The sequence below is a fragment of the Vidua macroura genome, chromosome 4 (assembly GCF_024509145.1).
Source record: "Vidua macroura isolate BioBank_ID:100142 chromosome 4, ASM2450914v1, whole genome shotgun sequence".
NCBI lineage: Eukaryota > Metazoa > Chordata > Aves > Passeriformes > Viduidae > Vidua > Vidua macroura.
Window position 1 is genome coordinate 27,514,866 of NC_071574.1, and position 144,179 is coordinate 27,659,044.

At 42.9% G+C, this 144,179-nt stretch overlaps 2 protein-coding genes across 2 annotated transcripts; one reads left to right on the plus strand and one right to left on the minus strand.

Moving 5' to 3' along the window:
- Positions 1-24,514: 24,514 nt before the first annotated feature.
- On the minus strand, positions 24,515-99,147 carry ELOVL6 (ELOVL fatty acid elongase 6). Its single transcript, XM_053976065.1, has 4 exons — positions 98,891-99,147; positions 50,049-50,180; positions 28,814-28,965; positions 24,515-26,921 (listed from the first exon to the last, which is right to left on the minus strand). The coding sequence occupies exons 1-4, from the start codon at positions 98,977-98,979 to the stop codon at positions 26,497-26,499; spliced, it is 798 nt and encodes a 265-aa protein (XP_053832040.1). The 5' UTR covers positions 98,980-99,147; the 3' UTR covers positions 24,515-26,496.
- Positions 99,148-105,809: 6,662 nt separating this feature from the next.
- LOC128806950 (uncharacterized) lies at positions 105,810-113,177 on the plus strand. The gene is made up of 2 exons (XM_053976850.1): positions 105,810-105,897; positions 111,858-113,177. The coding sequence occupies exon 2, from the start codon at positions 111,875-111,877 to the stop codon at positions 113,147-113,149; it is 1,275 nt and encodes a 424-aa protein (XP_053832825.1). The 5' UTR covers positions 105,810-105,897; positions 111,858-111,874; the 3' UTR covers positions 113,150-113,177.
- Positions 113,178-144,179: the final 31,002 nt, after the last annotated feature.

A 144,179-nucleotide genomic window follows, 5' to 3' on the forward strand; every position in this document is an offset into this window, starting at 1 on the left:
CTGGCTGCTTCTGCTGACTTCCTGGTGCACTTTTACATTGCTTTCAGTATTTTCCAGTTGTGCAGGAGCTTCCACAAATTGACACAGTGGAAAAAAATAACGCATGATACCAGGATTTGTGTCTAAATCAATCAATACCTGGGATCAATTCCCAGGTCCCAGGTCACCTGCTTGCCTTGGCCAAACGTGTCACCATCACTCAATGACACCTGCACCTATTGCTACTGCTGGCACCTCGTTTCCAAGTGATGGAAACCTCAATGCACAGGAGAGAAAGGAGCTGTGACAGCCTCCACCAGGTCACTGCATGAATCACCAGGACAACACGATCCTGGACCGTGCCAGGGGATGTGTGCCAGAGAGCATGAGCAAAGTCGGAGTTCAGCAGCAGCTCCCTGAATCTGAGTGGAGCCCACCTGGTCTCCAACTCTTTTCAACTTCTCAAAGCGTACAAAGGAGCTGACTGGGGCAGGATCGCAGCCTATGGAACTGTTGGGCAAGGGAATGGTACAGGCTCTCTGCCAGCAGGTGGTTTTCCATGTGGGGAATCAGAAAGAAAATAATTTGTAAACCACTGTTATTGAGATGATGTCTATTTGTTTTCTAGCTCCTGGTAGACAGCTTGAGCATGAGAAACTTTGTGCCAAGGCAGCAGATGGATGGATCATCATAAAAGCTGGGGCATCTCAGGTGAGCTCCCCACTGGCTTTACACTACACACTGTTTTGTCCCTTATTTTCACTTTCACTTTTCCTAATTCCTGGTGTTGGCAACAATCATGTCAAAATGCACAAGTGCAAGTTGCCAACCCAGGGAGCTTATATTTCCTTTGGAACTGTAAAATAAGACATTATTAAAAGCCCAACCTCTACTGCTGCCTGATAGTGCCACTAAACAAAGATGTGAACTGATTTTTATGTACTTAAAAACCTGTTCGGTGTTTCTCCTAAAGGTCATATCAAACCTTTCTGGGGACATGTTGGGAAAATTTGACAATAATGACTATATATTAGAGAAAATGCATAGCAACAGCATTGAATATGTTAGGGGATTTGAGCATTTTTTTTTTTTTCCTTTTTGGGAAAGGAAGTATCTGCAGTACATTGCTTTGCTTTATATTCCCCTCAAACTATCAATTGGGAAGAAGTTTCCCAAAATATGCATTTAAGGAATGGAAACGAGAACTATTATTTTAATATGGCAGGCATGAAGGTAAAGAGATAAAGAACTGATTTAATTTCTGTACAGAAATGTGTAACTGGAGGAAAAAAAAGGGAATTTGGAGAGTTTGATTCAGAAAGAGGTTCTTTTTCCTGCAGGAAAAGTTGAAGATTCGTGCTGGGCTCTGTGTGGCAGCCAAAGAACTTTTTCAGGAAAGCAGGAGCCCACTGAGCTGCAACCTGGATAATCTGTCCATGAACAACCAGAAGCTAACTGTAACTCTGATAAAACAAGCTTTAAATTGCCAAGGGGTTCAGTGTCTCTGGGTTTCAGAGTATCTTGCAGGAAGATCAGGAACGAGGCTCTAAACTCCACTGGAGGCTTGTCATATAGCTTTTATTTGTAAGATAATTGTGTGCTGGAGTCTGGTTATAGGCGTTTGTACTCAGTGTTAACATCGCCTTTCATTTTATTGTCCAACCCTTTTAGATGAGAGGTTTTACATGGATTAAATTAGGATATAACAGCTGTTTAGTCTTCTGTTCAAAGTAAGTGCATTTAAAGAAAATAAGCTGTAGCATTTAAATGAAGGGCAGCAAGGAGAGCATACCCAGAGGGGCTGCCACTTCAGATAAGTGTGAAGGCAAGTTCTGTAGCAAGCTAACACAGAGAGCTGGTTTCTTCATGTGTTATGCTCACCACTCAGTATAATCACCACTCAGTATAATCAGGAATCCAGGAACTGTTCAACCTGACCCAGAAGCTTTTATTCTTCTGAAGCTTTTCAGGATTTTTTATACATCCCGTAATATAAAGGGAAAAGATTACTCCAATTTGCATTCAGCACATAGCAGTAAGCACTAATGTTGTTATTTGCCATCTTCCAAAAACATATACATTCAGTAATGACATATAGGCCTGGATGACTGGGTTAATCTTTACACCTGGATTTATGAACCTGTTAATAAGCTTTCCTACTCTCTCTGTAGGAAAACATAACACTGTAATTTAATCATAAAGCTTTTGACCTTAGCACTATCTATGGGATTCCTTCCTCGCTGAGGTTGTATAGGAGTATGCTTGAAAGTCAGTATTGCAAAAATATGTTTGCTATGAATTAACATTTGAGTGAATTTTGGCAGCTACTTTATGTCTGGTTTTGTCTGTTCTCTGGTACAAAACTTTATCTGGAATATCTGAGAGGAGCTACATTCAAACTCTAATTGCAAAAGCATTCCATGAAACAGAAATACATATAAGCTACACAGTTATTTTTGCTCTCTCAGCCAAGGGCTGGAAGCAGTCCCAAACATGGCCAATAACAGCTGAGCAAACCTCTGTCTGGAACATTAAGTATTTCTTTGCACTCTGACTTGGTAGATAATTGTAAATTTACTTTTTGAAGTAATTGGTTAATTAAACAGTTGCATAGATGTTTGCAGAATGCTGTTTGCAACTAGAGTTTTACAGAACAAAATAATTCTTTTGGTAGATGCAGAAAACAAAATACATTTGAGAAAATTACAATTGGTCTCAGATATTCTGCAGATGAAAAGAGACTCTTACATCATGGGATGTGTTATTTGTTGAGAATCAGTTTTTCCCAGTTGTGGATGAAAGAGAAAATTTAAACTGATCAAATTTTACACAGAGCTATAACTGTGAGGTTTAAACTTCAAGTAGGTGGAAGCTCAGGAATCAAAAAACCATTTCCACTTGGCTGAATTGAGGTAATGACTAGGGAGGAGATCCCTTTGACACAACCTTGGTCCAAGCAAGGAATTGCTTGAAGGAGTTGAAAGAGCCAAATTTGTGGAGTGCATAGGGAGAAGGAGAAGACAAAAGGGTAAAGTTAACTGCACTGTTTCAGACCTTAGCAAAACCTCTGGATGTCAAGGAGATGTGTTGTGAAAGCTTTGGTCATACCCTCTTCTGCCAGATATTTCTATTGTCTCCTGTTTCAAGAGATTTAAAGAGGAAACTTTGGAAATACTGTGTTAGCTAGCACTGCTGACCAAGAGTTGGGGGACTTTTTTTTTCTGTCAAAAATTTGGTGAACTTTAAAAGTAAACTTTGAAGTGGGTTTTACTGACCTGTTTGATTTCCAGATGAGTTCAAAGACTGGCCACCAGGGACAGACTGTGACTACACCACCAAAGCAGCAAACACTGCCTCTTTTTTTGTCTCAGAGGGGTAAGATATTCATGTTTGGAGCAGAAGGCTAAGACTGCTCTGTGTTCATCTCTTTCAGGACACCACTGTACCTGAGCCCTTGCAATATCAGAGTATTTATCTTTGAGAAGGTCTGATAGAGCAGGATAGTACTACCATTCTCATTTTACAGGTGGTGGAATCAGGAAGAGAATGTACTATGACAGAAGCGTGTTTGAGGCAGGAAGGTGAGTGTCATAATCTCACCGTTTGCCCACATGGAACACATGTTCCAGACAATAAGTCATTTGGTGGCTCAGATTAATATACTGATTTAAAATGTATTTTCCAAAAGAAATGAACATTATTTATTTTCATTGCTTTCCAGGTGTGCTGATTCACAGTGAGTAGTTTGGACAGCTTTATGGACTGCTCCTTCTCCTGCCCTGTGATACTCTTCCATGAAACTATGCCACCTCACCCACACTTATGTCACTCTCTTCTACCACCTCTTAATGTCTCTCTGCCATTTTTACCTGCACTGAAAATGTTGGTTACATTTATTGCTCCTATTAATTACTCCACTTGCAAAAATTTAATTGTGAGCCTTTCCTTGAGTATCTTGCCTCATATGCTTTTCACTTGAGTCCTCACAAAATTACAGGGCTTCTTTCTCCTCAGTCACGTGCTTCAGCTGCTTTTTACTCTCACCTCTCAGTGGTTTATGGACTTTTCCCCTCCAGTTCTTCCTTCTGCTCACTGGGATGCTTTCTCTTTGTCTTTGTGAGATGCTGTCACACCGCCCCAGCAAGCCATGTGTGAGAGAGATTCATTGCAAATTGGTGATAGTTCCCCTGTTTATTTGAGTTGCTGTCATGTTTAGTCTCCATCAAGGCAGAGTGAGTGGCTGCATCACTGCCTCTCACTTACAAGCTTGTGTTAAATGTCATTTTCAGCACGTGTTATAAAACACCACATGGTGAAGATAATCCATTTTGTTAGTTCTGAAACTTGAAACCCCTGTCACCAGACACCAGAAGGAACCCCACATAGGTTGTATAAATGACTTTGTTATAGCCAGGCTAGATGTTGAACCCACAGATTTGTGCCGTTGTTAACTGCTTAAGCAGAAGTGCCTGGCAGGAAAATTCATGCTGACAGTACAGCATAACTTGGTTTATTATGAGGTCAGGAGGTAACAGCGTCCAGTTTTGCCCAGCAAGCACCCACAGCTCTTTGCCCTTCTGCATGTTAAAAGGCACTCCTGCTGCAGACAGCAGCTCATTGACAAAAGCCATATTGACTGATGTCCTAATGCATTATTGACCCTGGATAGGGTCATCCCTGTGTGCAGCTCAGATATAGGGTGTGGCAATAGTAAGGAGAAGGGGTTGGGAAGCTTTTGTTGGAGTCAAGATCAAGCTGAAAGTGGACAGCTCGTAATGATGGTGCTTGTCCAAAGAATCAGATAGTCATGAGAATATATCAAAGGTAGCTGTGGAGTTCCTTTGACTTCAGTGGCTCATGAGTGAAGGGGACATAGACAACAGTCAGATAAATTAGAGCAGGGAAGCTGGAGTGTGACACATTCATTTCTTCGTCGCTCTCTCGGTACAGAGTAAATAACTCTTTAACACCATGTTCAGGAAAATAAAAATCTTTACTTTTGCTCCAGGACTTCTCTGATGCTGAGTGATTTCAAGGTGTCAGAGTAGCCTGCCCAACTCAGTGGGACACTTTGGTTTCACTCTTCAACCTTCTGACATCTCTCCCTGTTTAGACGTTCCTCAGTATTAAGAGGACTCTCTCCATAAAGGTGAAAGGATTGGCAGCACAAAATATCTCTTGGGGAATGGCATTGCCCTCTACCAGGTAAGAACTACCTTGACAGGATATCAGGAAACAGCCTGCAGCTTAGGAGTCCTCCATGCTTGGGACAAAAGGCCTTCTGTGCACCTCACATGTGGGACAGGTATGGTGTGTGTTCATCCAAGCACGCTGCATTTTAGAAAACCAGTCCTGTGACTCGCATGGCATCAGTCAGGGAAAGGGTTCCCCACAGAAGGGACAGCTGATGGAGAATTGCTTTGCTGACTTGTCCATTTTTGGGGAGAAAGTAGAATGATCTGCTGGTTTAATGTTGCATTGTTTCCATGTCCGGCTGGTCCAGCAGAGGGGGCTTTTTACACAGAGGAGAGGCAGCCTGGCGTGTGCAGTTCCCAACACGCAGGTGCGAGTGCTCCTGCAGCAGGAAACAGCAGTCTGACCGGAATCCACTCACAGATCTCGTATGTAAACACAGGCCTGGGCTTGGCGCATTAAATTTGCCACGCAGAAGGCATTTCCCATTTTTATTTGTGCCTGGACCAGTCACTTGGTGCAGTATTGTTATGTCTGTTACCAAAATATTCCCCTGTCATCACTCTGCCTTCCCAGTCATAGGATGTTTAAAAAATTGCTATAAAGTATGCTCACACTAATGAAAAGTAGGAGCAGTGATATGATCTTGGAAAAAGTAATTATATAAAACCTCAAAATGTTTTAAAATTACATTTATGCAGCACCTAGAATTGGCCCATTATAACAAAGCAAAAGCTCTATTTGTGGCTCTGACATGTCTTGTTTGATTGTTAAGTTAGATTCCTACACATGGAAATTGAAACCCCATGAAATAAAAATTGGTCATTTGTGCAAGCAGGGCCTCAGTGAATAAACAAAGCTTATGGCCTCATTTTTGACCTCTAAGCCCCAGTCCTTGCTATTGAAAATCCATGTAAATTCTGCCACCATCACTGGCCAAGGGTGACCACTGGAAAAAAGCAGTTGATTTTTAGAGAGTTACAGTTTTTCTATAATTTGCTGTATATGACAGAAAGATTGATTATGCTTTTAATACCATTTTGCCTAGTAGCTGCTTGAGGACTTCTTTTGGCCTTTTTCTGCAAGTTAAATACACTTTCTTGGTCATATATAATCCTCTGGAATAAAACCCATCTGTTCCTGTTTAGAAAGTGAACTCTTACAGCTTTACTACTGACCATACAACTTGGTAATTGTGAGTTTTATGTTTCTTAGCAAATACTTCGTACAGCTCTAGCTTGGGAAAAATAATTGAGGAAAACCCATTGAGGGTTGCAATAAAAATCATAGCAGAACAGGGTTGAAAAGAAATCTAGCAGCTTGCCTAATTCTTTCTGCTCGAGAAAGAATCTTTATAGAACTTCTATAGAAATATTGTATTCTATTCTCATATTGTATCTTCTTAATACACTCTTCAATACTTCCAGTGATGGAAGCACCACACCACAGTACACACTGCAGTACTTGTCTCTTCTTCCCACTACCCTATGTCTCACCTTGAGACAGTGTGAGCTGTAAATCCTTCACTCAGTCTGTGGATGCTTTGAAATATTCTAGATGAGCCCCAAAAGTCAAGCCACACATCTGTTTTAGAACAAAATTTTCTGACTGATCTTCCTCAAAATGTTGGCTGGGCAAACCAGCATCACTGAAACTATGGGACTTTCTGATTTATGAAGAATCAGGAGTCTGATCAAGAAACATTATTTCATTTTAGCTTATGAGGGTGAGTGGAGAAAAATGTCTCCCCCCAAAAGCCTTTGTACATGCCATGAAATTAATAGCAAAATGGCAACTTGTGTATATGTTCATGTTTGTGTCTGAAAAGAGGTTTAGTTTCCTCCAGAGAAGAAGAGGCTCTGTGGTTTGCATGCTTCAGAAAAAGCTCTGTGAGTGATATTTCACAAAGTTTTGAAATTACTTTACAGCACAGAACAAGATGTTCTGCTGTGCCCAATCATTTTGAGTGAAAGACACTGGAATATTAAAAGTTATTGCTACCCCTGAAAATTCCTGCCTATCCCCAGAACGAGTATGTAAAGAATTAAAGGAAGTGGTTCACTATTAAAAAAAAAAAAACAAAAATCAAATCTCAGCTGATACATAAATAGTTAATCATACAGAGTTAATCTGTAACCTAGGGAGAGCAGCAAACCACTGATCCTTGTTTGGTCTTTATCACATTGAGTAGTGACTGCCTTTGGACAAATAACTATGCCAAGATTTCCTATAAGCTGTTTTTGTGGTTTGATACTCTTAAGTGAAAAATTATACAGTGAATTAAGAGAAGAGCTCAGGCTGTGTTATGTCTTGGTGTGCTGACAAGGGGTAAAAAAAAAAAGTGTTGAAAGGATTCAACTGTGAGAATGGCCTACCCTCAAAGTTTTATGTAAAACCAGACAGCCTACATTTGGGCAACTAAAGACCTCACCACCTTGTAGCAAAGCCCAACCAGCCCTACATCTTAGATGAAGCTTGCAAATGCTACTTCAATGCAGTCACAAGGCATCTTCAGCAACTCAAGGTGGTGCAGAAGATGGGCAGAGTGTGCCTAGGGCCAGAAAGTCCCTGCTAACTAAACCCCCCCAGCCTGGCACTGAGAGCAAAGACACTGGCAGAGGAAGAACTGAGGAATACATGCCCAGAGCCTGGCTGAGCTGGTGCAGCCCTGTAGTATGGTGTTGCTGTGTGCTGCCTGGCTGGATTAAAATTGAAGCCCCATTACCACTGCCCCAGATTACCCACCAAACTCCCACACCAGTGTGCTGCAATACCCATCTGCTAGGAGTAATAGCAGGGGAGTGGACAGGCCTAGGAATCAGATCTCCTCCTCTTTCTCACTCTTCCTTTCTGGATTAAAAATAAAAGGATAACAAACCATCTAACTTGCTGTGATTTACACATAGATACTCTAGTTTATGCTGTGAATTTAATTCTAGCGATGCTCTTTGATCTTTCTCTGTTGGCAAGATTTTTACAGTCTAAACTGCCATTGAGTGAATTGGCATAGAATAAGGATTCTTTTGACACTTTTTAGCATTGCCATTTAAAGCAATTTTTTTTGGATCAATAATATAGTGCTTTGGTGTTTTTTGTTTTTTTTTTTTTTTAGTGTAGCTGCTGAAAATCCCTGTGATAGTCAGGCTGTTAGGAAAGATATATTTGCTTCAATATACTTTATGTCAGATTCCTGGAAAATAAGTAACTGCATCATAAGAAAGAAAAAAGTGGCTTCTATTCCCAAACAAGAGTCTGTCTTGTTGAAAGCTCTGAGCATCCACTTTGGTTTGATTGTGTATGTTCATTCTTCTTTGATCACCTCATTAAAGATGAAGAAATGATTGATTTGCTCTACTTTGTTCTGGCCTTAACAACACTGCAAGATGTGTGAGACAAACAAAGACTCCTCAGAAAGGAGAAGAAGGAAAATGAGAAGGAAAGAAAACTCTGAAAGGTCTCCTGGCTTTGTGAGTTGAAGCAAAAAAAATTGATACTGACAGTTCTTCTTGTGGCAAAGCATAGACCTTCAGAAATTAAGTGTTTAACTTCTCAGGAGGTTGGTCTCCTGGCTGATGTATTGCCTAACAGCAATGCAAGCCATTCATATTAGTCCACGTGCTCACCATGCTTGTACAGATCCTTTCTGCAGAGGGAAAGATCAAAGATCACTCTCTCAATTCAAAAAAAAATTACTTAATCCTGCTAACATTCCTTACGTCATTGCATAACTGCTTGCCTCTGCTATGGAAAGCAATGGAAACACGGGACAGCAATTTGTGCTAGTTGGTTCCCTGCTGTGAGATGAACTCATGCTCACTTGGAGGCCAAGTTCTAGTCAGAGCTGATGTTTGCTCCTCACACTGCCCATCCCCACATTTATTCCCATCTCAGTGTATCTGTCTTCCCACTGGGTGTGCAGGATAACAGTCCTAGAGGATTAGACCACTTCTGTCTTCACCATTTCCTAAGGGCTGGTCTGTCCTTTTGGGCTGCTGACTTTCTGTGTGGCTCCTTCAAGGACAAAGTTTCACAAGGTCTTATTAACAGCTGTATGTAACATTGATTGATGAAATATCAAGAAGTCTTTAAAATTTTCTTAAGAGAGGAAGTGACACTGGAGCACTTAGTCCTAGAGAATGGAAACAAGATTGGCTTTTTGCCTCAATTTAATTTTCTGAGTCTTCTCAAGGGGATGCTGCCATCTTTGCCAATTTGCATTGGTAATTATTTCCCCACTGACTTTCTGGCTGGCTTGTATTATTTATGTGAACACCTCCTACTCTGTCAAATATTCCCCCAAATCACATAAGCACTGCATTTAATGTAGAGAAAACCCTGGGGCTAATTCATGGTTTGCAGGTTTGGAAGATTAACTCAAAAGCATGAGTGATGTCTGAAATGTTGTTTCATACATCTGATGAAAGAAGAGAACTGCTGGGTTGACCCATCTACCATCCACATGCGATTGCTTCATCCCCTGCCCTGCTTGCCTGGACCAATGGCTAGGAGGAGTGAGAAGGGAGTTAGGAGGAAAGGAATAATAGGTGGGAGTAAGAATGTGCATCTGAAATGCACAGATTTAGTAGGAGTCATGGAGGGACCTGACTGACACACCTGAGAATGTTTCACCATCCCCTTATGGGCAATCAGGTCACACTTTTTCCATGTCCCACTGCCCTTCTCCTTAATGGGCCAAGGATGCTGGTCGGGGCAGCACCAGGCATGTTTCCCACTGCCAGAGCTCTGCCAGGTGATCCAGCTCCTCAGGGGCACCAGCAGAGAGGAATTGTTGGTACTTCCACCTGTCTGATCCATCTGTCAAAGAAAGGCAACACTGGGCTGTTGGTGTGAATGAGCAGGGTGAGAGCGTGACTGTTGGGCGGAGCTTTCCCAAAGTTGTGGGAAGTGCTGCTTCCACACCCTGCTCTGCTTGATTTATATCAGGATTGATAAGGGAAGGCATCTCTTATCATCTGTTCATCAATCAGACAAGGTCTACTACTTGAAGAGACAGTGAACAGAACAGGTTTTCTTCACAGCTCCTGCATTCCCTTTTATATACAAAATATTTTTATGTGAGCAGGAATGTGAACTATGGCCATTTACACAGGAAAACCAGATCTACCAGGCTACTGAGTGAGGTTCTTCATTGCAAATTCTCTCTGGTTTTCCTAGAAGCAAATTAAACTATCCAGCAGGAAGCAGTTAGTTAATGTGTGTAAAAGAATGGAAATCCAAAGTGCTTAGGGAAACTGTGGGACAAGTAGCACTGAACCAGCCCTTACCTGGTTCTGTTCTCTGAATTTGCCATGTTCAGCGCTTGTCACCTTGTACTGTTACATGAGGATTTAGAGAGGGAAATCAGTTTAGTTAGCCATTTTTTTCCAGCAGAAATCTGAAAACTCCATTAAAAGAAGTGTGCAAAAAGGAGGAGTAACAGGACTTTTTTAAAAATTTGAAGGCTGTAAATTTTTATTCAAGGGACTGATGTTTTACTAGGTAGTGAAGCAGCCTGATTAGCAATCTCAGGAATCTTGCACTTGTGGAAAATAAAAACAGTGCAGCTGTCATTTTTCAGACCCACGTTACTTTTAGCAGGATCTCTACACTCAGGCTGGTGTCCCACGGAGTATCCAAATTGCTTTTGTGCTTTCTTTTGCATTTCAGACAGGTCAGACATGGCATGACTGATAGTGCTGCTATAACAGAGCAGGACTGTGGCTGCACTGCAGCTCAGATAGATGCTTCCTACCTTTCCTGGGGAGAGCCTTCAGGTGGCTACCAGGCTGTGTAAGGCAGGAGTCCACAACTGCAGCATACATCATCTACTGGTTTTCATTTTTAATTTCCATGGCAGAGTAAAATAAAGATTCTTTCACCTGAAATGTCCCCTGTGCTCCTCTTGAGGGCTACCTATGTGGATGATTAAAGAAAGTCCCAGAGACATTCACTTTCTTCCCATGATATATGTCTTGGCAGAGATATTTGTTATTCACTCATTTGCAGTCACTTTCTAGTTCCTGCCTGATCTCAGCTCTCTTGTTTAGAAAGCAGGAGTTTTTGGGAATGGAAGGTTTTTCCCCTTATTAGAGCAACTGAGAGAGTTGTCAAACAGGTATTTTTCCCCTGGAAGCTATGCAGCATTAAGCAGTCAGGTACACTGCCAGTCATGTTCTCTCCCAGTTTTTGCACATGCCTTACAGTGAGCTTTACTCATGGGTCACAGAGAGCCATGGCTGCATGGTGGACACGTGCTCAGAATTACATCTCACCCACACCCTCACAGGACAGCTTCATCAAAACACAGTCCTGGTGGAAACTTGTTGCTTTTCCTTTCCTTCAGATTCTCTCCAGAAAACCTCAGATAGGCTTACATGTGAAGGAAGAAAAGGAACATATGAGAGAAAACACTCCTTCTTCCCTGCTGTGCTCCCAGGGAGCATCCATATTTTCTTCCATCAGGACTGACTTTTCACATGAATATTCCTTTGCCTACTTGGAAACTTGTACAAATGCAAACATAGAATCCCTTTCCAGATCCCAAGGAAATCTTCTTTCCTCCACCCTGTAACTGAGTATGATGAGACAAGAGTAAGAAATTACATCAGGGCAGGCAAACGAAAGCCCATTTGATACCTACTTCAGAGGCTTCTGCACAGGCTTGCTTATCTCCCCTTGCAAGGCTGGCCTGCCCAAGCTACTCAATTTCCCTCTCTATCTACAAACCCTGGCCTCCTGACTCCTCCACAGTAACTACCTCCAGAGCTTGGCTGGAGCACTCACTTCCTCGTCTCCTGAGCTGCAATAGCAAAAGCCCAGGCACAATTTGATTTTAGGATTGGTGCTCTCTGCTTTTAGCCTGGAGTTTAGTAGCAAAATGTATTTATAGGGAGAAAAAGTACTGGCTGGTAAAACCAAGGGCTGCTGTTCCAGCCCACGGTGATCTTCACAGCTGTGAGGTGCCCAGCTGCTGCTGCTGCTGCCCTCCCTGCCCAGGGACTTGGTGACACAGGCTCTGCTTGCAGGCAGTGCACCAAGAAGCAAAGCTTTCCAAGCACCAAGGCACATACTCATGTTGACCTGCTCATCCAGGTCAACACAATCCATGTGCTGCCAGCTGATGATGGAAGGCTGGCCCAGAGGTTGCACCTTCATGCTGTGTGCCAAAAAGGAAGCTGAAGTTGGGAAGAGCATGGCATTTCTCAGCTGGAAAGCAACTCAGGGAAAAAAAAAAATCTTGGAGGCCAACTTCTTCCACATATTTTATGTTTGAAGTGAGTCCTTTGTCTACAGATCTGTCACCCCTCTGGTTAGGTGATCACCCAGTCATGCTCTTTTGGCAAGGAAATCCCAGGAGCTACTTGATGGCTTCCTTCATAGGAATAAAGTTTGTTCCAAGCAGGAGTAGAGACAGTTTTTCCTTGAATTTTAAACAAAGGTAATTTTTTTCTAAGTTTCCTTTAAATCCGGGTGCCAGAGGAAGGGGAAGAAGAGTTACCACAAGGACAAAACTAAGCTTCTCGTAAAATTCAAGCTGAGAAAGTTGAAAACCTACTAGCTTAGGATCCAAGCTTGTGATGAAACCTGGGAAGTATTTTTACTGAAATGGCAGATTCCAAGAAATTTTAAGGTGAAAAAAAAATTCCTTTATATTTTCCAGGTCCAGCTGGTAGAAGGAAAGCAAATAATCTCTCATCCCTCAAAACACCATCTCTGGAGAGAAGGAACTTGTGAAGAGCAACAGTCACTGGTCAGCCAGGTGCAATCCAAATGTAGGATCACAGGCCATCACTGCACCCACTGCCCTCTTGTCTAAACATGTGAACAGGCAGATTGTAACAGGCACAGTGCCTTTGATCCTCAAATCCTATCTTTGGGAGGAGTGGAAGAAACAGAGAAAGGCAGAGCAGTAGAGGGTCTGCAGATGGACAGTGCACCTGTGGTAATTTTGTACTGCAGAGCAGAGACTGGTAACACCAGCACGGCTCTCATAAATCAGGAGAGGTTCTTTGAGGCATTTTTTGTGCACATCTTCTAACTCCTCTCCAAATGGAGAGCTGTCAGGCTAAGTGAGGGCATCTGTATCTATGTGAAACATGAGTAAAGTAGTGAATGCCAAGAACTTTGTTAAAAAATGGTTCATGCCTAGAGAGTAGGTCACACAAATCTCCTGCCCTCTAATTATGACAACAAGATTTTCATTTTGTATCTTTGAAAATGTTTTCAAGGCTCAAGGGTCCTGATGCAATAATTACCCAAAAGCATAGAATTTATAACAGTCCTGTTGGTGAAATATCTATTTTTAAGAAAAACACTGGCTCCCATTCTACCATTGACATGACCAATGAAGAGATTAGCTTTGGCTAAAATACAAAAAATATATTTGTCTGGATCTTTATATTTGTTTTGGAAGCTTTCCTGTTTAATTATAGCAGTATTTAGCTCAAGCTGTAAATGTGGACATAAAGAAAGACTGATGAGTCACTCTTTACTGCATGCTACTTTCTAAAGTTAAAGATCTATAGTTTAACTTGATTTTTTTATTCTAACTATTCCACCTTCTACAGAGCTGTAATCCCTGTAAAGTTTACATTGGTCAACAGCATAAATAGTCTTTGTGAATTCAAGAAGAACTATTTGTATTCCTCTTGCACAATTTATGACTATTGCTACGGAACAGCTCAACCAAATAGCAAGCAGGCCTGGAAGTTTCACGTTTGCAGCCCTTGTAAAGAATTTTGAAAGGCGGTGGATAATATTATCTTACTTTCTGGAACCAGAGAAGGACATCTAATTGGAGCATACCAACAAAAAGAGTAAGAAATGATGAAACAAAGAAATGTCTTGTAGATACCTGACCAGAATTTTGAGGAAGTTAAATAAGTAGCTTAAACTCTGGAGACACGTAGAATGACTACTACTGCCTTACCCAGATAGTGTCTATCTTATCTAGGCAATCTTAGTAAAAAATAGAAGTTTTACCTGTCTAATTAACACTGATTGGGAGGGTAAAGATTGGGTTCAGTACACAAACAGGACCATCAATGTTGAGAGCTCATCAGTAGCTGCACTTAAGCCCAGTGTTATCAGGGGCAGAAATAGAAAGAAGAGAACTTATCAACAAACCTATTGTGGCTAACAGCAGGTTCACAACTGACCAGCCACAAGCACTTATAGGCATCTCACCAAGCAGTCAGTCTTTAAGTAATGGATATAAATAATCCCAAAGGGAGAGTTTGGTAAAGGAACTGGTTCAGTACATCTCAATACCACAGTCACATCTCTGTAGGCCACTGCATGTGCAAAGTCTTTCCTTGTTGTTGTTCTTAGTGCTTCCATTTCTGTGGTTTGTTTGAGACTCACATTTTCTAACTCTTGCAGCTGAGAGGACACAAGTGCCCAGCCATCCTGAGCTTTTGGCAGTCCTGGCTTGGTAGCAACAAAGTGGCTGTGTCTCCTCAGACGTGTGGTGAGTTAAAGGGCATCTATCACCAAGCAGCATTCTGGAAAAATAATTCATGTCCTTTCCCTCTTTTCTCCTCTTTTAGGCTTGCCAGTGTATTCGAGAGGAACTACCCAAGGAGAAGGATTTGCCCAGAGTAGTGGACACAAAGCCAGAGGTACCCTGTGTGATTCACTCCAATCTAGAAGGGGATGACTCAGGAACAGGTGGCTGTGTGTAGAATTACAGCAGGTAAGAATTAACAAAAAAAAGGTTCACAAAAACACATTACAGATCTTAAACCCAGAGTGTCTGCCACACTGAAGGATTAAGCTTATCAATACAAATAAAGAACAGTTTGCTTCAAGCATCATTGCTTAATTTCAAAATTAAAAAGTGTCAGCTGCAGAATTACCAACTTGTTGGTGTCTGATATACACACTTCACTCTGCAGGCAGCTGACCAGCACTGTGGGGTTTTGACCGCTGAGAACTTTCCCACTGAGGAATGAATTCATGAAGGACTGGCAAGTGCATGCTGCATACAGAGTTATCCAAGTCCTTTTTGAAGGCAGAATCAGGAACAAAACTGTATTCTCTAAACTTGCTTTATAGTTGGTTGCCATTTCACAGCACTGCTTGTAACACTGCAAGTTCAAAGTTTGCATGGGATACTTTCAAGCAATGAGCTGTTATTCAGAATGAAAGTTATATGTTCTTTTAAAAATCTCCCGATTTTAAGAAAAAACTATGTTGCTGCCTTTTAAGAAAATGACTCCAGGAAGTTCTATACATCAAATATTCACCTGTGAGACCTTTGCAGTTAAAATATAGGTATTTTATATATATAAATGCACACATACTTTTGATGAGTTTTCTAGATTTCCACAGAATTTGAGCAGCAAAGTTAACTCCTGGTTCCTCTTACTGCCACTATTATACACAAAGGGGTTTGAGAAAGAAAAAAAAAAAAAAGAAAAAAAAGAAAATTAAAAAGACTCCACACAGTTGAGAGCAATTGAATTTTCAAGTGTCTCTACACTTGTATAGTTTGGACTTCAGCCCAGCTCAGGGGCTGCTCAGCCTCTCTGGGACTCGGGGGTGAGCAGGTAGCTCTGGCTGTGCTGATTACCAGAGACATCACAGCATGTCCTGGATTGCCAAGCTGTGGCAGAGGCTTTTGGTCAGATGTGCAGTATCTGCAGTTATAAAAAAGACAGGCTTGGGGAAGTCTGGCTGGGTAATGATGGCAACCAGTTTGTCCTCTTTCAAATACCAGCAACTTTATCTTTCTGTTTTACATCTAAAGTTAATTTTTTAGAAGTTAAGTGCTTTTATTTTCCAGCCTCAGGTTCATTAGCATTACCCTACTGAGGGAGGTGGAAGGGAAAGGAGCCCTTTTGTTGTCCAGTTTTTGCTGGCTCCTTCACTCAATCCTCCCTGTGGTGTTGTATGATTTTAGAAGACAGATATGTCTTTGTTCCTGAGGCTCCCATGCAGTGTTGCCTTGCCAAGCTTGCTCTCTCTGAGCCATGCCATTTTGTGTGGTGGCCTGGAGCTCATACCAGTCCCATGGGCACCACGCAGGACCTGCCAGTAGCATTTCTGCTGCCCTCCAGGACAGTACACAGCCTTAAAACAGCAGCTACCTCCTTCCCTCTACAAATGAATCATTTCCTTTGCTCAGGGAAGAGCCCTTTGCCTCATGGTGTGACTGAGGCCACACCATGGGGTGGCAGAGCAGGGAGTAAGAAGTATTTTGTCAAGGCAGTGCAAGAAGTGAGCAGCCCCTGAGTGCCAGGGAGCTGCTGCATGTTGCCCACCACCTCCTACAGCATCAGGGAGGGGCAATTAGGTGAAGGGAGGTCAAAAGTGCTTACAGCTGCATGGAAGAGAGCAACCCAGTGCCAAGGCTGTGTAAGTCCATGGCAGTTGTCTATTTGGGATTTCTGCATGGTTTCCCCACACTGAGCAAGCCAGGTGTTCCCAGCCTCTGGATGCAGATCCATACAAGCCACCAACATTATACATGCATGCAATGGTCCTGGCCAGCTGCCACATCTCATTTCTTGTGTTCTTCTTTTGCTTGAAGGAACAGGTGTCCTGATTTAATTCAAACAAGTCTGGGATAAAGCAGGGAAAATAGCAGCTCAAAAGTGTTCTCTCGAAGAGATATGTATTGCATAGGAGCAGATATTCTGAAATTTTGTTCCCTGGGTGTAGTTCATGCTTAAAACTCTTTAAGTAATGCTAATTTTTCTCCTGGCCCACATGATGTATTGCACTGGATGGTTTTGTACTGACAGGGCTGTCCGCAAAACCAGGGTGGAAGTTCACAGAGGACTTCAGGTAAGACCAAAACTTTAAGCTAGAGTCTTTGAGATTTTTCCCAGTTTTCTCTTGAATGTTCCATCAGCTAAAAGCAGCAGATGTTTTCTTGTAATTTCCTTTACAGGAAGCCAAGTTTCCTGTATGTTTTGTCCTTTTCTGTTTTAAATTAGTCCTGTGAAGTTATTAGCACTATCCTTGTATGACTTTCATTAACAACCACATCCCCTCAACCTGCATCTACTAGCTCCAGGCACTCTGCATGGCTGGGCCAAGGTCCTCTCCTGCCAACCTAAAACAGCAGCTGCCTGGGGCAAGCCAAGGGGCAGAAACCCCATGAAGAGTAGCTGACAGACACCTCTTGTGGTCAGCCTGTGGTCCAAGGCTGACTAGACCTTCTCCAAGCTCCCTGGGAGCACTGGCACCCCCTCTGTGGGAGACACTGCCCACAGACAGGGCCAGGGACTCCCCAAGATGGGTGTTTCTCACAGGCCCAGCACACCTGCAGATGCTCTCTCCAGCTTCTGTTTGTGGGTTCAAACCCAATGCCTGCATCATGCTGATTGCTATGTGGGACCAAGGAGTTCATATCTGCTTGGGGCTTGCAAAAACTCCTCCTGAAGCAACAGTTTCACGAGATATGCTTGTAGTGATTTAACATCCTTGAAGTGATTTCAGATCTTTCCAGCCTAAAACTCTATGGACATCAATAGCTGTGAATTAAATACTGAAATGGTACAGAGTTGCCATCATGAAATGCATAAGTGATGAGTGTTACCCCTCTTAAGTGACAACAGGCCTGAACAGCTTTTATCTCCCTAGACAAAGACTCCATTACAGAACAGAAAAAACATTCCCAAGCAGACAGTACTCCCCCAAACAGCCATGATCTTACCTGTCCTACAATAGATACCCTTAATGCTCCTCAGCCTCTGTGGGCTCAGCTTATCTTATACAGATAAAGCCACGTTGAAAGAAAAGCTGTAGTGAGAAAGCAGAAGAGGTGAACAGCAAAGTCTTTGTTAACTGTATTTTGCTGTCTGTCTAACAAATACTTAGGAAAAAGGATTTAAATGCTCTTAGCAGTTCCAGTGGCACCATTTGTATCCAAGTGCCAGCATTGCATTGGACAAACCTCAGATGCTTGGCATTTCTAGTAAAATTTTAAAGGAAAAAACACTGACCCAAAAAAAAAAAAAATCCTTTATATGTGACCTTTAAGGTCCTTTCAGCAAAAGCAAAATATTCTAATGTTCAAAAACCAGTATTTTCTATTACTATTTCCTTTATTGTAACTTTACCTCCTGCCATTTCTGTGGTTAGATTTTCTTCATCACCCGCCCTGTGAGGTGCCAGCCGTGCTGGGGGGCAGCAGCTGAGATGTGATGCATGAAGAATTACAGTGACCACAGCAGCAGAAAGGATTCGAGCACTGAATTGCAAACTGCAGCAGGCAACAGTGGGATAGTGGGATGGGGACTGGAGCAGGTGGACAGAAAAGTTCTCCTCTGTTACACAAAGCAATTTCATCCTGGGCTGAACAGACTGTCAAAATCCTTGAAGGAGTGGGGCCTGGGGCTGTGTAAAGCAGAGAGGAAATGTGAAGAGCAGTGTAGATGAGAGGCAAGACAGAGCACTCTGCCCCAGCAGAATTAATCTGGCTTCATCTGTCTCCCCCAGATCAGTAATTTAGGCTACAGACCCAGCTCAATTGCTGTGAAAGTCATTATAAATAACCCCCTTTTAAGCCTTCTCTGGTGAGCTTCTGACAGAGCAGCAGCAAGGGTTTGTGGCTGACAAGTTCTCAGGCCTCCAAAAGGCTGGAAGGTGGCAGAGCAGGCACAGCTGAAGGCGTTTATGTGGGGGTTTCTGGCAGGGATTTTGTGGGCACATCACTCTGAGGGAGCACAGAGGTCACCAAGCTACTTGGAGGAGAATGAATGAAGAAGGTTTATTCAGTATTTTGACAATAAGCAATGTGGCAAAGACTCAAGAAACTTCTTGGCCAAGTCCAGCATTGCTGTAGAATCTGTGTTTGTTTGCATGAACTCAGTGTGAACTTTGTGAAGTGCTTCAGCTTTGTGTTCGAGGCAGTAGCTGTGCATGAGGGACAGAGCAAGGCTGAAGGTGGGGCTGTACCCTATTCCCTGCACCAGCTGGCAGGAGAGCATCAGCTACAGCTCCACTGCTCCCCTCCACTGTGGCTGGGTTCCTGCATGTGCTCAGCTTAGGAAAATGTTTCTTCTTGCTGGGATGGCAATAAACAGAGCTAGAGCTAGAGCTAGAGCTAGAGCTAGAGCTAGAGCTAGAGCTAGAGCTAGAGCCACGTGGTGATGGATGCCTGCGTGTCCACTCAGTGCTGAAGGACAAGCACGACACAATTTCTTTCATCCCGATATCATCTTTCTGGGTAAGCAGCAGCCCATGTTTAGTGGGATGCCAGGATGACTAATTCTGCTGGGGACTTCCAAGCACAAGCTCACTGCAAGCCACAGCAGCTTGACAGAAGAAACTAGAAAGAAGAGCTGACTTTTGTGCTTGGGGGCATAGACAGTGTCACAGGTACCTGTCAGAACCATAGAGAGCTGGAGGAAAGAAAATGTAGTTTCTGCCATAAGCCTGAAACAATCCTATACTGCCTACATCCTGGGGTTTTTGTGCTTGGTTATTGAACCAGTTATTGAGCTGCACCTACCTTGGAAACACCTGTCTGCTTTGCTACATTATTCACTCTTTCACTCTCCCTGTGATAATACTGAAGATGGTAGGCAGCACTTCCCAGCCCATATGTGCAATTCCCTCTTGCTGTTTCATTTTCAGATTGCTCCTTGGGCTGATTCCCAAGGCAATCCTCAGGAAGGTCACCAGAGTCTCTCACATCCCCATGTGTCCCCGCTGTGGGCTTCCCACTCCACCCTCCTCCCTCTGCCTCCAGCTTCTGCTGTCTTTGCTCAGAAAGCTGTTGTGGGGCTGGAAGCCAGCAGGGAGTAGCGAGGGTTCAGCAGGGTGATGATGCAGCCCAAACATTTTTCCCTTTGGATCTTGCCTCAGATTTTGGTTAGTCCTGCAATAGATGCCAAGTCACTTCACTGATTTGTGTATCTAGGGCAACAAAGCTTTTCCTTTATAGCCTGCTTTAGGTTAACTCCAGAAGAGTAAGAGCAAAACCAGCCATGAACTGCTCTTGCTGTGCAGAGCGGGGCCGGCTGTGTCCATCACTCAGCAGGGCTGCTTGTCTGCACAAGCCGTGCTGCCGGCAGAGGGACGGGTAAGTGGGATGTTCAGGGAACAATAGGCGAAGGATTATGCAGAAAATGGCTGGGGAGAGGCGCTGCAGAGCAGTCAGGGCCATCGGTATGGCAGCGACAGCACAGTGCTGGCAGGGCTCACTGGCAAGTGCTGCTCTGTTCTCATGGTCTCCCTGCGCAGATGGTACCACGGTGGACAGAGATTCTGTTTCTTACCACAGATGCAAAGATTAGGATTTCCAAAATGTAAGCATGTACAGTCAGGACATTTAAGCACCTGTATGATATGCACTCTCATCACACGGATGCATGTGATGTACACAAAAAGAAAAAAAAAAAGTGATACTTCTGTGTGGTGCACAAAAATATGAACTTGGTAGAGATCTGCTGGGAAGTGACAGAGTAATCATGCTGCAGTCTCATATCTGGAGAACCACTTCTCTTTTTCAATAGATGGCTTTGGTGCCAGTAGAGAAAAAATGGATGTTACCAATTAATAAGACACAGAAACAGATTTTATTTTGAACCAAAAGTTAAAATTTATTTGGAATATCAATATACCCCCAAAAAATAAAAATAAAAACTTCCTTTTATGTAATGAAATAGCCATTTGAAAATGGTAAAATAAAGATATTTATCATACTACTCTTTCTAGTTATTGTACACATATTAAGGTTGTTTTTCTTTTTCTGAATATAAATCTAGCTTGAGCTTTAAGGCTCCAAAAAGCCTAAAGCATGTAGTGGCCCTTTTGAGAAAGCAGATAAGTCAATCAGAGCTGCATTTTTTCAGCAGACAGGCCTGTTTGAAGCTGTCCAGGACTGGACAGAAGGGAGATTTCTCAGGAAGGTCACTGTTTCAGGGAAGTATTATTTTATACCCATTGGGAAATACACTCTAACCCTTCTTCATGCAGCATTTTATATTATGATGTCCTGGGGAGGGCCCTGGTTCCCCTTAGCTGTCAAGTTAACACGCAGATCCAATCTTATTTGTGTTGGTACAGTTGATTCAATTTAAGAAATCAAATCCTACCCTGTGGTGTTTGCTCTGCTAGAAATTAAGTCAGTAACAAGACCCTGGTCCTGCCTTTATCCCTGTAAGCAAAAGCCTGTGTATGGTGCACTGGCTGCAATGGAGCGTTCATGATAGCAGGATCAGGGACTTGTCCTTTAGTTTGCTTTTAATAAAATAAATGGAATGGAAAATGTATTGAAATAAAACCAACAGTTCTGAGTTACAATTCTTCCCTTGTAGAAGGCTCACTGATGCTAGGCTGGAAAATATGACTGAAGACACACGTCAGAGCTGAGTAATGCCCCAGATGGTTCATGTCATCACTAAGCAAAAAGGGAATTTATGTCTTACATCATCCTCTGCAACTGGACTCCAGTGGGCTGAAGCAAAGCTACCTGAAGTCATTGGACATCTCACCAACAATCTCACTTTAAGCAGGCGATGGAACAAGTCCTGAACTTATGCAGTATGGTCTGAAATTTGCTTTGATTTCTTCCTTGATCAAAGCCATATTCATTACTTTATGCCTGTGTTTATGGTTTCTACACAAATATGTTATACTTCTGCTTCTGAAGTACACGACAGGCTACGACTACTAGAGATATTACAGCACTACTGCCTTATACGTGGCACTGCTTACAAAGGCTGCTGTTTCATGGTCACAATAATTGGTCTCTTATGCTCTTTGTTGCCTGAAACCACCTGAATGTTGCCTGAACCCTGAGGTACCATTGTTTTCAACTAAAATATCCCAAGTTTTTACTTTCAGGAGAAAAACATAAAGTACACCCAGGACTTGAACAAGCTACCAGACCATTGATGTTCCTCCAAACAAATCCACAGACCCACCCTTGCACTCAGGGAGTGACTGCCAAATTCACTTCTGCAGCAGGGACCCCTACATGGAAGCTTTATTCCACCAGCCACTCCATCCTGAGCACCTGGCACTGTGCAGCGCCCCCTCCTTCCACAGTGCTTTTCCTTATCTTGGAAAGGAGTGAGTGTTTACCCCGGAAATATTTTGTCCTGGGATATAGAATAGATCTCCCTCTGTGTCTCTCCTGCAACTTGTGCCCAATATTTTATTCTTGCTACCTTGCCTGACTCTTTTGAGCGATTCCTCTTGCACACTTCAGGCCTTATCTTGCAAGTACAGCTTGTATCATTTTACTGTGAGAAGCAGGTGAGAGGTCTCTTTTGGAGCCTGCTGCTCCTAGTTGGGTGTTATTGGCGAGCTCAGACATAAGTAATTTGTGACTCTGAGTTACAGAGGGTCTGTAAAAATGAGGGGTTTCCTTCTCATCACAGGCACAATTTAAGGAGGCTGCAGAATTACCCAAGCTTTTGTTCTTTCACTAACTAGTTTAAAATATTTTCCTTTAAGTGTTCACTACACAGAAGTAGTTTTGAGGAAGAGCCAAATTCTGCTGGCAGCTGCCTAAGCATAAACCCGTATCGACCTTTCTGGTTTTATTTCAATACATTGGATTAATGCATCAAAACATAGAACACAGACTTTGAGAGTGGCCTCATCACCAGTGGAACTTTCCTGACTTTTAACAGTGGATCCCATAACAGCATTTCTAGCATCTCTCATGGCTGTCACAGGTCATATAATCCTTGGTAAATTTATATAAAGTTTGAGTTCCCCGTGGCATGTGTGAATGCAATAGAATTACAGGTTTCTTTAAAATAACTAGGGAAAAGAGTTCTGGTACTGGACAGAAAAATCTGAAAATATGACTCCAAGACTCAAGCCAGGTAATAAATAAGTAGGACCCAATTAGCTCTGTTTGTATCTTCTGGCTCAAAGGTTGGAACAGCAGGAGTACTGTTGATGTGTCATTACATTAGGGTTGACAAGCTCAGTGTTTAAGTATATGCAAGTGGATTAAACATGATATCTAAAAATGATGCATGTATGTTTCAGGGGAAGAAAAGTAAGAAAAACAGTGTCAACTGTTTTTTGTCTTTTTGTCAAATTCTTTAATGCCAGTAAGCCCATTTGGCTCCAGTGGAAAACCTCACAGGAAAAGCCCAACGGTACAGTAGGGCCATAGGACCTGTGTAAATGCTTGTGTGATGTTATAATTCCCTGAAGCAAATGGCAGTGTCACAGCCAGTTCCCAGTGTGACAACAAACGTTCCCTAGTTTGTCGCTGTACCTTACATGTCTGATCTTGCTGCCACATCCCTACAAGCGCACTTGTCTGCAGCCCAGTCACCTGCCAGGATGCCTCCTGCATTTGGTGCTCAGCTTCCCCTGCACACCAGGGGTGCTTCTTGCACTGCCTGCTGAGGAGGTCACTTGGGCTGGTGACTGCACTGAAGCTGCTTCCCAGGCAGCAGGAAAGCTGCCTCTCCCACAGCCAGCCTTGTCTGGGAGGGCAGTGGGCATGGTGAGGAGCAGGTGCTGGTAACCGTGCAGAGGTACCCATGAGGGCTTTGGGAGATGGGGAAAGAGAAGGTGAATTTCTTGCTCTGCTGAAATCAGTGTTGGCATTGCCAGCATTGCCATCCAGGACCCAGAAATGTGGGGGTTTAATCCTCTGCAATTAAGGAAAACAGCATATGAAACAGGGTAGATTGTTGTTTGCAACCCTGTTTCATCCCTGTGTTAAAGTTGGGCTGCGAGTCCTTGCCATGATGTGATGTCACTTGCCATCAAAAAAGGTTTTGAGTCATGAGCCATAAGCCTCAAATTCGCAGGAGATATGCAGAGCTCCTTCCCCTCTGCTTAGATAAAGGCAGTCAGGCACACTGGCTATGTTCAAAGCATAGCTAAGCCTCCACTGACTTCAGAGAGTCCAAGAGGTCTGCTCCAGCTTCAGCTCCAGACACTGGACCACTTCCAGCCCCTCTTGCTCTGTCTGAGAGACTTAAGACACATGGGACTGAGGCTCTAAATGGCACAATGGTGGGCTTCTACTAACGCTTTATCAGCTAATTGCAGTTAACTATAATTTTGCCTTTTCCACTCTTTACCGGTCTTCTTAACCTGCTTTTTAGCCAGGGCAAAATTAAACATGAGGAAAAAGGCTTATTCAGTATTATAATTATCTACTCCCAAGCTGTATAACAAAATGGTTTACACATTTAATTGTTTTTGTCTAATATTTCCACGTATACAGTAGTCCTATTAATGAATATCATAGCTTCATTACTGCGTATCACATTTTGCGATGTTTTGTACCATAAAATAATGTCAGCACATCAATAACTTAAATAACACAAATGTAAACTTATTTCTGCTTGTTATAATTACGATTTGAGCCTGAAAAGGCCTTTGATTTGTAAGACCATTCACATAATATGGAATGTAACTTTATTTGTTTTTCTTTTGTATATAATGAGACACCGAAAGCCCTTGTCATCTCTTAACAGGATACTAAAGCAGCTCTGTTTCATGAATGACAGCACAATTAAAGCCAAAAATCATAATTGAAAAAACCCCTTTGTACTGTACAATCTCAAATTAAAGCAAGAAAGATAATGACAATCTTTTGCATTAGCCAGGAAATGTGATTCTCTGCCACTGGGCTGTTTTTTCTTGTTGACAATTCACAGAATGTGTATATGGGTGTAGTTATAGGTGTGTGTATATTCTATGCAGAACAGCAGTCCCTATTTTGTTGATCTAGTTCTTCTAATTGTTTAGTTAAACTACCTAGCTGTTACAATTTAGAATACTACATTAACACATTTAACATCAAGTTTACATACTTGCGTCTTTGAAATACTAGGAACTTTTACACATTTTATTTGGCTTTGTAAGGACTGGAATATCACAGATAATGCAATCTACTTGTCTTTGAAAGAATATGGCTGTTCTCAACTAACTCTCTAAAGTTCAGAGTGAAATACATTTCTCCTTATATCTGTAGCTGACTTCAGAGAAGAAAGAGTGTCTTCTTAAGCGGTCAGTCTGATGTTACAGTACAGATTCTGCAGAGATATTTTTATTTAGTGAAAGATAACTTTCTCTGGACTTTAAAGTCAAGCTGTTGCAGCAAAATTACTTCATTTAGACTAATTTTTTCTACATAAATCTCAAGAAAAACCTATTCCAGTTATGTTTTGTAGTAGTATCTCCACATGACCAGAGGAGGGCACTTTGAACATCTTTGCACTGCCCAGGAGGCAGATGCAGAAGCACAGTGATACCCAATGTCGCATAGTCCTGCCGCCTCTCCCAACTCAGGCAGGCATCCTTGTGTCTGCAAGAACACAGAATCCAGATTGTACCACAGGGCTCTGTTCTGAAAACAGTGGGCAGATAAATCACTCTCTTCTCGCTAACTGCGGTTTCTCCCGATTTTCCCCATTTAATTCGGTGTTGCTGCGGGCTAAATTAAGAGTAATGGATAATTCCTAAAAATCTTGTGAGGGGAGCTGTCTCCCTCTCCTTCCTGAACATCCCTCCACTATTAGCCCCTGGTAATTTAGCAAATATTGATTGATTTAACCCTCTATGACTTATCCTGCTGCAGAAATTCCTTGCCTTTAACTGAAAAATGCACTTGGAAAATGCACTCTCTGAGATATGTATTGCAACAGTGCATCTTTTCACATTAAACTCTTGTAAAAATACTGCTCCTTTCCGCCTTCTGAGGGAGGTCACTCTGTGTCCCAGATCTGCTCTCCTGGCAGAGTACATAAGCAGAGAAATCAATCTCTTCTTTTTTCCATACATAACCACAGTATGGAGTTCAGCCAGTTTCCATGCAGGAAACATCTTTTTGGGCTTCATTTTGGCTAAAGGTATTAACCTTCTATGGAAAAGATTTTAATTCTGCAATCTTGTTGTTATTATAGACAGATTGGTTTTTTTTCACCTCTGCCTTTTTATTTGTTTAATGCAGAGAAATTATTAGAAACTATTTAGGAACCTTTTTTCTTTTTTTTGAATAAAAGTCTCTCCTTCACCTTGGGGAAACACACTGCTTATTTAATGTACTTTTTTCTCCCCCCTTATCATTATTCCATTTCTCTTTTCTTCTCTCTTTTTTTCTTTCTTTTCCTTGATTTTTCTCTTCTTTTCTCCTTCTTTTCTAGAGCAGAGAGGTACAAGAAGGAAGTTGTCTTTCATCAGCAGTCCTTTGAGATAGAGTAGAATTCAGTGAGTCCTCACCATGATAGGATCATAAACTTACTGGGTTAAACCATGCTAACTTTCCCTAAGCTGCCAAGTTTTAGCTGCACCATACATATATGTGTTTCCTTGTGCCTTTTTTGTCTTATAATTTTGTTTTTCTTGATGACCCTGAGCTATGGCTTCTCGCTTCTACCACTAGTCAACCTTCCTTTCTTTTCTGGTTTTGCCGATATAGGCCTCAAAGAAAAAATGGCAGAAGAGCACAAAGTAGCTGAGGTACATGAGAGAGGACCAGATGATGTTCTGCACGTGGGAATGGCACTGGCCCTGCTGCATCCAGGAGAAGACCAGGTAATTGATCACGCAGCCGATCAACATCTGAGTGATCTGCGACAGGGTGATGAACATGGCAAACTTGCGCGAGACCCTGAAGCCAGCAGCCCGCAAGGCATAGTACGAGTACATGACGGCGTGTACTCCGTAGTTCATGGTCATGAACCAGCCACCGCCAGCCACCATGTCCTTGTAGGAGTACCAAGAGTAAAGTAACACAGTAATGTGATGGTACCAGTGTAAGAAGATGAGCTTCTGTTTCCTAAGAATAATGAATATTGTATCACCTGTAATGAGAACAAAAGACACAAAAAAAAAAAAAAAAAAAAGGGGGGGAGGAAATGAGAAACATATCAAACAATTCCATAATTAATGCAGTGCTCTCTTCCCTTTGCTGTTGCTGGAGTATACACTACTTTAGAGCATGAAATCCACCTCAGCTCCAGATCTGAGAGCCTGTCTGAGAGCCAGTTTGGCCCTTCATCTCTATGCAATCTTTAGCAAACCAATGCATCTACATTTTCCTGTATGGATAACCCCATCTGAAAACTCCATAGGTTTATTTGGTAGCCCTTTGCTGTAAACATCCACAAAAGTCTGGGGTGAGGTAGGTGGCTGTATGTGTGTTGTCTCTTACTGTGAGACTGCCCATTATATTATTCTATACTGTGACTGGAAGAGAAATGCAGCTTGACAGAAAGCAGAAAACCTAGAGGAAGCAGGACAGTGTCCTCTGATTCAAATGTCTACGTGCAAACTGAACAGAGTTAAAATTTGTAAAGCCTTTGGAGGTAATACACAAAAAAGCTCTTGCATATGAAACCTACCGTACTAAAAGAGATGCTTCCAGAAAGAAATTTGGGTTATGTTGAAACACACATCCCTTTTCTGCAAATCAATCTTACTATTGTAGAAAAGTTAAGTATTATTCCTCTTTCTTGCTTTTTTTTTTCTGTCTGCTTCTCATGATTGCAATGAGCATCTCAATTAGATATATGGTATATATGTATGCTACTTGTTTTCCATATACACACAGTGTTTCCAAAAGGATCCTGAGATTTGACCCTGGGGACTTAGTTTGATGTGTAAGTATCCCAGGAAATCTAAGTCCTGAATATTAGTCATGGATGGAAGCAAAACTGCACTGTCTTCACAGGGTCAATAATAAACCGTAACACTGCTGTTCACTTCATTAACTGCAAGATGTTGACTCTTATTTTAGTAAGTAATCATATGTTCAATGTATAGTTGCTGTGCAGTTCTAGCTGATGTTCCTCATTTTCAACAACTAAATTTCTGTGGGTTTGTAGCAATTTGAACAGCAGCAAACCCAGGGATTCTGACACAGCAAGGCAACTGGTGTCTGTCTCATTCTAGTTTTAATGCTGATGAATTGCTGTCCTCTAATTTACTGAATTAAATTACCTGCTGAAAAGTAAAGTCTCATTTTTGCTGTACACCTGAACACAGTAAGAGTTGCAGTCCTTTGGGGTTTAATAAGGGCATCCTCTGAAATGAAAGCTGGAGGGCTGCTCCTTTCTATTAAAGCAACCCATTCTTACACTAATCAGCCATGGATGAGAACACATGAATCCTGACTTTTCCACTTGGCTTTCACATGGATATCGTAAGTATCCTTATCAAGAAACTGCTGGAGAGATAAGTTTACGAAAATCAAGACTGGAGAAGCTAGGGATATTATGGGAAATTGGTTTCTACTTGGAGGAAGCAGGTAGCCACAGCTTTCATAGTCTAGGGAGGAAGCACCTTACTGCTCATAATTGTACACTTACATGTGTATTAAAGAACAAAAGCTGCAGAATGGAGGCAGAGGCTGACTCAAAGCTTCTTGCTGATACAGCTGCTATAGCCCACCCTCCACTTCTGTAGCCACGGGCTGTGTGACTGCCGATTATGCTACTCCTATTTGCCTGCAAGTAGTTCAGGAAAAGCTATGGACCTGATTGCTTTTACTTCTTGACTTCCCTGCTGTGTAAAATCACTGCAGTTTATTCCTGGGCTAAAACATATAGTTTGGGGTTGGTTATGCTTCCTCAGTTTTTCTGAGACTTAAATGGGATTTTGACAGTGATGAGACCCTTCCTGTACTTCCTGCATGGACATTTCTTCTCTAAAAATACACAAATGCATATGAGAGAAAGAGAGAGAGGGTACTCACCTAGTTCGGGTGCTTTGCTTAGCACAAATGCATATGCCCAGAATTTGCTGACAGGTCCAATATAAAAACTCTGGTCACACACTGACTGTTTCAGGCCTTTGGTCATCAAAATGTACAGCATATAAGCACCAGTTCGAACAGCACCGAATATACTTCAAAACAAAAAGAGAAAATTAGGAAAGGTCAGTGGACACTTGAAATCTACATGCCATCACTTCAAATCATTATGAGGAAAAGGCCATAATTGTGCTGAAATAGTAAGTTTGAGACAGCCTGAAAGTTGAAGAAACTCTGCTGGCTTCTAGGAAGTTACTCTGAACTCAGACCTGTAAACTGGACTGCAGCTACATCCCCTGGTGAAAGTCTGGAATGGTAACATCAGTGTTTTTTATTTCATTACCACAGGAATGATCCTTCAGTTTTCAGGAGCAGGGAAACATTCTATTTCAGCTCAAAACAACATGCAGTGTTTTGATGCTGATGGCTGGGAAACAAGAAATTAGTTGATAAAATGCTGTATTAGCAATATAATCGGGACCAATTCACTCTTCTGGTTTCCTCAGAGTTTTCTCTCATCTCTCCCTGTACTTGTTACATCCACAGGAGCTCTGAGCACAGCCATACCCAGGTAGGGCATATAGATTTTGATGAGGAATCTCAGTCAGAGACAGTGTTTTGGTGCACATGCTTGACTTCATCCCTTAACAGGTCACTGATCACAGAGGAAACAGCTAGTTAAATCAAGCTGTAAACAGTAGATTCACCTTCACCTCATCAAAGTGAGATGCAAGGTAACAGTGTTCTGTAAATGAGAAACTTCAACAGATTTGTAACAGTATTAATTACTGCAATTACAGAGGGGATAGGTTGACATCCAGCTCATATCAAGAACAAAGGCTTCTGTCTCACCAGCAAGGAGCTCTGCAGGAGTTTTGTCTCATTGTTTTATGGCAAGAACATGCCTGCCCATTGTCTACTACTGTAGCTTGGTGTTGTGATGAATACTAGGTGAAGGAAGTAGCTTTCAAAAACAAATAGAGCAAAGACAGACACAATCTATTTTGAGGTTGAGTATATCTTACTTTATGCCTACATCGTATGTCCTCATCCCTCTACCCAGCTCCATCTTACCTCCCCTCTAACTTCTTTGTGACCAAGACCTAACTCCACCTCACTGTGTTTCGTGACTATTACATGGCAGAGGCAAAACAAGCCACCTAAAACTGGTGTATAAACACGTGTGCAATGCAAGCTACCATTTATGCAAAGTGTGTTAAAGAAGGAACAGTTCCTCTGAAGCTGTAGATTCTCTGTTACTTGCCCTTGTCTTGTGAAGTCAGTATTGTGTAAAAAACATGTTTTACAATCATCAAGGCAGCCTCAAAAGCTGAGCTTGATGGCAGTTTTTTTGGTTCTTGGTCAGACTAGATGCTTCTAGTAAACCCACTGCACATCAAAACTACTTACCTAACATACATAATATGCAGAGTATTCAGATTTCCAAATCTGCAGCATTGCAGATCCCAGTCAAATCTGCCTGCTGCTAAGGAACAATGCAGCTTGCTCTCCCCTGCCCATTGCATGGAATCTGCAGCCCAGTGGAGTGCCACAGTACCTGCTGCTCTTTGGGCTGTCAGTGGCATCACAGATGGGGCTCTACAGCCAGGTCATACCCATGGAGGAGTGCTGCATCCTGGCTCCTGCACCATTACCTTCTGAAGCCTGAGGTTTCACCGCGCCATCAGGAAATTCAGACTACTGTGAGCACTTACAAAGCTACTATTATTATCTGCCATTTGCACAGTGGTATTTGCTCATTGGCTCCACTGGCAGAGGAGTCCTCTTGTGCTATGTGCAAGTAAAAAACCACCCTGCTGTGGTTTTCAGGTGTGCTGAAAAAGTTCAGCTGAGTCTGTGTTTGCCATTAGCAATGCCCAAAGCAACGCACATATTCCCAGGCTTAGGCAAGAGAGCCACTGCAGTCTCTCACATTCACCCACCCCTGCATGCAAAGGAGACAGTGCAGTGCTTCAGCATCTACACAGCTCAGAGTGCATCCTCTCCACGTAGGGTTGTTTCCTCCCAGAAATGCTCTCTTAGCACACTTTTCTCACATCTTTCAGGCATTGGTCATTTCAACTCAGCAGAGTGCCAAAACCTGCAGGAGGAGTTTTGAAATGAGGTGCAACTCATTCTGTGTCTTCTCTTTGGTGTTTAAAACATGCCCCCCCCCCCTTTTTTTTTTTTTTTTTTTTCTCAGGAGCTTCATTTCTCATTCCCAAGAAGACAGGAGATCCTGACAGAGATGTGATCTGATCACTTCCTGAGGCAGTGAACTCCTCAGGCTAGCCAGGGCATGCTGCTGCCTGCTCCTATGTTTTGGGTGGTTGCAAAACTGGGTGGAGGAAGATCAGGCAGAATACCTAATGATACACTAGTTTCTCCCATTAGCAAGTATCTCAGCTGACATTAAAATGGGGAGAGAAAAGGAAATTTTAAATAATGAAATCAAATAGCTGCAAGCAATATGTCTTCATATTAAGCAATACAGCTTCTTTACAGAGAAACAACTAAAAAATTGTTTGCTACTGAAGTTTTAAAACCAAAGAGAATTCTGTGCCATGAAGACAACTGCAAATGAGAAGAGCACTTGTTCGAGCAACAGGCAAACAATGATCCAACTGTGATGGGGTATGGACACCCAGAGATCTAACCTAGACTGATAACAGAGCCACAGAGTCTGTGCCTGGGGGGGATTACAGTGTCCCTTTGCTGTCTTTGAGATGATATTGATGTAATTCTGCCTGTCTTTCCATTTAGCAGCTACTGCAGAGCTCTCCTTGGAACACTCACACACTTTTCAACAATTCCACAGGATGGTGGCTTCCTCTAGTTCTATGACTCTAGAAGTGACCCCAATTACAGCTCTACACGGTGTGAGTCAGACTAATCTGTATTTTTTTCCTCAATAGAAACCAAGTTACATTTTCACATAATTCACCAAGGAAAGCTTTATGCAAAAGAAGGATAGCAAACTCCAAGTAACTGATTCAATTACCTAAATAGACACCATGAGCAGGTAGAAGCTTATGAGAAGTGTTGCATGCTAAAGCACTGCCTTGCCAACAAGTATGCGCCACCTGAGACTGAAAAAGATCTAATGCATGCCTGTAAATCTGTCTTGGAGCCAGAGGACTAAGACTGCTTTCTGTGCCTCTGCCACTTAATCTTGTTTGTTCTGTAAGGAAAAATCAACCAACAAATTTCTATCTTGCAAAGACATGATGTGCAGCAGAGTGATGACACTGCTTACTCAGTAAATCACTTCTGCTTCATTCTGTCCTCGCCCTGCTCTCTGCTGTAGCTTTTGTGAGGTATTGAAATGAACTGCTTACCAAAGCAGTCTGTCTGGTGGGAATCATCTGCAGGGATTTTCAAAATAAGGTAGAGGTGAATTACTGTACAATTACAGTCTTTTACAACTAGAGAGACTGATCAGAAACTGCATCATCTAATGCAGCTTTCTTATCTATTCAGGCTCAAAATGTCCTACATTCTACACTACCCTTCAGGCAGTGACTTCTCTGGTAAGCTAAAAAATGCCCAATTGATATTTTACTGTCCATAGTGTTATCAAAATATATCCATGTGTAAGATACAAATGAGTATTTTTCCCTCTCAAACTCGTTCTCAAACAGGGGTTGGTGGGTTGACCCTGGCTCCATGCCAGGTGCCCACTAAAGCTGCTCTGTCAGTCCCCTCCACAACTGGACAGGGGAGAGAAAATATATCAAAAGGCTCCTGGGCTGGGATAAAGACACAGAGAGATCATTTACCAGTTACCATCAAGGGCAAAACAGAGTCAACTTGGGGAAATGAGTTTATCACCAATCAAATTAGGGTAGCATAATGAGAAATAAAAGCTAAACTTTTAGCTTTTGTTAAAAAAGGGTCTTAAAAACACCCCCCATCTTCTCTTCTTCCCGGGTTTAGCTTTACTCCTGAATTCTCTACCTCCTCTTCCCCAGTGGTGAGGTGAGGAGGGGGATGAGGAATGGTCCTCCTGACCAAAACCTGGCCACAGAAATCCAGTCCTTAGAGGGCCTCAAAACACATCTCATGCATGAGTTAGGTGCGGAATTAAGAAGGGCTGGAGAGCTGGCTGATGGGAAGACAACGCAGGTGTTATTGTCTGAAGGCTATTGCTACTTTCTGCTGTCTCCATCCTACCTGCCAGTAGGGAGTGAAGTATATGTTTGTCAAAAGCCCACGTGAGTAGCAGGTACTTCAAGCCTTCAGTCCAACCTCAGCTGGCATTGCAGCAGGCTCAACTCCTCCTCACAGTGGAGGTCACTGCACATTTTTGCTAGGGCTGCTTTCTATGGAGACCCATCCCACACTTGGCTACCAGTCCAGCACCAACCCTGCAGAACTGAGCAGGGAACGTGACTTCCAAACAAGAACAAATTTAGAAGTGCAGCACGGAATATAGCAACATATCCTAAAGGATAATCACAGAGTGGAAAGTCTCTGCTCTGGTTTTAAAAAAACTTAACCAAACAAACCATGCAATCTGTATATGCAGTGCCCAGCTGGTTCAACCAGTCTCTGAGCTGTTGGACTACAGTGTGCTGTGTGTGTGCTGGGCTAGTCCATCCGGCCACCCAGATTGAGCTCCCACAGGTCCAGCTCCAGTTCCCAGCCTGAGGACCAGCTGGAAAAGAGAAAAGATATTAATTCTGCCCTGACCTGCTTACAAGGTGACTCACAGGAGTTCTGGTAGGTAAATCTGTGCCCTGGAAGCACAAGGCTAAGGCAAAATGCACAACGTCCTCCTTTGTGAAAGCCACATTGAGCAGACAGTGGTCCGAGGAAAGCAGCTGAGATGACCACACTGACTGCAGTCTGTTTGTACCATAACAGCAAGAAAAGTGGGAATCAGGTCCTTTAGTTGATTGTGTTGACTCTCGTTGGGTTTTTTTTTTTGTTTTTTTTTTTTTTTTTTTTTTAAATTTTTTTTTATTTTTATTTTAGCATGTGAAATATTTACAGAGCGAGCACTCTGAAATGTCTAAAGGACAGCAGGTGAAGAATGTGGGGCTTCCTACACCTTCCTTCATGACAAATCAAACCACGTTCACCTTCCTGTTCTGGTCAGCAGCAGTACTTTGGTGGTCATTCCAAGCTTCCCTTCTGCTGCTGAAGAGTTATCTCATAACATAACAAAATGGCCTTTCTGTGCCCTTCTGATTTAAATCCCACAGTCCTCAGGAAAGAGGAAGGAGTTGCACTGCTTCAGCACAGGAGCGTGGGAAGTACAGCGACCCCTCAGTCTGTCAGTTCCAAGCAGCAGGACAGTCCTGAGAGCACACCTAGAGAAAGCAGTATCTGTAAAAAGGGGCAGCAGAGCACTTCTGTGCTTAGCCAAGCAACAGAACACACACAAATTATGAACTGATACTGGGAAAATGCAGGGAGGAAGCATGTATCAGAAACAACTCAGAACTAATTTTCTTGAAAAGAAATGCAGCTTCATCAAACACTGCTGAACTCCCCAACAGACCAGTAGTCAAAAGAGTAAAGAAACCCAGGAACTCCTGGTATTACCAAGCACCATGTACCAAGGTGGGTGCACCTCCATGTCAAAGAACATTTCACATCATTCAGTCATTCCCTTTCCGTGCTTTTTAACTCATTCCTAAAAATAAGTTTGTAACAAAGCAATTTTTCAACATGAGTGGTAGGTTTGTTTTGCAGTTCTCTGGAAGTGTTTATAGCTTTTCTTCTCCACCTGGTGAGGGCGAGCTTCTTTCCAATCACTCTCTTCTTCTGCAGTCCCAGAGTACCAGCCCATCAAAGATGTGCACCACAAAGATAACACAGCAGAGACAGGGCTAGATGACAGATTTCTTAAGAAACTGACAGATTTTGTTGCTGGAAATTAAGGTGTTTGTAGGAGATTTCTATTGGTCTCCCATAGACCCTGCTGTAGCCACACGAGAAAAAACAGTAGTTTTGGCTGACGCAATAGACACTGGGGCACCTCCAGAGGATGCTGGCATTGAAGGGAGCACTTGCCAACCAGCAGAAGAAAAGTTTGTATTACTTTTTCCTAGGTGACTACAGATAAAGCTGGCAGACTAGTGTTGGAAAATGGCCTATTCCAGGGAGGAAGGAGATGATGACAGGTTCTACCTAGCAAACAGGGCAGGAGTTCTGGGAATATGCATTTGTATGGCGACCACATACAAAATATATATTTACAGCTGTATTGCAGAAAGATAAACCTAAACTATTACCTGTGTAGACAGGTGAGGTAGTCAGATCACAGTGTGCTTGCTGTATTGCTATTGCTGTGGTGATTATACTATCAGCCCAGTGGGAAAGATGGAAGATTTAATGAACCACTGGTCTGCTCCTAATTTAAAATCTGTCTTTATATCTTGTGGACAGGTCCCCTAGGAGCAGAGTACTCTGCGAAACTGCTAACCTTAATGGCAAAAAGAGAAGGCAGTCAAAATTTTAGCAGTTAAATCAGAATGCTTATGGGACTCTGCCCTCATCATCTGTTAAAAAAAAAAAAAAAAAAAAAAAGGGAACTGCATTTTTTTCAATTCTCCCATGATGTGGCTATAGAGAGGGTAGAGAGGGTAGTTTCTTTTTAAAGCTGAGCAATACCAAAAGGGAATGCCTAGGGTAAAGCATTTATCTGGGTAATGACAAATGAGAAAAGGATACACTACGGTCTGGTTTGTGCTGATCAGAATTATGGACCAACAGCTTACTGACTTTTACTGCTGCCTGGGTGCTTATTCAAAGACTACTGTTCCAAAAACTTTTGTGGGCAGATGTGCCAGACTGTTTCAGGGCTGGGAAATGAATTAAGACCACAAGAGTAGCTTCCTTAAGAGTCTGTCCGACAGAGACAGCATTCCTTGATCCATTGATAAGGGATGGTGAAAATCCTGGTCACACACCAACCTTCCAGTGTACTGAAGCAAACGACAAGTGAAAAATAAGTTTCCTGCCTAATAAAGTTCCCTTAAACTTTTGTTTACAGGGTATCACTGAGAGAGAATGTGGGTCCTGTGCACCCCACTTTCTAGGGGGTTGACATGTGCAGGAACATGGCAAAGGGGCAACACAACCCACCAGAATTTGTAATTGTTTCGATTTTTGATATCCAAGGTGCTCTTGGGTGTTTGTGTATTGGTTAGATTTCATTGTAGCTGTTCCTCCACTTCTTTTTTTTTTTTTAATTAATCACCTCTTACATCTCCATGTGACTTTTTTCCACTGATGGACATATTTGTCCACTTCCGACCAGCTCTGCAGGGGGAAGGGAGGAGCAGCACCAATTGCATTGGACAATGTACAATATGTGATGGTGCAGTACTAAAAAAAAAAAAAAAAAAAAAAAAAAAAATTGGATTTTCCAGATGAAACAAATCTTCTAAAAGAGAGAATGATTCAATTATTGAAATATGATTAAATTACAAAAATCTTAATATATAGTGTCACAAAAAGGCTGTCAGACCACCTAAATGTTATCTCAGATGTGACTCCTGTCTTAGTTTGTCTTGACAGTATTCACTAAAATTTAGGTTATATAAATCCCATGAATTACCGTAAGTCCCGGATCTTCCTGTATTTAAACTGGTGTAGAAACTATATGGTTTCTTTAGACTTACCTTTGATTGCAAAATTGTGATATTTGTACTGTACGGTGAAAAGCTGATCATTAAGCACAAATTAAATGTGACCAATGACTGAAAGCTATCATTTGACTGTTGTTCTATGTAATGACCTACATGGCACTAATGGCTCTTATTTTGATTTCATAGAGTTCATGAGATCTGTTGTTAAGTCACTGCAAAATAATGAGTCCTCAAAACTCCCAAAAAGCAGCCTGGAAAAGGATCTGACACCCAATACCCTAAATGGTCAATGTGACACAAGGGCAGCCTATATGTAATAGTCATTTGTATTAATAACTGACTAGAAGAACCAGCTTTGTAAGTCTGTGCCTAGTTATTAAATATATTTTGCTAGGTTTGTGGGAAAGTGTTTAACTTCCCAAATTAAATTAATCAGTCTCTTGATCCGTGAAGGTACACAGTGATATGGTATTCACAAAAAAGTTTGAAAAAGAATGGTACTGAGTATGGATTTGGTCACTCTTAACTCTGAATATTTTTGAGGTGTTTTATAAGCTTTTAAAAGACAAGACTTAACAGTGAGTTACACTGAAATCCTAGAGACACACTTGTTCAAATCACAGCTAATGAACTCAGCCCAACTGTTATTTTGTAAGAAATGGCAAAGAAAATTAATGTAAGTAGGCTACTGTTTCATTGTCTTTCAACATTTTCAAAGTGCTTTCAAGCAATGCCAAGGTTAGTGATGAAGAGGGAGACCTGTTCCTGCAAAAAGACTGTTGTTTTAAGACATTTGTAAATTTCTCTGTTTTACCACCTAGATCTGATCCAGGTACCTCCCCAGAAGGCTCTGCCTCCTTACTGAATCCACTTCAGATGAAAAGAACATCTCCATTCTGTCCACAGAGCAGACCTTTCTCTGCCAAAATCTTGGTCTTCTTTCCAACAGCTAAGACCTACCACCTCCAGCCTGGGCTGTCCCAGAGTTACCAACCTAAATAATATTCAGGCCAGCAGCTGTTTTAGGTCAGACGTTCCTGTGTGAAGAGCTGCTAGGAACAAAGCTGTTCATGAGCTGGGGTCTATTCAGGTAACTTCCTGCAGACTTCTGTCTGTGTTGGCATCTTCAAGGCCCTTAACATTCTATGCAGGAATTCCTCACAGAACTTTATGTCCTTTACTTAATGTAAAGGCTATCGCCTTGTAAGGTGGTTAAGCATAAAACCATTTCAAAGAGAGGTAAGGCAAACTGAAATTGAATTGTCCTGTCAAAAATCTGTATCTGAGTTGGGATAAGAAATGATGTGCAATTTCATGAGTCCAAGGTTGTGGGTTCAATCCCCATATGGGCCATTTACTTAAGAGTTAGACTTGATGGTCCTTGTCGGTCCCTCCCAACGCAGGTTATTCTGTGAAGCTGTGAGTGTGGTTCAGTGCCTACTCATGAGGTCTGTTTCATGTAAGCAGAAGGAGGTCTGACCTCACTCTGTATCACTGAAAACAGTATAGTTGAAATAACAGTAAACACGTTCCAGTAGGAGGAGTTTTCTTCAGAGTCCTTTGACCTACTGCAGATTTTCTTTTCACTTTTTGAAGTTGCTCTCTAAACCTTCAAGTCCAAAGTCCTTCATCTTAATTATCCAAGGTACACCTATACCTTTCAAGATAAATAGTTTATAGACATAAAAGCTATTGGCACACCTCTTAACAACACTTAATTGCTTGTACATTTGATATTTTGGCAGCACACTTTCGAGATCTAAAAATACAGAATGATGTAAAGAGACATACAGTGCAAATTTACAAAGCTGTGCTGTCCTAGAAACACCAACAGCTGAAAACATTCTGACCTAGCCTGAACACCAGATGTGCCTTCCACAGACGCAGTCAGACCCTTGCCTTCCCTGTTTTCCCTTAGGAAAATACATTACCCAAACACCAGGGTAGATTTGGCCTGACACAGGTGGACAGAAGTGACAGAGTATGGAACCTACAAAGTGAGTTTCAAGAGCATCCATGCTTCTACCTCCTCCCCACTGTCACACCTCCTGAGTTTGCACAGGACCAGACTGCAGCAACTGGCCTGAACTGTAGCAGAAAATACTTGGATTTTCTCCCTCATGGAAGTTTTGCAGTTGTTTTAACTACTGTCGTTGTTTTGCACTAGTTGGCTCCAGAATAAAATCAGGTATGGATCCCGATTTTAAGGTAAGCAATCCATGATGGGGTGCTTAACTGCTTGTGACACGAGCAGATACAAAAGTGAGGTGGAAAATTCAATGCCAATATTCTTAAAAACTCCTGTTCTCCTTTACTTATGCCTTCAATTGATAAAACTACAAAATGGAGTTTTAATCCCATTCAGCAGCAATGGAGTATGTGAGAAATCTATTTTTATAAGGTTTCCATCCAGCCAAGTCTATGAAGTAAAAGCCTGAAGACACAAGCAGTGAGTCAACTATGGACAAAAACAAAACCCTAAACAAAACCCTTTCACTAGTAAAATGAAAAAATCTGATTATTTCAAAGTCAATCCTTAGGAGGACTGCAAGGTTTCTTTTTGTATGTTTGGGATTTAGGACTATCATAACATTACCGAGCACCTAAGCTGAACTCCCTTCTGCTCTACATTGTTTGCATTTCACTGGGGGGAAAAAAAGTCACACTGGCTATAATTTTCTCACGTTTTCCTTTAAGAAAAGTAATTTTGGGCACAGATGTGAAAAAATGTTACCAGGTTTTCTCTGGTGCTGATGAACTATGGTAACATGCTCATTCTATATCTAGCAGTTTTAGTGTAAAACTGTAAAAACAAAGAAGGAAGTTTTTGTCACCATATTTTACCCCTTGTTAACTGTGTTTAGACAACACCTTAGTAACTGTGTTTAGACAACCATGTGCTCAGTTACTACAATTCAGTTGCAGCTGATAATTGAAAGCACAGGAACAATTCCCTCATGCCTGTGTCCTCCAAGGCCTAGCCTATATACAAAATAATCTGGGACCATTATTTATTCTCTTACAACAGGCAGGAAAAAGAAAAAATAATGGAATAAGCACCTTGGTTCCATGAGACACTTTTTTCTTATGGTAACTGAACACCTTTAAAAGCACTTTTTCAAAAATTAACATAACAGTCATTTAAGAGCACTTATGTTAATCTCATTCTTTAAAAAGAAGACAGTACTCATCCTTTTCATTCCATGTGTCTCAAAGGCTACAAGGTATCTATAAAATTACTATGCCACTGTAAAGAGCACTATTTTCACAAATGTTTCTGACTAGAAAATGTCTTTAACTTCCTAAACTCTCTGAAAGCTTGTAATGACTAATGCCTTTGTTCCCACTTGCAATTTTAGCTCTCCAGCTGGGAGAGGAGAGGGAATGCACTATTTGAAAATGTTCGCTTTCTCTGGGGAGGTGAATGTGACTAGTAGCAATGGGCATTCTCTGTGGCTCTGCTCTAAGCTCCTGTATCCACGCACCCCACAGTGAGCTCCAGCCCTCTGCTGCTGGAGCTCTCCGACCCCTCCACCCATCCCGCAAGCAGGTGCTGCCTCCAGTGCCTTGCTGCCCACCCCGCTGTGCTGCTCTGGCTGGCTCCATGGCCATGCCATTTACCTGGACTGGTGAATGATGCAGCTAAAATAGTCTCTCCTCCACTTCTTGATTACATGATTTCACTGCTTTCATTCATAGTGGGGAAAACAAAGACTGGGAAAGGCAGGAGCCTTTCCAGCCAACCTTGGCACTAGAGAATTCAAAACGTAGTGCCGTGCTCTGAGCAGCTCTCTGCTCTAGGAAACCACTGAAAAGGAATTCAAGACACTGGTTGGCATCTCTGCTGGATCTTGTTTTAAATATGCTCCTTTACAGGGTGACAGAAAATCCCAGGAGTGACTCAAAAGCTCAGAAATACACAGGCTACAGTTGAGAATGCAGCACGAACTGTACCAATGCTGTATTAGGTACCACTATGTTTATAACAAACTCTTATCTCTATAATCCACTGCTCTGAATAACAGAAATGGGTCCCTCCAAAACATACACAAATGCAAAGGCATGAGAACACCAAGAATTTAACAAGCCCCAACAGTGAAACCCTTCCTTCTGATGTTTTGCTGCCAAGCTGCTCCTCAGCCTCTCCCCCTAACCATTTCCTAACTGGAAAGGAGAACAAATCAATCTTGCAGTTCACCCACACAGTCCTCCTTTACTGAACTTGAAGGTGAAGGACACTCATTCAGGGTGAAGTCCAAGCCACAGTAATGTCAAAAAAAAAAAAAAAAAAAAAAAAAAGGTAGGAATAGGGGAAGATGAGGAATAACATTTTTTTTTCAATATGGTGCTTGCTTATCCTAAAACCTGCTGGTCAGCAGTACTGGAAGTATTTTATAATGAGGTTCTCTGGCTCTCAGGACCATGTGTGTGAGCACAACTTGTGCTGATCTTTGCTGTTATCATTAGTCTTTTTGGCAGAAAACTTCTTGTTGCATAAAATCATGCATACTTTGAGGTTTGGGCTCAGTCCTATCAAAATCCCAAAGCAAATTTGAGAGAATTCTTCTTCCATTTCTAAAAAAGACCCCTACCACTGAACCAAGCACACAAGCCTTGCTTTTTAGACCTGTCTACTGCACTGATCCAAATGCCTTTCTAGAAAGTCCTTCAATGCAAATAATTTGAGTTTTCAGTTGGGACCAAAACTTGAAGTCAGGCCAGCTCAGACTGATTTAGAAATTGTGCAAATATTTTACATGGCTTCAAGAAATAATATATCATTTGTGCAGCTTTATAGACCCATAAGCATATGCATACATGCCTGGGTGGTGTTGGGATCCCATGTGATAAATTTTGGGGAAGGTAATGAGGTCTATTAAAGTGATGGCTCGCCCTGTGGTTTCCAAGTGAGGGCAGATACTGTGCATCTTGCATCAGCCTTTTTTTTTTTCTTCTGGGCAATAAATCCCTCAGTGTGGGGGCCACTCCTTTCAGCACTTCCCTTCTGTCGGCAGATTTCTTAGTCACAACTCACCTGGCTCCCCAAACCATTTCTTTGTCCTTTTTATTGACAAAACTGGAAGGAAAGCCAGACCTAACTTATTTCTTTCCCTCCCCAGGGACCTCATTAAGCATACCCAAACAGTGACATCTCTGCAGGGTTCCCGATCAATGGACAGTGTCATCTGGAGATTTTAATCACATTAACACCACAGCAGAGGAAAATCCATCTGACTCTCCCTTACTAAAGTGGCAAACTCAACAATTCTGCCAATTGCTGCAACTACCACTTGTAAGGCTTATTTTTATGTGTGGATAAAAATCAATCCACCACAGGTACTGCCTTCCAGTCTCTCCTCATGGAGCCTGAATAAATGTAGCTTGATTCTCCAGATCTGCCTTCCTTATGATTGGGAATAGCTATATTCAGGCAATCGCGAGAACAGAGCAGAAAAAAAAAATCAATAAGTGAAGCTTTGTGAGCTGGTGGAAGAACCTGAGCTGCTTAAATAGCACAGTAGAAAGAAAAAAAAAAAAAAGCTGGGTCTGTCTAGATCCCTACCAGTAGTCTGTGCAGCAGAGGGCAAGATAACTGGTAAAAGTGAAAAGAATTATGCTTGCACAGAGAGCCTTACCCAGAGCACTCGGCAGCTACGCGAGGCCCGCTGGGTTTTGGTAGAGATAAGCAGGGAGCAGTCATCAGGCTGAAGGGCAGCTGCACTCAATCACTGCCTGAGGAACACCAGAGGGACACTCTTGTACCCATACACTGCTGAAAATCACCTGTTTTCTTACAGAGAATGAAAAATTATTTTCCAGCTCTACCCACACATCCTTGCACATACTCTGATTTCCAAAGAGTCCATAAGCTAATCAAGAGTAATTACCTATCACCTGGTTTTATCCTATTCAGTGTGCTGCTTCCTGACATTGCTTCCTGGTGATCTAGCACATGGAGGGTGGGAACTTGCAGGAACAATATTTCTTGATGAAAGCTGTTACTTCTCGAGCAATACCATCACTAAATAATAACTGGACTTTATTGTAGCTGAAATTCCTTGGCACCCTGTGAAGGCTGCCTACTCAATGAGCTATTTTTCTTTCAAGAAGTATTTCCTAGTTCTTGGATATTTATTTCGACAAGTTTGGACTGTGGCTCAACTACTAAAAAGGAAAAAAAAAATCAATTTTCATCTTAAGCCTTGTATTTCGTGCAAAATCTCATAGGAATTAAGGAATCCATCTGAGGCTTTCTAAAGTAGCCCATGAGGATTCATAAGGCCAGTGTACCTCTTAAGCAGTCCTTAATGAATGCACCAGGGGCATTTGCACTTGTTCCTATGCTGTTACTGAAATTATTCTCAGCATCCAACATCATCTCAAGGCAATCTTAGAGTAAGTATAGAATTGCAGTGATTTAAATGATAATCCAAAAAAGTGGCATTATGTAGTTCTGCAGGATGAATTAAAGATACTTACAGGATCAAAAGTATCAAGTTGGCAGAGTAACTGTCATGTACAGCACTGAAATGTATGTATTCAGGAGTTTGAAATTATCTTATGCAAATAAAGACAAACAGTAATTAAGTAAAAGATTTAGCTAAGAATCAAGCCAACCAATGAAGCCAGCCATCAGTAAAGCTGTAAAACTGGCAGATAACCAAGTAAGAGAAATCTAAGTTACAGGGAAACACTAGCATTTGACAGAAAAAAGGAGGCTTAAAGAAGCTAGAAGTTATTATACAACTGTAATGAGCTGCTCAGATCCATAGATTTAATACCAATTGCTGGCCTGAAGCCACTGATCTTCTTTTTCATTCTGTCCTCAGTGGAGTGATACACATCTCAGAGATTCGCCTACAGTTGGCAATTAATTTATTTTTCTTTTTTAATTCAATAACCTAGGGGGAGGATGCTGAATGGTACAGGCACAAGGAGACACATTTGTTTAGAAGCTGAACTTGTGACAGAACCGTGCCTCTGCTAACCCACGGCCGACAGCCGTGCGCAGCCAAGCCCTGCGTGCGAGCACTGCTGGGGCTGGCAGTGTTTATGAACAGCCCCTCTGCAGACGAAGCGCTGGATTTGATAGGTCATGCAAGTTAACACCTCTCAGGGCGTATTCCCACTGCCTCCAACAAGCACAAGCTGTCGGGGACTTGCTCAGAAGGAAATACATGGAGACACCAGTTCCCCAGGGATTTCATGCCCTTTTACCACACTCACAAACCAAGTGTTGAGGCTGAGTAAAATACAGAAGTGCCGCCACAGGGGCAGAGAATTTGATTGATTGATTTGATTGATTTCTTTTAAATTAATTATATACTTTCTCTCTAGTACAGTTCCCTGCTTAAGCCACCAGACAGATGTTCTTTATTTCTCAAATGTGCACTTCAGTCTGATCCCTGTATAAAATTGAGAGGCAAAGTTTCACTCTCAGGGGCTTTGCTTTGGGTATTATTCATGCTGGGTGGTGGGTGACCTGTGAGGGCTCCTGTGGGCTGGGACAGGTGAGCTCATGAGAAAAGTGTAATTCGAGGTGATACACTGAGTGACAGCACACTCACTGATTGTGAGAGAGGGGAAGGAAAAGGGGCAAAATGAGCACAACAACAGTTTTTCAAATGATGTACTGAATTCACTTCGCTAAGATATTCATTTTCCACCAATAAAGGTAAGCAAGCTAAGTCAGAGAAAAAGAAAAGGTTTTAAAGAAAGGAGGCCCAGCTTAGCACTGAGAAAAGAGATTTTTCATAATGATTTTTAGACAGTCCTATCCATATCTCCTGTAAAGTAGAATCAGCCAGGTCTCACAGTGACTCCTTGATTTACTTTTAAATAGGCTTAAGTAGGTAAAAACAGTAAAATCAGCTTACATTCAAAATTACTTTGATGGACACAGGAGTCCACAGGAGTAACAGCAGAGTGAAAAAAGGGATGAGATTTTAGACGATGGGCACAGCATTTTGTCACATGGCATCAGTTACAAATCTGGGAATAAGGATAGTTAGAATAAGTAAGGTAGATATTGGAGATACATCTTCTTGACAGTTCTTTGTTTTGTCTTTATTGTTCTTAGTCTGTATATTTTTATCACCTCTACACAATTTTTTTAATGCCAGCTAGCATTTGTTTTGCACTGTATGAATTCACTCTACACAACATTGTTTGTATATTCCTACTGGAATTAAAATAACTTATGGAAAAGAAACTTTTCTTAAACTGTTAAATCTCATCCAATGGATTTTTGTTTTCTCTCCAATAATTCTGAATTTCTAATGTTCACCCAACATTCAACTGCATCTCCAAAATGGTAATTAAAAAGATGTTTCTTTATCTGTCATGTAAGAAAATCACTTAAGTATGTAAAGATGAACATGGTCCTATAGAAATAAATGGTTAAGTAGGTGCATATTAAGCCTTTTACTGATTTGGGTTCTGAGAAATGTCCTGAGGATATGCATTACAAATGCTTTACGAATATAGGGAATGTTTCATTCTGAATTAATTTCCTTTTAAATTTATATGTGAGAAGACTATTAATTCACCTTAAATGTGCTTATTAATTTAAATGTTATTTGGCAAACATTCCTCTTTTTGGTAATTAATTTTCTCTTTGAATGTACTGTTAGGACCTTATAAAATTTCAGAGTATTTTAAGATTTTGATGGGTTGCTCAGCAACATGAGAAATTAAGTTGTGTTTAAATCTCCATGGCAAGTATCTGTGAACAGCAGTTACGATGGGACATAAATCTCAATCATCTTTCATGGATTTTCCTACTTACACGCATGATAACTAGAATGTATTTCAGAGTCACAAATCCAAGCAACTGAAATATTTTCTTTAAATACATGTTTTGTCTTTTCTGTTTAATTCAGCTCAGAACTGAGCTCTTCACATAAAGGCATGTCTCAGATTCCCTTGTCAGGAGCCCTCTGTGGGTGCCAACCCCTCTACATGTGCTGCTGTGCTTTCAGTAACAAATCAGTCAACACCAGTTCTGTAAAGGCAAAGTGAGTCACCTTCCTTTAGTGAGTCTTTTTGGGTTTGTCTTTCAAGTATAACACCTGTTGTGGGAATTACTTTGCTTTTGAGGCTCTGGTTAGCTTTGTGGCAAGCAGCTAGCAAAATTTATCTACATTTGATACTATTTCTACTGCTTAGAGAAAGTGGAAGAAAGACATTTGGAAATCCTGTGCTGACATCTACTAATTTCCACCACAGCTACAAAGCATAGCTGGGTTTGGATTAGAATCTAAGTGGTCTCAGGAGATGATAAGAGCATTATAGTGGTGTGGCTTGGCTAGATGAAGAGATATTCTTCCTCTCACTGCACCCACCCGCCATAGTCAAGCTTAGCCTCTGCCTACAAATGATGGCATCACGTTAGATGTTTTAGCTTCTTTGCTTCCTGCATTGATATGACAATACTCCCTAGGGAAGACAACCTTCTACTATTATTAGTCAGAGCCTTGACCCTGAAACTTCTGTTGTCAGCCCCTTAAGGATGCACAGGAAAATGGTGCCATGCTGCTGTCCTCTGTGAAGATGAGGCAATCAAACATGTTCAAGCTCCTTGAAAGAAAAGCTACCCATACAGAGACTCTGTGGCCTATAAAAGGAATTACAAAAATCCATCTGAGATGTAATGAAATCATGAATTAATGACTTCATATCCTCCTTTGAGTCCTGGCCTCAGCTTTTATAGACTCCAAGTAAAACATTCAGTGAATGCCCTGACCTTATGTTCCAAGTATCATAAATATAAAACTGGCAATTCAGGCTTGATGTATTTTGCCCCCAAGAAATATTCAGAAATACAGGACTGACTGTCACTTTAATTGTGTAGGTGAAACAGCAATGGTTTCCTTGGGGTTTTATGGGACTGAAGAAAGACATTTTGTGTAGCTTCCTAAGAGCAGGTTCCTGTTACCACAGAGCAACATGGTTCTGCTCCCCCACGACCTCAGTACATAACCAGGCTGGGTAAACACACTTAATTAAAGTGTAGAAAACAAAACAAAACAAAACAAAACAGGACAAATCTTCAATGACTGAAACAAGTCAACAAACCTGCTAGGGACCAAAAAACCAAACCGGCCCAGCAACCCCAGTATCTCAAACTGATTTATCAGCAAAAAGATTTCAGGAGATGATGTTTTCACAGTGGTTTCCAAGTGAAAAGCAAGATTTACTGTCATTGCTCCTACTTGAAATTTTTGGTGACAAAATATTCAAAACTAGTCAATGCTTTCGAAGGGAAATAAAGCTGCTTTTTCTCTCAGAAATCCTGCTGGCTGCCAGTGTTGACACAAAACTTGCTCATGACCAGGCTCCTGAATGCTCAGCAAGCTCAGCAGGGTGGTGTAATTGTTTTGTTTATTTATAAGCGTGGCAAGTTTCCTACTGTAGCAGCTACCACATTTAAATGATCTTGGCAGGCGAAAGGGCATACAGGATACGTTCTGAAGAAGGGCCACGTGATTGCCTGGCAGGCAATTTCCTTTTCTTTTAAAGCCCGAAACACATCTTTTCAGCCTCTTCTAAGTGTTACTATTTCTGAGGATATTTGAAGCAGGTAAAATGGTAGGAGTGCTACACGGAAAATAAACAAGGAGTCCAGAAAAAAGCCTCACACTGACCTTGAGGCAGAATACTGAGGGCTCTCCAGGCAGGTTTTTCTTCCTCAGTACAATCACTCATGGCAGACAAATACATTACTTAGAATTTCTGCAAGGTGTTGTAAAAGTCAGAGCATTTTAGCATCCCATAAAGCCAAGGAAGAAGTCTTTTGAAATTTAAGGAGTGTTTTTCTAGATCCGTAGTAAGTCTACAGTCCTCTAAATGTACCTGAATAGACCTTTGGAGGAAGCCGGAATGCCTTTCAGGCCAAGCATATATAAATGCAACACCTAGTCACGACAGGAGCCTGAAAAAACCAAATCCAAGTTACTTGGCAAGTTTACAGCATTTCAAGTGCTGCTTGCTGAGAAAGTCAGTAAAGTTGTGACAGATGGCCCCAGACAGGATACTGGTGCTGAGGCAACAGGTAATGGATGTTCCAGTGAACACTTCTGTAAGTGTTAAGCATAAGTTATTATAGTTCTATAACAACTTCAAAACTTCTTTGTCTCACATTTTAATGAATTCTTTGTCACTTCTCCTGTTTTCCAGGCAAGAAGTCAAGGGGTTTTGTATGGGATTGCATGTTGCTGTGGAAGCTACAAAGGTTTCATGCTGTCTTACTGCAAACATTTGGGGTTGGTTTTCCCCCTTCCCTATTTCACTCTTCTGCACACTACTCAGCACTTCAGAAGAGCAAAACATAGTCATATAATCTGCATAATCAACTGATGCCCATGGCAAATCCAGCACCTTAAATGCTTCAGTGATGCACGGTGCTTCTGTGCAGGCCAAACATCTCATACACCCCCTCCACTCTGCTGTCTCTTTTCCTAACATACAGAGGAAAGAGAGAGTTCTGCAGTGCTTTGGGAACCCTGTCCCTGCGTGGTGCTACTTGAGTTGATGGAGGAAGCAGACTCTGGAGTTGCGAAGCCCTCTCCTAACTGTGCCCTTCTGGCCAATGCTTCTCATCTGCACAAGCAGAGCTCTCCTTGAGTGCCTGCCCTGAGGTGGTCTCTGTGGCAGATTCAACCTGGCAGCTTGTAGCTTCAAAGCATGAAGTCCACGTTTTTATATCATCCAGCAGCTCATGCTGGCCATGAGTTAGCTACTTCATACGCTTATGATGGGAAACTCCAATCAGCAAGTAATGAATCTGTTGATTTCAAGGTCCATCTGGGCAGTGTATTCAAGGTCCACACTGGGCAGTGATCAGTACATTGATCACTTGAGATTTTGGGAGAAAATTAGCCAGTGAAATTGCTTTAAAACCCCACACAGTGAATGTCAGCCACATCTCAGAATAATTTGATTTTTAAATTCCCCCTAGACATCTTCTAAAAAGGGGAGTTCCAAAATCATGCTTCTCCACCGCAGACTGAGAATTAAATGACAAATGCTTTGTGTAAGCCAGCTAGTTCCTACTGTCCACATTCATTAAGAAAGTGCTATCAGAATTGGGATCCTGCTGGCTACAAACAACTTTATAAACTGATCCAAAACCAAAATGCCATCTAGGAACCAATTCAACAGCTGCTGAGATTCAGCCATTTCTGGAACAAACAATGACAATTGCTTATAGGACCTTAAAGCAAAATTATGTTAGACACACACAGCCAGAAATACAGCACCAAGTGCAATCAAATGAAAATTACAAATATCCACATTGTAAGAACTTGCTCTCAAAGTTCTCCAGACCACTGAGTTTTGTCTGCTCTGAGATATTCTTGATGTGTTGTTGAACTATTAAAACTAAGCCAAATTGAAGTTCTTTTGTAATCATGTCCTAGCTATTAGAAATACAATTTGCTTTCCCCTGCCAGAGTTTTGGAAAGTTTCAAGGTGATACAATTTCGGAGAACAAAAGGAAAAGCCATACTTCCCATTCCTGCCTTATTTCACTCTGTAGAGTCTTTCAGCAAAAATTATTTCCATCCTGTGAAAAGCAATGCACCATTCACACCTGCTCAGTAAGCAAACGTGTTTTATGTAGTTGAGAAGTAATATAATCAGTAATTATTATATTGAAATTAGAAAAATATAAGTAAAAGAGTTTGATAATGGTTTGTGGATAGTCTATATGTTGTTCAGTGGCTCTAACTTACAGTCCCAATAGTCCCTGAAATGAAGGATAGTCCTCAGGTCATCTGTGTACTGTTTGTTACTAGCAATTTGTACCAAAATTCATGTGTTTGTAAGGGCTATTTTTATCAGCATTTGTTTATTCATTCATTTATCTTTAGCCTCATTAAAAAATAGCATATTAAGCATATAAAGTGGAGCTCAGATTGGTCAGTTTTACTTCTGACTTCAACAACTACCAACAATCTGAACATGACATTCCCCATACTAAATATGGAGTCAACACACAGCCAAGAGATGTGCATTACTAAGAAACAGCCTTTCCTTGTGGAGTCACCTTTTTGCTACAGTCACAAGCAATTTGTGATGGAATAACCAGAAGCCAGCTCCTGATATCAGTTACAGTGGTCAAATTTATTGTCATCAAAGCAGTGACTTTTGTTTTACCTCACTGTAGTGGAGATCAGAGTCCTGACTTAATATTCCATATATACACACCACATAAATATAATACTACTAGTACGTGAGACAAGACTAACATCTTAATGTGTTTATTTCCATTTGTAGCTTGCATGGTAAATTTATTGCAATGATAAGCACTTTTTCTCATGTCCTCCTGTATTTTCACCTTTGCTCTTCAAGAGGGTTATTGATTTCTCCCTTCTTCAAACGCTCTATGATCTGGTAAGTCAAAGGGGATAATTTCAATGTTAAGGAGTGGATCAGGACACAACCCTGAATAGCAGAAGCAAGGAAATGCCACTTCAGTGTGAGCTTGTTGCTGCATTAGCAGTGCTGCTGTAGATGAAGAACCCCAAACCTCTTCAGGGCCTGATGTCAAAGGCAGGTGGTGTGAAGAAGCCTACCTGAAGACGGCAAGGCTCAAAGACCAGAGCACTAGCGGTTTCCTCAGTTCAAATTTTGCTCGTTTGTTCATTAGGTGCCGACCACCGAATATAAAGGCAGCGTACAGAGCTGAAAACAGGAATGACTTCTTCCTGCAAAACAAAACCAAGAAACACTTGTCAAATGTTTAATTAGTATTAGATACACAGCAGACTCACATATGGACATCACTGCTAAGGGCTTGTGCGCTTCCTTGAAAGGAAACTCTTCTGGAGACATTGCTGCATCCTAGCTGAGCTTATTGTTTCTTGCCTGCACACACTCAGCGCTGGCTGCCGGCAAAACTGACCCTGGGGAAGTTCTGGAAAAGGACAGACAAATTTGGCTCCCATTCTTCACCAGTTTCAGAAGACTGAACCTCTGTGAGGAATAGAATAGATATGGCAGAGCCCAGACACACTTCTGCAAGCAGCAAAACCTGGCTGTTACTTGAACCAGCTGATCACATTTTGCGCCTCATTTATCTTTTTCATACAAATTTTTGTTTCCTGCAGTATCTTCCCTATGTGGAAATTTAGTTTCCCATTGCTTCCACTAAAAAGACACTTAAAGATCATGAGCACTGCATCACACCATGATGAGCCTCACAAAAAGCAGAGAATCAGTGAGGAGAGGTCAATAGCCCCATTAAGCAGCAGGACCATGCTGGTTGGCATTGCCCTGTGGCATCGCCCTGCCCATGAGTGCTGGTTCAGGAAATCCAGTACATTTGCTGAAAGGTTAAGCAGGGCTCTCTAAAGGAACTTCAATTATACTCTTCAAATTGCGAATTTTATTTTTAAAACTGCCTGATAGCAGTCCAGCTCAGCAATAATCACCAAATATTTGAACTCTGCTACTATAACTCATTTTAAATCAACCATTAGAGGTCAAAAATAGACTAAGTCTGGGATTCCTTCCCACACAGCACAATATTATACTGACTAAGGCTTAATGATGTACACCATTAATGGTGGCCTAACTGGAAGGGCATCTAGTCAAGAACAGAATTTTCTCTACATAATTTATCATTACATTCACAAATATAGGGTGGACTACGGTTTTGAACCAGGAGTTCTGGCTCCTATTGTACCAAGAAAGAATGACAAATACTCTCAAGAAAGGGAACTACTTCATTAAGATGACTGAAAAGACAGCAGCAGGCTACAAGACCTTTAGTTCTTTCTGACACTGGAATCCCAAGGGCAGCAGCAGCAGACAAGCCTATGGCACACTGCCCACGCTTCCCATTGGGAGAGAGGCTCACCAAATTGAGGTCTTCAGACTTTTCATAGGATTTTCAACTGGATTTTTAAATGACAATATGTTGCTTCACATCAAGATAAAAACAAGTATGTGTCATGGTGTCACTACTGGTACCAAGTAGATGCCACCTCTGGGCTCTTCCATTGTGATTGGCCAGCTGAGGTTACGCTGTGGCAAGGAATCTGCCCAGCACAGCACGGTCCTGAGGGCCAAGCAGTGTGGCACAGCACAGCATGCGCCTGCGTCTCCTCAACGCAGCTGGTAATGGATCACAAGACTCTCAATGGCCAAGGGTCTTCCTGGAAGGTTCAGAAAAACTAAGAAAGCTGTAGCACATCTGACTGGAAATACAAAGAAAGCACATGCAACCTTCAATCAAGATAAATGAATTGAATTATATATAAGTTTGAAAGCTAAGTAAAAACTAACCCAAGAAAGACAGATTCACATCTGAGAAACTCTGTTTCTACTGATGTATTTATAGCTCTGTGTTGTAAAATGCAGGTAACTGCATGAAAATACACCTAATGCTCTGAGAAGGGAGGACCCAGTGCCTGTAATCCACTGGGTGAGCTTTAGCATCCATGCTGGCAAAAGCCCCAGGAAGACCAGGACAACCACAGAGCCAGCACACTCTCACCTTGTGCATTGAGATGGTCTAATTGCCATGGCAATGGTTATCACAACCAGGTTTTGAAAATGACAAAGTGTCGGCCCTTATTCATATAATACAGAAAAAAAAGCATTTATTTTTACTTCACTGGTCAGGGAAGAGACAGAATCACCAATTTGAAAGTGTGACAGCACTTTAACTTGGCTGGAGATCAGTAAATATTTGTTAACCAGTCTGGGTAATGATGAACCACCTCAAGCTTGCTTGTACTGAACCACCTAACTGTTTACACAGGATTTATGGGTTGAAAGATAGAAGCAGGCACTTAGTGTGAGTCTGGACTGCATTCCCATCTCCTTCCCTCTGCAGCCTTTTCAGCAGCAGTGTGAAGCCCAGCCCACTGCCACCCTGGGCATGGGTGAGGTCTGTCTTGCACTGATCCACGCATGGATCTCCAAAGCAGCTGAGAGCAGTGCAGGATGACATCCCCAGTAGTGCAGGGGAAAAGACTGCCATGCAATGCTGCCATGCAGCTGCCAACACAGCATGGGCCATGCAGGCTGGCACGGGAGGATGTCAGGATTCAAGAGCAGTAGCTAGAAACACTTTGCAGGAAGGCAAGCTGGAAACAGTTCAGTTCTAGATCAAATACAGCCGAGACTTCAAAGGAATGGTTCAACTTCAGTTCCAGTTCAAGACAAAAAAAGCAGTCTGAATGAGTTAGCAGTTCAGGTCTATGTTCTGTCTGTCTCCATTTCTTCCTGAGCCAGATAATCTATATATTTACATCAAGTAACATTTCATTTTGCTTCTTATTACTGAAACTATCTTTTGTGAGTTTGATCAATTTATTGAGGTCAATAGTTACATTACAGTAATTAGAACACATAAATTTTAGGTCACTTTAGAGTTTTGTAATGAGTACAGCATTATTTACAATGATGATAAATGGTACTCCCAGAGTATGCAGTTTTGTATCAGCAGAGGCAGACAGGGCAAGATTTGACTTCACACATAACGTGAACTGCAGAGAGCAGCTGTAAGCAGTTTCAGACAAGGAGGGACACAGTAGTATTTTCTCCAATCAGAGGTAAGCACAATACTGAATAATGATTAGGCTGATCTTGAAATCATCCACCGTTTTGATCCCTGCTACTTTTTGCACTCAAAGGACTTTGAATTTTCCCCATTTTTGCAGCCTAACAATGGTTAAAAGAACAGGGCAGGCCAGGTGATAGAGTTACAAAGGGGTTGCAGAGGTATGTACTCTTAAGATAATCTGATAAACTCCATTAGACTGGTATTAACCAGCTTCCCACTAGTGTTTTCATGATGGATTTTCCCAAAGGTTCATACTACAGTCTGATCCTGGGCTAGTGACACAAAGCAGTGGCAATCTGACGGAATTCAATTCGGACTGATACGATTTTAGCCAAAGGAGAGTAATATTGAACAAGCATTTTGAAAGACGGAGGTTTGGAGCTGTTCCGCAGCAATGCACCTTTTCAATATTACTACCTGAAGAGAAACTAAATAGAGCAGAACAATGACAAAAAAAATTAAACTTGAAACAAAAACAAACAAAAAAAAATCCCTCAAAGTAATTCAGTAACAGACTTGCATCCAATAACTCAAATGTTAGCACATTCATATGTTTGTCTTCAATTCTGTTCTGCAGGATAACACAGTAGACATAAAGACAGGGCTGCCAAATCCTCCACATTTTTCTGGCATTTCTGTTTCTCACAGTTGTCTCCCACCTTCCTACATTTTCAGACTTCAGGGACTAAGTACTATCTCTACTGAACACAACTCCATGTTCCTCTGACAAAAGTTGCCAGCTCTTCCCCCCTTTACAGGTTTCTGGAGAACCCATTAAAAGTTGTATTTGGGCTTACTACAAGAGAGGGAGGCAAGAGGGGCTACAGGCTGAAGATGTGAGACAGATCTTCCAGGACAGTAGCAGAGAGATGGCTGTCATGAGGAAAAGGGAGAGGAAGAAGCTGGGAGACATGATGGGAGAAAGAGAAGAGAGAGGATGAATAGTAAGCGTGGCAGCAAATGATGAGAGCTGGCAGCCATGAGATGGACATGAAGCTGGGACAGCATGGAAGGCAAGGAGGCAAGTCCTTTCTGTGCTGGAACTGCTGGAAGGATGATTCCTGCAACCATGGGCACACCTGTGGCAGAGGAACAGAGACAGGAAAGAGGAAAAGGAAAAGTATAGCTGAGAAGAGGGAGGCAGAAACTGAGAATGATAGACAGAACAAAGCTTCTCCTCATTTCCAGCCAAGGAGTCCTACGCAGGAAAGCCCACTCAAGGCACCACAGAGTGACAAGAAGAGATCAGCCACCCAAGCCTCAGGCAGGAAAACACAACATTGGGAAGGGGCAGTAAATAATTCAAAGTGGAAAGCAGTTGTAAACAAATGGCTAAGGATTAAGAAATCCTGACTTCCACAGAAGCACTTATTTATAAAATGCTGAAAATGTAAGAATTACCACAGTATTCTAAAATTAGGGGCCAAAGCCTGAGGGTGAGCCTCATGTGCAGCAGCGTGAGACATCCCCCTGTCTCTGATGTAAAGTGAAAGAGCCCTGAATATTGCAGTACTGCTGAAGGAGGTGCTTTCCAGCCAAGATGCACTGTTGCCATTTTTTCTCCTGAAAATAGCAGACTGAGTCATTATTGTAGAGTTCTCTGATGTTAATGAGTAAACTGAAACAGATATGTGTGTGTGTGTGTGTATTTTTTCTAAAATTGACTATTTCCACAGGATTTTCCTTAATCATTAAGGAAAGTCCTTATAGAAATGCTCAAAGGACAACCCTATCGCAGATTGTTTAACTATCTTTTATCATGTTATACAGGATTATCTGCACAACAGACTTCAGTAGGGGAGTAGTAAAGTCTTGTGAGCCCCCTCTTTCTACATTCTATAGGATTTTTGAAGCTTTTTAAAATCAAGACGTATTTACTTTGCACATTCAAAGCTCATTTTTAAATTCACTACTACTTCTTCATCTGTTGTGAAGGGAGCACAACAGGTTAAAGAAAATCTCACTGCAGTTGGCAGAGCAGTGTTGCTGGAAAGTAAACAGTAAGTTTCAGGTTCCTGACTTTTTTTCTCTTGGCCATCTTCATCACCATTTTATTGATGTAAAAAAACCCCAACAGATTTAGTGAAAAGAAAAAGTAATAAAATAATGTCTGGCTATATGAAATATAAGGGAATTTTCCTACTGCTTTCTCCCAGCTTTCAACAGAAAATAACAACAATAACTTGTATTTATAATTGAAACTGCTACCTTGAGAGTCTAGCTCAAGTGCTTAACCTGAACCCATGTGAACCACACACCATACCCATGTCCACAGATCAGGCAGCAGGGCTGGTAGCCTTGGCATAGTCACTTTCTCTCTGGTGCTTATTTAAAAATCACACATTCTGTATAAAAAAGGGTGTGAAAATGCTACTCAGTCTCTCAGTATTTCTACCTCAGAAATACTGTCAAAGCAAACCTTTCTCTCTCTCTTCACTGATATAATTTTGACAGAACCAGCAAGAAGAGATTCAATATGTGGATATGCCAGATCTGTGTATGAAAATATAACCTGTACTCCTGGCTTAGATTTGAGTTCCTGCAGCTGCTTCCCACTGCCCGTAGCAGCCTTCATAATAGAGAGAGAAGGACACACAGAAGAGGAAGACCTGTCTGATACACGCATGCCAACAGAGTCTGATTTATTCCTGCACCTCAAAACCCTTTGACATTTATATTTAGCACAGCAATGATGACAGTCACACACAGATGTAGGTGATTCACTGGTGATGGTCTTTGACGTAAAAAGCTATCAGAGAGAAACCACAGACGTATCTCAGACCAATCATCTGATCCCTTGATTTCTAAAGCCCATGTCTTGAAAGGCCATTCAGCCTCCTTGTGACAGGTACTGTTGGATGCTCAAGTCTGTGCTTCCCCCAAGCTGGAGCAACTCTCCAGGCACCTCTCTCCTGTCTGAGAGCAAGGGAAGAGGAGTCGGAGCCCTGGGAACACACACGGGCCAGGGACTGTTAGTCGCTCACATCTGCCTTCGCTCTGAGGTGCTGCTCCCATCACCCAATCGTGTCCTTACTGCCAGACAGCACTTGTGTCACTGCCCCAACCCCTTAGCCCACAGAAAGGAAAGAAACATGGGGCCTGGAGGCTGTGTGGAGGACTGCTGTGGGAACTGTGCCAGGCACAATGTTGCTGAAAAGGATGGAAGATGAGGAAGACCTGTGTATACACTCTTGCTCTACGAGTGCTGGTGGCTGAGCTGAGGAGCAGCCTGAAGCCCAGTTACCCCACTGCCCAGGTCAGAGTGCCAAAGGTGAGAACTGCAGGGGCAGCAACCTCTGAAGAGCAGAACAACTATTTTTTTGTGGTATTTCACCAGCTCATAGCCTGCTCTGCTCCATTGGACATAGCCCCAGGTCACCACCAGTCAATTTGCCTGAGCACTGTCCCAGGGGAGCAAGAGGCTGTGCCCACCTGAGCCTCTGCCCACACTGCATTCAGTCAGACTCAGGGGCAGGAAACCACTCCTGCACTGGCAGGGCAGCCAACAGCCCTAAAATTACAGAGGGGAGAAACAAGGGCACGGAAGTGTGGGGGCATGGGGGAAGGCGGATCATGTCCTGCACCTCCCTGATGGTTGCATCTGTTTTGTTGAAATGTTTGCCAGTAATTTGTAACTCTCATGTTTGTAAAACATATGTGTTACAGAGTATTAGTCACACACTTCAAATGTGGGCAGCTAGGGACAAAAAAAGCCGAAAACTTTTGTTGTTTTCTCTGTGAGTGGGAAAATATAAGAAAAGCATAAGGGTGAAAAAACAAAGTTAGGAAAAACAACAATAATAAACAAAGTTAGGAAAAAACAGGAACAATTTTGGGGTTTTTCTTCAGATAGAAGGGGCAAACTCAGCTCTGAAGCATAGTCCCCTGTTCTTTATAAGCCTCATATAGGCTTGATGGAACAAACCATAAATCTGTAAAAATCTTATAAGTTACAATCCCAAATATAAGCTATGTCACAAGAGAAAAGAACCTCTCAAATAAAAAGCACTTCAGAAAAAGTCCCCAAAACAAGGTCCAAATCTTTGGGTTTTGAAACCAAGTTGCTAAAATTATCACTGAAGGAAAGTCAGCTTCATCTCTGGATCTGCCCCAGACTTCCTCCACTTAAGCTCTGAAGGGGACCCACCCAGCGGAGATGGCAGGTGAGTGTGCTTGCCATGACAACACCCACCCCTGAAGCTTTCACCTGGCACAGACAGCAGTGGAAGTTGCAGCCCAGTGGGTTGGGTGACTGGGGTGAGCCACACCATACCCTCCTACCCAGTTGGCATCCCAAGTAACACGGTTCAGCCTCAGTCAAAGCCTGCGTCACCCCATCCTCAGTGCCACCACACATCCCAAGGATGGGCCACATCCCAGGGATGGCATCTGACCCCAGTGTTACTGACACTGTTCATATGCAACAACCATTTTTGCACTACCCCCTCCAAGATTTATAGGGCCAGTGCTAAGGCTTGAATCTAGCCCCACGGGACCCTACTGGAAAAATGATGACCATCCCTGTCCCTGTTAAGAGCCTTTACAGAAGCTCAGTGTAGTCAGAGAAACTCCTTGACTGGCAACCTCTGCTAAATCAATTGATATCAGACAACATACATAGTTCTTAACACAAAGATTTAGGGTTATAACAGGTGACAAATCAGGGTGTCCCAATTCCACTTGGTTTTTCCAGGCTTTGCTGAGACTTTCAGGCAGTTGGTGGAGAGATGGCAGAAAGCAGAGAAGCTAATGTAGGTCATAGGCACTGCAGTTCTGATGAAAAGCTACAGTACTTTCACTTTTAATTTCATCAATGTAAACGTAAACCTCTGGCCTCCACCATAAAAACCTGGAGCTAGTAAACACAACTGCAAGTGAACTTGGGGACTACTAACCCACATCCTTCCCAGTTGAAGTCATTCTGTTTGTTTCTACCTCTCACCTGAAAGCAGTTAATGAAGATGCTAATAGAGGTGTGTCATACAGACATAGCATGAAAATAACTAGATCTCCAAACTGCCTTACTCCTTTGATCTGCTTTATCTGATCAAATTAATCAATGGTTATGACACTTCATAATTTTACACTTAAAGGAGTATGTCAACATAAGTCCTTCAAATGCAGGAAGATCCCTGAAGAAACTCAAAATGTTGTTTATATAGAGAGGTGTTGCTTTTTTAAACTGTTTAGCAGATGGATATTTGTTTATTAAACAGGACAAAACACAACTCAAGTAACAGATCAATAAGAATACTTTACTGAAGCTGCCTTTGCCTGTGCACCTGCAGAAAGCCTCAGCATCACAATGGCAAGTTCAGGTCCCTGTACCATTGCAAAGGCAATTTGTAACTATTCTGGGAAAGTGTCTGTTGGGTCTTAAAAATATTTAAGTAAAAAGAAAAGCAGCCATTCAAGATGAAGCATGGAAAATGGAGGGGTTGCAAGCAGTGTGCTATTTTTCTATCTATCCACCCTAAAGGACATTCCAGCAGACATTGCTCTCTTCCAGCCTTCTGCAACACAGCCTCAGAAAATGCTGTTGGTTACAACTGTCAGCGGATTGCAAAACACAAACAAATAAAACTGTTCTGATTTCCCTGAGAGCGTTCTCAGCCAAAGGAGTCGTGCCTTATTTTCCCATAGAGCAGAGAGCAAGGTTAGAAACAGGACAGCAAAAAGTAATACACAATTAAGACCTTATGGCCAGAGCTTGTTGATCACCTTATAAAAAGCATCACCATGTAACTTTTTCAGTGCTAGAAAACATTAAATTATCCTGGAGGAAACCAAATTAAGGAGATGCTTGAAAAGCATAATTTAGAATACTGTCCTGGGTCTGGCCAGGACAGGGTTAATTTTGCAGTAGCCAGGAAGGAGCATGGCTCAGACACAGAGGTTATTCTGTACCACCACATGTCACCGCCGAGGTTGGAGGTAAGGGAGTCTCTTCTGGGAAGAAGGGGTTCCTTTTGGTCAAGTGAGCATGGCAGGGGGAGCTGTCCAGTCCTGTCGGCTGCTGGGGGTTTTGTGTGTGAATCCTTCCTTTCCCATACCCTCTGTCATTAGTATTGCTGCTGCTACCATCTGTTTTCTCATCTCATTGCTCTTTCCAGTAAATTGTTCTTATCTCAGTCTGCGGTGTCTCCAATTCTCCTCTGCAGCAGGGGAGTGGCCAGGAGGGGAGTGAGTGAGAGGAGCGTGGGTTTTAGTGGGAATTCTGAACCGGCACATATCATTCCTAAACCAGGTCAGGTATACACTTACTCCCCTTTTCTTCCCCACCTAAAGACCTAAAGCCATACACATGGATGAGAGCAAGCCAGCAATATCATTTGGCGGCCTAGGTTTGATTAAAAGGGGATACTGGTACCAGTGATATTGCAGTAATGGAACTGTGGAATAAAATGTCTTGCTTTCAAACTTTCTCAATGTCCAGGAAACCTGTGGAAGAGAAGGCAGCAAACTCATAAAAAAGGACATTTTGGTGGAGAAGCAAATGAAAGAATATCTTCCAGCATCCCCTACTGAAGAAAATCAGGTCATCTCAAGAACAACTGCCTGCTCTGAGTGGTCCCACAGTACTTTTTGATGCATGATGTCAAGGACTGCTTGATGTATATTTAATAATTTTCAAGGACATGTGACCTTTGTCTATGGGTGAGAGAGCAAGTGACAAAGGATGCTAATGGACATGCTGCAGTGAAGCCAGACCTAACTCTTGACCAATCAGAAACTGGCAAAATCCAGATAAAAATGGGGCAATCCTTTCATAATCTTTTCAATTACCTTGCTAAAACAAAGAGCTCTGCCCAACAGCCATTCTGCTTCTTAACCAACTGGGAATTGGGTCAGAACAAACAGAAAGGTGTTTCAGCAGAGCTCAAAACTTGCAACACAAAGCAGTTTGGAGTAGCTAGGAGGCAGGTTTACATGCTACTACCTCCTTCCAACATGATGCTTTGCCACTTGTCCAACACGTCCACTGGCAGGGAAGGTAGCGTTATCTGATTAGGCTGTCATTACCAAATGGCATTTTTGTGAACTAAACCTCACTACTACTTACTTAAGTTTCTTGCTTTTCACTCCCAGTGGAGGCTTTAATACCCAGAATAATCTGCTAATAAATTTCTGGGTACTTTCAACCTGTCAGAATTCCCATGTGACTGACCGTGACCTATAGCTTCTCCATTAAATCCAGAATTGTTTTACTTGAAATCAGTCAAGGCAGTATCTTTAAAGCAGACCCTTTCAAATGCAAAGGTAGAGGCAAACTGGCCTGAATCCAACTAAAAGTCTTTGAGGAGTATATTGACCACCATGGGAAATACTGCAAGCAATAAACTATTTGAAGTAATCTTCTAATTATTGTCAGAATTTTCAGAATCTGAGGCGTACAAAATTTAAGAAGCAGGATGACATTCCTAAACCTGTAGTGGAAGAAATGGGACAAACAAATGTAGCAAAACCTGTACAATCACCAACACCTGTTCCTCAACTAAATATCACAGCCCCGCTGTTTTTTGGCCATTTCCTCCAGACATCCCACTTGCACTCCTGAACCAGTCCAAAACAATTGGCATAAACCAGCAGGAGTGGCACAAAGCAGTACAAAGTACAAGGCATTAATGTAGCTTATCTCCATCCTGTCAGCAATATGGTTGGGACAGCTTGTTCTGGCTTTCCACCTCTGCCTACAGCGTCATGCTTGGCACACGCCCCTCTGTCTCTCTCAACGGGTGGCAGGACCCACTGGGTCTCCCCAACTAAAGAGTCTGAGTCTCTTTTTGCTTCCAGACACGATGGTTTGACTGACTGCATTCTGCCCTTAGCCATCCCCTCACCTAATTAGATGGGATACTAAACTGCTTAGCTGTATTTCACTTTCCATCGCAGCATAAGACCAGGTTACTGAAGGATTAGGAAGTATAACATGAAAGTGTTATATACACAAAGAGAATTGCCTGTCCTAGTGTCTGCTAAATCTTGCTCAGAGGGGAGCAAGGCAGTAGAAAGACAGGAGATGTCGAAAGGAAAGAAATCACAAACAAGGTGATGAATCTGGACTATGGTGGAAGTGGCTGCATACATGACCCAAGAGAAGGAAAAGAAGCATTATGAGGAGAGAGCAGTGATTGACATCCAGCTCTTCTGGACAGGCAGACAAATGGAGCAAGCAAGGGCATAAATATGAGTACATTTTTAAACAATTCACATATATCAACAGTCAGAATTCAATGGCTGTGGTCATTAAGGGACATAAAGCAGAACCAGATCATTGCAAACGAATAGGAGAGCCTGCTAGCATGTCAGAGATCCTGCTTCAGATTCTTTTCAAACAGGAAGCAGGTTCCCATGAAGGTAGAGAACTTATTTAAGTTACCTGACCTTGCTTTGTTCTCAAGTCACATAACCAAAATTTATTTTACATCTTCTAATACATTCCAATTGCTGTTCATTTCTTCACTGGATTGTACACCACTGTAACTTGTGAATTTTGCTCAAATTTCTCTCCATGGCAGGTTTACTAACATATGGGTTGCCTATAAAGAGGTTAAAAAAAAATCTGTTCCAGTCAAAAGCTAGGCTAGTCCTACATTAATTTCTGTATCACACAGCTACCATAGTAGAATACTCTCTACTACGCTTACCACTCTTCTTTTGTGGGGCTGTTGTAAAGTCAGCAGCAAATCTGCCTCCTGTATCTGCCACTGTTTCTCTCATGCTATGATCAGATGACACATGAACCGATTTGCATCACTGTCTCATTCAAGGATGCTCTATTCCTTTTGCAAACAGAATACAAGAGTCCCTTGGCCCCTGCGTGCAGGATTTGGTGGGCAAGAGGGAATAAAGTGATCTTCCCAAAGACATTGTTTTCTCAGAGGATGCCCTGAGGTGCTCCAGTGCTTTTCAACTCTTCCACCAGAGCCCACCAGCTGAACAAAAGCAACATCCATGCACTGGTCATCCTCATTGTCCCTGCACCTGGGGCCTGGTGGCCCCATCACAAAACCCACACATGCAGCTGGGAAATATCTAACACTTTGTTGCTAAACCTGCATGATCCAAGCACATGCCACACTCTCCAGGGGTGGGGCACTTCAGTTTCTGGGCATTAAGTACACATTAACAGTAGCCTCCTTTTATGAGCCCCTCCTTGAGAAGGTAAATCCTATCTCTTTGAGGTTGGTAATGATCAATGCAACTGCACATTTGCCACCCAGTTAATCTAACTGCCTGGAGAAAAAGTTGCACAGCTGTGTATTCAACAAGCTTTTCCACTTCCATGATACCCTAGAGCAAATGGCAGTTTGCTGATGTTCACTGCTTTTGGTTTTGCTTCTTCTGTTGCTGTAGCTTGCTTTGAGATTTATGAGTGTAAGCATGCTATAAATGTGTATTAGAGACTTTCACAATTACTCTCCATCTGGACTGACACTTCAGCCTGTTTTCCAAAAGGAAGATAGTCTTGGAATTGAAAGCACCAAGGAGAAAGAGTTTACTCACATTTTAAGGAGCTATGCCAGTGATTCCCCTTCTGCCCCATTGCAAGGGGTTTCCTACTTTACCCAATTTCTCCAGATCACTGGGACTCCAGCTCACTAAAAACAAAAACATTTGAGAGACCCTGACCTGCACCACCACCAAGTGATCACCAATGCAGACACGTGCCCCTGTGTTTGCCCGCATCCTGGCCATGGTTCTGCTGTGTTGCAGTCAGCCTGTGCCTGCACTGAGAGCCAGCAGCAATGGTCTCAGGCACAAGCTCTGCTTTGCTTCTTTGGGGCTCCAGGCTGCTGTGTCCACACGGTCAGCACAGGGCAGGGGTGCACCAGCTCACGTGGACATGTCCATTGCAGCCCTTCATTCTGGTCCTTCCCACTAGTCTGAATCACCAAAGTGACAGCAAGTACAGGGGACAAGTGACAGAGAGAAACCTCTGAAGAAAAATATTCTAGTCCTCTCTCCTTTGCCAAGAAGGAACAACATTCATGCTCAGAGTTTTGGTTTAGCAGTTTCAGTCCTGTTGGTAGAACAGGTTGGGCCAAGTGAAAACACAGTCAGTTTGTGATTCGTTGCATTTTTTTTATTTCAGCCTACAGTTTATGTTTTAGTCTCTCTACCTGTCTATCAGCAAAAAGAATCAACTCCCACCTTATACATTTAGCAATCTCATAGGACCCTGGTGACTTGTTCAAAGACATATCAAGCCTGTAGTTGCAGAAGTTTGTTCTTTTGGGAACTGAATTCTCATAAATACAGCTTTGAGCTTCTCATCCACATTTCTGGAAAATGCTGGATCTGTGGTACAGTTGCCACTACATCCATCCTGCCCCACCCCTGGTAGCTTTTGCTCTAAATAAAACAAGGATATTAGCGTGACAACAAACCAGATGATGGACATAACTAGACTTTAGTCACAACTGTACCAGTTGTTACTACTTAAATCAGACTGTGTTCCCTTGTTCTTCTATCTCGGTATTTAAACATTGTGCTGATATACACCAAATTCCCTATAGTACTATAACACACTTTATTCATGTCTCACATGTGCTTGTTTGCTTGGATGGTGGAAGAATACATCCCACTTCTACTCCTCACTCACTCTGGTTAAATAACACCAGCACTATGGATAAAAATTAAATCCTACTGATAATATACTACTGGCAACATGCTAAATGAGCCTTTTAAATAATAATAAAAGAAAATGGATTTACTCACAAAAGAGGTAACTAGTTGAGAATGTGACACCATGTAATTGAAACTTAACCCCAGTGCTACATTTGCATTCACAGAAAGACCGTAAACTTTGAGTAAAACTGTATTCAAAGGATTTGGCTAAATTTGGTGCTCACAGGCTGTGCTAGGCTGACACCTTTCTGAGAAGGCTCATGAATTGATTCCATTAGACCTTCTAAAACCTACTGATGATAGGATGTGTTAATAAACAATGGTTTGGGAGCTCCTTGAGACCAAGAAAAAGCAGGTAATGTGTCTATGTGAATTTAGTGGCTGCACTGATCCAAAAGACCAACAGTGCAAAAACATTCTCAAGCAGCTGCTTCTCTTCCTCACCATTGTACACTGAAGCATTTTAAACCATACAGTTTTAACTACAGGGGTGGCACATACAGCAGCCTTCTGGCATATGGCAGCCAAAATGAAAATGTGCAAATCCTGGTACAAAACCTAATCATCCTGCAGCTAATATAACTGGAAAGTGACAGAATAATGTCTTGATGTCCCTGCATGGCTTATTCTTATATGCTAATGCACTTTGGAGAGACTGAGCAGTTCTAGAAAACTCTCTGCATCTAAAGCTCCAGCAAACTTTGTGAGCTTTCTGAATGGTGTCTCTAGGGGCAGAATTTTAGACCTAGAGCTGCAGTTCTTTCCTTTCACTAGTGAAAAGCTTTTCATGAGATGTTTCCATGGCTTCAGGTCAGCATCCTGCAAGGGTGCTCATCCCCAGTGTTCCCACACCTACTGCCTCTTAGTCTGTCTGGAAAAAAAATCTCTGCTTCCCCCAAATTAAACATTTTATGGAGAGGTAAAATGGGCTGGGGATGTTTTTGTGTCTGATGGGCCTGAGGAAGTCAGACAGGCAGTGAGAAGGTTGGGAAATTAAAGTCCCTGCAGCTGCCTGCCAGCAATGGGCACGCATCACTGCTCCCGTGGCTCCCTGGGCTCCAAGTGTGTGTCGCATGAAATAAGTCCGTACCTGACGATTAAATTTTTAAATCAGCATTTCCATGTGGGGCCTGGGGCAAAATATAGGGCTCTGTCATCCTTCCTGGAGCTGTCAATACTGGACCAAAAAAGCTGGAGGAAAAATGTGGAAACAAAAAGCTGAAGGAAACTAAATTCAGGTCATGGCTGTGAGTTGGATCAAGCAGCTCCAGAGTGAAGGCAGGTCCTTTTCTTTGCTTTCTTCCCTGCTCAATGTCAGGCTTGTTTAACAAGACTCTCCTTGGTGAATTTTCTTTTGTAATTAACACATGAAAAGGAAACATGCTTCCCTGCATTAAAAGGAAAAACAAACAAAAAATGCAGCTACCTTTTATAATCCATTTATATTTTTAATATTAGGAAAAGATTTTGCTGCCTTTGCTTAAGTACAGTCTTACTTTTCAGCCTTCTTTAGTTTGGGAGGGAAAGGGGGAACAAGAAAGCATCTTACATGATTGAGGATTTCTACATACATATTAAATGATAAACACTAACAAAATAACAGTGAGAAACAGTTTCTAGCAAAAAGGCTGGGCTAATCTATCACAACAGACACAGCAGGTTGCTGATCTCAGAAGGTCTGAAGGATTATCTTGCTCCTCAACCTGCACTAACCACACATGCTTTAATTTTACTTTTTTTTTAAAAGATCTTTTGATGCCTTACATAGGCTCACACAACTCTTCCCTGCTTCATGTTTATTAAAGAACCCTGGCAGGTTGAGTTTGATCTCATGCAAGAGGGAAGGTGAGGAAGGTATATAATTGCTTCAGTTTTCTTGGCAGCAGAACAAACCCACAGACGCCAGCCACCACTGGCTGGTAGGCAGAAGACGACTCCCAGTCATTAGGACATCCAAACACTGGAGACTGCTTTCCAAGTGCAAAACAGTTTGCCTGCTTCAAAGATGGGGCTTGGCAAATTTGGGGAAAAAAATAATTAAAGACTAGATGATGGGCTGCATGACCCTTCAGGTTCCTTACAAAATTAAACTGGGCTTGGGCACTCCTGCCTGCACCCAATCACCTGCTGTATGACTGTGCTGAAAGCGATCACTGGGAACACAGACCGACCCAGAAGAGGAAAAGCTCAGTGCTGCTGGGTACAATTGGGTGTGACGCACGAAGGTGGCAGACAAGTCTAACCTCTACCCTACAACAGAGTCATTCTGCAAACAGAAGCATGAAAGCCTAGCACCTTTAATTGGCAAAAGCTTCTCCTTTGCCTTCAAGCACTTGCAGTGCCAACACAAATCCCCCAGGCTGCAAGGCTGGGACTTGTTGAGCAAGATGTACACAGTGAAACTCTGACTGAGACTCCTGCACAGCACAACAGCATAAAAGTTACATACAGCCATCCTCTGGTCAGGAAACTTCCTATAAACCGCACACCTAGGAGAGCTGCAGAGCTATCAGCAAGAAAGGGAAATCTAGAGACAGAAAGAAGGAAAGGAAAAGTAAGTTTGCAAGTATTAAGAAACACAAAGATCTGCCCTTGCACAGTGACTGTCAGCCCAGCCCATCTACTACATCATCTTCTGCATCTTTGCATGGTCTCTATCTCCAGGGCCCCTGAAGACAAGTGCTGTCTAAACCACTCAGACACAGAGACCAGGACCTGGGATGAGGCTTGAGAAAATCTCATTACTCTGGACCTTGAGATGGGCTGGAGTGGCTGCAGTGGCAGTGGGATCAGGAAGGATCCCAAAGTGGTCCCTGTCATGGTATCAAGTCTGCCTCCAGCGCAGTGCTCTGCAGACCCAGGGGTTTTATCTGCACTGATAATAGCTGGTAGCTCAACCCAAAACTAATAAATTAAAATTAAGATTCCTTTGGGGCTGACTCATAGCAGAAATGTAATCTTTTACTGACCTGTGCTTCCCTTCCCCCGTGTGCTCGCCTGCAGCACAGCAGAACAGTGAAGAACTACAATTTACCAGTGAAAAGGCTCCCACACCTCCCCAAGCCAAGCCCAGCTTTGCTCAACATAGATCCTGCAGCTACACAAATAGTTTAAAAGGCTCCATTTTAGAAGGCAACTCAGAGCCAAATGTTCAAACCCCTTACTCAAAAAAGCTCACTGAGCAGTACCAATGCACAGATTCCTCCTTCTTCTATTTGTTTTGCCAAAATGCTTTGCTGCATCAGTGCATTAGTTGGACTGACAGTAGTGCATTCCTGGGATCTAAACAGTAAACTATTTGCTAGCCCATTCCTAGCAAATATTTCACTTGTAGTAAGAGCACATTTTTGTCTGGCTTGGTTTGGATCAGTGGCATTTGTTATGCATCACCACAGAATAGAAACAGGATAAAGATTTCAGGGTTTGGCCCTACACTGTGTGTGCAGAAAGGAGAGGGAAAGGGAGCCTGGCTCTTAGTAATAACAATATTTATCTGAGCTCAAGACTTGGTAAGTCTTGGAAGTTTTTACCAACAGATGTTGACAAGTCTTTTGTAGTTTCATCCCCATTCCCAAGAGACCTCCTTAAGGATAGCACGGCACTGCCCCAACAGCACTTGGCAGCTCGGCTATTGTGGCAGCCGATGCCAAAAGAGCTGACAGGGAATTAACTGAGTCACTCTCTCACTTCAGTTCAGGTCAGCCCAGGTCGCAGCTGAGGTGATGAAGAGAGATCTGCACTCATCAACCTGTAAGGGTGGACAAAGGGCTGCCAGGCTGGTATTTGCTCCCAGTGTGTGCTTTTCCACATAATTCTCTAACTGTAACCATGCATGTATCAAGAAAAAACCAGAATTATAGAACCTCTGAGGTCAGAAAAGACCTTTAAAATCATCAAGTCCAACCATTAACCCAGCACTGCCAAGTTCTCCTTTAAACCATGTCTCTAAGTGTGACATCTACATGACTTTTAAAACCACCAAGGACAGTGACTCAACTACTCCCCAGGCAGCCTGCTCCACTGCCTGTCAACCCTTCCTGAAGAATGGTTGAAGAAATTTTCCGTAATATCCAATCTAAACCTCTCCTAGTGCAACTTGAGGCCATTTCCTCTTGTTCCATCACCTAACTGGGAAGGATGCAAAGAGGATGGAGCCAGACTCCCCTTGGTGGTGCCAAGCAGCAGGATGAGAGGCAATGGGCAGAAACTGGAACACAGGAAGTTCCATCTGAGAAAGAATTTCTTTACTATGAGGGTGACTTAGCACTGGAACAGGTTGCCCAGAGAGGTTCTGGAGTCTCTTCTCTGGAGATATTCAAAAGCCAGAGATCACTCTGGAGATATTCAAAAGTCAGACACAACCCTGAGTAACATGTGCTAAAGGACCCAGCTTGAGCAGGGAGGTTGGACTAGATGATGTCCAGGGCTCCCTTCCAACATAAATCATTGTGTGAAAAAAGACCACCGCACAACTCACTTCAACCTCCTTTCACATAGCTGTAGAGTGTGATAAGATCACTCCTTTTCTCCAGGCTACACAACTCCAGCTTCCTCAGCCGCTCCTCATGGGACTTACCCTCCATACCCTTCTTTGGACACACTCATAAGTTAGGGCAACTTACTGGGCAGGGAGGGTAGGGTACAACCCTTGCTTAAGGCATAAGCTGGCAGAAAGCACACATTTCTATATCTGAGAAACAAAACCCAGCAACTTCAAGCCAAACATAAATGCTGCAGGCAAAGCTGCTCTACTCTCTGTGAAAGAACAAACATATTTGTATCCTGTCCTTTTTATCTGCACAGGCCCAGTGGGAAATAACAGATAGAGGATGCCAAACACTGCCAAAATATGTGGTGAAACTGCACAGAAGCCGGAAAAGATTTCACCTCTCTCTGACTGCCAGAGAAACTTAGGTCTGGTCCAAGCTTATGGGCATCAATGGAAAATTCCTTAAAATTTCAGAGCAATTTGAAAAATTGGTGGGCCCTGGTTTTGTTATTTGACATCCCTAAGTTAGACAGCAAAACTCAACAGCTTTTACAACATTATTTTAATTCTTCGTCCCCCAAGTCCCTACCCAATGTTTTTTATTGATTAAGCAAACTTTCTTAAGGGACTTAGCAACTTTCAACTCCTTATGTATGACTTACTCACAGGCAAAAGTATGTTGAACATCTATTCCCCTTCCCTGGGTTCCTTGCAGTGCCTCTGAAGTGCTTTATTCTGCCTTTTCCTGACTGGATTGGCAAGATTACCACTCCCTGTATGGGTGTGTTGACTCTATCTATATTGCTTAGTAAGTGAAAAAGAAACAATTCAAAAAGCTATTCCTCATCTAAAAAATTCACGCGGCCCAGCTTTCAAGAGTGAATTAAACAAAGGTATCTCAAGGGCAGAACTACACATCTGGCCATGTTCCTGCTGTGGTCAACCCCAGGAGTCAATCCAAGCCATTTACAGCCTTACAACAGGCATTAGCTGGGAGTCAGAAGGGGACAGACATCAATGCAGGCTTGCCTTCCTGCTTCCTTGCAAGACTCCCAATACAGGTGGCATCATCCCTGGTTCTACTACAGCTTAGCTTCTTCCCAAGAAAAACTGGAAGTCCCCAGACTGCTGAAGAACATTCCATATAAAGTAGGAGCAAGTTGCCCTCTACTAAAGAAAAAACCCAGTTTTTCTCTCTTTCTATTAATCTTTGGCTCGTATAACCCAGCTGTGCCCATTAAAGTTCATTTTATTGGCATTTGTGGCAGCGCTACAAGACTGCAATTTGCATTGGTGCCAGGTTGTCTGCATTGTGAATCTGCATTGTACAACTCCATTGCACACTTACCATAGTGGAGGTTTCTCTAGAGTAGGTCTGAAGAACAGAAATAAAACCAGAACTTACCAGGAGCAAAAGTAACTGAGTTTCATCTGTGGTTTACAATAGCTTACTGGATGCAGCATGTATGTTACATATCAAAGTACCACCTCATGGACTTCACTGTAAGTCACTTGAAGTATCTCAATTTAGTTATCCAGAGGTAAGATAAATATAGAATTATATCTTCTATGTCTGCATCATCTTCTTAAAACTTTGGAGACCCCCCACCTCCTGTAATGTCCTGGAATACAACAGTTTGCCGGAGCCTGCTTACAACACAGAAATCAAAGATAATAAAGCCAAGAGGGAAACCTATCTTTTTATGCTAGCTTCTCATACCTGTGCAAAATGCCACAGCATTATGAGACACATAAAGACATGTTCATATGGACTGATTCACAGTAACAACTACCCATATACAATACTTTTCCTAACAGTGGACTGTTGGTAAATGCAGCTGACTTCTGGCCATAATTATTGTATAAGGTGGTCCATCTACTTTAAATACCTGTGTAACCTCGTTACTGCTCACATTCTTCTCATATGCTTTTTTACTTCAGGACAGAACAGGCCAGTGCCATTTTACAGACAGAAGACTGTGTTACAAAAATAGGCCTGGCCACAGTCTTACCTGTGCTTTTGAGTCTCTTCTGTGGCAGTATTACCTGTGCTTTTGAGTCCAATGGCAAAACTTAGGAGGAACAGATGTAAGACTTCTTCCCTTTTCTCTCTCCTCCCTGACTCACTCTCATTACACGCAGGTCTCTCTATATCCAAACTAGTCTTGATACTGGGGTGCATTTGGTTTTACCAAATGTCAGGGTTGTCAGTGACAACACTCCTGCCCCATTACCCTTCTTATCCTGCAGACCTTTTGGTGTCTGTGGGAGGAAATAAGGCACAAAATATTGCCCAAGACCCCACCTCTGCTCAAATGCACTTCTGATTATTCACTTCATTAACTGACTGCATTAGGGAACTGCAGCATCAAGCACATCTACATGTAGGGCACATCCACATTCTCCTTTTTAATACATCTTCATGATTTGCAATGTATTTATCTCATTTAGAAGCAGAATAACATTTCCTAACACAGACCGAATTTATTCAGATGCACAGAAGTCAGCTGTCTTTACCACTGACAGATGCACTTCAATGTAATTAGTTTCATGACTATTAATGAAATAACTCATTTGAACTTTTGCCACTAAAATGTTAATGAGTAAGACCAGATAGTGGCTTGGTAATGGGATATAGATCCTTTCACAGTTTGCTAGTTTAGATCTGGCCCATGTCCACCATGACCAAAGGTCGTTACTACCTGAAGACTATTTGATAATCTGCACGAGTCGAGCTGGTAGCATTAAGCCCATGCTTAGCAAGAAACAGCCTTATAATTTCCTCTCAGCAGAAACACAAAGCTGAGGAAGGTCACTGCTACTTTTACACATCTGTGGTCAGAAAATTTCAGACATTAGGACTGTTCACCCAGCATCTTTCACCAGCAATGAATTCAATGAAGGTGAAAGAGCAATAATTGGTGTTGAAAAAGCTTGTGGATTTTTTGTGCAAGACACCATTAGCCTCTCTGACTCACTGTCACAGATTGTTTGCTCTTAGCACACTTGTAAAGAGAACAGGAAAAATAAATAAATACTAAACCCATAAAAGATCATACTGTGTCTAAGGTTTAGCTAGTCACTCATTAGGTTCAGAAGTGCATTTAGGGATGTGAACCATGTTAATCCTGGTATATTGTGCCCTCTTGTCAGTCCAGCAAACCAAAATTCACACAACTTTCAGCAGTAGCAAACACATACTGTGTCCACCCCTTTAAAAATTTATACTTTTCTGTTTGGTACTGCTACAGTTCAGCCAATACATAAGCATGTACCAAAATTAATAAATTCACCCTGACAGCATTCCAGTGCAAGTCTTAAAAGATATTGCTACCTCTTCACAGACAGTAAAACGTGACATGGACATGCAACAAAATTATTTGCTCAAGGACTTAAATGAACTGGGACTTATTACATTTTCATGGGAAACTTTAGGATGGGTAGGCACACCATAATTACTCAAACAGAAATTCTAAGCACTCAAGCTGGCAACCCTTCTCTGATGACTGCACATGGGCTCGACTGAGGTTATGTGTCTCACTAACAGGATGATACCTCCAGCACCATGTTCCTTCACCTTGCCATCTAACTCCTGCTTTTACATGGAGTCAAAACAGACACACAATGAATCCTGAACAAGCATCCTCCTCAAGCACTGATTTTGACAAAATAGGCTATGTATGCAATAAATGCAATTCCCTAGCTTACCTCAGCTTTCCCCTTCTTTAGTCTCCTAAGAATAGTTTTATTTGGACTGGATTATTTTCTGCAAGAGATTATTGGTGGGAGATCTCATAAACCCTCACCATTGTTTGGCCATGGAAAATGAAATTAAAACTGCTGAGTGGCACCCAGTCCTCTGTGGATTTGACAATATGATCAGAGCACTCTTTCAAATGTAGTTACAGGCTATGGCCTTCCAATGTCCATGTGTGCAGATGCAGGATAAATTAAATGCTTGCAGGGTGTTGTTGTTATTTCATGAATTTTTTAAAAATAATAATCAATACTTAGCATTTAGTCATGTCATATAAGATAGTAATTCTACCGTACCTTTTTTTTAAAAGAAAAAGGATTGCAGCTTGGGTAAAAACCAGTCACTGATCTAACTGGGAAGTTGTCATATATTTACATTTATATACATATGACTGAGCCTCAGCAATTGGCAATACATGAAAGAGCCAAGAACAACTTTTTGAGCAGTGTTGTCTTAGATGTCGCAGGGGATAGCGACTGTAAGTGCTTGTGGCCAAGATCTTGGTAGCCAGTCTGGTTTTCAGAGCAGAGCTGCTCAGTACCTTTTGCAGGCTCTCATAAAGTGTTTCTGACTAGGAAACTCCTGGGGAGATATTATAACCATTAGTCACTTTGAAAACCTTGAGACACAGTAGATATCCAAGACTAAGCATCTCACTTCATGCGCATTTCAAAGGGAAACTTTCATATGACATGGTGCAGCCTTAACTCCATAGCTACTGGCCCGCTCATAGGCACTCTTCTGCCACCATTTCCAGATTTCACACAAATACTGCAGCAGAGTAACGAATGCCATGTGTTACGATTCAAACAAATAATTTTTTAATTAGTTACGAACCCTCCAAATCTGACACCACATAAACAAACATGGCTTTCGCCTAAATTACACGTGCACCCTTCAGTAATAACCCAGCTGCTCCGTGCTTTCACTTGTTCATCTCCAGCTGGGATATGAAGTCACCCCTGCAGTCCTTGCATAAACACCTACTCATGCACAGACAACCTTCCTAGATGAAACCCTCAACACTAAAAAAGGCTCCAACCAAAAAACCTTTGACACACTAGAGTGCCTTGATGAGTGGCTAATGCTTTACTCTAGGAAGCCACACCATTAGTCATCTTAACTACAGCCACATTCAAATTATTTGTTTATTGTCTTTAATAGTTATTCTAAACAGATTGGATGGCAGCTTCCAAAACATATTGATATTACAAGGCAAAGGCAACAGAAGAATTACCTCAATGTATCAAAACCAAATCTGTCTGAATTCAGACACTTGACAGGAAGATTGTGCGCTTTTAACAGCACTGCTTGAACACAAACCTTTGATTCTCTAGAAATGGGGCACTTTATTCTGTATTTATATTTTTCCTCAAACAGCAAGGTATGGCACTGCTGTACTACTGACAGATCTTTTTATTGTTTGCAACGATAATTTCTTTTTTTCCCAAATATTTGGGATTCTTTGTAAGTGGGATCTTCTGCACTTCAGAGTGACATTCCTGAAATAACTTTGAATAAGAAATAATGAGCCTCCCCTTACTTTACAGGTTCTCTAATACAACATAAGCAGCTTTACAAGGCTTAGCTAGTCTCTGCTGACCTAACTGCATATTTTACTCCTACAATAAACTAAAATAAGCAGCCTGCTTCCACAACAATTGACTAATTGACATAGTGCTTTTGTTAGTTTCTTAACAAAAAACAATCCTAGTCTTTCAAAAATCAGGCATACCAAGTAACAGTGGAGGAGATTACTAGAAAGAGAGAGAGAGAGAGAAGGACAGACACACACATCTCAATAAGCAGATCAGTGCGCTACAGTTGTTATGTGGGGTCTGGTTTTGGTTGCTGGGGTTTTTAATTTCCAGCCATTTAGGGTGGTTTTTTTCATTGCCTCTGATTCATTTTGTCAAGCACAGACACTGTTCAAATCCCTGCTGGCTGCTGTGTTTGAGCACTCTCCCATCGGTGTTTGTATGGGATCGGTCTGCTACTGAGTCACTGTCCCTGCAGAGAGCATGAGGTCACCTGCTGCTAGGGCAGAGCACCCGAAGGGACCGCCCGGAGCTCAGCGGGACTGGGGAAACGTCTTTTACATAAGAGACAGGCTCCTCTGTCCTGCCCACCATCAACTGTCCTGCCTCTGCTCCAGAAGCAGCCAATAATGGGCTTTTTATGAACACAAGCATTTAGGAAAGACAAGCTTGCAAAATTTACTATCTGGAACATCTATGTCTCTTGCACTGAGCAAAAGCAATACCTACACACGCCCTATATACACACTGTGCGCATACTGATATGGGGAGGAGAGGGAATTTAATTGGAACAAGCCCCAAAACTGCTTTCTCAGACCCAGCCCATCACACCTGTGATTGCAGATAGCATTCAGGTGTGATGTCCCCAGTCCACTTCTTTTATGTTTGCCCACAAAGAAATCAGCAAAGAATGCTTTTAAATTATTATCATTAAACTCTCAGAACTGGTGCCTTACAGGAAAAAAGATTAGGCAGCATTCAATTCAGTTCCAGCAATGGGGCAGAAAATTACATGTTGATGCAAACTTAATTCACAAAGTTTAATATTTTTTTCCAAGTATTTAGTTCTATTTTATCTGAAAATTTGGTTTCTGAAATCCAAGTGGTAGTTCTGAGCAGCAGTATTTGATCAAAAATTCTGTCATCCCCTGGCTTTACCCACTGCAAACACTTTTTGGTTTCAGAAAAAAAAAAATGGTTTGCTACTCATACCAAAGCTCAGTGGAGTCAGTAGTTTTGGTTTCCTCATTTTCCTCATTTTAGCTTCACCTTCTGGCTGAATGATTTGGTCAAAGGTATAAGTAAACAAACATGATAATCCAAAGGAGAATTAAAGGCAATGGTATCTCTAAATATTGTTACATCCACAGCAACAAATAAATAAAACTAATGTAATAAAACTATACAGGTAACAGACTGAACATACATTTAAGTTGACCCTGTGAACAACAGTGAGCAAAAGTAAAGAAAGGGATTGATCTCATCTCCAGCAGCTGTTTATGTGACAACAAGCCTTATGTCCCAGAATGCCACCATCAACACTGGGAACACATGAAATGGTACGCATGCAGAACTGTGTATGGCAGTTAAAGTAATACAATTTCTGAACCTTCTTTCACTAGTGAAATTCCAGAAATTCTACATCAAAGGCTTCTTCCTAGGGACTGATAAGAATATATGCTTTTTCTGAAGATGTGATTATCACAAGAAGAACATTTAAGGAAAGGACAAAATTTTCTTAGGTGCCAAAACATTTTACAGTGGTCTCCTTATGTAGGTTACTAATTTGCTCCAATGTATAATCAGGCTTATTACTAGCCACAAATGCTGTGCATAGGACTTCACCTCTCAGGCACAGACCCTTGATCATCCTCCCTTTACAAGATGGAAGAACTTTTCAGTGCTCAGTATTTTCTTTCTTTTTTGGTGCTAACATGACAATTTTGGATAAAATCATGAGATAAACCCTTAAATTTTTCCTCAGAGAGCATCTTCTGCAGTCCTTGAATCATCTGACAGCTCTTTCACAGCTTTTCCATCTTTGCAATAACACTGTCAATGCTGGATACATACAATTTTTTTTTCAAAACAATTTTTTGACTTTATTCCATGTTTATTTCTTTGGACATTGACTTGAGCATGTTCTGTGGAAGGAAAAACCTGACCTGTCTATAACAACAACTGCTAATGCACGGGCACATCCTGCAAAAGAGCTGTTTGAAATCAGAGGACCCCCAAGCCTACTGGATGCACCTTTAAACATGGGCTGTGTGTGCTTGATTTCTCTACAAGGCACTTCACCAAAGATTAAAAACAATCAAGAAAAGCTGGGATTTCCTCCTTCTTGCTATAAAAAACGAATACCAAAGCACTCAGAGGCCGACAGGCACAAGACTAACTACAAAATGATTAAGCTACCGACAAATGTTTCACTGGAGGTTATTCTCAGCCCTTGGGAAGAAATATGAAAGCAGACAAATTTAGGATGACTACAACTAAAAGCACCACCTGACACCTTAACCACTACCTCATCAGAAGCAAGCACCACAGCCCAGAAGAGCTCCAAACAAAGTACAGCTCAGCACCTGCTTGATGCACATGTTTTACATATCTTTCTTGGAATAAGATGGCTGAAGAATCAAAGGAAATGCTTTGTAAACAACTCACTACGCAATTTTGAGGTGAAATTTTAATTGCACAAAAATAAAGGCCTTTGGCATTATCATTACAAAACCAAGTTTATCTTTGTCCTCTTGCCTTGTTTGAATTGCTCTGGATTGTGCAAGTGAACACATCACCCGGTTGTGCAAGTTCCAGCAAGGTGACATTTATTCAGCAAATAGATTTAAGAAACTGAACTTCTAAAACATCAGATGCATGAATGAAATTGTTTGTTTTCCTGTAATTATTCTAGGCTGTAATTTAAATACCATCCCTCCAAATACATCTACGTAAAAAGAGTAATTCTGCGTCATGTGCATAGATTGAAAAGGTATTCTTTTCTATAGCTATGGATATATTATCAATCCAATCTCATATTTCATGTTGGATTATCATAAAATGCTTTTTAATGAAAATTTAGGGAAGAGAAGCCAAATGGCATTTCACACAGAAACTTCTAATCCAAACAGTGATCTTTACATACACATCTCAATCACACCAAGAAAAATCATCTTACCAAAGACTGCATGTATCATCAGCCAGCCAAACAAACAAACCAACATAAAAGACTTTCTTTTAAATTTGACCAAGAATTTATTTTTTATTTACCTTTCTGTGGCTTAAAGCATTTTTTGGCAGTAATCCCCATGCTGTGTCATTTCATAGTTTTTCCATTAAAATTGCCCTTCAAAAGTTTATATGTATGCACGCTTCCACCCCTACAGCACAGCTACATCTTCTGGATAATCCAGATGAATAATCCAGCACATACCATACTGTCCTCCTCCCACGGCTGGCAAGAGGGTCACAATTTCTCTGCAACTCATCTTGCATAACTGAGGACTGAATTCAGCCCTCAGTTTTTTTAGACAGCAAACTGAGCTGAAACACCATTCATTACACATGGCAATTTGCCCTAATCACTTCCAAGCAGGTGTGTGTGTAGGCAGGTGTGTGAGGTAAAATCCACCACAGAATCAGTTAGGTTGGGAACCTCTGGGATCATGAACCTTGGAACACCACCATGTCAACTAGACCATGGCATGAAGGACCTCTTGTCCTGTCACTTGTTACCTGGGAGAAGAAGTCAACCCCCATGAGGCTGTACTCTCCATTTAGGTAATTGTACAAAAGAGTGATAAGGTCCCCCTGAGCCTTCTTTTCTCCAGGCTAAGTAATTTCAGCTCCCTCAGTCACTCCTCATAGGATTTAACTCTCCAGACCCTTCACCAGCTCCATCATCTTTCTCTGGACTCACTCTAGCACCTTAATGCCTTTCTTGTAGTGAGGGGTCCAGAACCGGACACAGCACTTGAGGACCTCACCACCGCCCTGGTCCCACTGGCCACACTATTGCTGATACAAGCCAGGATGCCATTGGCCTTCTTGGCCACTGGGCACATGCTGCCTCATGTTCAGCTGGCTGTTGACTAGGATCTCCAGGTCATTTTCCAGGGGGCCACTTTCCAACCTCTCTTTCCCCCCAGCCTGTAGCACTGCCCAGATTTATTGTGGATGAAGTCTGGGACTCAGAACTTGGGTCTTGTTGAAGCTCAATCAACACACCTCTCACAACCAAGACTGCAATTAAAGGGAAATTCCCAAATGGCTCAGCCCACAGTGTTGCACAGGAAATGCAATGGAAACAGAGCACTGCATTTCTTCTCCAATTGTTTCCTGTTTACATAGCCCAGCACTGAAGAGACCCTATAAAGACAAACCCCATAATTGCTAAGAGCTCCCCAGGTTAATCAGGTCTGCAAAGAAAGGTCCAGACCATGCTTCATAGGTTGCTCTCTACTTCTCTTCCTAATTCTCTCCACCCTGGACTGAAAGAAGAGGTTAAAAAGTACATAGCCCTTTTCCACATTAAAAAAAAAAAATAGTTTTAGCCACCTTTACACTTTGGAGCCATAAGGAGTGATCCAAAGACAGAATACAGCAAATTTCTTTTGGCCATACAGGAAATGGCAGCTTGAAGCTCCTTGCAAATAAGCTAATTTTTTAAGCCTTTGAGATGCTGACCAGGTTTTTTCCCCTGAACTAATTCTCCAGTCCTACTGCTTATTTCCCTGCTATTTTAACTGCCTAAACTACACTGAATTGAACTAAATCTAATATAGAATTATGTAATCATTCTAACAACTGAAAAGTACATGGCTAGCTGATTCATTCATTATGATCTTCTAAAATGACTTCAAAACTTGTCTTCTGTGAAGACTGTAACTGAGCCTAAAAACATTGCAAACCTGTGATTTTTCTCTCCCCACATAGACACTGAAGTGCAGAGAAGAACAGATGGATCTCTGCACAGTTCTGCAAGCATGGGAATGGGGAAAGAGCATGCAGTGTCTATATGAGTTTGCAGTTTGGGCTGTCCACCATTCTTCTACTGATAACAGGTAGTAAAGGAACAGCATTATTGTCATTCAGTATTGGACACTCTAGTCTAGTCACACCAACCTGTGCAGGGTCCTGCATCCCCTTTTGTTACTGAGGAATAGCTTACGTAAATGTTAAGATATTATTTTATCACCTTCTGAAAGATCACCATTTAAATACAGAGTCTGTCTCCATAGTTAACTCCAATGTGAAGTCCTGTGCAGAACATCCAGATTCCCACGCATCACATGTTGAAGTTGCAATGCTGTCAGAAATTTGACTACCTGATTTTGCCATATTTGATCTACTGGAAAATTGGCAAAACACTGCTCTGCCTGTATTTGGTCTGCTACGTCTGTTGTATAGTAGGACAGTTATTATGGCCCCACCTGTGAAGAGCAAAAACAAGAAACACTAAATAAGAGAGCCTTTGTGTCTCAAGGAAAATTATTTTATATTTGAACAGCACTTGCATTAGAGATTAGCTGTTAGTAGAAAAACATATGACTCTAGAGAACTTTTTCTGCAAGGTAAGAATATTACATCTTATTAAAGCCTGTGCTTTTTTCTTTTTTTTTTTTTCCTTTCTTTTTTTTTTTTTTTTTTTTTTTTTCTTGAACCTTTGTGCTTTTTGATTCTGGAAGTCTGTACTTGATACTTTATTTCTTATTTACTGACTTAGAACTTGGTTCTGACTTACAAATCTACTTGCAGAAGATGACAAATTTATAATGCTGAAAACTCTGCTAATATATTCCAGACCACATTGCTAAAATGACAGAAGTTTAAGAATTATGTCTTCTAAATTAGCCTCTTATCAGACTTAGGGATGTTACCCAAGTAATACCAAAAATGTACTGTACGTAACTGAAGAAGTCACAGAACAGAATTATATACAAAAGAACAGTAACAGGATTGCTCTATATTTCACTTGAAAAAAGTAACCTTAAAAGGTTTTAAATCTTCTCTGAATTCAATGAAATGAACTTCTATGAGCTAAAAAATGTACAGCATGTTGGAATTTTAGATCTAGCTCATATTCACTATAGAAAAGTAGTAAGAATGTAAATCAAATATTTTCAATATTCAGAAACTCCAATATAGTTGAAACCTGGGCCTGAATATTTCATTTTTTGTATGTAGATTTGCTGCATCTTCACCCTGAGGGGAACTGGAAGCAGCTCCCAGAGTGAGAGAAAGGGTTCTACCTAATGCAGGACCACAGTCCAGGATGGTACCAAGTAAAATGCAAAGATGTAAAACACAAGAGTACACACCATGCATAGTGAAAGGGAAACAGGGGTTATCCCCATGTGTCAGTGACTGCAGGTACAATAAAACCAAAACAATGCTCATTACATTTGCTTTTGAGCAATACCATAAAATTGCGACACTGCACGATGCTACTCAAGGATGCCACTATTTTCTATTTAAGGTGATAAAAACAATGTCTGACATTAGTGTGACTGCAGCCTACTAGATGAGGAAGAGTCCAAATACAGTTATTTGCCTAACCTGGGTTAGAAATAGGATTACCATTTAAATGCATTTCAGCGTCTACTGGGATAAGCTATTTCACTAAACAGTTACCTAATGGCACAACAGACTCCTCTCTCTACAAAGCCTTGACACATTACAGAAGTGTTTATTGCTTCTGCTTACAAGCCAAAGATCAAAAGATATCTTAAGCTAAACAGATCATAACATGGAAAAGTGAGAGGCAAGACATGAAAGTCGTATGGACAAAGCACTGATACCAGGAACCAAAGCCTACAGCTTTGGTTAGATGTTAGATGGTTTCTTCATACATGCTTAATCACTGAATTTAACCAGTGAAAGCACTGTGTAGCCCTTTATGAACTAAGAAACAGCCAGGAAGAATTTAGACTAATACTAATTATGGTGTATTTATGGAAAACCATAGAACCACGGCATGGTTTGTTGGAAGAGACCTTAAAGATCACCTATTTCCAACCTCCTTGGCTGTGGGCAGGGACATGTTCCACTAGACCATGTTACTCAAAGCCCCCTCCAACCCTGAACACTTCCACGGATGGAGCATCCACAGCTTCTCCAGGCAACCTGTTCCAGTGCCTCATCTTCCCCACAGTAAAGAATTTCTTCCTTATATCCCATCTAAATCTACACTCAGTTTAAAGCCATTATCCCTTCTCCTATCACCGTATGTGAGTGTATTTGTAAACTATCCCTCTCCAGCTCTCTTATAGCCCCTCTTTGGGTACTGGAAAGCTGCTCTAAGGTCTCCCCAGAAACTCCAATTCTCCAGGATGAACAAATCAAACTCTTTCAACCCATTTTCACAGGAGAGGTGTTCCAGTCCTCTGATCATCTTCATGGCCTCATTTGGACTCACTCCAACAGGTCCACGTCATGTACCCCAATCAGCACTCCCACTTGGCAATTTGTCGTAATTAAACAAAATTTGTCATGTGCACGTACCTGCAACACATCTGTAGAGTATCAACATCCTCATCGCTTAAGACTCAAGCAGATTTAAACAAACACTGAAATGGATTTACTCATAAACCAGTCAAATAAATTCCAGGATTTGCACACATTACCTGAAGTTATTAAACAATGAAGGCTGATCCAAAAAAGTCAGCAGACATGTAGTGCCAACGTACGCTAAAGAAAACAAGAGACAGAAAAACTTGACAAAATATCTAGGAAAGTCACATTGGGATAATCTCTGTAAGAGAAGTACTCATATGGTCTCGAGTCTCTTCTCTTTTTGAGTTAGCACTCTTTTACAGTTGCTCATGGTATAGAAAAGACTTGTCCTTATGGCATTAGTGAAAGCTTTGCCTGGGTTTGCTGCCTGAAACACGAGCAAAAACATAGCAGCCACAGGTAAAGACAAACTGCTTCTGTACTTTTCTGATACCAGCCACAAAAGATGCCACCAGTCAAATGAAAAGTACTCTCTCATTGTGTGGCTACGGGTATACAATTCTGAGTAAATCAGAAAATCATCAATAGTCCTTACATTAAAAATGAAACTCTGATTCTATTTTTTTTTAAATAAGGTGTACATGTAATGTACATTTAGGTTAAAATCTGACTTAAAAGATCAAAATGCCTGAATCCTGGAGTACCACCAAATCCTACCTAGATTACTTTTTAATCACTGCAAATCAGGATAGAAATTGCTAGCTAGTAGAAGGCAGATTAAATGCTAATGTAGTCTAGAAACTTTGAAACTTTAAGTCTAAAGAAAAGACATTTAACTATCACAGAAAAAAGTGGTGGTTGATACTTATTCTGTTGTGCTTTAGCCAGCTGGATGTTTCTCCCAGGGAAACTGAAGAGGGCTGAAAGCATCTTGTGCTGGGCTTCACTTCAGTGAACAAGGTTGCATGGTCTGTTGGGCAGCTTCTTAGGCCTCCTTGGCTGGTACAATATTTTATGCCTCATTTGAACCAAACCAAATCTTTTTCTTTCTCTCTCAATCAGCCTTCTACCCAATGCCTCTGCCTGGCAGACACATTTTCAAAATCAGCTAGTGATGCTGCTTATAACAGCATCAGGCTTCGTTCTGCAGATGGCTTAAATGCAGCTACAAAGTCTATGTTAACAGCAGCAGAAAGAAATTAATCCAAGTATCCAAGTATCTGGGAAATACAGGTACTCTTTCAGAAAGCTGCCAAATCTGGCACTTCAAAAAGTATCAACATACAACATATGCCAATAAGTAGAACTGGATTAAACAGGAATGCTACAGGTCTATTAAAATCATTAAAATTAACAACTTGGACTTAATAACCTCTAACTGCATTATGATGTCGCAACAGGCTTGTAAAATAAACAGCTGGAAAATCTGATCTAACTATCCATATAACTAATATATGGATATTTCCTTGACTCTGCCTGCAGCCTAAATCTCCTTCCAGAGGTACAAACCTCCTCCTTTATCTTACAGAAAAAGTCAAGTGGCCAGCTTTGGGCTGGGGAAGGTATATGGCACAAAGCTGAAGAGTCAGCAGTTTAGAGGCCCATCAGGGGCACACTTAGGGTTTCCAGGCTACTGGGTACTCTGGTAAGGCAAAAAAGCCTTCTCCTCAAGTCCCTACGGGGAGGGGTGGGGGGGGGTGTGGATTTGAAAGCTGGGTGACAAAGTCCTGGTTTCCATTTTAAACTCTGCATTGAAGCAGCTTTTCATCCCAGAAATTCTTCGTCCAGCTGCCCAAAGGAACATAAAACATTACTGGGAGCAGATGCTGCAGTTTGGAGGTGGAGAAGAGTTCATCTGTTCCAGCACCACTGCTCACTTGGTCCTGTAAGAGTGTGTTACACTGAAGAAAAAGTTTACTGCTCACCTTAGGCAACAGAAATGAAGAAATATTTCAGTAGAGCAGACCTCACCAGAACATGCACTACCACTAACTGATATAGATAAGACATCTTTACTAAAGCCCTCATATTATTGTCTGTTCTGAAACTGGCTTCTGTTCACTTGGGCAAAATAAATCTAAATATATGACTTAGAAATAGGTCATGCCAGGTACTCTTTGCCAGTAAGTATAACACAAATTCAGAGGAAGCTGGGATAGAGAAGATGGGCTAATTTAATGTAAAACAAAAGCTCTGCTCATCATTTATTTCTCATCATATGGCTTCACGGTACCAGCACTGCTTTTGAGACTCAGTAAAAACAAGTGGCTTTCAGAAGGATTTGGACAATTTTCTTCCCTTTTTCAAAAATTTCTACTTTATTGCCCCAGACAATGATAACATCAATGTACTGCAGGTATTCCAGAGCTTTATCCCACTCTGGTGTAGTCTGGGTAAGTCCATGGCAGATGGTAGGGCTGTATTTCTACTACTGGGGTGGATTTCAGGTGTACTGCATGCCCCTCCAAGTGAAAGCAGACTGTAGCCCGCATTCTGCTGTCAAAGGGATTGAGAAAAATGCATTAACAAGTATACAAAAGTATGTGTACAAGCACACATTGTTCTGATATTGTTTGAATATATACTTGGTCCGTTATGTATTCAGAATCAATGACAAAGATGTAAATGCTAAAGTGAGTAAAGCTGGGCACAAGTCCTTAGCATTGCCACTGAAATGCCTAGAGGGCTTTCAGAGCTTGATTCAAGAAGCTGAGAGTCATTTCCACTATGAATAAAGAGATAACAGAAGACACCAGAGAAGCTGCATGTTTAACTCCCTCCAGCACTTACAAAAGTCACAGTCAAAAATGCCAAGATTTTTCTGAAGTTTCTGTTTGCAAATGCTAAATATCACTGATGTCACTGAATCTGGAATACTGAAACCTGCAATAAGAAATCCTATAAATACTGTTTAACTTGAGAAAAACAATCATGCCTAAGAAAAACCAAAAAGGCAGCCCTGTCCAGGCTAAAGCTCCTCAAAGTGTCCAGGCACTCAGAAGCCTGGTTCTGTTCAGCTACTGATGTGCAGAACCAACATAGAGAGGCTGTAGTTTCAACTCAGGGAGGGTTTCAAAGGCACCATGGAAGCTGGATTCCTCTTGGTGATGTTGGGGAGCGCTGTCTGTCTGCACCTAGACTGACACAAAAGTGGTGAGCAGGAAGGAGAAGGCACAGAAGTAAACAGAATGTTTTGTTTACAGCAATGCTGCTGCAAGGTGATGCTGTGTGGTATGATCTCACGGGAATGCATACATAATGCTCTTTGAAGCATGAGGAAGAAGCTGCTAATTAGTTCCCTGGTAATTGGCCATGCAGTGTCCTTGCATGAGGACTACTGTGAATACACTGGACATCATCTGATTAAAACAAGAGAAAGGAGCATCATGTGATGGCAACTTAATGACATGGGCTTCAAACTAGACCTAAACAAACTGGACAAGAAAAATAAATATTGGCTTGTTTAGAGGCCATTGAGAAGACAAGATAGTTGCAATCATCTGTGCTACTCAAACAAAAAGTTTAGGAGCCTGGGATTTAAAGGGAAAGAACTTGAAGACATAATGTCCTTGCATACTAACCTGGACCCTCAAATATTTTAGGATCATCACTTAGGATCACTAGTATTTGAAAAGACACGTCAGAAATGAGCTGTACCTCCAGAAGCATATGGACACTGCATATCAAGAACAGGCATTCTTTGAAGTGGCAAGAGACAAGGACACTTAATGGCACTGGGTAAGAGATCAAAGTGGGAAAGCATGCTGGGCTGTGAGGATGCAGGGCTGCTGCAGCACAGCTGGTGAAGAGCAGCCAGATGAAGCCATTTCAGGGGCAAGCTACAACCAGGGCAGGGCCTCTGATCACCCATACTTATCCTAGAAAAGCAGAACAGTAGGGACCCAGAAGCTCTGCCAAGGTTCTTAGCCATGCCCGTGTACAGCTCCCACTTAGAAAGTGCTTTCAGACACAGGCTGCCTGTGTTAGACTCTCCTGCAGGTGAAAACACAAGGCTGCCTATAGGCCATTCACTGAAGAGTTGGACTTGATGACTCTTGTGGTTTCATTCCAGCCCAGAATATTCTGTGATTCTGAATTTAAATTCATTGTCCAAAACAGTTTGGGCAAGCAGGGCTTGAAGAGACAGCAAAACCAAATGCAGCTGGTGGTGTGAAATGCCAGGCAGTGATGCTGAGGATGGCCCTGCCCAAAAGCAGAATGTCCCTGCCCTCCTTCCCATTCCAGGGGTCTTCAGACCTCTGTATTTCATTGCTGTTACTCACTTGTGGGTGAATGATATTAACGTCTGTATCCAAAAGTAAATACCTCCCACCGACACAGGAGCCAAACACAAACACGATAATTATACAGTGTCTGGGACACAGCCCTAGTAACAGAGATAAAAATCAACACATCCAGGGAACAAGAAAGAAAAGGCAGTGCAAGAGTGAGTCAGCAAATGTAAGCAATATGTTAGTCAGGCAAGCATTTCTGAATGCACCACCAGGCTGCTCATGCTGCAAAGTCACATCCCTGATAACCTGAAAGACCATCCTGGTGTGAGGGCCCCCATCCTTTTGCAGGGGGACCTCTAAATTTTCATACTGGTTTTGGGAAGGCTTTAATGTAAATTTTTTCCATTGCCCCCACCCTCCCTCCATCCTTAAGCCTGAGAAAGGAAAAAAATCTGTGCCATGTTTAGAAAGACAGAGATGTGAGCATGGAAATCTGGTAAAGCAGAGGAGGCTGGCTGTGCTGCTGTATCAGGTGTCGTGATAAAGGCTGCAGGTTTCCAGGATTAGCCAGGTCACTTTGCAGGCCATGAAATGCTCCACTGAGCCTGTTTAGCCTGTGGCTTGGCTCTTCCTCCTGCCAGCCTGCTTTCTCTGCAAAAAAGTGACTGAGTTCTTCAGAGTACTGCTGAGACGTGTCCCCATCAGCGCTGAACCTGTGCAACAGCCATGGGGAATGGGACTGCACTGCTCCTCTCTGGGGCCATACACATTACAACCCACTGCACAGAGTCCAAGGGACACAGCTGCAGAAAGCAGTGAGGGAGAAGAAAAAGTAAGGCACAAAGCCAGGAAGTTTTACAGAAGTCACTGGATTTCACATCATCAGCAAACTTACTTGCAGTTTTTCTGATCTAAATCCTTCTGTTCTGCCACTTTGAAAATGCAGGCTCTAATTAACTCACATGCTTATATACTCTGGTGCCTGAAGGATACTTGCTTTTGTAAATGATATTTATAAAGCTATTTAATACCTGCTTAACATATATCCATAACCTTCAGAATGTCTCCTATGAGTCAACACAGCCTGACTTAAAATGACATCTTTCCCCTTTCTGTTCTGTAAGGCTTTCTGCAGTGTATAGCCACTACCCCACAGCACAGCAGAAGACTGCCTAAGCCACTGCACATATTAACTCGTTCAACACTGGGTAGTTTTGGAGGAGCTGGAGGAGGAGCACTTGCACAGAGAGGATTGTATCTAAGCCTGTCTCTGGGAAACAAGCCCTTTTCAGTTTAGTCTTCATGCTTCCTAGTGATCTCCCTTACGTAACCTTAGTTTACTTCACAGCGAGATCCTGCATTTAAAACTCTTCATTGGTATTTCTGCAGGAAGCCTGTAGTGGGGTGGTGGCTTAGTCCAACTTCAGCAGCACTCAGATTTCTGTCTGCACCAAAGCTACAGGTAATGGTAGAGTCATGTCATTACTCATCCACAAAAATTTACATCCTCTTCCCATTCCCATCATGGATATGTCTCCCACTGACCTGGATGAATCCCAGGCCCCAGTTTTAAATAATGAAGGTCCTTGACAGTCTCTAGGTCTCCAGAAGGGTGCCTTACCCACTCTTTGAATGAAGCAGGTCGAGCAGGATAGTCTAGGAACCACACCACAGGGCATTATCACAGCAGACCATGGGATTCAGTTAGAGAGGGATGTTTGTTCAGTTCACAACCTAAGAGTGCTTACCCCCACTCATGCAGCCATAATGAAACAAATCAGACTGCATGGGTGCAATGTTTGGGCACATGAGCATGTGAGTAGAGATGCCACCATGGGTACTACCTAGGACACATCACCTCCATGCTGTGCTTCCTCCAGGACTGCTTTCAGAACAGCTACACAGGCAGCCTCCAGGCAAGGCAGCTGGAGCAGTGTGATACTTTACTGCCTCTGCTGGTCCCTTCCACTCTGCCACAGGAGATCACAGTCCCAGGAGGAGCCATGAAAGGCAGCTCAGTTTACCCAGCTGTGGCAGTGCTTCCACGTGTGCAGCATGGGGCCAAAGTTCAGCCCTGGGAAGCTACTCCACTGCCAGCAAACCCAAGGCACCCCACCCTGATATCATCCCCTTGTGCAACCTGGCTGACTGGGACACTGTCCCTGTTGCCTCACAGACTAGTTGACATTCAAGAGGGAGCATTTGATCCAGCAGCCAGGCAAAATGCATGATGGTACCAAGTTTATGTCTGTACATGCAATGGGAGACTCTCCAAAGTTTTGGGAACCAAAATCTTGCTTTCTTTTAATGTCACACAGGATTTGGGAGCTAAGATGAGAGACCTCTACTGAAAGGCAGTGGAAATGGTCGTTTGCATTTGGTAAGACTTCCAGCTGCAATAGCTTCAGGCAGCTCTCAGAGCAGCCCTCATGGCTGTGCCGATCCACCACTTTCAAGGCATCCTTCCTGTTCTTAGAAATGCTACATTATAGAACCTTCTGTCATTAAAGCAACTAACTCACCAGGAATGTGACTGTGGGATTCTGTCTTGATCTTAGCAAAGGGAAAATGGAATCTTAAAATACCATAACTCTTCATGGCAATACAGTGAACACAAGTGTCCCTCTTTCAAGATGTACAGCTATTTTACAACACAAAACTACCTGAAACTCCATAGAGTCAAGACTCATTCTTGAAAATTTAAACAAGGTAAGCGGGTTAAAGACGTCTGAAGCCAAATTCGTATCCCCTGTAAACAGATACAACACTATCTAGTTTAATGGAAAGGAGTCTAACTCTGCCAGCAATAAATATGGATTGTAACTAAGGTCATCAGGACACAGCCTGTAAAGACAAAATGCTGGACCACAGTCATAAAAGCATAGGCAAGATACCTGTGGTCGGTCAAAAATGTCCCTCAATCGTATATGCAATTTTATTGGAAGCAATGAAAACTGCTCACAGTAGTTGCAACAGTTCACTGAGGCACATCAAAGGACCATCCTCAGTATCTTACACACTTAGCATGCCTACCCTGGAGCCACCAGAATTCATATGGGAAAATGCTCCATGGCACCCCAAGAGCTGAAGTCACAAGGACTGCTAAGCCAAGAACATATGGAAAGCCTGAGGTCAAAATCTGCATTCCCAGCTTTAATGCCGATACATGAGAGATGTGAACAGATCCTGTTTTGTTACCCTTGTCCCATTTTCCTCTCTATCAATGGCATGTCACTAAAGAAAGCAGAGGAAGGAGCTCTACTGGTTCACCCCACAATAAAAAACTGTGGTAGCTCTTCCAGTTATGATTTCTCTCTAATCTCCGGATTGCCCATATTATCAGCCTGGTGTATTTTTTTCTAAATGTAGGCACAACTTCTTTTCTCTTCATTTTCTACTAACATCTTTTCTAATTATTCCATTTACAGTAATGACCATTTCAAAATATGTGAATTGTCATAATTGTTTTACATACCAGATGCTACATTACATTTAGCCAACACACATAAATTTAGGAACTAAATCTTTTACACTGAAGCCAACTGCCATTTTACCGTGGACTGACTTTAGGATTTTTCCACTTAGTGATTGGGAAGTGGCTTTTAAAAGAGAGAGCCCTTTTACATCAGTATACGATGGGGCTGTGGAAAGGTACAAGCAAGCACTCCTCCTTGGTTACTATTGCCTTATTCCAGAAACCAAGTGATTTTATCAGAAGATGGCAGTGGGACTACCCTGATGCAGGGCTTTTTCTGTTCAGCCAGAGACAGCTCAAGGCCAGGCCTGTGCTGCCCAGCTCCACCAGCCCAACACCAAAATATGTGCCACCGGTTTCCCACCATGGAGGGTGTTCTACAGAAACATCCAGGGCTTCCCCTGTGCTGCTGACTTAACTGCTCCTAAAGGGGAAAAAAGATATACAGAAAATGAAAGAGGAATGAGAAAAGAGTGGGAGAAAGTAAAAACCAAATAGGTACCTGAAAAAAGAAAAAAATGCATTATGAGGGAGAAGAAGGAAGAAGGATCAGGAGAAATAATGATGGTCTAGTTTGTTCCCTGAGTCTCTACATTTGGTAAGAGAGGGAGCGCTTTTACAACAAAACTTACTTCTCTCAGTTGCCCACTTCCTGATGACTCAGTCATCTTACACAGCATGCATCTGTGGTCAGACAAATGCCATCACCAGTGCCTGCAAGGTTCTCCTAGGACCTGACTGTAATATAAACTGTCTGTAATCATCAAATACCAGAATCTTGGACAGTAATAAAAATATCCTGAGTGAACATCCCGAGCAGGATCAAAAGATGTCACATGTGGAAGGATCTGGGAAGTGCATCCACTATAACTACCGTCTTTATGTAGGGGCACCATTACAAAAGGACCACCTCTCACAAAACTCAGGAATGTTTTCCTTTATTTCCTAACAAGTGTGAGCATCCTGGGTACAACAGCCTTGAGACAGTCAGGCTCCAAGTGTTGCAATAGGAATAGCTGGTGTTGATCCTATCTTTCAAACAAAATTTTGAAATTTGTCCATGATCTAAGCACTGATATAGGAGAGGAGCTCTTGGAAAACGCTGGAAAGCTTATGTGAATTTCTTAAAAATGAAAAATATGCATTTCAGTCCTGATTTTAGAAGTTAGCGAGCAAGGACACTGAGGATTCCTTTCAGTGCTATAACATTACTTTTCTTCATGGTTTTTGGCTGTTTGGAGCCATTCTCTCTCCAACGGAACAGAAGCAAAACTCCCCACTGGGTCACAGAGATAGTGGCAATGTAGCTGCACAGATCTGGCTATCATAGTCCAAGCAATAATTTACCTAACTTTTAAAAAATAGTGAGTTTTGTCTGCTTGGGGTACTAGTCTTAAACTAAACCCAAAGGAGCAAGACAAGAGTTTTTCATTTGAATCCATGGGCAGTGCCTTGCCCAGAAGGAATCTTGCCTAGTGTGAGATTCCCAAGCAAGATTTTAAATAAAGTGTATTTAACTCCACAGTATTTACAGAGTTCTAAAACAACAAATAATGGCGTAATAAAATAATCTGATCATCTGTGTACACTGCCATTTCAAGAGACAATGTCACTTCCAGACAGTTGTCGTGTGACCAAAAATAGTATTTTCTTTATCAGGCATGTGATCAAAATAGGATATTTAAGCACAGAGGAGCAGTCAGGTCAAACCAAAGGTTGAATTAGGCAGCATCTTGTTTCAGACAATGCCAACAGCAATATTTTATGAAAAACTAAATGCCCTCACAAAATAATGCAAAGACAACATTATGCATCCTGAAATAATTCTACCTGCTGAACAACATGTTTCATCATGAGTCTGAAATGTCTGCTGCACACTCTCATCAGGAGTTCCACTTAGCACAGCTCCTGCTTTTACCTAGGAAAGGCAGTGAAATCACCCATGGGTTTGGCTGGGTTTGAGCATGGAAGAGGATGGATCCTTGTCCACAGTCGGGACCGGGGTTGAGGTGCAACAGGGTCCAGGGCAGCTGGCAGCCCCAGAGCTAATGTGCCAGCAGAGCAAAAGTCTTTGTGAAACTTGAGTTAGACAAGGGCATCTAGACATCCATGTGGTGGACAAAACAGCTTGGAGTTTTCTGCTTGGCTGTCAAGCCAAGGTGAGTGAGGAAACAAGAAGGAATTGAAATGCAAGGTATCTACATAATTTCCTGCTAATAACTAACATTTATTTTGCTTGTGACCTGCAGACATGGAAAAGGAGCTGGACAGCCAGCTCCTCCAGGGAGAACAAAAAGGAAGAAAAGCCACGGCTTTCAGCTTACTGGAGATGATGTATGTTGACAACAACAAAATTCCCAATTTTGTTTACAGAAGACCCGCATTCCGAAGAATCACATGAGGAGATCTAGAGGGTAAATTCCAAATTAAAGCTAAAAGGAAAAGCACATAAGGAAAAAGACAGACTTTCTAAGCATTTGTTAATAAACCCACTATCTGAATGGCACAGTGCAACAACTTTGGCATCCCACTTGTGTTTATACTTAGGGGATTTTACTGCTATCTTAAGTAGCTCTTAATGGCTCTAAATAATTTTTTTTAAAAAAGGAAAAAACTCTTTTTCAGAAAAAAACTAAAACCCAGGAAATTTTATTAGTCAGAAGATAAGACTCCTCTTTTTTCAAAAATTAACTTGGCCCATTGTTTCTTACCCTTAATTGGCACTCCCTGGGATTGCTCTTTCCAGGTGTATTTATATTACTTATGGCTCAAGACATACAGAGCAGACATTTGGCCTTAATAACACTCTTGACTGATCTTAAGTTTTATGTCCAGGGGTAGCTGAGGCCATCAGATATCAAAATCAGCACATTCAATCTGACGAGCTCCAACCTGGATGACATACAATTCATTTTTTACTCAGTTTGCAGACTTCACATACTGAAACTAATTACCAACAAATTTTAAAAATTATATTTAAAAGTTATCATCAGATGTTGATGTCTGAAGTTTTATTGGACTATTTGAAGGACAATTCCTTTCATAAATTTGCAATTGAAAATGGTCTGGATTTTTGCAGTTTAATTCCATGACACCAACACTAAACTGTCTTGCCTCTAATATTACAGCAGCTCTTCTCAGTCCTTGGTTACCACAATCAAGGAGACAAACTTTGCCCCACATTCTTGGCAAGAATGAAGTATTCTTTGCTGCTAGTACAAGTGTAAAGGTGCACAGCAATAGTGTAAGACCACTATGTTTTCTGTACAGTACAGAAAACATAATGGTCTTACACTGTATATACAGGTCTTACTACCTCAGGATCACCTTTGCGACACAGCAGAAAACCAACTTTGAATACGCCCAGAAAGGAACTGTTCCCTATTTTACAGCAGAGGAACTAAGGCACAAAGAGAAATTTTCAGACATGACACAGGTCCTTGATTTCCATAGAAATGATGGGCACCTGACTGATGTCCAAATTCTAAAAAGTGGCTATGGCTGCCTTCAGTTTGAAATCAGGCTCCCTACGTCCTCAGAGATATCATTCTCCTGCATGCCATGCACCCCATAAACCACTGAATGTGCTCTGCAAGGTCCCAACTCCCCTGGCATGAGGTAAACCACTGACTTGCATCTCCCCCTCTTCCTCCCCACTCTGAATATCAACTCTTCCCACAGGAGGTCAAAGACTGCTCAGCAGATGCAAGCTCTGCCCATCATTTCATGCCATGTCTGCTCTGTGGGACCTGTGTCCCTTCTCTAGGCAAACTGAGGTCATGTTGGTTTTGGAGTCCTTCCACCTTGCTCCTAGTATGTAAACAAAATTCACAGCAAAAAAAAAAAAATGTGTCCTCACAAAAGTCAATAAGTATTGCAACTGACAGTTTGCAACAGAGCACATAGTACAAGGCACACCGTGAAGGGCAGTATCAGGTACTATTGCTACTTTGGCTCCGAAAGCAATCATAATATTTGCAAACCTTGCACACAAACTGATACAATTTTCTCCTTCTATTACCCTGGGTGCAGCCACAGCCTCACTGTTTCCTGCTCTGTTGACAGCTTGCGAAATGTTAACCTGGCTGCCCCTGCAGAGCTCCCCATGGGGCTGCACCAGCCTTCCCCAGTGAATCCAGGAAGCCCCAGGAGACGTGATGCTGGGATGCACACAGGAACAGCAAGGCTTGTAGTAGCAGCAGTCTGGGACACCTTGGTCAGTGATGGGGCAGCACAGCTGAAGACAAAACCCTACCATTCCAACCCAGGGTAAGGCCCAAGTGGGCTGACAAAACTCTTGGCAAGAAAAAATTTACTGGGTAGCTTACACAGGTAATGTGGTTACACAAACGTCTCACATGTTGGTATAGCCTAAGCCAGTGAAAATTTTATTTTATATTTCAGACTAATTTACAGTTAAAAATAGTGTTTTAATCTCTGCTCTTTTCCATTAAAAGAAAAAGCACTTAAATTCTTAACAAAGCTTTCCAAAAAGTGTTTTGGAACGTCACGTTCCCAAATGTCGTATTCACTTCTGAAGATGATGGCAAGCTCCTAAATTACTCCTTGCTCCACTCCTATAAGCTCAGTATTCTCAGAAGTATGTGGGGTTTCACAAAGTAGAAGAGAAGCCGTCACTCTCAAGAGGTTTAAAATCACGGAAGCAACATGATGACTGATACATTCATACTCTAGGAACAAAAGTAACAAGAGTAAACAAAAGGCCAATGCCTGTGTTTCGGTGGTAGGCTGAATCAAGAAGACACTGATGTTTTTACCTTCAGGATGACATTTTGGTGTCTACCACATTTTAAAAATTTTTCTTCTCCAGACCCACACAGACAGAAAACACCTGAACTCTGAAAGGACATCTACTGTTATTCCTCATAGATTCCATCCTTTTATTTTCAAAGAGTTTAAAACCCTCCAAAGCCTCAGTCTTTGGCTCAGAGTGGTGATACTCCAAAACCTCAGTCTTTGGCTCAGAAAGGCCTGCAGGATGAAAGAAAGGCAAAAAAGTGGGATCCTCTAAATCTCTGCCATGCACTGGTGGCCCTGTCAGCTTTATGGCCAGTTTGCACAAGAGAGCAGGAAAAATCCCATCTGGAGAATGACATGTGGAGGAGGTAGGCTAAATTTTTGGGCCAACTGAATTCTGCTCAAGTAAAACAGTCTCTCTGTTGAAAAGAACCAATTCACATCTTCCCTTTGAGTCCTTGCTGCAGCCCAGAGGAAAGTAAAGGGTGACTGCAGCATCCCTCTCTACATCCTTCACTTGGCATCTAGCAAGAGCTTGGAGGGGGGTGGGGGTGAGTAATTTACATCAGTTTTTGGCTGCTACGCACATATGCCTGGAGAGATACACTCACAGCCTCTCACTCTTGATTTCTGCATGAGGTAAGTGTAGCTTAAGTGGATGAGGAGAGCTTGTTCTGCATTTAGGAAACAAACCTGTCTAGGACGATGGTGCTTGTGTGAATTATTAAAAGGCAAGTGCGTTTACAAATCCAAATTAGCTGACCCTCTGCCCTTCCACATTTATCTCTAGTTTTGACTCGAAAAAAAAATCACACCAAAGGACAAATTTCTCCCAGCAATGGCTCCATTTTCTGCCTCTGTCACATAAAAGTTTTGGTAACAAAAGGTTAAAAATAACTTCCTGCACAGATGCTTTCTTTCAAATACATAAACAGTTATCCTCATCTAAGGTCCACTAAGTTGATTTCAGAATTGAGTTGTCAGATCCCCTTAAAACCAAAAAATTCCCAGCAGTCCTTATGGAGTCCTTCTCTCTTTACTGAATCATTCCTTCAGGTAACAATAACAAAACTAGCCAGTTTCTGCAGCAGAACCCAACAGCATACTTAGGGAATAGCGAGTTTCACTTTCATCCTGCTCGTCCTCCTCCCAGTACTACCTGAGAGCATGTCAAGGGTTAAACCTTGGCTTTTTAGGAAGCAAAACAGGAGAGGAATGAGAGTGAGAGGAGTGAGGAGAGCCTGCGCAGGGCAGCAGCTGGCAGAGGGGCATCACACTGGTGCAGGGATGTCCGGAGCGCTGCAGCAGCCAGCGGAGCAGCAGAGGAAAAGTTTCTGTGATTTTAGGCAAGCCCTGGTGTGACGTCAGCTCTCCCAGATAATCTCAGCGCAGTCAGCACAGGCGTCCTGCCTCCCCATTGGCGAGCCCCTCGTCAGCAGACATCTGAAGATAATTATTATTGGCCAGACAATTATAACAGGAACGACTGTCACTTCGTGCTGATGCCTGAACCTGGTGCTCTGCAGCATGATGGAGAAGGACTCTGGTGGTCATTACTCCATCCAGGCATTTCTGTCACTTTGCCTTTCCTGAGCACCGGCCAGCTTTTTGCTGCCTCACTGGCTGCAGCTGGGAATCGGGATCTCAGTGCTACAACACTTTTTGCTGCCTGTCTGGCAGAACATTTGTGAATTTTCTCCACAAATATTAATATACATACCCATAAGAAATAAAGGATTAGAGTTGCATTAATTCTCATGCAGCAGTTTACAGAAAAAAAAATCCTTTGCAGACTATTTACTTCATATCACTTCCCTCTTTGAAGAAGTTTGGGGGGGCTGCTGAGAGAGTTTGATTTGAGAAATCATTTTAAGCAATTATTTTAATAAACATTTGACTTAATCCTGAACATACTGAAATCACACCTCTCATGATCTGAGCACAACATGACAGTATCTTAAAGTGATAGTGTATTTTATACACAAAGCTACTCGATGACACTATACTTAAACATGTATCAACAACAGCTTTTCACAACATAAAGTGTAAGGAGTTTCATGAGAGTAAATGGACCTGCTGTTCTTTAACCTCCTGAAATCCTGCCATTGTTATTTTAGGGAAGTCCACTAATTGGCAGCTCTTATCATCAGAGACCAGCAGACTGCAGGTCCATCTTTGCAGTTTCCAACCTTGCTCTGCCACTCCTGCCTCCCTGAAGGAGAACCAGGCAGTCTGGGGGCTATACCATAAAGGTGTGCATAAATATAGCACCAGGCATCCTGGGAGGCAGGAAACCCATCCCTTCATAAGTATCAGGCAACAGACTATTCATTTCTCCTCAAAGACAGCACCATCTTTACAGCACTGCTAATCCAGGTCCAAGCTTTAAAGAGGTCTCAGTGCCATGCATGTTTCAGGATGGGGTCCTCCATATAGTGAAGCAGGAACATCTGGAATGAAGCAAGGAAGAGCTCATTCACTGCCATTAGACCAATATGCCTTCAGATGGGATTTTCAGGGGCAAATGGCAGTAAGGAAACAAGCCCTGGGATGGGAAAGAAAAGACTGGGTGCCAGCTGCTGGTAAGAGCAGAGGACATGCCCAGGGAGTGATGAAGCTTGGAGCAGGCTCAAAGGACCAAGGCAAAGAGGAGCAAGCCACAGCTGAACAGAACCAGACCTTGCACCATGATCCTTCCCAACCAACCATACCAGTACCTAGGGGTGTATGCCACTACCCCTAGGCTTTGTGTTCAAGCTTTTCCAGCTTTAGGCTTACACAGTTTTAATTAAAAGGGCATGATGGTGCTTTAACCAGCTCAGAACTTAAAGGATATGTAAAAGGATTCACATCCATCCTCAAACTAGGCTACACCTTCATATACAACCTAGTCAGACATTTCAAAATCCAAAAGTCAGAGTCAACTCCTTAGAGCCAATTCATGCACCCTAACACCCTACAGCCTTTATTTTGTGTGTGCATGTTGTAAGGCAACAAGACATAGTTCTGAGATGAGGTAAAATAGTAAATGCCACACCTATAGAATTTGTTTACCTTCATGTTAGACATTGTAATAGTATCACACCCTAATTTAAATAACAATTACAGTATAAAATCCTGGCACAATCTTTCCTTAAGCAAGTCCCCCTAGTTTGTCTTCCTGCTCAAAGAGAGAAGGAACATGTTTATCCTTACATACTACTACTTGACGACTTCATCTTGGATGGCTTTTATGTTAAGGATGTGTACATTAAGGCTACACCTACAAAGTGCAGGAGCCATGTACTCTGCCATTGATGTCTGCATACGCAAATCTATTGAGTCATCCTGATAGGAAGTAAAAAAAGCTGCTATATTTTACCAGTTCAGCTCCCTGCAAAACCCAAACACTTGAACAGGACCTGTTTCATTAAGCAAGAGTGTTTCTTCAAGATAAAAATGCACAATTTAACTTGAAACTTGGAAGAGTCTTCACAGCATTTTTAGGAAAAGCCTGCCACAGCAGATACCTCAGAGGCCACAGCTCTATTTAATTTCAAAAAAACATTCCCAGGGCACAGGAAGATCATCAAAGACATTAATTCATCAGTTTCCTCAGAGAAGGTGAAACTAGACTGAAAAGCATGTGGACCTGTATGACTGTGCCTCTTTAGCTGTACAGCAGCAGTGTAACACCGACAGTCTCCTCCTCTGAACCTGGCAAGTGGGAGCCCAGCGTTACAGAATCCCAGCTGACGACCTCTGCAGCACATGAAACTGCCAGAGAGATTTCAGTAACACTGCTCAGTATTTATGCAGTACCTGACATCTTCAAGGCACGCGGTAAACATTACTTAAGTCATTACAGCACCTCTTAGGAACATTTCAGCATTACTTTGCCCCACTCCCCTGGTCTTTCTTTGCTGGGGAAACTGAGGCCTAGGAGGGGTTATGTAATGTTCCCAAGGTCACATCATGAAGCACAGGAGAGTCAAGAAGAAGATGCAGGAGTGCTAGTTGCTAGGCATGTTCTTTAAAATAAACTGTATCTCTCCTGGGTTATTTGATTATTATATATACTCATGTATCACCCCCTCTATCCTCTTTCACCAGCATATCCTATTCTGATGCCAATTTTCTCCTGGAACATGGACAGAATGGGAAGCATCCAATACTCCCAGCCCAAGAACATCTATGTGGTCTCCCTTCTCCTGAAACATGAGTGACACCAGGCACCCTTCAAGAGGTGATGAGCTCACCTGCAGAACAGAGGGAGACATACATGCACTTAAATGGTCATTTTAATTATACTGCCCTTAAAATTCCCTAGACAAATCACTAAAGGCTTCTAGCAAATCCTTGGCTGAGATCCACCTAGGATCCTGGACCATTCTGCCGTACAAATGTAGACACCAAAGCCTGGGCCCAGAGGCAGTCCTACACTACCACTGTCCCATGAGGGTAGCATGGAGAAAGTCTTCACTCAGGAGCTCAAAAGGGCACACAGCCACGGGAGGGCATGCAGGCAATGTGAAAACTGGGGGCTAGCTGGAGAGAGAGACCACAGGAACAGCAGAAAGGGCAAGACTGGGCACTGGGAGAGGGTGGTCAGGGACAGTGCACCAGCAAGGCACAGGTGAGTAGGGGCAGACTGTGAACACAAGGCCCGTGCAGATGGACAAAGCCAGGACAAGGGCTGGGGCATGGTGGGCAAGTGTCATCGAGAGAGGGATCCCGGCCCCGAGGACAGCTTAGAGGGCCCCGCGGAAGGGGGAAGGGCAGCTGGGGCGCTCTCTCCATCCTCGTCTCCCTGCTACCGGCCAAGGCCCAGGGATGCCCCCGGGCAGTGCCTGGCAGAGAGCAGCCTCCCGGCACAGCCACTCCCCTTCGGCGGGCCAGGCTGTGAGCGTGTGTGCCTTTGCGGGGCCGTCAGGCTCCGGCTCGCCGCGACCCGGGAAACCCCGACGGGTCCATGCGCAGCCCGGCCCCGCCGCGGCTCGGCTCGCCCCGGCTCCCTGGCCGCACGCACACGCCGGCGAAGTTAATAACCGCATGGCTGCAAACGAAGTTTAATACGAGCTGGGGGAGGGGAGGGGGAAGGCAAATGGGCTCCGCGGGGAGCGCGGGCAAACGCGCAACTTGTTTGAACGAGGCTGCAGCGCGGGGAGCGGTAGGGTCGGGCAAGGATGCAGGCAAGGAAGGCCGAGGGCAGAGCCGGGGCACGTGTGCAGCTCTGTGCCGCCGGGCCAGCCGGAGGGCCGGGGCGCGGCGGGGCTCGGGCCCCGCAGCGCACCGCACCGCGCCCGCGGCGGGATGCTCCGGCCTTGTGTAACCCGGGGGGCTGGAGCCCGCCCGGGCGCGCAGGTAGCCCCGGCGGCAGCGCCCGTGTGCCCGTGCACGGCGGCGCAGAGCCGAGGCAAGCCGAGCCGAGCCGCACCGCGCCGGCCGGGCGCAACCCGCGCACCCGGATGGGCTCAGCACCTCCCCGCTCCGGGCGGGCGGCGGGGCCCGAGCGCGGCACTCACCAGTTTTCCTGCATCCACTGGATGGCCGCATGCTCGTTGAACTGCTTCTCGAATTCGTATTCCTGCAAAGTCAACACTGACATGTTCATTGGCCCGGTGGCTGCGGAGCCGCTCCCCACGCCGAGATGCTGCCTGCCGCCGCCTCGGGAGCCGGGGCCCTGCGCGCCCGCCGCCGGAGAGCCCCCGCCTCTGGCCTGGCCCGCCCCGCCTCAGCGGTACCCCGGGTTTAACATAGCTCCGCTCCCCTCCGCGCCTCTCCTCCCGGGCCCGCCGGTCTCCTCCTCTTCTGCGGCCGCCGCGCAGCGCCCGGGGGCGGCGCGGTCTTAGTGCCCGCCCGCCGCCGCCGCCGCCCGGGACACCCGCCCCCCGCCGCCCCTCGCACAGCCCTGGCGCTCCTCGGTGGACCGCGCTGGGGCTGCGATCTTGGCAGGGAGGAACCCCCCCCCACACACACACCACAGGCTGTCAAAAATAGCTACAAAAATAGGAAGCCCCCACCCCTGTGCTGAATCCATGCCGCAGCGCCCTGCGTGCCCTTGCCGGCCAGCCGGGAACTAAAAAGCACAAGCTAGGATTTAGCCAGAAGGGCAGAAACGTACCCTCCCCCAGAAGAAGCCTACAGACCCCCTACATGTCCTTTTTTACATTTAGATCCCAGCGCACCTGCTGCGAGTGCCTCCATCCCGCGGCAGTGGGCTCTCTGCCCCCCTGCCCAGCGGGTCCAGTTTGCTGCGGGAACAGGGGCTGCAGCTGGGTGTCCCCATGCAGGGGCACCGTCCTGCAGTCAGGCTGCCCCGAGCTCCCTGCTGTGCACAGACACGCTTTTGGGTGTTACAGTATGCATGGGGTTGATGGAGCAGGAGGCAGAGACCCTAAGTCTAACCATCACCTGCTGAGCTGCTCTCGCAGTGGGGTCACACGGTGTTTATGTAGCCTTAATTTTCCTTCCCGTCTCATCTGCCACTTGCTGATGTTTCCAGCTGAGCTCTTCCAACTCCAGCAGCATCCTGGATATGCATCACAGTATGAGTCGAGCTAAAAGAGTGGTCCCAGCCCCCACTGAACTTGCAGTCTTAAGGCAGGAGGAAAACAGGGTCAAAGAAGCCAACATAAGCAAGCAGGTCCAGCAAGGTCAGCACGCTCTTGACTTCCCTGGACTTCAGTTCTCATTGACATTGGAAGTCTATAGTATCATTAAACCCAAGCACTGAGAAAATGAAAAAAGAGACCCCTCAAGTAATGAGACATCAACAGCTAACCAGTCTGATTATCCTACTTGCAATTGGACTACCATGCTCTTCAGAGTCATGTTTTTCAGCACATTAGCCCAACGGTCTGAAGACCTGCTCCCTTACACTGGCAGCTCCCTAAAGTTGGTGTCAGAGCTGGTGGAGTGCACAGGATGAAGCTGAAGGTTATGAAATGTTATCACAAGGGCTCCTTTATGGTTAGGATGGCCATGGGGCTTCAGATGAGGTTGACTATTGCCCCCACAGGGTTTCTGTCTACCTGAGAGCTCAGCTGCCAGCTGATCTTGCAAAACATTCGTGTGGCATTCAGCCTTCACTGCAGAGTGCAAGATATCAGGTAAAATCACTGCAACACTTGAAAATTTACTGTAACAGTTTCAGGAAATACATTAACAGCACAGAAATACTAAACCTTACTGAGATTCATGTGAGTCTCAAAAACTCACTGGGGACTTTTACAAGTTTTCTGTAGCTCTCAGCACTTCTGCATAGGTCAAACAATCTGCAGTGAATCTTACTTCCTTTCCTGTCCTGCTCAACCTGAAAATTTCCCCCAGCATGTTACTATCTACAAGTTAATCCTCAAGCCTGGGGTCACTTGCAAAATCTGTGTGAACAGGGGAAGAAGAGCATAAAAGCCTTCTTAGCTTTTGTAAGTTTGTAAGTTTGAGAAGTTTGTAAGACCTGCTTCTAGTTGATTATACTGATCACAGTCAAGAACAGTGAACAAAAACATATAGAGCATATAGTCCATTTTAAAGGAAAATAACTTTTATGTAACCATTTTTGAGGTATTTTAATTAGTTCTCACACAAAAGCACAAACTTGAAGTGAAAGTAGGAAATGTCTCTCAGGGGAAGCGATGTGGGGAGAATGATGTGGTCTCAAGAGATAGGGAGTACAACGTTAATCCCTCTGTGCTTATTTATGTGCCCATCTCGTGTTTTTTCATGGGAAGCCCATCTTGTTCTAGTGGATAGTTATTGAGCATTACTTTTTATTCCCTTTATTTAGTGTGTCTCTTAAGGCTGTCTAGAAGAAATAGCAGGTAAAAGATACATTTTCTACATGATATATGTTTATGCCATTTCCGTTTACCCAAGACCTTTTGGTTGAATAATGCAAGCAGTTTCATTCAGGATTTACAGATAACTCTCTAATCAGGTTGGGCACCTTACCATTATAATTTCTGCTACTAAGCAAATACTTTTCCCTCTGTGTCATAGAGTTAATTTATTGCAAAAACCATTAGGCTTCTATTGCTGTGAGAAGTAATTTTGAATAGTTTGTCTTGCTAGGTCTCAACTAAACTCTTAGCAGCTGCTGGGAAATGAGATGCTATACTGATGACAAGTCAACATAAGGTATAGTAAGTGGCAATGAGAGTTGACATTGTGATTTAAATGTGACATCGATTACTAAAACACACAAAGACTTGAAGGAGGCCTGTGTGCTCAAGAGCTTATTTCCAGCTGTATCAATTAATGCATCAAAGGATTTAATCTCTCTGTCTGTGATTTGACATGCAATAATGGAGGCCATGGAAAACTGGGTTCTTCTATATACCCCATAATTTAAAAACAACTCGGTGATGCTCTTGGATAAGGTAATGGGAGTTAACATCAAGAATGAATGGTCCTAACAAAGAGAAAGATTTCATCAAGTGCCAGGCAATGAACCAAAAATGGACAAAGGGCATGTATGTCCAGCCCAAGTCTACCTGGCAACTCAGGCCTGCAAATTGTTTGTGCCAGTACATTTCTCCTGATCTCAACCATGGGCAGCTGGGAAGGTGCTTGAATGGATTCCATGCTAAGTCTAAGTAACCCTATGAACCAGCTGTTGTACACAGGAAGAGTTAGCACATAATAAATTAATAGTAAACATTAACCTGAATTACAATGTTACAAGGAAATTTAAATTAAAATGTTACGGTTATTGTGTCATCTTTAAGGTCTGTAAAATAGCCTATGTCTCAATATACTCCCTTCTGTCATGCTACAGAACCCACGGACTTCAGCTTGATCACATGCTTAGAAGTCACCTGTGTGACTTCCATGCTTTTTTATAGTCACCTGTGTGACTTCTAAGGCTTAGAAGCCTTCTAAGGTGGCTTAGAAGCCACCTAGATCTGAACTCTTCTGAAATATTTTTAGTGCAGCTCATGCCAGTTACCACAGAAAAGATGATGGGCAGGAGCAAGCTGCAGAGTGCATGCTAGGCCTGGAGAGCAGCTCCAGGGTTCAGGCCTTGTGGGTAGCTCAGAGGGAAATCTGCCCCTCCTCATTGTCAGGGCTATGGTTTAGACTGGCTCGATAAAAGCTTACTGTTGAAAGTGAGGTAATTTTATCTTTGTCTTCACATGGTTCACCTCCTCAGCCCCTCTCAGTATTTCCTTCACAGCCATAAGAACCAGAAGCATTCTTCAGTTTGAGCTGAAGCTCTAGCCCGTGGTTTGTGGCAAGAAGTGGAAAATATCTGTGGGTTTAGATCACATGACAACTTGTATATAAAACACAATCCAACAGCAAGATCTCCCTTCTTACAGCCATTTCCATATAAATCACTAAATTTGTATTCGCTATCTTTGCACACTCTAGTAGCAGTTCTCAGCATATCCCAGATGGTATTCATTCATAGGCAAAAGACACGAGTCTTTTTCTGCATTATCTGCCAGTACATCTGTAGACCTGTGGAGTGCTTCATCCATACAAGCTGGGGAAAGCACAACACCAACAGTGTCCTTCCTTCCCTTCAACCTTGGGTAGGATGGTATCAGTAAATGGGAGAGAAAATAAATTGACTTTCATTGTGCAGAACTCACAAAAAGAATCTGTTTTGTAAAGCAAGGAGGCAAGATGCAGAAACAAAAGGAGAAAAAGTTCAAATATGGGCACATAATTTTGGAGCTGGATGGCTGTGCTGAACTACCTGTTTCCATGCTAAGGCCATGATAAAGGTCTATGGCAGAGACTGGAATAGGAACTGACTTATGGTATTTGATGTTAATCCATATATTTTCTTGACATTCCTATGTATTACTTTTTAATTGAACTAAATTTAAAATGGAAAATATGGTTGAAGTAGTGGGGTCTGTGCAATCACATTCTACAGACTATTTTAATTTTACATTACAGTACAAAAGAGATAGAAGCAGAAAATATGGCTTCAGATTCCTAGTGCTGTTATTACCGGTGTCTGGGTAGGTACACCTGTATTTTGGGTAAAGAGTGAAAAGATGTAAACGTAGCAACAAGTATGTGTACTTCAACCTTTACTTTCCATGCTTTTTTATAGTTTGGATTTCTTGAAAGCCTGTTTCTGCATATTTCACGATCTTGGAAAGTGAGCAAAAAGTTGACAGGTGCTTTGATAAAGTGGCCACAGAGCAAAATACTGGGCACCCTGAAAATCTTGTGGTTGGGTTTTTTCCTTCATGATTTCACCCTCAAGCAGTGAGATTGCCTGCCAGCTGTGATTAGGAAAGTGTCATCAAACAGGCCTGGACTTTTCACCTGCTTCTGCTCTGTTCAGGTTTAACTGCTTCCAGAGCCAACGCAACTGATACTGCTATCACTCCTGAACAAATCAGTTCACTCCCTTCCGTAAAAAAACCCTGATAATGCAACAGTGGCATTGCCAAATGGCTTACAGGCTCTATCCCAACTGTTTCAGCTTGCAGTACAAACAGATTGCAATTCTGCTGCAGAGTTTTGTGCTGTATCTTGCAGTGGCTCTGGAAAGACCTGCTGGTCTCAGCAGGGATTAGATGTGGTGGCACACTTGCTGGGATTTGGAAACGGTGCCCACTTGCTTCCTATTTGAAGATGAAAATTATCACTTGGGCTCCTTCACAGCAGGAACAGGATTAATTCCTATTAATTATTGCTTAACTGTTAAGGTCATGAGTACTTACTGCTGTTATTAGATCAAATGTGAATGTGCTACACAAGTGCTATGTAGAGATTACCAAAATGAAGGACAGAACTAAATCATAGGTATGCTGCATAATCTTCCTGCTGCTGATGAGATCATACAGGTATGCACAAAGGCCCACTGATTAGAAAGAGGAAAAAGAAGGTCTCGTTCTTCCATGTAATAATGAGACATTTAACCATACAAATATTTGATCATATTCACTTTTAGGGAATTATCAAAAAAGTAATGGTGCCTCAAATAATGCTTAGGCTGAATCTTCAAGACTGAAAATGGGAAATGATTGCTGAGCTTTTCTCTTGTTCTTTCAATGTCATCAGTCAGACTAAACCCTGCAGTCAATGAGGAAGGGGGTGCAAAAGATGAAGAAATCTTTATAGTCACCTCCTCTAAAACCTTTAGTTCTCAATAGCAAAGTCACTTGCTCTGTGCCATCTGGAATCTGTGCAAAAATAGTATAGAAAAGAACTTTACTTGCATTTTAGAGATGCATGCACTTTAAAGTACAAGGAAGAAAAGCTTTATAGAAACAGTTGCACAGTTGCACAGATAAGCTGTTTTTAAAGGACTTCTTTTAATTTTTAAACACATCTTTGACATCTTCTGCACATGTATTTTTTTGATCCATAAGTGCTTTTTCTTGTCTTTAAAAAAGTGGTCTATGATAGCATTAAATTGATTACATCAAGAAAGAAGAACAAATTATGATGCTAATAAAACTACAAGGATTTTTGTAGGAAGTCAGTGGGGTCAAGGGTAAGTTTTTGTACCCAGCTGTATGTTAAACCTGCTGTCATTATTTCAGAGGTTTGGGGAAGTCTGTGGGCAGGCTCTGCCCCTGCTACTCAAACCTTGCAGTATCCTATATCCCAGCAGTTTCATCAGTATAGCTGGAGCTATGTTACATTATAGCTGAGGACCCTTAACATAAGTTGCTTCAGTCTCAACTCGTTTTCAGAGAGATAGGTGTCTGGTACTGTGGGAGGGGTCCCCGCCCTCCCTTGGGAGGCAACTTCAATATAGCCAGAAGTTGTCAATCACATGCTGTTTCCCTCCCCAGTTGAGGCTGTCTGTCAAAGCTTAACACACTCCCCGGTTCTAGAAAGTTCTTCTGTTCTGTTAATCCCATTGGACCCTGTTAGAATGCCACTCCTCTCCTGTATCCCGATTGGTTCATTACATGTCACCCCATCCCGTCTCCTCCCCTCTACCCGTTACCCATTGGTTGGTTTGTGCCCTAGCCACTCCTATCCCTCTGCCCTTATATTCTCGGTCCCGCCCTTGCACTAGGCTCCCTGAGTCAGTTTTCCCTCCGAGAGTGTTGCTGCTCCTTGCCTTCTCCTCGTGCTCCTTGCCTTCTCCTCGTGCTCCTTCTCTCTCCTACAATAAACCTCTCGGATCCTGCTGCTCGGGAGACGTCTCGTCTTTATTTGGTGGAGCTTTCCGGGTTTCATCTACCCCTCCCTGCGGACCGGCCAGCCGAGGATCACTCTCCGGACTGGCTGGGAACCCAGGGAACCCCCGGAGGACCTAAATTTTATACAATTGGCGCCTCGAACACGGTGATCGCTGCCCCGGTCTCCGACGAGCGTCTCCTGCCGTGTGAGGATCTGTGACCCTGCGCTGTGGGATTACAAGCGCCGTTCGCCGCCAATCCCAGGAGTAGCTGTTCTTCTGTTTTAAGAAGACTCCTGTCTCCTGGATCTGCTGACAAGTCGTGGATATCCGACCCTGCAGCTTCAAGGGAAGCCCCGGATTTCACGACACCAGCAGAGCTCCACTACCCCGCCTCAGCTTTTCTTTTCGCCGCGTCGTAGTTGGGTGAGTGCAGCTGCTCGAGGAGAGCAGCCGACGCAGGCTCTTATCCTTTCCTTTTTTCCTTTGCTCGGGTGGGGATTCTCTTCTGCAGCGAGGAGATGGGTAACCGCCTCTCCCCTGCAAGACGAGACTTTTATTGCCAAGTTAAAGCTACCCTTCAGTTGGGGAATGTTTCTTTTAATAAGCGGGTCCTTAAATCTTTTGTTATTTTCATTTTTGATCATTTTCCAGATGCCTCTACTGAGGATGTTCTTTCTATTTCATTCTGGGGAAAAGTTGGGCGTTATATTTATGATTTACAAGTTTCTGGGAATTTTAGGGTCGGGAGATTTTTTCCTATTTATGATATTATTATTAATTTAGTTAAACAAAAAGGGGAAAGTTCGGGTCCCAGTTTTCCTACCCCTTATTCCGCCCCCCTCGCTCCTAACCCCATTTCCCCTAAGGGTGGATCGGGAGATAGATCCTGCCAAAATAAGGCACAGGGTTGCCACCGTCTCCCTGCTGCCTCCCGTTCCACTCTGTCCTTCTCTTGTGCTGGGACTGGCCACCCCAGCACGAGCCCTATCCATTCCCTTGATCCTCATGCCCCCAACCCCAGTTTTACTCTCAGTTCCAGTTCTGTTTTAATAACACCTCAAAATGGCGGCGGCCTCGTGGCCGATTGCCCTGAGACACAAAATGGCGCCTCCTCCTCCTCAACCCCTCCGGTTCCCGCCACTTTACCATCTCCGCCCCCTTCGTCGGTTGCCGCCCCTGCGTCGGGTCCCGCCCCCCATCATGCGTCGATCTCGGTGACGTCGGGACCCTCCCACCCTGCCTCCCTAGCCACACCCCTGGGCGGGCCCCTGGTGGGTGGGACAGGCCTCCCAGAAGGCCACGCCCCGGTGGGTGGGACAGGCCATGCCCCAGTGGGTGGGTCAGGCCACGCCCCCTCTCCTGCCACTTCCGGTTCCCACGCTACCGGAACCGGAAGTAGGCTTTGCCGGAAGCAGGCCATCTTGGCCTGCAGGGTCTCTCATAACCAGGACCCACCGGCAAGGGAGAGGCTTCGAGCCCTAGCCTGTCCTGCCTCATCTTCAGAAGAGGATGAGGACAGTGACGACCCCCGGCCAACAACCAAGCCAGGGGAGGGCTGGGCCCGGATAAGGGCCAAGGCCATTAGGGATGGGGACCTAGATCTCGCCAGGGATCTAGGCCCAATCGCAGCACCGGTTAGACTCAAGAGGGGGAAGGAACCGCGGTGGGAACAGCTGCCATATACGGAGGTGAAGGAATTGAGGAAGGCAGCCAAGGACTATGGGAGAAATTCCCCATTTTTTAAAAACATATTGGACCTTACTTTTACTGGACATACTTTGGTGCAGCATGACATTCGATATATAGCGAAGGCTCTGCTGTCCCCCACAGAATTTCTTCTGTGGGAAATACATTGGAAAAAGCTATTAAAACCTATTCTAACCAAATATGACCTTAAGGAGGTGCTGGGAGATGGCGCCGAGGGCCTGGAGGCGCTGGCAGGGGAAGGGGAATTTAGTAAACCAGAAGATCAGATCCTCCTTCCCGACAATCTGCTAACTGACATCCGAGATGCTGGGAAGGAGGCCCTACTAAAAATACCTGATGGAACTACCCCTCTCCAGAACTTCACATCCATCCTCCAGGGCCCTGATGAGACTTTTATTAAGTATATTGACAGGTTAAAGGAGGCTATAGACCGGCAGATTGAGAACGTCGAGGCTCGAGAAGAACTGCTGCGTAAGATGGCCTTGACCAATGCCAACCCGGAGACAAAGAAGATCCTGCGAGCTCTCCCCCAGGATCCGGAGCCGACCATCGCCAAGATGGTCGAGGCGTGCACAAAAGCGGCATCGATGGAGCAGACTGTGGCATTTGCGGTGAGCAGAGGTGTGGGGGAGGCAATGGTGGACCTCATGAACACGCGCTGCTTCGGCTGCGGCCAACTGGGCCATATACAAGCCAATTGCCCACACTGGCCACCAGAGAGGTCCTACCCTCATTATAACCCCTCCCCAAGACTACCTTACAGGAATCTTCGTTATCATCGGCCGGGAAACGGGAGGCGGAGCGCGCTGAGGGGCCGCGCTACGACAACAAATGGCCCGTCCCAACGCCCTGTGCTGCCATCACTCCCAGAGAACCACTGCCCCAACGGCACGTTTCTCCGGACATCCGCAGCCAGGAGGACGAGCTCCGGCTCCTCAGACGGACTCAACAACTGAACAGTGCCCGCCGCCAAGTCCTCCGGAGTTCCATCCACATCATGTTTCCAGATGAGGACTTGGTCCGTGTCCCGGTAGGATTCCTGCCGCCACCATACTGCGACCACCCCGTCACAGTGCTGTTCATCGGGGACTCCATCAGCACGCCGGACGACCTCACCATCATCCCGGAGGTCGTCTACTTCGAGCCAGGGGCAGAGCTCAACGTCTCCGTGGTGTGCCATCATCCTCCGTTCTCTCTGCCGAGAGGGTCTCCTTTAGCTCTGTGCTACATCTTACACATGCACTTCAGGGACACTGGTTGCAACATTCTATCGGACTTTCCTACCGATCATATACACTTCAATGACACTGGCTGCAACATTTTATCAGACTTTCCTACGGATCAAGACCCTTCTGCTTTCTTCATTCAGAATGTTAGCAGACAAAGACCAATTATTAAAACTACCTTTGTTTTTCAGGGGAAAAACATTTCGTTGGACCTGATGGCAGACACCGGTGCAGACGTTACCATCGTCCCTCAGGCAGAGTGGCCGCGCGACTGGGAGTTAGTGTCCCCTTGTGGCACAATCTCCGGCGTCGGAGGAGCCGTCAATTCCCGACGCAGTAAGCACCTCGTGTGTGTGGAGGGGCCGGAGGGCCAGGTTGCCACAATTCGGCCTTTCGTAGTTGCATCTAACATCAAATTATTAGGCAGGGACGTATTGTCCCAATGGGGTGCCCGTCTCGACATCCCTAGCCCTGCGTGGGATTTTTAGTCTGGGCCACTGCGGAGCGCACCTCCCCACCGCTTAATTGGAAAACTGATACACCGGTGTGGGTGGACCAGTGGCCCTTGCCAATCGAAAAACTTAATGCGCTCAACGAACTAGTAGAGGAACAGGTGCGCCTGGGGCATTTAATACCTTCCACCAGCCCCTGGAACACACCTGTCTTTGTTATTAAAAAGCCTGGCAGAGACAGGTGGCGCCTGCTCCAAGACCTACGCAGGGTTAATGATGTTATTGAGGATATGGGGCCCTTGCAACCAGGCCTTCCCTCTCCCTCTATGCTGCCCCGGGATTGGCAGCTCGCAATCCTTGATATCAAGGATTGTTTCTTCAACATCCCGTTATACCCCGGAGATGCTCCCAGGTTCGCGTTTTCGGTTCCTTCTCTCAACCGAGGTGAGCCGTACAAACGGTATCAATGGACCACTCTGCCCCAGGGAATGAAGAATTCTCCGGTGCTCTGCCAAACCTTTGTGGCACAGGTCCTTTCCCCAGTTCGTCGCCTTTTTCCAGAGGCCATCATCCTTCACTATATGGATGATATTTTGATTTGTGCTGCTAGCTCAACATATCTACAAGCAGCCTTGGACAGGACCATTAAAGCCATTAAAGATGCGGGGTTTCAAATCGCAGAAGACAAAATCCAGCTGTCGTCCCCCTGGAAATACCTGGGCTTCCTAATTACGGGAAGGACCGTCGCGCCCCAGTCTCTTGTCATCAAGGACGACCCACGGACCCTGCGGGATTTGCAGCAGCTTTGCGGTACCATCACCTGGATTCGACCTCTCCTGGGACTCACCACAGAGGAGCTGTCGCCACTTTTCCACCTGCTGAAAGGCGACGGCGACCTGGCATCCCCACGACATCTCACACCGGATGCCCGTGAGGCCTTGGAGAGAGTCGCAGCTGCTATCAAGTCCCGCCAGGCGCATCGGGTCGCGCGGTCCCTCCCAATCCAGTGTGCCATCCTGGGTAAGTCCCCCAACTTACACGCCCTGCTATTCCAGTGGGACGACAGCCAGAGAGACCCACTCCTTATCATTGAGTGGCTGTTCCTCCCCCACCAACCCGCCAAAACAATAACAACATATCCTGAAATTATGTCTAAACTAATCATTAAGGCCCGCCAGCGCCTCCGGACCCTCGCAGGGTGTGACCCAGCATGCATCTATTTACCATTAAATTTGGACCAATTGGATTTCCTTTTACAAACAAATGAAAATTTGCAGATTTCAGTAGATAGCTATCCTGGTCAAATTCGGATACACTATCCCAAGCACAAATTATTTAAAGACACTTTATACCTGGCTCCAAAAATTTTTAAAAGCAAAATACCACTAAAAAATGCTCTCACAGTGTTCACTGATGGGTCGGGAAGATCCCACAAATCAGTGATCACTTGGAAGGACCCGGACAGTCAGAAGTGGGAATCTGACGTCCAAATAGTTCAGGGATCCCCCCAAATCGCTGAACTTGCAGCGGTTGTGAGAGCCTTCAGAAAATTCCAACAACCTTTCAATTTGGTAACTGATTCGGCATATGTAGCCGGGATAGCAGAGCGGGCCGAACATGCCCTGCTCAAAGAAATTCAAAACAAAACGCTCTACAGCTTGCTCTCAGAACTAATTTGGCTGATCTCCCACCGAGAGCAACCTTATCATATTCTGCATGTTAGGTCACACACTGACCTGCCAGGTGACATCACTGAGGGTAACCGGAGAGCAGATACCCTGGCGATGCTGGCCACCTCCACTTCTGTAAACCAGACAGTTCTAAGACCCACCCTGCCAGATGTCCATATGCAGGCTAAGATGAGCCACGCCTTTTACCATCAGAATGCTCCAGCTCTATGCCGCCAATTTAAGATCTCTAAGGAGCAGGCGCGAGCCATCTTAGCCACCTGCCCCAACTGCCAGTCCCACGCATTACCATCAGTAGCGACGGGGGTTAACCCCCGGGGACTGGGAGCATTGGACATCTGGCAGACAGACATTACTCATTTTCCTTCCTTTGGGCAGCTCAAATATCTCCACGTGTCGGTGGACACATTCTCGGGGGCAGTGTTTGCTTCCACACATACGGGGGAAAAAACCAAAGACATTATAAAACATCTATATATGGCTTTCTCCACTCTGGGTGTCCCAAAAACTATAAAGACTGATAACGGACCAGGGTTTGTGTCCAAACAGTTCATGGAATTTGTGCAACTATGGGGCATTGACCACGTTACAGGAATTCCACACAACCTTACAGGGCAGTCAATCGTGGAACGAAAACACCAGGAAATTAAAAAATTATTAGAACAACAAAACGATTCGGCCATCACCACGAGCCCTGTAGAGAGGTTGTGCAAGGCCCTGTATGTTCTCAATTTCATGAACTGTTCAGACCGTGAGCCAAACCCCCCGATCCTGCGCCATTTCCACAATAACACCAGGGCGCAGTTGAAGGAGAGACCTCCTGTGCTCATAAAAGACCCTGAGTCTAAAGTTATCAAAGGTCCATACCCTCTAATAACGTGGGGGAGAGGGTATGGATGTGTTTCAACAGAACAGGGCCCCAGGTGGATCCCCGGGAAATTCATCAAACCGTACCGGGAGGACATCTCTACAGAAAGCCAACCCCCGGAACACTCCCCCGAGACGCCAGCTCCATCAGAAACCACCGTCGCGTGGAGTCGAAGGAAAAGGAAGAAGACTAGACCAGCCAGTATCGCCGTCAGGACTTTAATAACTAACCGGCATTTCCCGCCGGCTTGGACTACTTATCCTCTGACCCCATCCCCTACCATCCCTCACCCTTTTCCGTCCTACCACTTTCCTCACCCCTTCTTCCCTCATACCTGACCTGATTTTGTTTTCCTGTTTTGTTACTATTTCGATTTACACGGGGGAGGATGGGGATTCAAAGGGGTCACTATTCTTATTTCCGTTATGTGTCTATTTATTAGACTTTGGTCCACCCAGAATGGCAGTCGCAGCAGCCAGAACACCCTGCAGTGACCAGCTTCCTGCAGCAGCACTTTTCATCATCGTGTGGCTTCACCTGGCAGGAAGCTGGATCGTACCACAGCCCAAAGAGAACGTCTGGGTCACGCTGGCAAAGTCCATCGGGCAGGAACAACTCTGCATGGCCATGGGAGGTGTAGGCAACCCGTTGTCTACATGCCTGGTGGGAGTCCCCCTGTCGGAAAATGATTTTCCATTCACAGTGATGAAACCCAACCCGGCGGACTCCTTGGGGAGTTGGATAAGGACACTACTGCAGGCACCACAGGAACCCCAGGAATTGGACCTACTGGGGTCCACGAGGGCTCATTTATGCATTAGATTCTACACTAAGGCCCCTCAAGGAAAAATAGAGTATAACATCAAAGAGGTCACTCCAACTGACAAAAAATATATTAATGAGTGGTGCAACTATACTAGCCCGATTCTGATCAAGTCCTACCCATACCCTAAGGAGCTCCCTCGGGGTGTGTTTTTAATCTGTGGGGACAGGGTGTGGGCTGGGATCCCCTCTAAGATCAAAGGGGGTCCCTGTAGCCTTGGCAGGCTTACTACCCTAACCCCCAACAAAACACAAATTATTGATTGGAAAAGGGGAAGTCAATCGGCACGCCAAAAAAGATCTTATGGGGAATTTGACCCAAATTGCGACTCGGAAATTTATGATTGGGGCAAAGGAAAGAGGGTCGCTGCATCCATCTTTTTACCGTGGTATGCGGCAGCAAAGGCCCTCGGTGAGATTTCTCACCTGGGGTGTTGGATGAGTAAGCAGGCCAATGCTACCTCTGCCGCCTTACCAGATCTCTTAGCGGAAGAAGAGACCACCAGGCATGCCACCTTACAAAATAGAGCGGCCATCGACTTTCTGCTGCTCGCCCATGGCCACAGTTGCGAGGACTTTGAGGGGATGTGCTGCTTCAATTTGTCATCAAAGAGCACATCCATCCAAGCCAGCATCCAGCGGATCCAGGCGTTGGTAAAGGACTTAAAGACTGAAACTGGGGCTGTGGACGCTGTGAACAAGATCTTTTCTCAATGGGGTGTTCCTGGGTGGGCCATTCCAATTGTTAAAGGTTTAGTTTGGGTTTTAATCATAATTTTCTTAATTTCTGTTGCCTTAACTATCTTTAAGAAATTGTTAACCAGAACAATGGGGAATGTTTTTTTAATAAACCAAAAAGGGGGAGTTGTGGGAGGGGTCCCCGCCCTCCCTTGGGAGGCAACTTCAATATAGCCAGAAGTTGTCAATCACATGCTGTTTCCCTCCCCAGTTGAGGCTGTCTGTCAAAGCTTAACACACTCCCCGGTTCTAGAAAGTTCTTCTGTTCTGTTAATCCCATTGGACCCTGTTAGAATGCCACTCCTCTCCTGTATCCCGATTGGTTCATTACATGTCACCCCATCCCGTCTCCTCCCCTCTACCCGTTACCCATTGGTTGGTTTGTGCCCTAGCCACTCCTATCCCTCTGCCCTTATATTCTCGGTCCCGCCCTTGCACTAGGCTCCCTGAGTCAGTTTTCCCTCCGAGAGTGTTGCTGCTCCTTGCCTTCTCCTCGTGCTCCTTGCCTTCTCCTCGTGCTCCTTCTCTCTCCTACAATAAACCTCTCGGATCCTGCTGCTCGGGAGACGTCTCGTCTTTATTTGGTGGAGCTTTCCGGGTTTCATCTACCCCTCCCTGCGGACCGGCCAGCCGAGGATCACTCTCCGGACTGGCTGGGAACCCAGGGAACCCCCGGAGGACCTAAATTTTATACATGGTACTGCTATTTGAGATATTCTCCAGTATTCTCCTTGGGCTCCAGCAGCTGTTCCTCTAAATTTCATGTCCTCTGTACCACTCCCAGAAATGTGCTGGATACCCTAGCCTACCTACCTGTGGACACAATCACCTGCAGTTGGGCACATAACCAGGCCTGTGTGCCTCAAGCTGTTTGCATTCCAACAGAAGAGCCACAGGAATTACAGTTGTTTGGAGGATGAATGCTATTTGGTGAGTGTTCCAAAATAACATGTCATCTTGCTCTCTGCACTCCAACCGATTGCCACACTGGCAGGAAGGCCTGGGTGGAAGGGCTGCACCAGCCTGGTTGCCACAGAAGGGGAGTTTCTGCTCCTTGCTCTCCTGTTGGTCATGCATTCCCCCTGCTTCTGCAACCCTGGCATTCCCTTGGCCCCTCCATCAGCTGATGCTGCTCACTACAGTGGGTGGGTAATTCATCTAAAAAAAGAAAGGTAAATAGCTTGTGCAATGAATTGCGTTGGCTCCCTGAAAGGTCAGGTCTGGCTCATAGAAAAGGTGAGTACTGTGCTTGGTGGTGCAGCTGGAATTGGGATGCTCCCTTGCACTCTTCTAAAGGGGCCGAGTGAGCCAGCAAGTTGTAGTGGCCAACTCTCGAAACATCTCCAGGGGCTGTGGGATGGGCAGGGAAGAAAGACCACCTGCTAAGTATGGCAAGGGTGCTAAAGTGTGAAGTGTCAGTTGTCTCTGGGTTTTATACATTACTGAGCAGACAGGTTGTTCTTTAGTTCCAGCTATCTGCTTGTTTTAAACTTCTTTTACTGCTTCAGTGGTCATCTTTCTACCTATCTGTAAACTGGGAAATGCGTATTGCTACAGCCAGGTGCTGTCCAAGGATAAGCCCACAGCATTGCAAGCTTACAGCAATGGGATTTTTCTCCAGCATTTTCAAAAATACAGATATTGGGAAAGATCCTTCCAGGGATAAGAATTGCCTTTGCATAGGAAGATACAGAAATATATCACTATCTTTGATCCCAAGATCCTTTTTCCTGTCATTTTTCTCTACCTTGTCCAGGACAGTCCAAAGAAGAGAGATGGATTTTCCAACATGTTTGTATGACTATTGGATGAAGGTTTGAATACGGATACATCAGATATGAGCACTGATCAGCACAAGGAACTGACCAGAGGAAGATTCTTTGCATTTCCATATGGGGCTCTTCACTAGCTTCCGTAGGATGGAAGCAAATCAATGTAATTCCTATCTGAACCCCTCATCTGCTCAAATGAACACCCAGAAGACTGGAAATTTCATCACTTGTTCCTTATAACTTGTGTCATGGCATGATCTCTGAAGGTCAAAAAGCTGATTTTTATTACAGGAATCAACAGAATATTTGTTGGGCTTCAGTCAGGCTGCAGAAGCAGGCAAGTGCAAACACAATTTATGGTTACACTCCAAACCTGTGAACTTGATGGGTTTTATTCACTAAGCCTAAATGGGTCAATGGCAGAGTTTCCAAGATGCTTCTGACAAGTCACTTCTGTGCTTCATTTTCTTTCTAAAGAGCAAAACCCTCCCATCACAGCTGATACAGAAGGCTAAATTCATTACCGAGTTTTAAATGTAGGGAGAGCCTTAGAAGGAAAGTGTTATTTTATGTACAAAGCATAAATGTTACATTGCATATCTGTTACATATGTTGTTCGCATAATTAAAATGTACCCTATTCATACTGTTCATAGTGTAAATGCTTGGCTGTGATTTGTGGTCATCAGTGAAGAAAGACCTAGATGCCATAGTGCTGTAGCTAGGTGTTAATTGGTGCCACGTTGTATAATATGACAATTGCACTTGCCATGATGCTCTACTGAGACAAACAGAAAACTCAAGTGTGCTTTTAATCATGCCTCAGAGGGAGAGCCCTGACTGGGGAGAATACAGAGCTAAAATGAGCACTGGGAGGCATCACAGGAAGAAGTGGTCCCTGAGCTCTCCCTTGAACAAGGAAGGCACATCTTCTGATTTGTAACTCCCTGAAGCACCTTTATCACTTTCTCCTCCACATATTGGCTGAAAAGGAGGAATGCCCTCCCTTTGCTTTGGTCCCTTTGAAATGCTGAACAGGCTAATAGAGGGGAAAGGAAGCAGAGTTGTCCAAGCTCAGAGAGGAAGGGCCTCCATATCCCACTTCACCTCAGGCCCATGGCTCCCTGTTGAACTAGGCAGAAAAGCCAGTTACAGGTTAGAGCTGGTGGGTTTTCTGTTTCTTGCAAGATAAGTACATTTCTAACCAGGTAACTGTCAAATACCCTGAATCTAGAAATGGTAAACCTCAGCTGCCAGCTTAGGAAGCCTACCTGATGTACATATCCGAAAAAAAAAAAAAAAAAACCAAAAAACAAAAAACAAAAAAACAAAACAAACAAAAAAAAAACACCAAAAAAAAACCCCAAAAAACCCTTTCTTTTCTGGCTGTGATACCTTCCTTTAACCCTTTAACCTGCCCAGACCAAGTGCACTATGTTCTGGTGCTAAAAGCAGATGCATCTGCACCTCTTAGGGTGCATCTGGAGTCAGCAGGAGACAGTTCTGCTAAGCATTGAGATTTCACCAGCCATAAGAAATTCAACAAGGGAAAGTGCCAGATTTGACACTTGGGATGCACATACAGACAGGGGAATGAGAGGCTGGGGAGCAGCACTGCTACTACTAGAAAGGAAGATGGGGGTCCTGGTCCATGGCAATTGAATGTGAGATATTGTGCCCTGGCAGCCAGGAGAGCCAACCCTGTCCTGGGGGACATCAGGCACAGCCAGACAAGGGAGGGGATTGTCCTGCTCTGCTCTGCACTGGGGCAGCCTCACCTCAAGTGCTGGGGGCAGTTCTGGGTGCCACAATATAAGAAAGACATTTAGCTGTTAGAGAGTGTCTAGAGGATGGCAATGGAAATGGTGTGGGACCTTCAGGGGAAGCCTTAGAAGGAACAGACTTGGTCTGTTCAGCCTGGAGAAAAGGACAGTGAGGGGAGACCTCATTGCAGTCTCCGGCTTCATCATGAGGGGAAGAGCAGGGGCAGGCAGTGATGTCTTCTCTGTGGTGACCAATGACAGGGACTGAGGGAATGGCCTGAAGTTGTGTCAGGAGAGGTTTATGTTGGATGCTAGGAAAATGTTCTTCACCCAGAGGGTGTTTGGGCACTGGAAGAGACTCCCCAGGGAAGTGGCCACAGCACCAAGCCTGACAGAGTTCAAGAAGTGTTTGGACAATGCTCTTAGGCACATGGTGTGATTCTTGGGGATGGCCCTGTGCAGAGCTGGGAGTTGGTCTCAATGATCCTTGTGGGTGTCTTCCAACTCAGCAGATACTGTGATTCTGTGATATCTGCTCCCAGGAACATCCTGCTGCTGGTGCTGCCTCTGCTGCTGGCCCAGCTCCCTGCTTCTGCTGGGTGGCTGTGCCCTCTGCTGGAGCCTGCGTTTTGGACACTACTGGGTAATGACCAGGCTTGGGCAAAAGGGTCAGTCAGTGCTAAAATCCAAGTAAGCCCTCCACATCCCCCCCTCCCAGCAGCATGTGCCCCTGATGGCTTTCCCAGGCTGCTGATTCAAGGGATGGGGCCAGTAACAGTTTTCCCCTGCTGGTTTTAAAGTCCTGTTGGTTGCAATTGTGTCCCTTGGATTTGGGATAGACACCGAATAAACCCTGGAGCCAGGCACCTGAGCTCTGGTGTTCTGCTCCCAGGTAAATTTTGGTTGCAGAGCACAAGAGCTCACACTATTGGTTCCTCTCTGCTCCAGTGGAAGTTTAATTAATTCCTGCAGTCTATACAGCAATTTCCAACCTGTTAGCAGGCTTTCTTCCTCACTGCCAACTCCATTTCTCTCCACTGAATGAGGGATGGCAAGCACCAGCCTTAGGACTGAGAAACCCTGATAAGTGGATCCAGCTGCTGAACTAGCTTTTAGTGTTGCTTCCTTCTCTATTTTGCAGAGAGAATCAAGACTCTTGCACCAAGAGGTAATTTGGAGGTTGGCTTTGTAAGTTGTGGTCTGTGAGAGGCTTTTGTCACAGCTTCACTGGATGTTTGAGCTGTGCTGAGCTTGTTACTCGGTACCATCTTTTGTACTGTCCTGTGTATTGTTAGGTACTTGCAGGCTATTTCCTGCTGTTTCCATGTAGGGAAATACAACTGAATTGTATTGAAATAAATGAAGCAGATACAGCAAATAAGATGCTGTGCTTATGTGACATTATTTATAAACCTCAGGGGAATTAACCTAGTGAAATGTATTCTACCGAAGGATGTCTTACTCTGGAAAATACTAGATAGGAAGAGGGGCACAAGATGGATGAAGGTACTTCAGGAAACTCATTTGCTAATAAGAGACAGATTTAGAGAAGGACCAGAATTACTGGGGCAGATTTTTAATGAGGGTCAACCATTTTAGCTGTGTAGAAGTCAGTGGAGGTAGGGCTGTTGACATCAGCTGGTTCAAGTCTACTATGTATTCCATCACAGCTTTTTCCTCTGCCAGCAACAATGTAGAGAAGGACTCTATATAGCCTCCAGTGCAAACATCCCAAATCACATTTTCATTAAATTATTTTGCAAAGACACCTAAGAGATCAAAATGAATTATAAAATGCAACTTATTCTTTCTGAGATGCCTTCATTGACACTTTCATTGATCTGCATTTTGGAGATAGTTTCTGCCCTCACATTCAAGAAGGGTTGTGGGTTCACCTTGAATTTACCTTAGAATAATAAGGCATTTTTGAAGCACTCCTTGGTAGGGAGATTGTGCTCCAATAAAGCTAATATTCATGCACCCACAGAGTTACTATAGTCTCTGCATAGTGATGGGAGAGATTTTCTCCAATTGCAGAGCAAAACTGGAAAACCTTCCCACATTGCTGTCATTCTGGCATCTATAAATGAAAACTTCTAGACAGACTTGCTGTGGACAGGCTAAGGTGTTCCCTCAGGAGCCCTGAAGAAAGTGCTGTATGTGTCCATGTTGTGGCTGGGGTCTAGACAAACAGACCTTGTCCTGTCCACAACTTATGTAGGTCACAGTCACTGTTTTGCTCAGATAAATAGGAAACACAGGCATGTTTTTTCCATATTTGTTCTTCAGTGCTCTGTTAATAGCAGTCCTTTAGGAGTTTTTCCTAGTGGTTTACTTCTACAGGCTTTCCAGTTTCATTTCATTTCCCGATTTAGTGACCTGAAATGTGCCACCCAAAACTAGTAAGCCTTGATTTTTGAATAGTTGAAGGAATAAGAATAACAAATATCACTACATGCTGCATTGAATAAATTACTACTCAAAAAATTTAATAAAATAAAAAACCAAATACCAAACAGAGCAGAAAGAAATCACATCTTTCTACCCATCTGCACACACATGCCCCAAAACCTTTCAACTGAGCTTGGCATTTTGTACTGCTACACCACAGATTTCTCTCAGGATAAATACATCCCTGCTTTAACTCCAGTGACATTAATGACTGCCTTTCAATACATTTAACCTCAAAGGCCTGATGCACTTTTTGGGATCAGTGCTGCACAAAGGAGATCCTCATGATTTTCAGTCTCAGGCAAAGTGGTCAGACTGGCTGTGAGACTGTACTTTTGATTTCTATCATCTGGCTGAACCTTTGGAAATTTCCTGTGAAACGCTGCACCTGAGTGCATTCAGAATAAACCCCTGAATTTCCATCAAAGCTCCTAGGCTGTGTGTTTCAGCTCTCACTCTTTTTTGTGAGGGCCAGGAAGACGATCTGGAGTCAAATCAAGTCCCTTTTCAAATCAATGGAAAAACTCCTTTCATTTGTTTTCTCTGCAGGGAAGCCATGCTTTGAACTAGAAGAAAAATATCAGGGACAAAAACTACTGAGGGTCTACAAAGAGTGGGGAGAAAGGAAACTGAAGTAGAAGGGGAACTATTTTTGGGAAAGTGTTAGATAATTATACACATTCAACTTTGTCACCACTGTTTGGGTTTTTTTTTTGTATAGAAATAATGCAAAAATAAATTTCTTTTTTATGCCTGTGTTTTAAGCTACTATGCACCTTTCTTTACCATACACATTATTGAGGGTAAACAACATTAACCCCAATGTAAAATATCTCCTAGGTATTTTGTAAAATGCAATGTAACATGCAACAAAATAGCATGTTGTGTATTTTAACCTGTTTGTAACTCTTAAGTAGGACCAGAGATCAAGTTAGAACCGTGTGTGCCTATATGTAGCATGACTGACATATACATGCCTTTTGTTTTTGACAGCTGAAACTAAGGACAGTTTTCCTGCTGCCTTTTCAAAGGCATTCATCTGTAATTCCAGCCTGGAAGGTCACCACCCTCTTTTTCTAACAGAACAAACTCTGTCTGCAAAAAGCTGCACTGTAGCTCAAGCAGCAGGGAAGAATGAGTCAAAGTACAAGCATGATGATGAAAATGCAGGTTTCAGGCCTAGTAGCACATCTGTGGCCCCTGTCCTCCTGCTGGCCATAATAATCACCTCCTTGCTCCAACATCTGTTTCTTCACTATCTTCACATTTTCAGAGCCTGGCGGACAAATGTTCCCCTCAGTCACATGTTAAGGAACTGGCTGATTTCCCTTTCATTCAAATAATTCATAAATATAGGTGACATAAGAACCTTAACTGTAAAAGACATTTTAAGGGCAAGTCCTACTATATAAATTATAAGCATCTCTCACCACCTAGATAAAAAATATTTCATGGATCTTCTGGCAAGATATGTTTAATTTGTCCAAAGCCACATGTATTTACTGAAATCTAATCTTCAAACATTCAATATGTCATTTTTAGCACCTTTTCTTTAACATCTAGAACTATTTCATATCAGAAATAATTTTAATTTAAATAGTAAGAAACAAAAAATAAAAAGTAGTCCAAATTTATTAGAAATAGCATTACAGCCAGACATCCACATGTGGGAACTCTCTAGGTTACAGCATGAGCATAGTTGTACCATAAACTTTAATTATTAAACAAAAAAGAAAAAACAAGACTGGATTAAACTTTATTAGCAAATGCAGCTAAGTGTAATAGAGAATTCAGTCTCAGATGATCACATATGAATTCAGCTGAATTAGGTTGGATCCCATGTTTTCCTCTGCCCCGATAACATATTTTAGGATAAGCCAAAACTTCATCTCAATGCTTTTGAAACCTAAAGGTTCAAATTTTCATTCTGAAAATGTTTTTTTTTTAATTGTTTTTTTCAGCTTATGAGCAAAATTAAAGACCTCAGTTACCAGAAAGCTAGATAAATATTAATTTGGTGTCCCATTCTTTAACTGGGGAGGAGAGGTAAGGGAAAAAAAAAAACCCAGACAGATGATTATAAATCAACTTCAAGCTTATTGCTTCTATTCCCGATCTCTCTCTGGCCCTAAAGGTCTGGCCTGGGTTCCCCACGATATCACTGGTGCTCCTTCCCTACTTTCCCAGTTGCCTGCGCACATCTCAGGCCCTTGGTACTACCCTGGATCTTTCAGCCTGTTCTGTAGATAATAGACAATGGGAAGCAGTGACTGGTGTTACTGCAGGTCTCCTTTCTGTTTTTTCTGCTCTCTCGTGAAAAGGAGTCTTTTTATTCTTTCTTTCCACGTCAGAGTGTTGGGAATAGGTACTGGCAGAGCCAGCACTGAAATGTCTCAGCTCCCCTGTACACAAACGAACCTAATTGAGCCTGCATACAGGTACAGCTATAATTTGTGAGATGTGCACTGAAGCGTGCAGGCAATGATCCCGGCATCGTAGCTGACAAGCAGAACAATAAGGTGTTCTGTGCAGCTTGGATGCCAGCAACTTCCTCAGCTCCACCAGAAACACAGCAACTCAGATTTTACAAAGCAGGGTTTTATTTCTGAAGGTGCCAGGCTTTTAAGAGCTACTTGAACACACCTGGGAACTGACAGAGTTGAAGTCCTGTTCTACTCCTACTGCATTATTATGAGGTACTCAGTCTGTAAGGGTTATGTTTATGTGGAGTCAGACAGTTAAAAGTGTGGGTGGGAAAACATGCTTTTCTATTGCATGAGCCATTCCCTTCCAGCAAGGCAGTGAGGTGTCTTTGAGAGCCTCAAATAGGACTGAAGGCAAATCATCTGCCTCCAGAAAAGAAATATCAAAAGCAGTATAGTATGCATGATCATGCTGGCCTCCAGAAGTGGAAATGCAGATCTATTTCCAGCTACATCCCTTCCTTGCAAATGCAAGTAAAGCCAGTTGTGGTGATTTCTGGGACCTGGACATTTATCTTACCAGAGCCTGGATGCCAGCAATGGTCATGTGTGCCAGCAAGCAGCTGTCACACAGTGATGAATTCTGGACACTAGCAACTGGGATTATATTTAAACCAACAACTTACAATGGCAAGATTTTCACTCTTGTTGTCCCCTAAAATGACCTGAAAAACCTAAAGTTTCATAAGTTAAGTCAGGGAGAATACCAAGGCTCATCAAAGGTGAAGTCAAGGACAAAACCTTCATCATTAGATGTTATTACTTAATGGAAGCTGGTCAGTGTGGGAGACCCTTCCTCCTCCTGTACTGTGCACTGTGCACTAACTGTTATGTGTGACTTTGTAAGGGACAATCAGTGTGTTGCTGAATTGCTTTTTTAAAATTTTAATTCATTAAGGTATTCTGGTAAAATTTCCAATCCATTTTCTGTATTCATTATCTTTCCATTCCCAAGTAATTTAGTTAGTTACAGCAATGCCACTAAGAAGAAAAAGATCAACACTTTGATCTCAGCTTCTTTTATCAGGCTCAGAAATACATATTCTATCTAACCTACCTCTAAGGACAAAACAGTAGCAATTAAAGGTAGAATTCACAGTCCAAAATGTCCTCTGTCCCACCCTCTGCTCAAAGGGAAGAGGGGAAGTCTACTCTCCACAGCCACTATTTCAGTACCTATAACACTGTAATGTGCTGATTTTAGCAACAACAAAACAAAAATCATAGCATTCCTGTTATACAAATACTGTATCCACATAACTTTGGCACTAAAATGCTCAAGCCTAGCATATGCTCCTTAGGCTAATTATGGCTGATCCATGATAAATAATCTAAATTGATGTCTGCTGCCTCTTAGGCATATTATTCTTCTGAAGGATAATTCTGTGTATCTTAACATACTAAGTCTCAACATTTGAGTGGCTACTACATGTACCTGACTGCAGGCAAGAAATTGTGTCTGCCCTCTTAGGCAAAACCAGGGCTTTGCTTCTTCCTGAATTCAGCCTGTCCCATGTCTAGTAAACAGCAGAATGGAAATATTTGGCAAAGGAGGATATCTGCCAAGATATGTGGAGAATGGAAGCCCTATTAATATTGCAAAAGTCCATGTTCAGTATGTCTGAATTTTGCAGAAGCCTCACTTATGTCTTTAATTATATTATCTAAAAAGCAAGCTAACAAGATGCACTTCTCTGGGAGCAATGGTAGCTGCAATTTCCCAGACACAATTTATGCACTTATGCATTTGCAAAAACCTTCCAGTGATTCTGACAGGAGACAGGCACTTGCATTCCATAACGAGGTGGCAGCTGACGAATATTTATTTTTTCCTTTGGTACCTATCTTGTCTGCTTTAATTGGCTGCTTGGGAATGCACTTGGAAGCCCAGCACAGAGCACTGACACTGTGGTGCTGAGATGGGGGTGGGTGCCATCAAAAACATTTCCTTTTTAAACTCTAGTGGCAGTGGGAGAAAGTTAGAAAATGACTGATAAGAAATAGTAAGGCCTATACATGTGATCCTATGGGGAAACTGCAATTTTCCTCTCTCCTTTCCTTTCTTTTCCTTGCTTTGCTCTTTTCTTCCTGAAATCTATTTTCTTTGAGGTAGGGAGTATTTTTTCTTTTATATTACATAACATAATGGGACTGCCATACAGAATTAACAGAAACAACACCACTGCCAATAATAGTAACAACAACAGAAGTTTTCCTGGACAAAAACCACTGACTTCCCAGAAAACTGAGTTCTCCTGTAATAAATAAAATTACTTCCTCCCAAGCTGAATTTGGCTTATTTTGAAAGATAGTGAAACGGAAAATAACCTAATTTCTTCAAGCATGTGCACTCCAGTGGAAAAGTTTGCAGTCATTACCTTTTAAAAATCAGTCTATGAATTTTTCTCTTTGACGGTTTCTAATGAAAGTTAATACTTAGTAATTTTAGCTATCTTCTGGTAAGATTTGAACCACTGTGGGGAGGGCAGAACAGAGGAAACTCTCTTTTCACTACAAGTTGCTGAATTAACTGAACCTGAAATGCTTTGCAAATGTGTGTCTGTGCCAGTGAAATCTAGAGAGAAAGAAAACAAACAAGGTCTCTTCAGCAGGTTTCTTGCCTGTCCCATTTCCCAGTCAGTTGGCAGCTCTCTTCAAAAGGAAAATATGCCAGGTAATCTAGTCTGCCTGGTGCACAGATCTCTGGCAGGCACAAATTTTGGGTACTTTTAGCACTGAAGGCTCTAGCAATGTCTGCTATGCAGTCAACATAAGTCAAGAGTAAGGATGCCTTCAAGTGCTGCCATAAAGGACTCAAAACATTTTGTTTTTCCACTTGAATTAGGACAAAAGCAAACAGTGTAATCTCTAAATCCTCAAAGGCATAGCATTACATTTCTGTGCATAGGTTTGTACCTTTGGACAAGTCACTCATTAGATTAAAAAGGGATTTCTGAATGATGGTCAGAAAGACAGAAATGTTCTCCAATGGAAAAGCTTGGCTTTCACTATGAATGCTTCCCTTGCTTGTCAGCAATCCCCTGCATTCAGCATATGGTATATGGACACACAAGAGTACTTGTATAGGCCTGATTTTTACCTCAATTTAAAGGTTATTCAACCACAGCAGAACAGAATTTCACCTCTATAACAATGGCAACAAGATGACAATATAAGTTCATTCTCCCTTGTTATTGTCTTCCGGTGGCAATGCTGTCAGCATTGCTGGGACAATAAAACATCAGGGTTCATTAAACCAGTACTAAACCTAATAGTTACAGGAAAATTGCTCAGTGAGTAGAAAGACCATGCAAATATTACTGTTAATGGAATATTCTAACTGTTGGAGAATTTGAGAAAGAAGATTTACAATTGCTTGATACTGCCTATGTATCTATGTATGTAGCTATGGCTACTTGCATGCTGTAGTGACAAGCATATCTTTTTAGCAAGGTACATCAGGAATGTTAACTCAGCACAACAAGTGTGCCACCTCTTTCTGTTTCAAGGACGATGGCATCTTGCAGTGGATGGCTGCGTAAATGGTGTGGCCCTGGTCCAGTGCCAGGGCGGACGTGTCCATGTGTGCCTCAGCAGCTAAAAACAATCCAGGGGCAGCACACAGAGGCCTGTGTGGCTATGAATATTACTGTGCTGGGGATGGATCTGTGAATAATAATGGCAGATCTGAAAACTGAAGAAATTGTGACTGATGATGTGGTAGATGTTACTGCTATGGAGGGAGCAGCAATTCAGCGTTGTGGTCCCATGATAAGTTTTGGCCTCATCAGTATGTAGGGCAAAGCAGCTGCTGTAATCACAAATGATGGCTGGGGATTCCTGAGCTCCTGAGGTCTCTGAGAAGACTTGCAATCACAGACTGGCCTAGTTTCTCCCTCTACCAGAAAGGTGGAATTCATACAGCAATGCTTGCCTCAGCAATAGAGGGTTATATCCATCCTGAAGCCCCCTAAGTGATGAGGAAACACCTTCCAATCACTGCTGGCCCCAGCCAGGAGTTATCAGAGTGATACACTAGTGATGTTCAGAAGCTGTGCCTGTGCTGCTATGGATCCCATTCGTACCAAACCAGCACAGGAAGGTGGCCTGCAACCTCTCAGAAGAGGAAACAATGCTTCCCTTTGCAGTTACCATCAGCCTCATATTTCAAATTCTCCTGCTTTTCCCTCCTTCGAGCCAATTTGTGTATCATATAATTTTTTTAAAACACTAAAAATTGTGAATAGTTTGAAAATGTCTACTTTATTTGTTTTGTCAAGGCTGCATTTTCTCACATGTATTAGACAGGCATTAGGTGGCAGCATGGGCTGGAGGCTTCAGCATGGGGCAACGGGCAAGATATTCATATTCCTGATTCCAGTTGGAAGATGGAAAGATTCTCTAAACTTTATCTTCTGCCTAAAAAATGAAAGTGTGAGTAATGATCCCCTGACATCTTGTGAAGATTAATTAGCTAATGTCTTCACAGAGCTCTGTGTATGAAAAATGTACTCTATGAGTACAGAAATAGTCAAGTAAAGAGTTTTTCTTTTACATCAGTTTAATGCCACACATTTTGTCCTTGATTTCTGCAGTGACACATGTGATCCATAATTCAGCCCATACATTCTCAACTATTCTATTTTTAGATTTCAGAGAGACAGATTGGAATTTATAGCTAAATCTAACTTCCCAAACCATAGACTGACAGGACAGAGCCAAGTACACAGTAGTTAGTGAAGAGCTGGCAAAGTGCTTTCATAAAGTCATCACAAAGGTGGGAAAAACCCAGTGGGCATTCTAATCCATCTCCTTGCCTCTGAAACATTTTTCTTTATGGAACAGTTGTGCAAGTGCTGTATTTAAGATGGTGAAAATGTTGTTAGAAGTTTTCTACGGAAATGCCCTGTCTGACAACCCAGGAAGACTCAGATTTCCAGATCAGTTTCAGAACTAATTTTCTCCAAGTTTCAGCCTGTAGCTTCCTGAGCAACATACCTCAATCCAATCTGTGTCACTTTTCAGTGTGAAAATGGGAGTTTGGCTAGAGCCTGTCAATATCAAAATACCTCAGCTAAATTTTGATCCAAATGCCCTTTGACCCATGTCTGGATCCTGCTTGAGCTATTTTCAGTTACTCCAAAATTGCCCTGTATTATTGATATTTCCACAGCATGGTATTTTTCTTCCCAAGAAAGCAACATTAGGAAGACATCTTCACCTTTTGCTGTGCTTAGGGCCTGGCAGCAGATCTTCCTACAGGTCTACACTCCGAATTTGTGTTTTTACATGTGAAATCCAGAACTAATGCCGTCTTTTAAGCTACCATATCACACTGCAGACTCATTTCACTGGCTCTGTATTTCCATCTTTGCACATTTCTTATCTTTCAGCATAGCTGCTCTGTACAGTTTTCCCTTCCCTTGGATTAATTCCATCTTTTCCTCTGCCTCAATGAGTTAATTTACATATTTTCACTCTGAATCTCACACTGTTATTCTGTGCCTGTGTTATTATCTTCCACCACTTTTTTGTATCTTTTCTATTTCCTCCAGGGCAGTTACTTGTTCTTTCACATCATCTGCAGTACCTCTTACTCTCACATTAATGAGAACACCGGCATAAAAACTGAGCCTAACACAAATCCCTACCTCATCCATAATACCTTTCAGGATTAATTTCACCCTCATGTGTTTGTATAAAACCCCACTCTTCTCAGGCCTCCTTTCATGGCAGGGAGTTACTTGGCTTCTCTGCTGCTCTCATTGCTCCACACCTTACACATGTTATTTGCCCAACCAACCCTTTTCCCTTGCAATATTGGATTCCTTTTTCAGCCTCAAACACTGGAACTTTCTTACCTCTCTCTTGACAGCCAGTGTGACATAAGGTGATTGTTTTCTTTGTACATGTGAACAGTCTGGAACAATTTTCTCAATATTCAAAGCATTTGGTTTCAGGTAAGACCCTGACCTCATGCTTGTATTTATGGCTCTATGTGGATGCTCATGCAATTTAAATTCACTTATTGTTTGAGATACTCTCAGTAGTTTTCTTAGATTTGTGGCTCCCAAAGCCAACAGGGATGACTCTTGAAGCCCTGTGTTGACTCTCATTAAAGTGTAGCTGTAAGAAAAAAAAACAAGAAAAAGTTTTACAATTTCTACCATAACTTTTAATGAAAGCCTTACTGTTAGATCCTGTGCCATGCTTCTAGTCCCATTTTTTCTGGCTTCAAGGCTGCAGGAAGCCATCACCAAAGCTTTGTAAACTCATGGATTGCGAATCAGGCACCCTTTAACTTTCTTTTTATAAAATACACATAAAATAGCTCCTGGTTTGTGAGTTTTCTGCCCATAATAAGTATTTTCCAGCTTCTTAATTGTTCTCTAACTCTTCTCTGAACCCATTTCAGTTTGCCAATATCCTTCTTAAATGACAGAACTGGACACAGATTCCATTAGTGCTCTCTCCAGTGCCAAACACAAATATCATTGCTCCATTGCTATTTGAACTACCTCTGCTTATACATCCAAGGACTGCATTAGACCCTATCCTGTCAAGGAGAAGCTTATTACCCCAGCAGCTCGAATTACCCTTCCCATCCTTTACAGAGATGCTGCTTTTTGTGACGCAGGAAGATTTCCTCCCTGATTTTTATTATTATAAATTGCACCAAGACCATGTATTTGAGTAAAAAACTTCAGTTTAAGACCTACACTGTTTCGCTTATTCTCAGTTTATTCAGAGTACCAGGTTATTCTGTGTGGCTTTTTAGCTCAGCATTGCTATCATTGTAAACCTCTTTGGTTTCTGGCAGTTAGTCAATGATCAAGAAGCAGCCACCAGATGACCACTCTGGAAGAACATATGCTTGCTCATGGTTACCTGCTTATATGTACTGAAGACTTGTCACCCATCTTATTTTTTAAGATATGCTTTGGTAGTTTTGTGGCAGTCTTATTTAGTATCAAAATATTATGTAAGATCTACTCAAACTCTTACCAGATGTTTGAGCACATTATATCCCCCAATGCTAGCCAAATTTATCCTTTTATCTAGCAATCTATTTCAAATATGAAGCATCCATTTAAGCTCTTTAATAAATAGCAAGAAGTAATAATTATAAACTCATTAATTCTCTCCTCTATTTTATTATTACATCCCATTTAAAATATTTTACACAAAATTAATGTTAGAATGAGAAATAGCAGTTGAAAGCATCTGAATCATGCCATCTTCTGACTGTAAACATTGGCATAGAGCTGAAGATGCCTCTGTCTCTAAATAGTTATTTAAATTCATCCTAGAAATACTGAGATCCTCAACCAGCTCATTTAAAACTCCTGGCTGTTGAGAAAGCAAAATACTCTCTTTCTCTCATTTTAATTGATATTTCAACAAAGTTTTTGTCCAATGCGTCCCAGACTTCTCTGAGAACACAGTCAGACTGTCTAACAAAACTATCAGTGATGGCTCCATGTTTCAGGCAGGTGCCCTCAAGATTTCTCTCAGTTGCCACCTACCCCTGTAAGCACTACTATCCCTTCTGAATCCCTACGAATCCCTTCTGAACAGTCAAACTGGTACTTTTGCTTGGGTATCATACTTGCAAAAGCAGCTCTCACAGGTGTCATCTTGGTAAACACTCCAGGCATCTCCTAGCAGCCCCTTGAGCCTGCTTCTTGCACAAAGCTCAGTGGGGACTCTGAGCTCCCATATGCCCTTTCCAGGAGGTGACTTGCAGGGTGAAAGGCAGAGACACCTGCTCCTGGGGGCTTTTCAGTTTGATTTGAGGAGATGGGAGCTAGCTGTTGCCCTTATCCTCAGAGGACATTCCTACTTGGAGTGTCCCTAGCAGATTACCACCAGCCTGGATTTAAAATGAGGTGAAGGCTTCAAGCAACACTCCTTAAAGCATTTGTCCACACAGCTGGGGCCAAGGTCTAGCAAGGACACTCTTCCAGGAGTTGCTTATGGCCCAGCTGTCCCCACAGCTAAGGGTGTGTGGAGCCCTGCCAGCAGCATTCTCTAGGCAGAACCCATAAAACACCTCTTAGAAATTCAACGTCAGGGAAGGTACATTTCCCCTCCTGAACTGCCCCATTTAGTGGATGCTTTCTGTTGAGAAGTGAACGATGAAAGACAGATATAGATGTCTAAGTTTATATCTCCAGTTAAGAAAAAAAAAAGGGTTCAGATCCTGTTTCATACATGACCTGGCCTCCAGCTTTATTCAGCAACTTCTATGTTAAGAAAACATTCAGCAGGCAGGAGAAGGGAAGAAGAGAGTTAGACGCTTAAAGCTGTTTTGCTACACAAAAGATGGATGTGAATAAATTGTATAAAAATAATCCACCTAAAAATAAGTAGAAAAATAATACTAATCCTATTTAGACGTGATAATTCTCACAATATGTTTTATTTATGAAAATGTAATCCTAGAACAGTAAATAGTGCTATTCTTTATCCTCCCATGAAGATAATGTGGTAGAAAGAAAGGCATGTAGCATGCAGAAAAGGCATGCTAAAGGAAGAAATTGATCATGTAATTAAAAGAGATTTTTTTTCATGGAGCTTAAGAACATTTTAAAACAGCCTTACATAATGGAGATTTCTAAGTGATTGCTTTCACAAAACATATAGTACAATAAAAATGGGGGAGAAAAACCCCAAACCTGTTATGTTTCAACTATTTGACACTGCACAAACACCCTTTGTCAAGTATAAAACTGATAGTTTCAGCTGAGACTTGTTAGTAGGCACAACTTCAGCTACTGCAACTGAGAGCAGGCTTGTGTATGCCTGTGTGAACGGGCTCCACACAAACTCCTCATCTGCTCCTCAATTATTCTTTCTGCACTAGTTCCCAAGAACTATTTAGCAGTCCTGGTTGCTCAGCAATCTCCTGTGGTTTCCACACTGAGGTAAACACTGTCATGTGGGGCCCGAGTCTTTGCTCTCAATGCACTAATTGAAACTTGGCTTTGGGAAGGAAACGAAATGAGGAGAACTGTGGCAGGTCAGAAACCAAAGGTGAATTTTCCTGGCTGGCCAAAAAGGTGAATTTTTCTGGCTGAATGAGGTATGTCCTGGTTTTGTGCCAAAACAGAGCTCCAAGTTGAGCTGGAGAAAAAATGTAAACATCTCCCACAGTTTTGGTCTGCCACCCAGCAAAAAGCACATGAATAGCTTATACAAGTAAGACCCCTGTTCGTGGCTTTGTTCATCCAAAGCTTGATTGCACCCTATGAAGCAACAATTAGTGATGGCACAGAATTAAGCAGATTTGATCTTTGAATTCAGCCATTATAATAGCTTCTGCTCTGGATTCCCACTTTTATCCATTTAATAGTTGTGATTTTGGTTTGACATCTTAACCTCTGTGGTAAGGAAAACTGTAAAAACACTTTCACTCAAAAGATGCACCACAATCCTCTCCTTTTCTGTGACAGTGGTATATCTAGGAGAAGAATTTCTTGCACTCTTCCTGGTTCTGTGGGAGTCCACTGGCAACTCCTCCATAGCCTTCTGCCCTCCCTTTTTTTTGGAGGGTATATTCAATGAGAACACTACCCATGACATCCTTACTTGATCTGCTGTGCCACTTAGAAACTCACACATCTCTGGGGCCAGATGGGGTTCGCATGAAAGTACTGAGGGAGCTGGTGGAAGAGCTGGCCAGGCCACTCTCCATCATTTATCATCAGTCCTGGCTAACTGTGGCAGTGCCAGATGACTGGAGGTTGACCAGGTGACACCCAGCTACAAGAATGGTTAGAGGAGGATCGAGAGAACTACAGGCCTGTCAGCCTGACCTCAGTGTCAGGAAAAGTTATGGAACAGATCATCTTGAGTGGGATCATACAGCAGGTACTGGACAACCAGGGGATTGAGCTCAGCCAGCAGAGGTTTAGAAAAGGCAGGTCCTGCTTGGCCAACCTGCTCTTTTGTGACCAGGTGACCCGCCTAGTAAATGAGGGAAAGGCTGTGGATGTATCTAGCTGGACTTAGAAAAGCCTTTGATACTGTCTCTCATGGCATTTTCCTGTAGGAGCTGGCAGGCCATGGCTTACACAGGTGCACTCTTTTCTGAGTTAAAAACTGGCCAAATGGTTGCAACCAGAGTGGGGGAGAATGGATTTCATGCAGTTGGTGGCTGGTGACTAGGGGGCTTCCTCAGGTCTAAGTGCTGGGGCCAGTTCTGTTTAATCTTTATCAATGATTTGGACAAAGGGATTGAGGGCATCCTCAGTCAGTTCACAGATGACACCAAAGTTGTGTGGGAGTGTTGATCTGCTGAAGGCTAGTAAGGCTCTGCAGAGGGATCTGAACAGGCTGGATCCATGGGTTGAGGCCAGCAGTTTGTGGTTCAATAAGGCAAAGTGCCCTATCCTACACTTGAGCCACAACAACCCCAGGCAGTGCTACAGGCTGGGAACAGAGTAGCTGGAAATCTGCCTAGAGGAAAAGGGATTGCAGGCTGACAGTGGCTGAACAGGAGCCAGCTGTGCCCAGGTGACCAAGAAGGCCAATGCCATCCCACCCTGTATCCCACACCAATAGTGTGGCCAGCAGGACCAGGGCAGTGATTGTCCCCCTGTTCTGGGCACTGGTGAGGCCACACCTCGAATGCTCTGTTCAGTTCTGGGCCCCTCACAACAAGAAAAACACTGGGGTGCTGGAGTATGTCCAGGGAAGGGCAATGGAGCTGGTGAAGGGTCTAGAGAATAACTTACATGAGGAGCAGCTGAGGGAGTTGGAGTTGTTCAGCCTGGAGAAAAGGAGGCTCAGGGGAGACCTTATTGTTCTCTACAACTGCCTGAGAGGATGTTGTGGCCAGGTGGGTGTTGGTCTCTTCTCCCAGGCAACCAGTGATAGGATGAGAGGAAATGGCCTCAAGCTGCACCAGGGGAGGTTCATACTGGATGTCAGAAAGAATTTTTTCCCCTGAAAAGGTGGTTAAGTTTTGGAACGGAAATTGCCTAGGGAAATGTGGGACTGATCACCACTGGAAGTGTTCAAGAAACATCTGGATATGGCATTTAGTGCTATGGTCTGATTGATATGGTGGTATTTAGGCCAAGACTTGGTCTTGGATATCTTTTCCAACCCTAATGCTTCCATGAGTCTATATGTAGAAGTTCACAAGCAGTCCTAATCATTCACACTTCGTGGCATATGTCTGGTAATGACAAGAAATAGGTGGTGATTTACTTCAATAAATTCACAGTCACAGGACATACAAGAGCATTTCATAAATCTATATTGATGGTGAAAGGCAAATTCATCAGTATTTTGGCTGGACTTTTCCTTGAACCTGAAAGAGGATATGAAGACTATTCCAGCCATCTAATTTAAAAACAACAATTGAATCTAATTCCTTGGTGTATTTTCAAGCCCACCCTTTGCTATGGATCTCTGAAGACTTTAAGGTGACTGCTAACCCATCAGCATTGAGGAAAAAGACAAACAAGGGGGAGATAGTTCTGGGAACTCTAGGCATCCTCATTTTTTCCTAACCAGAAATGCCATGTCCCTCCCTCAGCAGCACCCGGTGCAATACAAACACAGAGTCACAAGCATCCTTTGCCTCACCTGGAATGAGAAAGAAGGAAACAGTCCTTGAGAAAACTGAATAATGAAATAGCCCACCTATTCATCTAGACTACCTTGGACTGCTGTGAGAGGTAATACTGCACACTCACACACCATACACCCAGACACACACAGACTGATGGCTTGGAGCTGCAGCAGAAGCAAAAGTGAGATGGGAATAGAGCATGATTTGGGATTCTGTAGATCTGAGGGGACATGTGGAAGGAGGAGTGGGAGCTTTGTGTCAGTTTGGCACAGGAAGGGCAATTTCTAACTGGGACTGAAATCACCTGGAAATGCTTTTCAGCATCCAATTCCCAGAAAACAGACATCACTTCTTCCAGTGCAGTCCTGTATACACTCCTATTTTCCATTTACGCCAGAGGTAAAGGTTGAGGTGCAGATTCATTATCGTTACCAATGCACACCTCAGTGTTTAGCTTCCTGACAGTGACTCTGCTGCCACAATGACAGAATACAGCAGATGTACCTAGGTTAAAAACTCCTTAGCTACTGCTGCAGCTGTAAAACTCAGTGTTGAAACACCCACCCTACTGCTCATTCAGTTTTTCTCCAACCCATTTTGAACATTTTCTGCAGACATTTCAACATTTTCAACAGACAGATGTTACCCACTCTGTTGCAAACTAGACCCTCCTGAGCCAGCTGGAGGCACCACAACCCTGCAATACCTGTTGGGAGTGAATGGAGAACATGTGTGATTAACAATTCATGTCTCTATCCTGCCTCCCTGCAAGAAGGATACTGAGGATTGTTGCTTACCTTTGTAGCGCTTTGGGAAAATGTAAGCAATTTTCTACCCATCTAAATACATTATGCCTTAGGAAATTAGCTGGTGCACAGAGAATCTGATTATGCATGTCTGGAAACAGCGTCTACCCGCAAATCAGAAATAAAAATCTTGACCTTAACTTCGTGTTTCTGCAAAGGCCATCTGGTGGTCAATTGGGCACTGGTTATGCAAGTGATGAAGTGCACACACTACAGGCTTTTGAGACAAGCACAGCATTGCAGCAGAGCTCCTCCAGCCCCTGCTACACAGCTTCTGAGAGAGTAGAGCAGAAGTCTGCTCCCCAGGCAGCAGTGAAGAGGATGCTGGCAATATTTCCAAACCAGCAATATCTGCTCACTGCCCTTGCATGCATACATATGAACTTCAGTCAGCTGTTTTCCAAAATTATCCATTCTATTACTTGAAAATTTGTGCTTCAACGGAAGCCAAAATCCTGCCTGCAGTCATTCGAAGGATTGCAAGCAGAAAGGAAAGGGCCTGGGATTTGCTCCTAGGCTGGCCCTGGCATACATGATGCTTGGATAAGAGAGAGGACTGTCCAAATTGAAAGGAGAAAAACCCTCTCTCTCTCTCTCTCTCTATATATATATATATATATGTATGTATAATTGAAATAACCTGTGTGGTTTAATTCCAAGCAATCCAAGTTTCCTTGTATTTTTTTCATATGGTAACCAGCCATTTATATGCAGCATAGCATAGTTTGCAATCAGCACTAAACATTTATATCAGAGAAATTTTGAAACTCCTGAGTAACATATAAAATAAACAGGCTGATTCCAGTTTTCAGTCTGAAAAACCAGAAAGCAATCCTACACTAGGGAAATTTAGATTTCAGGGTGCACATGCTGTCCACATTTAAACTACTGCACATTTCAGTGTAGAAACCCCATTAGCACTTTACCATTGTGGGTTGCCTGGCTAAGAATTCATTCCTGATTTAGATGGCTCCCTCTCATATGCCTGTATGGCAATCAACTTCTGCTCTCACAGCCAGTGACAACATCAGTATCAGTCCCAGCTGATAAAACCTCTTCTTCCTTTTCTATTTGCTGGGCTGTAACTCTTGGCTAGAACTCTGCACTGCAGAAAAGACATTAAAAATCATTTTTCTGGAAACTGGGTGGCTGAGGGAAATGTCAATGAGTGGCTGCCTTTGCTTTTCAAGCACTAGTAGGACTCCAGCTGGTCCCTTCGTCTCCTGGTTAAAGGCAGCTGAAAGCAGCTACCATCTGCTTGCATAATGTTTCTCTCTGAAGACTTGGTATCACCAGTCAGTCATAAATGCCTGTGTCCATACAGACTGTATATTTCATTTTCAGCAAGCAGTTTAAGGAGTTTAAGGGACATGAAGATCTATGAGTTAGAGTTTTAGCCTCTGGATAAGACGCAATTTTACCTTGGCAGTAGCTGTATGGGAAAAATATGTTGACAGTTATACAACATAATGCCAACAGCATTCCATCTGCTGTGCTAGCAGGTAGGGAGAGAGAACTGTAGTCTGGGCAGAAGGCTGCATGTACCACCAAACTGAATTTGTCTTTGGAGCTGTCTAGGCACAGGAAGGATAACACCTTGGATCTACCAAGGATTTGTCCTATCTTTTCAGCAGAACAAGGAAGCTGAGTCATGGAGCTCCATCTGTGCTTTGCCAAGAGCAGTATGCCAAGGGAGATCCCAGCCCCTTCTTACATGCTCTTTCAAGCACAGCTCCTTATCTATTTAAAAATGTATATGCCCAATACTTTACACCTCCATTTATAGCAATTTCTTAAACAAAAAGCTGATTTTTGCTGTTATTGGCCCAGATTGATTCCAATTTCTGGAAAAAAAATAAAAGTGAATATCAAAGGGTGTATATTGTGCTCCAACTTCCACTCCAAAATTACGGGTTTTTTTCCCAGTTAATGCTGACAGCTGAACTTAACAGTCAGAACTGGGGCTGGAATGGAATTAGCTGCTCATATCTGTCTCTGAGAGTGCTAGTACTGGTTATGCCTGACTCCTTTTCATGTAATGAAAGGGAAATTACATTTCTAAAATTGCTGACCACTTTTCTCCTACCAAACTGAACACTGAAATTAAAAAAATCCCAATTTGTGGCTGGATGCTGTATACAGCTGAAGGATATTGTATTAGATCACTGTATATTAGATCAAGTATAGCTAAATGCAGTTTCATGCCAATGTCTTCTACAGTGTTTTAAGTGGGCTGTAATTAACTATTAACTATTGGTTAGTTAAATATTTTTAGTTGAAATTAAATCAATTACACTTCTTCTCCCAGAGTGAACATGCTCTGTGGTATGAGTGAGTACCTTCTTTGCTTTAGGTCAGTTGTATATTTATTATTTATTCAAGTATGCAAAGAACCCTTTTGCTCCTATAATTCCTACTCCACTGTCCTGACAAAACCACATCTTGACTCCTATTATATAGTCCTGATGGGAAACATGGATTTCACCCATGTGCATGGTGTTGTCAATTTAGGAATAAAGTAGTAATACTTTGGAACTGAGAGTATCTTCTCTTTCCATTATAGAACTTGGCATCAAAGCTGGTCTGACTCAGCCAACTCTTTCCATTTAAAAGTTGACCATCAATCTTACTCTTTAAAAAAAAAAAAACCCAGAGATGCTTATCATAACATTTTATCCATAATCAGTTAGAAGGTGCATTTTCTTTTTCCAGGTCATTAAGATATTTGAGGCTAAGCAGCTTCCAGGTTTCATTAAAAAAAAAAAGTCGACAAAGTATGATGGAAATTTGAACCAGGGTTAATTCCTTGCACACTTCCATTGGTGTGACTGACAGGGAGCCTGGGAGGTCAATGGTCTCAGAAAAAATGCAAACACCTCACATGTTTTCCCCTTGGTATAACTGCTTGTTTCAAAACCTTATCTGAGAAACAAACCCTTCTGCTGTGGCAGAAATGAATGGGATAAAAAGTAACATAAAATTAATTTTGTGCTCAAAGCACCTTGACCGACAGTCTGAGCAAGTCACTGGAAATGCACAAACTTCCTCCCACACTTTCCCATAAATATGCCTCAACACTTGACAGACCTCACAAGTAAATGGTGGATTTGTGACCTTGACTATCTCAGCTTTAAATCAGTGCCTAGCAGTACTACCAAGCTCAGTTTATACAATCAGATAAAAATAGGTGGCAAATCCTATTTGCTATTAGGCAACTAAGTGCAAAAGGTATGAAAAAATACATCTGGTCTACTCTGTTTCCTTGAACAGGTTTATAGGACTGGCTTAAATGCATGGGTGGTTCCAGCAACCATACTATAGCAAACCTATGGAGACCTGTTAAAAAAGCAATGGGAATAGTGTGGTAAAATATTCGGCTTTGTTTCTTTCTGCCTTCTGCTAACACAAAACTGCAGCTCTGCCTGGAGACCTGCTGTCTGAATGGAGCATAATCAGAATTGAAAGATTATTTTCTGATCAAAAAGGCAGGGCTGTGTTTTGCATATTTAAATTGTGGGGATTACATTTCTTCCCAGCAGCATCTCATGACTGCTAACTAACTTACTGCTCTTTCACATTGCTGTAGCTTCTCATGAGACTGTTTCCCACTTGAAAAACCAACTCAAAATAGAAAGGTACTCCTGCTAAAAATGGATGTAGGCAGGTAGCAAAGACTTTCTGGTACAATCACTGGGCACAGTATACAGGAGCAGACTTGAATGTATGAATTTATTTGAGTGAAGCAGGAAGGTAGTGCTAAAGGACCTGCAGAAGCATTGACATTCCAGCATTGATTGAGGTTTTGCAACCTCACTCAATGTTTTAAAACCATCTTAGCAATTTCTTCTATTGTACTTGCCTGGCAGACATGCTGCCATTCTGCTAAGTCACTGGAAGGAAGAGGATGGCATTTACAGCTACCACTGTCTGCCTGCAGTATACAGAGACAGAGAAAAGATGGTCTATTACCTAAAAGAAACCATTTTCTCCAGTAAAGCCACTTAATAAAAAGAAGGGCTAGTAATATGATGTCTGTAGTCTTTTTATGCCTGTATTTCTTCAGATTTTATCCGACAGCCTGCCTATAAACCTTGTCAGAATATCTGGACTCCCTTTTTATTTGGTAGCAGATAACACAGAGAGGCTCTTAGATTTAATATAGCTTAGAGATAAGAGGTGATAATACCCCTAAATGAAAGTGCTGGAGTTGAAGTTTGCTTACCTACCCTGACTTCCTCCAAAACTCCAGATGAAGCACAGTTACATCTCTATACCCCATGGTATGAAGTTCAACAAGGGAAAGTGCTGGATTCTGCATCTGGGATGGGGCAACCCTGAGTGTATGGACAGACTGGACAATGAGATGATAGAAGGCAGCACTGTGGAAAGGGACCTGGGGGTCCTGCTGGATGCCAAATTGAATATGAGTCAGCAGTGCCCTGGGTGCCAGGATGCCCTGTCCTGGGGGACATCAGGCACAGCATGGCCAGCTGGGCAAGGGAGGGGATTCTCCCCCCTGCTCTGCAGTGGCCTCACCTCGAGTGCTGGGGGCAGTTTTGGGCACCACAGTATAAAAAAAAGACACTGAGCTGTTACAGAGCATTCAAAGGATGGCAGTGAAGATGGTGAAGGGCCTTGAGGGGAAGCTGTATGAAGAACAGCTGAGGTCACTTGGTTTGTTCAGACTGAAGAAGAGGAGACAGAGGGGAGACCTCATTGCAGTCTACAATTCCCTCATGAGGGGAAGAAGGGGAGCAGACACTGATCTCTTCTCTGTGAAGAGATCTCTTCTCTGTGCTGACCAGTGACAGGACCTGAGGGAATGGTCTGAAGTTGCGTCAGGAGAGGTTTAGATTATTAGATACCAGAAAATTGAAATTGAAAATTAGAAAATTAGAAAAAATGTTATTGGATATCAGAAAAAGGTGCTTCCCCCAGAGGCTTGTTAGGCACTGGAACAGGCTCCCCAGGGAAGTGGTCACAGCAGCAAGGCTGACAGAGTTCAAGAAGCTCTTGGACAATACACTCAGACATATGGTGTGACTCTTGGTGTGTCCTGTGCAGGGCCAGGAGCTGGACTCAATGATCCTTGTGGGTCCCTTCCAACTCAGGATATTCTAAGCCTCTGTGATTCTGGGATGCCACAGGACACCAGAAGCACATGACAAAGGACAGACACTTCCCCAAAGGAGGCAGGACAGAGTGGATGGGAAGTCCAGCTGGCAGACCTGCTCAAGAAAGGCTTCAGAGCATGCTAGCAGGAGCTTCTCTGGTCACCTCTGCCTGATACTGCTACATCTGCTTTCGCAGAGCCTACAAAAGACCCCAATACATGTTTTGAATATCTGCTTTCTGGCACTTGACTTGAACTTTTGATGCTAACACTTGAAAAGCAATTCAAACCATACATTGAACATTCACTTTTACTACTACTTTGTAAATGAGTTTATCAAAAACATTAATAAGAAAAAAGTTGTGTGATGGCAAAATTGATCATATCCTGCAGGAGCAGGATGCTCTTCTGCTTCTCTCATCTCCTTTTTGAAAAGTAACTCTGAGAGTTTTGGTATCCAAAAATAGTATCACAGAATTGACATAGTAGCTGTTTTCTACAATGACCTATTTTTGCCACAAGCTTCAAAAGCCCCCCCCCCGGCATGAGCCTGGTTAAACGCATGAGAAGGTAACTTTGCACTCAGAGAAAAGGAAGCTCCTTGTTCCAGCACATCCAGGGTCACACAGTCACTGTTGTACAGCTCCTTTTGCCAGCCTTGAGGAGCAGAGGCATAAGGCACAGCAGCACCTCCTCACCACCAAGGCAGCTGCCACTGCCAGCTGGGTTGTCCTCAGCAGCAGATATGAATTGGTACAGCACAGGATGATGAACAACAGCTTTTCTGCTTTCTCTCTCATGTCTTCAAAGGCCACTGATGATGCCAGTAACAGGCGGCCTTTCACAGCTTGAATTTATTTTTTCAAGCTGCTGTGTAATCAGCTGAATGGGTGGAAGCCTCCTTCCTTTCTTTTGCTGCTGCATAACTCACTTTTTTCTCCTACCTCTTTTCACCCTTACTCTTTGATCCTATGTCACTTCTCTTGACCTTGCTGCTAATGAAACAACAATGAAAATAGTTGACAGTTGCAAAGATATTCCAGAATATACTGTATCCTTGCCAGACATATTGCAAATTTAATGACGTATATTACACTTGGCAAGTCCTTCTTTGTTTTATTCAATTAAAGTTTAATTCCCACTATTTGTAAAATATACTATTTTTCTAACTCAGCTTGTGTTCTAGCATGAGATGATATTTTCATGTACAGTTTTATTCCATTTCAAGAAATCCCAAATCTCTCTGTGTCTGTCCAAAAGAATCCAGCTCAGAAAGAAGCTTAAATTCCATTTGAAAACATGCACTGTACTGTCAAATTTTAAGAGAAATATAACAGTTCTTTATGGGCAAAAGTACAGTCAGTATCTTTTTAGGTATTTTAATGAGATCTAGTCTCAGCTGAATAAATTACTATTCAAGAAACGGAATTAAATTAAAATTCCCAGCAACAAGTTTACTGGTATGGTTGACATGCCTGAAGGATGAGATATCATCCAGAAGGACCTGGACCCATACGAACTTCATGAGATTCAACAAGGCCAAGAGCAAGGTGCTGCCCCTGGGCTGAGGCAACCCCCAGTACCAAACCAGGCTGGGGGAGGAACAGATCAGAGCAGACCTGCCAGGAAGGATTTGGGCTGCTGGTGGTGACAGGATGGACATGACCCAGCAATGGGCACTCAGGGAGCCAAACCTGTCCTGGGCTGCCTCCAGAGCAGCGTGGGCAGCGGGGACAGAGAGGGGATTCTGCTCCTCTGCTCTGCTCTGGTGCTCTGGTGAGACCCCACCTGCAGGGCTGCATCAGCTCTGGGGTGCCCAGCATAGGAAGGACATGGACCTGTTGGAGGGAGTTCTGAGGAGGCCAGAGAGCTGATCAGATGGCTGAAGTACCTCTCCTATAAATACAGGCTGAGAGTTGAAGCAGACACAGATGTTCTCACTAAACAAGCAGGAGCTATCCCTGCCAATATCCTTCTGCACAACAGCAATGACCTCCTCCCTCTCAGTTGTCCCCATGGCTAGGATCAGCTATGAACTCTGAAATGCCTCAAAACTTCTCTTAATGGAATACAGGTCAGACAAAACTAAGATCTCAGTGCTCAGGGCTATAGCTGCCCATCCTGCAGATTCTACCTGATCTTCTATCTTCTCTGCTTCTGACCTGTCTCATGTAGGAATCTTCATTCGAAACATCTTTTCCTCCTCAACAGAGCTAGGGTGCTCAGCTAATAGAATGATTTGTTTCTGGGGTCTTGTTTCAGCCTCCCAATACACTTCACTAGGTACCAAAAGGAGGTAAGTAGGTAAAGAAAATCAAACTTCCCTGCAAACACAACATCTACAGAGGGAAGACAACACACTATCAGCACTCCCTGGGACCCCTTGAAACTCTAGGTATGCTTGAAGTTTGTTGCCTTTGGGACAGGGCAGCTTGGCTCTATGTAGCACTCAATATGCTTTAGTGGTGAACATAGTGGTACTAGATTAATGGCTGGACTTCATGAGCATAGAGGTCTCTTCCAACCTTAGTAATTCTGTGATTCTGTTGAGAGGTACTGACAGAGCTTAGTCCACTGCACCAAACACTTAAACTATGTTTGCCAATAGAGAGCTGGATGTGGAAAAGCAAAAAAGCTCAGCAGTATGCAGGCTCACCTTCTGTTTCACACAAGTACGAAAAGAAGAATTTTGCTGTATTTGTCTTTAGAGAAAATTGATTTGGAATGGCTTCCTACATGGCACAGTTTGCTCTTTGCTTCCTTGGAATTCATTTTTCTTTTCCCTCTTTCAGTCAGATGATCACACTGTGCATATACTACTAAAAATACAGAGTAAGTAATATTTAACACCTATGGTCAGCTTTTACTTTGCACTGAGCCACCCATAGGCAGACCTCTGCAAAACTGAAGGGAGGTCAGTGCAAAAACTATCAAAATGCTGCCAATCACTTTCAATTAGCTATTCCCAGAAACACAGATATCCACAACAAGGGAAACACATGTGGATAAACAAAGCAATTTGAAATCCTGCCCCAATACTGCACGTAGGACATGACTATGAAGTTGTTATAATGATGACAGCACCATTTATCCAGCAGGGAGTTACTGCTTCCATAAATAAGTATACTACTAAAAGAAGAGATCTGTGCCTCAAAATACTACAGTGGAAGTGGCAATTAAGAGTAGATAGCACATTGCCCTCTTTATGATATACAAAACTATATAATGTTATTATGCAGTGATATTTTTCATAGTCTGCTTTTGCATATGTGCCACTTTAGAAAAACAATAAATAACTGGAGATGTTCTTCCCAATAGATTGGACTGCCTGAGGTTATTTACATACTAGAGATTCAATGCTCAGAAAGCTTTAAATAAACAGAGCCCAAATAAAGGAAATCAAATACACCATTAAAGGAATATAGGATGATTTATTTTCTCAAGGCAGTGCTCTACAGGATCTGTGCATCAATTGCAGATGTAAGTACAAAATGAACACAGTGCATTCCAAGCCAAAGTGTGCTGGTAAATGGGAACTGCTATCAGTAGGCTGGATATATCTTGCTTCACACCTGCTACTCTGTCCTTCACCAAGCAAAAAGGGACAACTTTTCTTCTCAGTTCCTCCCAGTCTCACAATCCATTTGCTTTTCCATGCAAAGGACAGAAACAAGGACAATGGAAAGAAAGACATAATAATCACTCACACTGAACTTCTTTCCCTCAGGTCTGTTTAAATTTATTTCCCTCAGCTCTGTTGTCCTATCTGCTGACAGGAAAACAAAGGGGTTTGTCATTAGTTTTGATGTGGGAATCAGAATTAAAATGCTGGCAACTATTGATGAAAGTTTCCTGCTTGATTTGTAAACTAGTGAAAGGATGAAAAGACATGAAAAGCTTGCAAGGCAACTTGCAAGAGTGTGTCGATCTAGTCAACTATACTGAGTCAAAATATTATAGGTCTTCACAGAGAAAAGGAAAATACATGTGTAGTTCCTTCAAAATAGACATTTTCAAACAGGATGTTTCAGATAGAACCTGAGGATTCACAATTAACATCAGATTCTTCATCTCCATGAATCCTATTTGAGACTTTAAGTTTAGACTGTGAACACTTCACCAGTTTTCAGGAAACAGTCATTTTCTATACAAACTCTAAAGCAGTATTCCTTAAACCCTTTGAAGATGCATCTCCGTTTGCAGTTTACACAAGCCAGGATAAGAGCTACTTTTAACTGCTGACAGGACATCAGTCACACCAAGGTGGATATTAGACTCAATTGTGAAGATTTCTGACTCTTCTTCTTTGATCCCCAGTGACCACAACATACTGCCTGAAAAATATTGACTTGGAAAATAAGAAATAGGAGGGTTATTAGTGCAGCTGCTAGGTTTTTTTTCTGCCATTCATAGAACAATATTTTTCACATGAAGTCTATAATTTCAAGAACAATAAGCCTTTAGAAAGTCAAATATTTTTGGGGCTACTATGAAGAAGCCTGAACTCCCAGAGAGTTCTGCTGTTGGAAGAATTCTACACAAATTTATGATCCCTCATTAGCAGGAATCAGTTATCTTCCGTGCCAATGCTAGCCCAGACAGGGTCCTGTTGAGCAGGAAAGCAGGAGAGAGATTCTGTGATCTAGTGAAAAGTATTGAAGAAAACAGTCCCAGCCCTTGCAGGAGCTTTCACAATAGAACCAGTCCAGAGAGTAGTGCTTAGAGGGAAGACACTGCAGTGTTTAAAGGGTGTTATTGTACAGTTCTCCCTAGACTGTAGATAAGATCTACAACTGGATGCATTATAACTGGGAATTTTAAAGCAAGAAGCAAATGTTTACAAACGGGAAAAAAGTGTCACTGAACTACTCTCCAATACGAAGGTTGTTTAATGAACTGGGTGAAGGGATTTTCAGCTTTATACAAGACATTTTTATAGTTGGACTGTGTTTGTTAAACTTGCATTAAATTCATCAGTGGTGTAATCCCAATGACATTAGGCACTAAAATCAACCACTGCTTGGGGCTTTCCAGTTACTACAACTTAAGTTAGACTCATTTCCTCACCCTGAGACTAATCAAGGGAGCACACAGGTCTCAAAGAGGGAAAAGAATGGATAAAATGGACTTAGTGTTGGAAGCACTGCTTTTCCATAGATATTTCACCCCTGGTCTTGACACAGATGAGAAAACCAGCTCTACAGAGTGCCCAAGCGAAATAAGGGTTCAGGAT

Excerpts from the sequence above, each read along its gene's own strand:
- ELOVL6 (XM_053976065.1), bottom strand. The coding sequence starts at position 98,979 with ATGAACATGTCAGTGTTGACTTTGCAGGAATACGAATTCGAGAAGCAG. Across the intron at positions 50,181-98,890 it reads CAGTGGATGCAGGAAAACTG|GAAGAAGTCATTCCTGTTTT; the intron begins GTGAGTGCCGCG and ends TTTGTTTTGCAG. Across the intron at positions 28,966-50,048 it reads TTGAGCCTTGCCGTCTTCAG|TATATTCGGTGCTGTTCGAA; the intron begins GTAGGCTTCTTC and ends TTTGTTTTGAAG.
- LOC128806950 (XM_053976850.1), top strand. The coding sequence starts at position 111,875 with ATGGCAGTCGCAGCAGCCAGAACACCCTGCAGTGACCAGCTTCCTGCA.